The following is a 110290-nucleotide window of genomic DNA, read 5'->3' on the forward strand; positions in this document are numbered from 1 at the left end:
TCCGAACCCAGTCCTGATGAACTTTGACCAACACATCTGGCTGAATTTGACCACATGCATGAACAATGCGCTGCTTTAGATGATGCAAATCCCGTATTTTTACAGAATAAACCAGTGCTTTGACATGACCCCAAAGATAAAAATCCAAAGAAGTAAAATCTGGTGAACGTGGTGGCCACTCCACAGCACCCCTACGACCAATCCACTTTTGAGGGAACTGCACATCCAGGTAGGCTCGCACATTGTGCCCATAATGTGGCGGGGCTCCATCATGCTGGAAGAATTTCGGAAATGTCCCGTCCTCCGTTAACAACGAGGGACACACTTCTTCATCCAATAACCTCAGATAACCGTTGGCTGTTAACGTACCATCAATAAAAAAAGATCCAACGACTTTGGTACACCACACACCACACCAGACCAACACTTTCTGTGAGTCGACCGTTTTGGAATCATCAATCCAGTGCGGATTTGTGTCGGACCAGTGTCTGTGATTCTGCTTGTTCACTTCACCATTGATAAAGAAATTGGCTTCATCACTGAACAGCACCTGATAGGGGAAACATGGGTTTATCTGCAGCTACTGTGTCACCCATTCTGCGAACTGTACCTGACGGTCTGGGTCATCCTTGTTCAGGTGTTGGAGCAGCTGAATTTTGTATGGGTGTCATTTGTGCTGCGATAAAATTTGCATGTATGGAGGTACGGCTAACCCCACATTTCTTGTGACAGGCGACAAGTACTCCATTTGCGGACTCTTGCTAAATGAAGCCAACAAGCTCACTGTTGTTGCTTCATGGGTGGTTGGTCTTCCAGCCTTAGGTTTATCTGCGACAGAACCTGTTGCTCGGAATTTGGCCAAAAGCTTGGCAACTGCGCTGTGAGTGATGGGCTGTCTGGTTTGGTGACGACTGTTGAAATCCTCAGCAATGACCCGTGTGCTTCTTTCTGCTGATATCAAGGTGATTTCAATGCGTTCTTCATGAGTTGAGGACATTTTGTAACCTGTATATAAGGAAACAATGATTAAACCGTTAGCATGAGTAACTGATACCTAAAAGTTAAACACATTTAACAGATCAGGAATGGGATAGTCACTTTGCACCGTTTCAGACTCCATTTTATGACTTCTCAGTACGTAATACTCATGCTGCCGAGCGTCCCACCGCTGCCACAAGTAATTGGCTATAACCCGAGAATGAATAAAGCTATGTTTAAAATAACAACGCCATTGTTTTTCTGGTGAAATTCTCTATCTGTTTGATATGTCACATGCCCACGTTCCCATTTGAAATTTTGGAGTTGAATCCAAGATGGCGGCTTTCAAGATGGCCGCCATGTTGATGGCATAGCCAATAAAGTTTCCCCCTTCCCGTTCCTCGTGTGTAGGGACTCTGTTTCCTTGTTTGCTACTCCATTTGAATTTTATGAGGGTGTTTCCGGACTTTTGGACCACCCAGTATATATATACCGAGTTAGCATGATGCTAATGTTCTGTATAGACTCACTTGTAGATAATATTTAAGAGAAGCTTTACGAATTTCGATCAAACAAAATAAATCACTGTAAGCTATTCCATTTTAAAGATCACAGTCAGTGATGTCCTGTTCTGTAGGTATAGACCCAACTCAGTTCAATTCGGATTCGATCAGTGCGACGGCAGTAAATTCCGACCTCGCGCGAAAACATCATCAATAGCGCCTGGCACTGTGTGAACACAACTCGATTTAGTAACAGTCTAACTCGGGTCGACTTGAAATCCTCTCAACCTGAGTTAACCCAGTTTGCTTGCAGACTAATGTTGAGATGTTAGCTTGTATTCTCAGAAACCACTATTTTTCTTCGCCGTCTCTCCTGTGACCGCCGGCCCCTGTGACCGTGCGGTTCTAGGCGCTTCAGTCTGGAACCACGCGACCGCTACGGTCGCAGGTTCGAATCCAGCCTCGGGATGGATCTGTGTGATGTCTTTACGTTAGTTGGGTTTAAGTAATTCTAAGTTCTAGGGGACTGATGACCTCGATGTTAAGTCCCATTGTGCTCAGCGCCGTTTGAACTATTTCTCCTGTGACCGCATTCGATAAAGTTTGTCACTGGTTGCACGGGAGATTTTACCGTGTAGCCCAGTTTGCCGTAGTGACGTACATGCAGGATTAAATTGTCGAAGGACAATCTAACCGTCTTGTACCGAGATCTCCGTTTATCATTTTGTAAAATACGAATCCCATAGCATACATCTATAACAACCATTACAAATGACCTGCATGGAGCTCTTGTTGCCTCTATTATCTTCGTTTCCCTGCCGTCATCGTCCTTGGTTTATTAGTACAGTAAATAACTCATCAGTATTACGCAGTCTCATGTCATGAATAGCTTGACCATCAATATCATCGTATTTTGTATATTTAAATCTCATGTAAACCTCAATTAATATTGTAAATATTCGTAATAATCTTTTTTTTTTTTTTTAATTGTGTAGGCTGATGTGCGTTGATACGGTTGCTAAGTGTCCGTTGCTGTGTGGGAAGAATGAAATAACAAAAATTGGGTATTCCGATTTTAACTCTTGCCCTGAGAAGCATTGGGCTTACAAAACCAGGCATTGAGATCTATGAATCAATAATTCAAATCACATGAGGTTTGGAAATTGCTATAATTTCATCTCGGGACTGTCGACTTTGTTCTCATACGCAACATGTTATAATCTCTGCCACAGCATTATCTTTGCGTATTACCTTAATTGTAAACAATCATAGTTGTCTAATGATGCTTGTTTTTAGTTGTAATGTCATTCGGTGAAGTTTATTTTTATTTTGTGGATCATGTGGAAGTGCCATAAATGTGGAAAACCCGTGTACTTTGGTGAGTGGAGCTCTGCATCACACCAATTTTGCACGAAATTTTGTGTGTTTGACAAGTACATAAGCGTCTTCGCCGACCTGTCAGTTATCCTACCTGTCAGACTATGTAACACTCGTACAATTGTGCGTCAGTTGCACAGATTGCTTCTTTGACTCGAATTTATGACTTTTGAATGAAATCATATAAATTATATTTAAAATAGGTCTTTCTGCCATGGCTGCCGTAAATTCAATACGCCCACGTAATGTTTTCTGCCACTTGCCGTACCGATGCCTTGCCAAAGTAGGCCAGCTGACTGCAGAAAGGAATTTGAGTTATGGTGTAGCGGTTCTCCTAATCAATTTACTATGAATGTACGAATAAAGATGTAAGATAGGTGTTAAACACAGCTGATATTCCTTATCTCAGTTATGAGTTCTCGACATTTCGGCAGTCATAAGGTCGTTTTAATAACCTCAAAAGTCGTAAATATCTTTAATTAAAAGAAAAAGAACTTTTAATATAGTCCATTTACATTTATTATTATGTTAAAATTGTTCACTTCCTTATACTGATAGTTATAAGTAGCTTACAGAACGAAAAATGATCAGTAACTGCTCGGTATTACAAAGAATAATGGTTTCCTCTCATAGTATACAAGCAGTGTTGAGTTTCACGTTATTTGTACCAGTAATGTGAAATTATTTCATAGCTAATTACGTACGTGCACTCAGATGTTGATGGAATTTCGAGGCCTGTTGACCTTAAACAGTTTCAGTGTCATATGCGTGGTTCATGTATTTCATAGCTTTTGCAAAAGGAAATATATGATATCGCACTTTGGAACTTTATTTTCTAACAATTTCCTTTTCTGACGAGTATATGAATGATTACTAAGTTTGGCTAAAAATGTTGCCTCTTTAGAATACGAATGCTTTTATATTTATTTCATAATGATCTGTGTTACACAGCTACACTTTCTGGGCAGTTTTGAGAAATTGTATTGAGTACTGTCTTTTAATGCTTCCCTATAATAGTAGCAGTGAAACTCTTGTAGGGGATTCCTTCGTATGCTCTGCTTGCGTTGAAGACCAAAACCTACACTTTTGTTTAGTTTGTGATATGTGCATTAGATCTGGTGGCTTTTGTTTTGATTCCTTTTATTTCTTCCGTCATCAAATGGTAATTATTGGGTCAAAATGTCTAGATATCTGGTATTGCCAACACATAAGATTTTATGCTAGCAAGAGGAATTCATAGCCATCAGCACCCCTACCTGCTGCTCATTACCACTGATTTGTAGTTAACATGTTGTTATGTCATATTTATTATTATTATTATTGTTATTATTTGCAGAACATGATTTTGTATGCATTTTCAACTTCTCGAAGCGTAATGAATAGTCCATTAAATTTTAGGCATGAGTTTGTATATTACTGTGTGTAGAAGAAAAGACAGCAGACAAATAGGGGGACACTCATACTTTTGGAGTTTAGTCCAAAATTACAATTGGTGAGAAAAGGCTGTCTTCTTTGCCAGCTTTTTAGTGATTATATCTAGTCCTTTTATCTCCAGTGGGAGTAGTCATTAGCCAATTAGTATTCAGTTAATACATTGAAAGTTCTGTACAGACATGTTGTATGCAGTGTAAGAAATGTTGGATCATTTTAGTGCTTGAAAAAATGATCCCATTGTAGAGGAGAAGTAGGGATGACCAGTTTGAAACCACCTGGATTTTTGTAAGTGCTCTCTGAGAAGGCACAGGTAATCCAATATGTGAAAGAAGTGCCGTATTGGTTATTTGTTTGTGGTCCTTGTCATTTAGCAATCATTGAAGAGATTGAAGGTATTCATAAGAGAGCTACACAGCCTGTGATTCAATCCAGTTCAGTTTATCAGCATAATAATACAGGATTTGTTGTAGGTGATAGTACATTTATTTATCACACCCATTTATACATTCATTTATCCAGCGATGATATGGATGTGTCATTATAATAAAATAAAAATAAGTAGCTCCAAAATATGCATAGACATAGAATATAACATGTAAGTATGCTTTAAGAGTATAGGACAGGTGGTAGGCAATGACTTTGGTTAAAGAGCCATAGGAACATTTGCCTGAAGTGACTTAGGAAACCTTCAATCAGGATGGCCAGTCAGACCAAGCTCCATCCTCCCAAATATAAGGTCAGCATCTTAACATCAGTTGGTTCCTAATGTTGTACAGTGTTCTTTGATATACGAAACACTTTTGTGATAGGGACTGTATATTAGTAAATAAAATGTTCTTATGTGCTACATGAAGCCATACATTTAGCAACAATCAGAATATAAATTAGCATAATAAAAGAAGTTTTATTATATTTTTGCAAATACAGTAAATTTTCAAATAAGCACTTCAGTTCCCTATGATGAAGCAAATGAGCCACTCTGCTTTGAATGCTGAGGCTTCATGTATTCATTGATACCACAACACTATTGCTAATTAGCATTTTTTGAGTTTTTTTTAAATGTGGAATTCTGATAGTTTTGTATTTCCTCTTGTATAGAATATTTGCCTAATAAATAACACTTTTTTAGTAAATGGTTTTTGTGTTTATTTCTCTGTGAACATCAAGTCTTTTTCTTGTTTCATCATCATGCGCTTGACTGTTCACCAGAAAATTCCTAATGTTAGTTACATGATAGGGTCATAATTTTAAATTCAATAAAAAAAAGGGTCAGGCTCCAGTGCTGAGAGATGGTGGCCATGAGTGTACTGGTGTGAATATGTGTGTTTTCTATTTTGGGAGTAGTACTTTCTCTGAGAGCTAAATATTTTAGTAATCTTGACTTCGTAGTCTTGACTCGGTGCCTCCTCTGTGTTGAGAGTAGCAGTCGATCATTTCCTGTCATGTTGAAAGGGATACTTACATGATTCTCTATGTGTAAGAGCCTTGATTGTTCTTATTGCTCTCTATAGAAGTATAAATGAGTGTTTAGTCAGGCTCCTATTTCCCCTTCCCCCACAAAAAACCATTATACCATAACTTAATATTATATAGGTAAAAGTGGCAAGTGGGCCATAACACTGTTTTAGTATCTTGAATGTCATCCAGTCATACTCTTAAAAAATTAGTGGACCTGTTTTCACAGTCTTACACTGCCCAAGGACTGTTGGGTTGATTCCTCATTTGTTTCTTGTATGGATGAAGGGTTTTTTTTTTTTTTTCACAATTAACCTGTTATCGCTAAACCATGTAGTTGCTTCTTCTGTTACTACAGTGACTCTTTTCTGTAAGTCATTCATTCATTTAGCAAACAGATTGGTGTCACTGGCAAACAGTATTATATCTGATGCTGATAAATGGATTGATATGTCATTTATAAATATTAAGAACAGCATTGCTTCCGGAACAGAGTACTGTGGCTCCCAATATACGAGGCGTATTTTTTAAACTTCACTCTATTTTTCAAAATAGTTGCGAAGTTTGTTCGAACACGTACCATACCTCTCAACCAATTTTAATACCCTCTTCATAAAAACTTGCCGCCTGCTCCGATAACCAAGAGTTCACTGCCATTTTCACGCCGTCGTCATCATTGTAACGGTTGCCACTGAGGTGTTGTTTGAGGTGGGGGAAGAGATGGTAATCGTTTGGCACAAGACCAGGTGGGTAGTCTAAAACTTCCTAATGAAAACTGTCCAATAAATCACAGGTCTGACCTGCAGTGTGAGGTCTTGCATTGTCATTGTCAGCATGCCGCATCTTTTGTTTTGAATCGCTTTGCATGTCTTTCTCAGGGTTTGACAGTATGTTTCTGCGTTGGTAGTGGTTGCCTATCCCAAAACACCGACGGCATGATTTTGCGCTGGGACTGAGTCTGTTTGGCCTTCACCTTTACAGGCGAGTGTGTGTGTCTTCATTCCATGCTCTGTTGCTTCAATTCGGGCGTGATATGCGAAACCCATGTTTCGTCTCCAGTTGCGATCTGACTCAAGAAGCCTTCACCTTCTTCATGATAACAAGCCAAGAACTTCATTGCACACTCAAATCTTCGATTTTTGTGGTCCTCCGTTAGGAGTTTTGGTACCCAACAGGAGCACAGTTTCCCTAAACTTTAGGTGTTCAGAAACAATGTTGTAAAGCACTGATCTTAACATGTCAGGAAATTCGTTTGAGAGACCTGTTATTGTGAAGCACCTGTTCTCACGAATCCTCATTTCAGCTGAAGCCACCAAATCGTCTGTAATCAAAGAAGGGCAACCGGAGCGGTTCTCATTGTGGACATTGTCACGGCCTTCTTTGAATTCTCATACCCACTTATGTACTTTGCTTTCACTCATAACAGTATCACCGTACACTTAGCAAATAAATTTCTGCAGCAGACAGGTTCCTTGCTGACAAAAACCATATCATTGAGCGAACCTCACACGCGGTGGGCGAGTTGATAGTCTTAAACATTTTGAAAGCACAGAACCGTACAGGTTAGCTACAGAGCTGAAACTGAGCACAGTTGTTCCCGAGGCATGCCGGTACAAGATGCATGCACTCATTGCGGTATGCGCGCGAACTACTAGTGTCTACAACAAAATGGACCTTACTGAAAAAACACGCCTTGTATGACGTAATTTTATGTGATGAGTGAACTACATGCTCCAGTTACATTAGTATAACTACCACCTATGTACAGTGTCACCGTACAGTAACCACTTACAGTTGGCAGCACTAGCAGTGGTGTGTGTATAAAGCATGCCAGATGGACATGGAAAACAGTGCAGTAGTTGTTGTAAAATGGAAACAGAGTGCTTTATCTGATGTCTGAAAGGCATGATCATAGGCTTTTGGGCCAAGGGCGAAAGGATTTCCAAAACAACTAAGTTTGTAAACTGTTGGCATGTTGCCATGGTTAAATTATACCACACTTTGCAAAATTGCGCTAACCAAAACTGGAACTGAGGCAACTGTGGTGTGCCACGGGCAATAGATAACAGGAGTGAACAATAGCTGTGGAGGTATGTACAGGTGAGTAGATGTGCAACTGTTGAGCAACTGACTGCCCAGATGAACCAAGGGGCTACCAATAGTGTCTTCTCAGTGACTGTTTTGCGAACAACATTGCTTCTTATGGGCCTCCACAGCGAGCACCTGTTTGAAGTACCCATGCTGACTGCTGTTCATCGGCGATAAAGGCTGGAATTTACCCGGCAGTACCTCAACTGGATGTCCACTGAGTGGCAACAGGTGGCCTTTTCAGATGAATCATGTTTTCTGCTCCATTGGACAGATGGTCGTTGGTGTGTACAGCATGAAATGTCTGAAAGCAAATACCCTGTAAAAATTGTTGGGAAGGAGGAGATAGTATGATGCTCTGGGGAGTGTTTTCGTGGCATTCTCTGGGAGATCTCGTCATTTTGGAAGGTACAATGGATGAGCAGTATGCATCTATCAGTTGGGACTGTGTCCAACCCTACGTGCAATATGTTTTTCTTCAGCACCATAGCATGTACCAGCGGGACAGTGCAAAGTGTCACACAGCTGGCAGTGTAGGTGCATTGTTTGAAGAGCAGCAGGATGAGTTTACCATTCACTCCTGGCAACCAAACTCCTTGAATTTGAACTTGAGAATATGTGTGACCACCTTGATTGGGGTGTTCGTACCATGGTAACCCAGTCCAGAAACCTAGCACAGCTGGCCATGGCACTGGAGTTGGTGTGGCCCCATGTTTCTTTCGGTACCTCTTTTTCATACATGGTTCACACTGTAAAATGTGATTATTCAGGCTTTTGGAAGGTGGTCGCATTAATGTGACTGGACATTGTATATCTGTACATTCTATCTGTACCCCATGATATCAACCAAATGGATGGTATTTGAACCAGCTGCGTACCACTCCAAAAATCTGATAGCAATATAGTTTCCCTAGCCTCAGTTTATGGTCAGTGACATCAAATGTCTTACATAGATCTAAGCAGACCACAATTTAATTCATTGTTATCTATGAAATTTATGACCATTTGTAAAAAGTGATAGATGGCTATGTCATTTGACTTATTTTTCTCAAAATCTGTGTTCTTCATTAACCAGTAACTGGCTTTTATTCAGAAAATGAGTTTTTCTTTGCATAATCCTCTATTATTTTTGAAACACCAGATAACAGTAATATAGGTCTGTAATTACTTACGTAAGACTGATCATTTTTTATAAAGTGACTTGAAAACTGATTTTTTGTTTTGTTTTTCTGGTATGATTCCTATACTAAACGATACATAAATGGTAGTGGCAAGATGGAAATCTGTGTTTCTTACACTGTTGTTTTATGACTTTGCCTGGAATCTAACCACTGCCCCATGAAATTTTATTTTCAGTGTGATTATAGCATCTTGTACCTTCAATACAGTTGTAGGATAGAGAGAGTCATTCGTGTTGGAACTGCATTTATTTTGAACTTTGTTTATTGCTATATTCATGTAATAATTGTTGAATGTGTCGGCTATGTACAGTGGGTCCTTACCTTCAATTCTACTAATAACTTTTTTGTCTATATTCTTATCTACTATGATACTTCCCAGGTTGATTTTATTTTATTACTATCTTTCCTGATATATGAGTCATTATCAAGCTTTCCAGCTGCTGTTTTAACTTTCTTACACAGTTTTCTGTAAATTTCACATTTAACTTCAACAGATCAGTATTATTGGCACATTTGTTTATTTTTTGTTACAGTGTCACCTGATTTCCTTATTCCCTGGGGTACCCAAGTGTTTGCTTTAATTTTAGTTTAGACCAATGAATTGAATTGAAATTGGAGCATCATAACAGTCCTTGTAACATTTCAAGAAATGATCTTTTTTTTATCTACATCACAGCCTGATTCCTTGGTCTAATTTATATTTTTCAGCGTGTGATTAAAAATCCATATGCTGCCATTATTACTAAATTTCCTCTTTCTCTATTTTTCACTGCTCACTAGATTCTTATTGCATATAATATTTAAACTCAGTGTGACTGCCTTATAGCCAGAGAACTCAGTGTCTGTTATTACAGTGGTATACTATCATTTGTTCTCGTTGACATATAATTCGTCAATTGTTGTTTCAGACCCATTTATACATCAAGTGTCTTTATGTACAGTTCCTGCCCTAAGACAAGAACCAGTCGATTGTTGTTCAATACAGATAGTTTTATGATTAAAATGTCCAAGAACAGTTGTATCCTGTAGCTGATATTTAAGTTAATTTAGCAGCATTTCAAGATTTTGCTGGAAAACAGTAAAATTACTTGATAATGACACACACACACACACACACACACACACACACACACACACACATGATCATTTTAAGTAACTCAAAGATTCACTATCCAAAAATTTTTTCCTCACATTATTATATTTCATTTCTTTGGAATGAAGCCATGCTCTTATATATATGCATGTTCCACCTCTTTTATCATTAATTATGCAAAACTTACTTATCATTTCAAACTCTTGAATCATAGTAGTACATGATTGTATCTATTTTATACAGTGTTTGTTTATATATGTGACTTCAAAGAGTGCAGAAGAGGGGACAAAATTTCAGGGTACTCTCTTGCTCTTGGGATGGGAAACTGTCACTGAAGGTGGATGAATCAGCAATGGTTAGTGGCGTGAGGATGCAGAAGACAGTGGAAACCATTGCATTAAAGATGTATAAGGTGTATTCACAGGTCACGTTGCCTGTAATTGAAAAAGTGTGATGATGATCCCTCTATTGGCAGAAGGTTCTGGATTAGTCCCCCATTCTGATCTCCAGGAAGAGACTGCCAAGTGGGAGGTGACCATGAGAAAAAGATTGAATAATCAATGAAAGTGCAACATTTTATGGAGTGTGAGAAATTTGAATGTGGTAAAGAAGCTGGAAGACATGAAAAGGGAAATGCTAAGACTCAATCTTAATATAGTGGGGGATCAGGGAAGTGAAATGGAAAGATGACGAGCATTTCTGGTCTGATGAATATCAACAGCAGGAGAAACTGATATAACAAGAGCTGGATTCATTATGAGTAAGAAGGTATGGCAATCTGAGCGTTATTGTGAGCAGTTCAGTGGCAGGGTTGTTCTCAGCTGATTCAACAGCAAATCAATGCTGACAACAATAGTTCAGGTACATGCTGAAGTTGCAAGCAAAAGATGATGTGATAGAGAAAGTGTGTGAGGCTATTGAATGGATAATTCAGTATCTAAAGGGGGATAAAACTCCAATTATCTTGGGAGACTGGAATACTGTTCTAGAGGAAGGAATACAAGAGAATATGAGCTTCGTAGTAGGGATGAGAGAGGAGAAAAACTAACTGAGTTCTGCAGTAGATTTCAGTTAGTAATAGCAAGTTCACTGTTAAAAATCACAAAAGCCTGAAGTATATGTGAAAAAGCCCCAGAGACACAAGAAGATTCCAGCTGGATTAAATCATCATCAGGCAGAGGTTCTGAAATCAGATATTCATTTATAAGGCATACCCATGAGCAGAATTAGACTCAGATCACAATTTACTAATGATAAAGAGTAGGCTGCAGTTTAAGAGAATCGTATGGAAGAATCAGTGTACAAGGAAATGGCATACTGAAGTACTAAGAAAGGATGAGATGCATTTGAACTCTTGAGTTTGCCTATCTGTCTGCACTTGTGGCAAGCCCAGTTACTGTTCGCACTGAGGTTGAACACTCACCCAAGGTCGAGTGAGAGGCCGCCTCAGGGTGTGGCAGGCGGCAAAAGACCTCCCAGGGGCTGCACATAAAGCCTCTCCGGTTAGTCTGACAAACAGCTTCCAGGTGCTGTCTATGTCTGACACTGTTCCTCAGCCAGATGCAGTTGCTTGTCCTGTTTCAGAGGGAAACTCTCAGCCTGCAAGATCTGGGTTATCAGGAGGTTGGGATTATTGGTAGGTGGGAGCTCCAGCGTAGTACATTGTGAGGCCCCTTAGGAAGATTGCTGCCAAGGAGTGGAAGAAAGCTGATGTGAACTCTGGGTGCATGCTGGGTGGAGTCATTCCAGGTGTGGAAACGGTCCTTCCAGATCCCATGAAGAGCACAGGGTGCAGCCAGCTGCAGGTGGTGGCTCACGTCGGTACTAATGATGTGTGTTACTTTGGATCAGAAGCGATTCTCTCTGGTTTCGAGCAGCTAACAGAACTGTTAAAGGCTGGCTGCCAGTCTTGGTTGTGAGATGAAACCTGGGCTCACAATTTGCAGCATAGTAAACAGGAGCAATTGCGGAACTCTGCTACAGAGTTGAGTGGAGGGTCTGAATCAGAGGCTCAGATGGTTCTGTGACCGTGTAGGCTGCAAATTCCTTGACTTGCGCCATGGGGTGGTTGGTTTTCGCATTCCACTGAATTTATCAGGAGTCGACTACAAGTAGGAGACGGTTGCATGGGTAGCAAGGGCTGTGTGGTGTGGATTGGGTGGTTTTTTAGATTAGAGGGTCTCAGGGAAATACAAAAAGGGCTTCTGTCTCAAAGGGTGCCGGGTGAACATAGGAAGAACACAGATACAGAAACCATTGGTATAACAGTTGTAAATTGTCATAGTTGTGTTGGGAAAGTACCAGTGCTCCAAGCGCTAATAGAAAGCACTGATGCTCAAGTCTTTATAGGCACTGAAAGTTGGTGGCTAAAGCCCCAGGGATAAGTTCAGTTGAAAATTTTATGAAGAATTTAACAGTGTTCCGAAAGGATAGGGTAAACACAGTTGGTGGTGGCGTGTTCATTGATGTTAGAAGTAGTTAATGTTGTAGCGATATTGAAGCAGATAGTTCCCGTGAGTCAGTATAGGCAGAGGTCATTCTTTGCAACCGTAATAAAATAGTAATTCGACCTTTTTACCGACCTCCCGACCCAGATGATACAATTTCTGAAAGATTCAAAGAAAACTTGAGTTTAATTTCAAACATACACCCAACACATACAGTTACAGTTGGTGGTGACTTTAATTTAACTTGGTATGTTGGCGAAAATACATGTATAAATCTGGAGATACGCATAAAACATCATCCAAAATTGTGATAAATTCGTTCTATGAAAATTATTTTGAGCAATTAATTCATGAACCGAAGCGAATAGTAAACTGTTGTGAAAACACACTTGAGCTCTTAGCAACAAATAATCCTGAGCTAATAATGAGCATCAAACCAAATACAGGATTAGTGAACACAGGTCTGTTATAGTGAGACTGAATATTGTAATTACCAAAACAAAAATATACCTACAGTAGAACCCCTCTAATCCGTCACCTTTGGGACCGGGACCATGGTCGGATCGAAAAAAAGGTCGGATTATCCGAAAAATCTAGTATTTATTGCAAAAAATATAAAAAGACATTTAGTACAAACAATTAAACGATTTAAGAAGTAAAAGACGTCTACAGTAATATAAAAGATGTTTTTTACACAGTGTTAAACAATATATTAGCTAAAAAATGTCGACACACACTATAGTATGTATTGGTTTTAAAAGGAAAAACGACAAACAAATTACTGTACTGTACTGTATTTAATAACGTAGAAATGATACTGTAAACTAAAAAATGTTTATAGCACTATATACAAAAAAGAAACTTTTTACAAAGAAATAAACTACTGTACATATCAACTAAGAAATGATTATACTGTATGCATTGTCTTTACAGTAAAAACGAAAACAAACTACTTGGAAAAAATGCCAGTGATGCTTTTTTGTTTTGCAGATGTTATTCTAGATTTAGCTGCAGTGTCCCTCCATTTTTTTTTTATCCACAAAACGTCCATTGGAGTTGAAGTTGAATTCTGCTCGATGTATTGAAGGGCGATGTCAAAAGCGTTTTTTGAATCGTTGTGTGTAATCCAGGTGGGGGATTCGTCTTCGCCGTCCGAGTCCTCATTCACAGTTTCCTGGCTAACAGCGGCAACAATCTGGTCGTCATTGAGCTCTTCAAAACTGTCGCACTCTTTGTCACATTCGTCGATCCACTCTTCAACTTCATTGACAGGGACGTTCGGTTCCAGAGCTTGTAGATCTTTAACGATTTCCAGTGCGTCGTTGTTTTGCTCATCTTCGGTATGCTCATTTTCAGTCATAACTTGTGACCAAAGCTTACGCCACGATTTCTGCAGTGTGTCAGGTTTCATTTCATCCCATTCTGCAGCGATTGTGTAGATAGCATCTTTGATGTTCATTGATTTCATTGCCTCAAATAAATTATGACCTCCTTTAGATTTTTCCAAGATTGAGCTGATATACTTATGCGATATCGCTTTTTTAACAATTCGATAACACCCTGATCCATTGGTTGGATGAGTGAGGTCACATTAGGAGGCAGAAAGAGAGCTTTTATGTCCCCTTTCACCAAATCTTCCTCAGATGGATGTGATGGTGCATTATCCAACAGCAGTAGAGCACGAACAGGCAGATTTATTTTGCTTCAAGTCTTTTTCGACCGATGGCACAAACTTGTCGAAAAACCAGGATTTAAAAGGTTGCAGTCCACCCAAACATTTTTGATTGCGGTAATAAAACGGCAAGGAAGATAAGTTTATATTTTTGAATGCCCTTGGCTTCTTAGGTTTGCCAATGACGAAAAAGGGGAGCTTGTGGGCACCATCTGCGTTGCTACAAGGAATGACTGTTATTCTATCTTTTATAAGTTTCGTTCCTACCACCCATTCATTTGAAGCTGCGAGCGTTTTTGTTGGCAACATTTTAAAGTTCAGCTCTGTCTCGTCGATGTTATACACTTGGCAGGGTAATCATGAAATACATCAGAGAGAACGGGTCTGTTGACACACAGTCAGCTTGGATTTAGAAAACATCATTCTTGTGAAGCACAATTAGCTCTTTACACACATAAAGTGCTCAGCACTTTTGACAAGGCATTTCAAATTGATTCCATATTTCTAGATTTCCAAAAGGCTGTTGACACTGTACCACAAAGTGGCATGTAGTGAAATTGCGTGCTTTTGGAATATCGTCTCAGTTATGTGACTGGATTCGTGATTTCCTGTCAGAGAGGTCACAGTTTGTAGTAACTGAAAGAAAGTCCTCGAGTAAAACAGAAGTGATTTCTGGTATTACCCAAGGTAGTGTTACAGGCCATCTGCTGTTCCTAATCTATATAAATGATTTAGGAGACAATCTGAACAGCCGTCTTAGGTTGTTTGCAGATTATGCTGTTGATTATAGTCTAGTAAACTCATCTGAAAATCACAATGAATTGCAAAACGATTTAGAAAAGCTATCTGAATGGTGCGACAATGGGCAGTTGACACTAAATAATGAAAATCATGAGGTCATTCATGTGAGTACTAAAAGAAATCTGTTAAACTTATGAACAATTTAAATTGCAAATAACACATAGAAAATGTGGGGGAAGGCAAACCAAAGACTCCGTTTTATTGGCAGAACACTTAGAAAATGTAACAAATCTACTAAAGCGACTGCCTCCACTACACTTGTCCATCCTCTTTTGGAGTACTGCTGCACAGTTTGAGGGTTCTTACCAGATACGATTTACAGGATACATCGAGAAAGCATGTTTTCTATTATGCGAAATAGGGGAGAGAGTATCACTGACATGATACAGGATTTGGGGCGAACACCATTAAAGCAAAGGTGTTTTTTGTTGCAGCAGAATCTAAAATTTCAAACACCAATTTTCTCCTTGGAATGTGAAAATATTTTGTTTATGCCGGCTTACATAGGGAGAAATGATCATCATAATAAAATAAAGGAAATCAGAGCTGTCACAGAAAGATATGAGTGTTCGTTTTTCCCACATGCTGTTTGAGAATGGAATAAAAGAGAATTGTTGTGGAGATGGCTTGATGAACCCTTTGCCAGGCACTTAAGTGTGACAAAGTATGTTCGTGTAGATGTAGAAGTTTATCAAACGTGAGGCTATTATGATAAGGAGCAACGCAGTAAGCAGTTCAGTTGACAAGAAGTGAACATTTCTAAAAACAGCAATCACAGGTGTTGGAACGACAAATGTAGGCACAAGAAAAGTAACTACAAAGAAACCTTGGCTAACAGAAGTAGTACTTCAATTGATCTATGAAAGAATGATGTGCAAAAATGTTCAGGGAAAGACAGGGATGTAGCAGTATAAATCACTTAGGAATGAAATAAATAGGAAGTGCGGGGAAGCCAAGGCAAAATAACAGTAGGAAAAAGACAAGAAACAGAAAAAGAATGCAGGAAACAGAAAGAGAAATATTTATCAGAAGGACTATTCAGCATATAGAAAATTCAGAACAATCACTGTTGAAATACAAAGAAAGGGTGACTACTTTAAGAGTCCAATGGAGGATTCCACTGTTAAATGCAGAGGAAAGAGTGGATGGGTGGAAAGAGTACATTGAAGGCCCCTATGATAACAGGAATTGTCAGGGAAGAGAGAGGGTGTCCAGTATTAGAGTCAGAATTTGAAAGAACTTTGGAAGTCTTAAGATCAAATAGGGTGGAAAGGAAAGATACCATTCCACCAGAATTTCTAAAATCGTTGGGAGAAATGGCACCAAAACAATGTTGGTATTTAGAATCTATGAGACTGGTGGCATACCATCAGGGTTTCTGAAAAATATCATCCATACACTTCTGAAGATAGCAAGAGCTGATAAGTGCGAGAACTATTGCCCAATCAGCTTAACATCTCATGCATCCATGTTGCTGATGAGAATAATATACAGAAGAACAGAAAAGAAAATCAAGGCTCTCTTAGATGACAATCAGTTTGGCCTTAGGTAAGTTAAAGGCACCAGAGAAGCAGTCCTGATATTGTGCTTGATGGTGGAAGCAAGAGTGAACGAAAATCAAGACACTTTTGCAGCACTTGTTGACATGCAAGAAATTTATCATCAAAATTGGTGGTCAGTGAGCAGATGAAATTAAGGAAATCTGCTAACATCCCATGACAGATGAAGCAAGGCAAAAAGACCATACCAGTCCAAGAGAAGACCACTAATATTAAACATGGTCTTAATTTTAGGAAGAAATTTTTGACAGTATTCATTTGGACCTCAGCATTGTATGGTAGTGGATCATGGACAACAGGAAAACTGGAACACTAGGGAATCAAAGCATTTGAGATGTGGTGCTACAGAAAATATTAAAAATTAGGTGGACTGATAAGGTAAGGAATGAGGAGATTCTCAGCAGAATCAGCGAAGAATGGGACAAAGAAAAGGGGATTGGATTATAGCACACATGTTAAGGCTTCAGGGAATAACTTCCATGGTACTAGAGGGAGCTGTAGAGGGCAAAAACTGTAGAGAAAGAACAGAGATTGGAGTACATCTAACAAATAACTGATGACATAGGTTGCATTGCTATTCTGAGATAAGAAAGTTGACACAGGAGAGGAATTTGTGGCAGGCCACATCAAATTAGTTAGAAGACTGATGACAAAAAAAAAACCCACTTTAACTCCTGTTAAATTATCAGTTAGAGGCACCGAACTGGCTGCCTAAGCCTTGTACATTTTGTTAGGTAACTGTTAACAGATTTTTGTGTGCTGACTTTGGTGCATTATTTACCATTCTGTTTGCACGATGCTGCTTGGCAATAAAAACTTGCAGAGGTAGGTTTATGGAACTATTTTCCTTGTGGATTGAAGGCTAACACTTCCATCACGTATGATACATATTGTGCAAGGCTCAAGGGTTTCCAGAGCTGTGTAGGTAATAGCTTTCTCCACACTGCTTCTACGAATGGAACAGGGAAAGAAACACAGACATTAATAAGGAGAAAATAATGGAATGGAGGCTTTCATAGATAGTAGAATATTGGGCTGGCTCTAAGAACTAGATGAAGAAGTCCATTTTTTGTTCCTTTCAAAAGAACAGCTATGTTTTTCAATATATGAGGTGCGAATTTCATTTACGTCTGTTTCTCTGTCTTCAACAAGATTTTTATGCAATTGGGTAATTTTTCCATCCTTCCTGTGTTATTCAGTGAGAATGGTTTAAAATTAATTTGCATAGCCTCCAAACAAATCCAAGTTTTACTTTCATCTTCCCTACAACAGACTGCATCTGTGCATTGCATTGTACATAGTTTCATCACATTGCCCCCAATGATGTAAATGATATCACAAGGTCCAGAAGCTTACTGCCAATCAAGCAGTTGGATACAATAGGAGTTTTTCTATTCATAATTTCTATTACCTTGTATTTATTGGTATAAAGAGAGTTAGCAAGGGAAAACACTATCTTCTGACACTATCTGATATATTGGAAACTGAAAAACTGGTGGACAACTAATTTTACAGTTGGTTTTTGGGCATTTGCCATCCAGCTCAGTAAGGTGGGTCCTATCTGTCAAAGATTCTTTCAGCCAACTAAATGTTTTTGAAGAAACATCATATGATTGTTTCTTCATTGTCAGTCAACAGTGAAGTATTGTGTCAAAGACCATATTAAAAATTAGGTGGACTGATAAGGTAAGGAATGAGGAGATTCTCAGCAGAATCAGCGAAGAATGGGACAAAGAAAAGGGGATTGGATTATAGGACTGAATCTACCTGTTTACTGTAATACACTATCTAAAAAAAAATTGTGTGAAAAAATGAAATTAGTTTCATTCATGAATGCCAGAATGTTTGAGTTTACAGTGTGGTCTGGATGAAGTATATTGTGTCTTGTTGTTAAGTGGGTATACACTGGACTACAAATGCATTTGGCCACCAGTCAGTCCAACTTCTTTTTTTTCTATTGTTGCTTCTTTCAACTCTGACAATGATTTGTTAACATGAAGCTGCACCATCATTCAAATTTTACATTCAACTATACGTCAGTAGAAGGCAAAGGCGCACTAGAGTAGAGCCAGCAGAAGAAGATCCCTGACAACTGGCAGCACTGTAAGAGCTTTTCTATTGCAAAGTGCTTATGGTTGCAGATGAAAACAGTAGCCGCCTCTAGAGTTGCAACAACACTGAAGTGTTGCCATTGAGGTGTACAAAAAATCATGTGAAGTAATTGGTTAAGGTAGATGCCTGAAGCAGCTGCACCAAGCCCACTGCAACTGTCGGGGATCTTCTTTTGCTGACTTCACTATGCCTCCAGTAGGATTATGCATGATAAAACACTATGGTGGTCAGTCTGGCATTCAAATTCATGACAACTTTATCTTTTTATCTACGATCATACAATGAATGCACATTGGTGGTGATCCAGTTATAAATGGAGGTGGTCTGCACTTGTTTCCACTTCTGTGGGACTATTTACTGCCTGACGTGTTCTTGATAAATCTAAGAAACTAGTCTCAAAATGAAGTTAAATCTAATAGAAGTTCTCTCCGGACCTAGTCCCTCATTCAGTTTGGGTAGTCTAAGTTACTTTTCATCATTTGGAATGTTTATTTCAGAATCTCTCATTTGTGGATGTGTGTGTGGTGGTTAAACATACATGTGGTGATGGGATCATTGTGTACCCTATTTGGTATGTATTTTTCCAAAGGAAAATTTGTGTAGTGTTTTAGCTGTGACCACAATCTTCTACATTTATTGGATTTGATGTGAATATTAATTCATCCTTTTAGAAAAAATGTTAGTGACTGGTTAGCAGCTGTACCAAAGAGATATACTTTCCTACTTTTTCTTTTTGGTGACATTCATTGCTATAACAGCATCATGTGAGTCTTCATGTGTAGGCAGCACTGATGATACAAACCACTTCCCAGGTATGTTGCTGGGATTTTGGGTCTTCTTGGCGCAATATTTCAGTATTATCAGGTACTTACTGACATACTGAGTTACACAGGGAAAATGCTTCTCCTTGTATATGCTGAACATATGGATGATCAGTGTAGTTCTATACCTTTGAATTTGGGCTGTCGTTGAAGATTCTACAATCTTTGTGTCTTAATGAGCCAGATGGTAGAAACATCCAGCAAGTAATTGAAGTTCACAATATGCAACAAGCAGAGTTAATTCTTTTTGCAGATGACGCTAGTATTTAATCGGTCCAAGTATACATACAGCAACAGAAGACATGATAAACATTATTGTTAAACATACCATTTAGTGGTTTTCTGCGAATGTTCTTACCCTCAATTTTAAAGTTTAAATATTCAGTTTTAGACACCTAGAGGTACTACAACAGTGATAAGTGTAAGGAAATAGTAAATGGGGTGGAAACTTCGAAATTCTTAAGTGTATATGTTGATGAGAATTCAAACTGGAAAAAGCACATTTTGGAACTCCTAAAACAACATAGTCAGTCACATTTGCTCTTAAAGTAATTGCAAATCTTGGGAAGAGACAAATCGGTAAGGTCAAGTATTTTGCATATTTTTATTCAGTAAAGTCATACAGTATAATGTTCTGGGGTAACTCATCTTTAAGAAAAGAGGTCTTCATTGCTCAAAAACATGCGTAAGTGTAATATGTGGTGCTCATCCACAATCGTCTTACAGATACCTGTTTAAGGAATTAGGCTGTTGACTACTGCTTCACAGTATATTTACTTGCTCATGAAGTTTGTTGTAAATAATCCACTACTCATTCCACATAATTACAATTTATCGTGCAAATGATCCATGGAACATGAAATCAACCAAACAAAAAAACTACTGTTAGTTGCTGTTGTCAGTATCAAGTTCCAGTTGAATTTATTTTGGTCTTTGTTAAACCTAATATCTTGTGCTTGTTGATACAAACATTCAATTTCCAGAGAAGTCTAATCAATTTGATGTATGTTCTACATGCTGAAAATTTTCCCTACTTTGTACTTTGTGGTTCAGTGCTTACACTGCTTTCTCGGAGGGAGGTGAGCTGAGAGAATTTGTTATGAATGCTCCAGTAATGAATAGCTAGTATTGTACTATACTCAGTCTTCATATTTGACAGATTTTAATAACCATTTTCTGAGCTCTTGATCTTTTGTCTGGTATCCCATGCCTAGAACAAAATAAAAAAAAATATATCTACGTATATTATGACATCCAAGCAGTCATCTCCTAAAGTCCACACTAGACATTTCTAGGGTTATGTGATACATTTCCGCTCTATAACACAGGTTAAGAAATCTACAGCCTAGCTTGCTGAAAAATTGATGAAGCCTTGGGTTTACTCTCTGTGCTGATCTCCAGGCATAAGAAATCTTTTTTATTCTTTGGAACAGTGCGGCAAGTTGATTGCTTTGCTGAGACACCATAAATGAGATTAGTTTTTTTTCTTCAAATAATTTTCGGGTGTATAGCCAATTCCTGTCGACATTGTGCCATGATATTTCAGCCCGCAGATGTGCAGCCTCCTTCAGATGAGTAGACAACTACTGAAGACTGTAAGTGTATTCACAGTATTTATGCTGAATCTCGCATGTGCGAAATGCGCTGGCGTCTTTTGGCAAATGTGTCAGGTGATGACATGTATGGGACAGTACATTTGTGTGTACTGCCCTCGGTGGTGGAAGTGAAAGATGAATCTAACCATTGAGTATCGAATGACCCTGTCATTTTAGCTCTAAAAACAAATGAGACTTTGGTAACAAGTGCATGTAGTGTTGCACTAGTGTTGTACTTCATTTCTGTTACTGACAGCTTGGGGTTATCAGGTTCGGTGAATAGTGGAATGGAGTATCTCGGACCAGTCTTAAAAAAAAAAACTTCCATAAAATGGAAATGACACTCATGTCTCCCAAAGAAGTAGCATCCATCATAAAATTCTTAAAATCTAAGTATCCTAATAGGTGTGATAACATTTCAATGAAGTTAGTTGAGTTCTATCTTAAGTTATTTGTGTAATCAGTCTCTTACCAGCGGAACACTTCCAGACTGGATAAAATATGTTGAAGTTAAACCTCTTGACAAGAAGGGGGTAAAGAGATGCCATCAGACTTTTGACCAATTTCACTTTTGCCAGCTTTCTCAAAAATATTTGAAAAGGTTGTGTTCAAGCATCTGCTTAAGCATCTGACTGCAAGTAATATATCGCCCAAGTTACAGTTTGGATTTCTTAAGAGTTCTGATATAGAGAAAGCTATTTACACTTACAGTGAGAATGTACTTAATTCATTAGATAATAGTAAGTAAATTAGAATATTATGGTGTCACCAGCAGTGCTGTGAAATGGTTTGAGTCTTCTCTAACTAACTGGAAAAAAAGGGTGTCGCTGCGAAATACCTGTGCAGAAAGCAGTCAGTCTTCATCTGATTGGGAGTTTAATTACATGTGGTGTTCCTCAAGGTTCTGTCTTGAGTCCATTGCTTTTTCTTGTGTACGTTAATGACCTCTCATCTGTTACATTGCCAGATGCTAGGTTTGTTTTCTTTACAGATGATACATACATTGCAATAAGTAGCAAATCAAAGTACAGATTTAGAAGTAGCTGCTAATCAAATTTTCACTGACATTAGTAAATGGTTTAAAGCTAATTCAGTGTCATTAAACTTTGAAAAGGTGCACCCTATGCAGTTCAGAACCTGCATGAGATTTCCTTCCAGCATGTGTATAACGTATAAAGACATGCAGGCTGAAGAGATTGACAGTGTTAAATTTCTGGGATTACAACTTGATAACAAATTCAGTTGGCAAGGGCATACCACATAATTGATTAAGCACCTAAACAAGTCTGTATTTGCAGTGAGAATGTCAGATGTAGGACGAAAGAGTTGGTATTTGGATAGACACACAAACAAACACAAACACACACACAAAATTTGAGCTTTCGCAACCTAATTTTGCTTCATCAGGAAAGAGGGAAGGAGAGGGAAAGACGAAAGGATGTGGGTTTTAAGGGAGAGGGTAAAGAGTCATTCCAATCCCGAGAGCGGAAAGACTTACCTTAGGGGGAGAAAAGGACAGGTATACACTCGCGCGCGCGCGCACACACACACACACACACACACACACACACACACACACACACACACACACACACACATACAGACACAAGCAGATATACAGACACAAGCATGCATATATATCTAAAAACAAAGATGATGTGACTTACCAAATGAAAGTGCTGGCAGGTCGACAGACACACAAACGAACACAAACATACACACAAAATTCAGCTTTCGCAACAAACTGTTGCCTCATCAGGAAAGAGGGGAATGTTTCAACAAAGATGATGTGACTTACCAAATGAAAGTGCTGGCAGGTCGACAGACACACAAACAAACACAAACATACACACAAAATTCAAGCTTTCGCAACAAACTGTTGCCTCATCAGGAAAGAGGGAAGGAGAGGGAAAGACGAAAGGATGTGGGTTTTAAGGGAGAGGGTAAGGAGTCATTCCAATCCCAGGAGCGGAAAGACTTACCTTAGGGGGAAAAAAGGACGGGTATACACTCGCACACACACACATATCCATCCACACATATACAGACACAAGCAGACATATTTAAAGACAAAGAGTTGGGGCAGAGATGTCTGTCGAGGCAGAAGTGCAGAGGCAAAGATGTTGTTGAATGACAGTTGCCGCCACTCATACCTCACCTGTCATTCAACAACATCTTTGCCTCTGCACTTCTGCCTCGACAGACATCTCTGCCCAAACTCTTTGTCTTTAAATATGTCTGCTTGTGTCTGTATATGTGTGGATGGATATGTGTGTGTGTGCGAGTGTATACCCGTCCTTTTTTCCCCCTAAGGTAAGTCTTTCCACTCCCGGGATTGGAATGACTCCTTACCCTCTCCCTTAAAACCCACATCCTTTCGTCTTTCCCTCTCCTTCCCTCTTTCCTGATGAGGCAACAGTTTGTTGCGAAAGCTTGAATTTTGTGTGTATGTTTGTGTTTGTTTGTGTGTCTGTCGACCTGCCAGCACTTTCATTTGGTAAGTCACATCATCTTTGTTTTTAGATATATTTTTCCTACGTGGAATGTTTCCCTCTATTAAATATATATATATATATATATATATATATATATATATATATATATATATACTTTCGTTCTATTATGTCATACGGGATTATATTCTGGGGTAACTCATCAAACCGTGCAGAAGTTTTTAGCATGCAAAAGCGTGTAATCAGAACCATTTGTGGTGTAAATTCAAGAACATCATGTAGAGACCTGTTCAAGGAACTTTGTATTCTAACCACTGCTTCTCAATATATTTATTCCTTAATGGAATTTGTTGCAAGTAATTATGTATTTATTTCCAGCCAATAGCTCAATACATAGTATCAATACTAGGAATAAGAACGATCTACATGAAGACCTAAAATCACTTACCTTGGTCCAAAAAGGGGTCCAATATTCAGGAACACACATTTTCAATAAATTGACAACAACCATTAAAAACTTGGTTTCAGATAAAGCACTGTTCAAACAGAGTTTGAAAGACTTTTTCATAGGCAACTCCTTCTACTCTATAGATGAATATCTCAACAGAGATGGTTAGGCCAGCATAAGTAAAAATGTCTGTTAGATTTCAGTTTTGACAGTGATTGGTAACAACACACAAGATTAGGTATTTTGTGTATGATGAACGTTGTGCTTAAAAATTTTTCACTCTGACAGCGTATTAATTCTGTAAATATTATCTGTTTCAGTTTATTGTATTGTATTCACCTAATTTGACAATCTCCTGACAAATGATCAGAGTAGTAAGTATTATATTCAAATGTTTATGGTTTTTTATGTTATACTGTCCGCCCCTGGTAGCTGGGTGGTCAGCTTGATGGAATGTCTTACCTAACGGTCCAGGTTCGATTCCCGGCTGGGTCGGAGATTTTCTCCACTCAGGGAGTGGGTGTTGTGTTGTCCTTATCATTGTCATGACCCGCAAGTCGCTGAAGTGGAGTCAGCTTGAAAGACTGTGAACGGTCTACTCAATGGGAGGCCCTAGCAACACAGCATTTCTATTTTTTATGTTATACTTTCTGACATGTTCCACATTCACGAGAATCATCTCATTTTTTGGATCTATGGAATGAAAACTGAATCTAATCTAACCTAAAGCTAATCTAATCTGTGACTGGATAGTTTTAATTATAAGATTCCAATTTTATGCAGTTGAAAGCTATTGTCGCAGTTTCTAAGATTATTGGCAAGATGTATTTCCACCTATTCTTTGATTACTGAATCCCAAAAACTGGAAACTGGATCTAAAATTTTTGTTCTATTATATTCTATTGATTGTCCCAATGTTCAGCCACTGCAGATTTTGACAATTGCCGGAGACAGATGTATCTTTTGTGTCCTGTATAATGCTCCAGGACAGATCGCGTTGTCTGGCTTATATATGTAGCACCACACTCACAGGGTATTTTGTAAACGTCTGCTTTTTTCAGTTGTAAGTCATCTTTAATGGATCGAACCAGGGCAAAGCTCTTTGTTGTTGGATAGAAGATAACCTTCGTTTTATTTTTCCTAAGCAGTCTGCCTATTTTGAAAGACACATTCCCGGCATATGGAAGGAACACATTTGATTTATAGTCATCATCAGTATCTTCAGTTCATTGTTTCTTGTTGTTATAGTTGTGCATGACCTCCCTTATTTAGCATGAAGTGTAGCCATTCTCTTTAAAAATCTTCGCCAAGTGTTCTAATTCTGCATGGAGGTTTTCATTGTGTGATATTACATGCACCCGTATCTTAAGGTATTAAGAACACTGGTGGTTTGTGCAGTGTGATTACAGATCTGTGTGTGTGGGTTTTCTGTACACAGAATGTCCCAATGACCCATCATTCTTATGGCATACTAGCATGTCTAGAAAGGGTAAAGTCCCATCTTTCTCAATCTCCGTCATAAACATAATGGTCTCATGTAACGAGTTTAAGTGACAAAGGAATTTCTCTAGTTCTTGTATGCTATGAGGCCATACAACAAAAGTATCAGCTACATAATGCCAGATAACTGTGGGCTTTGAAACAGCAGACTCAAGTGCTTTCTCCTCAAACTCCTTCATAAAAAGTCCTAAAGGTCCTAATCTTTTTATGGAGGGCATTGAGGAGAAAACACTTGAGTCTGCTGTTTTAAAGTCATGGTTATCTGGCGCTATGTAGATGATACTTTGGCTGTATGACCTAATAGCAGACAAGAACTGGAGAAATTCAATGTCACTTAAATTCATTACATGAGAAAATTAAGATTATGATGGAGACTCAGAAAGATGAGGCTGTACCCTTTCTAGACGTGCTGGTACATTGCAAGAATGATGGGTCATTGGGACATTCTGCGTACAGAAAACCCACACAGACAGATCTTTATCTCCAGGCATCTAGCTGCCATCACCCTGCACGAACCGCCAGTGTTCTCAGTACCTTAATACATCAGGTGCATGTAATATTGGGTAATGAAAACCTCCACACAGAATTAGAACAGTTGGAGAAGGTTTGTAAAGAGAATGGCTACACTTAACACCAAATAAGGATGGCCATGCCAAGCTATAACAGCAAGAAGCAATGAACTGAGGACACTGATGTCAACTATAAATCAACTGCGTTCCTTCCATATGCTGGGAATGTGTTTTCTAAAATAGGCAGATTGCTTTGGAAAAATAAAATCAGTTTTACCTTTCATCTACTAGTGAAGAGCATAGCCATGGTTGGAACCAGAAGACGACTTACATCTGAAAAAGACGAGCATTTACGCAATTCCCTGTGAGTGTGGTGCTGCATATATAGGCCAGACGACACGAACTATCCAGGAGTGTTGTACAGAACATGAAAGATACACCCGTCTTCAGCAACTGTCAAAACCAGCAGTAGCAGAACACTGTATTTCCATGTGACACTCAGTGGAATACAATAGAACAAAAATTTTAGCTCCAGTTTTCAGTTTTTGGGATTTAGTAATCAAACAGTTGGTGGAAATGCGTCTAGCCGATAACCTTATAAATTGCGACATCAGCTTTCAACTGGTTAAAAATTGGATTTCTATAATTAAATTTATCCAGGGTCATTCGATACTCAATAGTTAGATCGTCTTTCGCTTCCACCACCGACGGCAGCACACACAACTCTACTGTCCCACGCGTGCCATCATCTGACGCATGTGCCGAAAGATACCAGCATGTTTTGCGTGCGTGAGATCTTACATAAATACTGTGAATGCACCTGGACTCTTCAGTAGTTGTCTACTTACCTGAAGGTGGCCAGACGTCTCTGAGCCGAAATATCATGGCAGAATGTTGATGTGTTCCAGCTGCAAACCCGAAAATTATTAGTAGAAGTTAAAGTACTCTGAGAAAATTTCAGAAGTTACGGGATTAGTTTTCTTCAGTACTTTCACCAGTCTCTGAAAAGAAATGAGTCTTCCCAGTCAAGAGACATTCTTGGTGCATATATGGGTGAAAATTTCCAGCTGTCTGTAATTGTGCTTTTGATTGCTACTGGTATGTGAAATTGTGAAATTTGTATTGAGTGCCCATTGGATTAATTTCCCCCTTGTTACACTATTTCTCTTTTATTTGTATGTTAGTTGCGATACACATAAGGTTTAGCAGAAGCTGTTTCTTGCATGATGCTATAAACAGTACTGTGTCTTATCCATAAAAACTATTTCCAATTTTAACAGCTGAACGGAAGCAGTCATTGGGATATGACTGGCATCCAGAGTGCCTGAGATGTGAAGAATGTGGCAAGCGTTTAAATCCAGGTCAGCATGCTGAGGTAAGTTTCTTAAAAGAAATTGGGATGTTTTGCACAGTGTGATTTCATTTGATTAGTTACGCTTCAGACCTTTTAGAACTGTATGGCATATGAAACTGATTCATGGAGATAAATAACTTACAATCATTTCCATGTTTTATACAGTTAGTCTCTCAGTGCTTCTCATGTTTATCTTTATAGAGGAACTTCAAAAATAACAACTTGTAAGTTAATACTTAAGTGTAAGATGTAATTTTTTAAGATTTTCTGTATGTCTAATTCTTGCTGAACATGCTAAATTAAATATCGTACTTTGCAGTTTGGAATGGTATAAATAATTTCTCAACTGATTTTTCCTAGTATTTAAGCTGTAAATGTTTCACAAATGAGGCACAGATACTTCAGAACAAGTTCACACTCATGGCTCATTTAACAACAAAGTTACAGCACAGTTGGAATAATAGAAGACATCCGAAAGACTATTCCATTGCTGAAGAGAACAGAATTCTGACAGTGGTTGGAAGGCACTTGCAGTGAACTCTCTGACCATGTACGTAACAGAGAGGAAGTGGGCAGAAAAAGAAAGTGAAGTGGAATGTCAGGGAGTACCAAGGATTAATTTGGCCACTGTCAGAGATTTAAAAGCATTCAAATTAAAATTCTATGGATAAGCAGAGAATATGTGGGAAATGCATCAAGAAATAAGTTATTGGAACACTATGCGAGAATCAGAGTATGAAGAAACTACTGTAGGAAAAAGTAGGACTTACAGATTTGATTTCAACAAAATCCTTCTGAGAAATGAGTTTAAGAAATTATAAAGGTAAAGGGAAAGTACTGTTGGGAATTCTCTCTGAGAAAAGTAGAATGACGAAAAGCAGTACATGCAGTTAATTAAAAGAAATGATGGTTTGTATGCAGATTACGAAGTTTTGAGTCGTGATGTGAATGCTATGTAACATAAACAGATGGGGAAGTGATGAGAGATAGACATACTGTAATGAGCAGTGATATAGAAGCAGAAAGGGAATGGGGGAACTGTAAAATACAAACATAGTGTGGCAAAAGAGGGGAGAGAGAAAAGTATGAGTCACAAATGAGAGGTTTATTGTTGTAGTGGGAAAGTGTTGGCTGTTCTGGGTGTTGAAACTATCAAAAAATTAAAGGAATAAATATTTAGAGCGATAAAGGTAATAGCTTTTATGAGTAAAAAATTACAAGAAAGCTAAAAATTTCATTTAGAAAAATATTCTCTTAGTGACAGTGAGAACACTCAAACACTGTGAAATTAACGTGTGGAAACATTTTCAATTAGGAACTAAAATACAATGTGTAACTTGAATATTCATGCCAAATAATCAAGACAGTGATAGATAAATGCTGGTGAGTGTAAATAAGTGAGTTCATCACTGTGGTCTGCCCTTTTTGTGTAAACTTAATTTTTTTTACTATTATGACGAAGTTGATTGCCTAATCATTCAGAACCATCTTGACTGTTTTTCACATTTTCGTGAGATTCCTTGTTTTGGCAGGAGGAAAAATGTTACTGATAAGTGGAAATACATCAATTTCAGCCTTTTTTGATTAATTATTGGTAGTAATAATTTATGACTGTCTTCACATAATTTTGTTTTTGACATTCCTAATGGTGAGCATCTTCTGTTCAGCATAAAGGAGTACCATACTGCCATGTGCCCTGTTATGGAGCTTTATTTGGACCACAACTGTTTGGGCACGGAACTCGTGTGGAATCTCATACAAGTTTTGGAAAGGTAGAGAATCGATCTGGTGGACCAAATCTACCCAGGTAATTTACTACTTATACAGAAAGTTGCAGGGATGCTTCCATTACGGTATTTCCAAGAATGTTTTGTAATATTTTTATGTTACAGGTCTCACATAGAATCCAAATTGAAAATATTTAATCAATTTTATGATGGAAAAAGTGGTGAAATAAGAAGTAGAGAGGTATGTAGAATAGATATATATAAGCATTTTAACTGTGTGTCTAAATATTGTTACACAAGCTTTATTTTCTTTGCTGATATTAGCAGTCACAGTGTGTGGTTCCCTTATAGCTTCAGCTGTAGTAGACATGCATCCTTGGTGTAGTAGATGTCAACAGCTTGTAGAAACTAGGAAAGAAAAAAGTAAAAATATATGTTGAGTTACATGTTAGGCTTATTCCTTATATCAATAACTGAATGTGAAAATGAAGGGAATTTGTTTTCACGTGCTGTATTTATACAATCTTCCGATGAACACCTTTTGTCATGATAAATGTTGTGAATTTTATAGGCAGCTTGTGAGCTTCTCCTTGTGCGCCTCTTCACGAGCTTGAGTTTTTTTAATTTTATCTGTCTCATTGTGATTTTATTATTACGTTCTTTGACTTGTTTGATGGTGTATCCTTAGAATTTGAACAGAAGTGCTTTTCACGTTAGACATCAGGCAGTGTTCTCATTTTCAGTTTGGATAAATGATTCTGTGTCAAATAACATAACCCTTGAACTTTCTGCCTTCCATTAATGCTGTTTATTAACAGAGGAAAAGTACTTGGATGGCCTGTTTGCAGGTGAGCTACTCTTTATAAGATTTCTCCCAGTTAGCTTTTTTGATATTCAAATTTTTGCTGTCATTTCAAGTTAAGTTACTCCAAAACATTTGTATATTTTGACAGATTGGAATGTCTGTGAAAAAGAGAGATAGACCCCCCTGCGGGTTCGGGGGTTAGAATAGGCCCGCGGTATTCCTGCCTGTCGTAAGAGGCGACTAAAAGGAGTCTCAAATGTTTCGGCCTTATGTGATGGTCCCCTCTCGGGTTTGACCTCCATCTTTCTAAATTCTTCCGAAGAGCGAGCCAATTGGGGAAGGGCGCCTTACATGGTGCACTGCATCCGTCGTGCATTGAGACCTTTAGCCGGCTTTTTCGTTGTTGCAATGGTGTCCCGCTCGTTTTCCATCTCTTGGGCGATTACCACCCTGCACTCTGTGGTGTTGTTTTTAACTGCGACAACGACCTTGGACAGTTTTGCACCTAAGATCCAGCACGGTAGCCAGCCCGTTGTGGTGGGGCCGCCATGTACCCTCTTGGTTGTAGCCCCCTGACAACACAGGGATCGCTCTACTGATGCCTGCGCCGTTAACTCCCCACGTATGCCAAGGAGTAGATGCCCATCTCCTTGGGGCATCAGGACTCCCGGCAATGGCCGTCCTGCCAGGTGGCTATTGCTGCGGCTGGGTGGCGCCCGTGGGGAGGGCCCTTGGTCGGAGTAGGTGGCATCAGGGCGGATGACCCGCAATGAAGCGTGGTACATCATCTCTCGCTGGCGGCCAGCCGTCAGCAGTCTCTAAGCGTTCCAAAGCTCACTTTAAGGCTAATGTGTATGACCCCAAATCGTTCCCCTCCCTGGCCACACCATGGGAGGAACGAAAGGCTATGAATGAGAGCGACAGGTATTCGCCCCGGTATCTCGTCTGTACCAGAGCTGACGGGGAATCGTTTGTGTCTGTGAAGCCTCAGTTTTTTGTGGAACATTTAGAGGACAAGTTCGGGGAGGTGGAGGGCTTGTCCAAGATGCGGTCAGGGTCAGTCTTAATAAAAACGGCATCCTCTGCCCAGTCACGAGCCTTGCTCGCTTGTACGAAGTTGGGGGATGTTTCTGTCACTATCACCCCCCATAAAAGCTTAAATATGGTTCAGGGAATTATTTTTCACCGCGATCTCCTTTTACAGTCCGATGACGAGCTGCGCGCCAACTTAGAGCGACGAGGTGTACATTTCGTCCGGCGCGTTCATCGGGGTCCGAGGGACAATCAGGTTGCTACCGGTGCCTTCATCTTGGCCTTCGAGGGTGATACGTTACCGGAAAAGGTCAAGGTGATGGTCTACCGATGTGACGTCAAGCCCTATATCCCTCCCCCGATGCGGTGCTTTAAGTGCTGGAAGTTCGGTCACATGTCCTCTCGCTGTACTTCTAGCCTCACATGTCGAGATTGTGGACGCCCATCTCATCCCGATACTCCATGTGCTCCGCCTCCCGTCTGTGTCAACTGTGGAGAGCCTCATTCCCCTTGCTCGCCGGACTGTAGTGTCTTACAGAAAGAACGCAAAATCATGGAATATAAGACCCTGGACCGACTGACTTACACTGAGGCCAAGCGGAAATTTGAACGGCTACATCCCGTGCGCATGATGTCATCTTATGCCTCCACTGTCACTCCTGCTCCAGCTCCTTCAGCTGCAAGATATACAGTCAGCTCTCGGAACCAGAGGACCTCACCTGCCCCCTTGACAATGGGGGCCCCTTCTCTTGCTGTTGCTCCCACACCATCTACCTCGGGAGCAGCACCCACTAAACCATCGGGGACGCCAGTCCCCCCTTCTCAGCCGGGGAAGCGTAAGTCTTCTTCGGCTTCTCTCGCTCGGAAGGGATCCCTTGGGTCACTCCCTTCCCAGGTTCCTACCAGCGGCACAGCAGACACCAGCCAGTGGCTGAAGCAGCCACAGGTCGCTGGTCGACGGGCTTCGCATTCCACTTCGGTCCCAGAGACTGACTCCAATAAGCCCTCTCATCAACGGCAACCAAAGGAACAGCGAGAGAAAACGACTCTGAAGACCCGTAAGTCCAAGACACCTGCGGTGGCACCTACTCCACCGCTACATAAAAGCTCTGCATCTGAGGATGAGGTGGAGATCCTTGCGTCCGCTGAGGACCTCGATCTCGCCGATCCCACTGACGCAATGGGTAGCACTTGCACGGGTGCTCCATCGGATGTGGCAGGTGACCCAGCGGCGTAATCTGCCTTCCCAGTCCCGTCACGCCTTTCTCCGCAATGGCTACTACCATCCTCCAGTGGAACTGCAGCAGTTTCTTCCACCATCTCGCTGAGCTCCGCCAACTTATCAGCCTTCACCCTTTCTTCTGCATTGCTCTCCAGGAAACTTGGTTTCCTGCAATGCGAACCCCCGCCCTCCGTGGCTATCGGGGTTATTATAAGAACCGAGCAGCTTATGAAAGGGTGTCTGGTGGCGTCTGCATATATGTCCTTCACACTCTGCACAGCGAGTCTGTCCCTCTCCAGACGCCCTTAGAGGCTGTCGCTGTACGCGTGTGGACGCCACAGGCTGTTACCGTCTGCAGTGTTTACATTCCACCGGATGGTGATGTCTCGCAGCATGTCCTGGCTGCACTGGTCGCCCAATTGCCGCCACCTTTCTTGCTCTTGGGCGACTTCAACGCCCATAACCCTCTGTGGGGTGGGTCAGTGGCAACAGATCGAGGCGCCATCGTTGAGGGTTTCTTGTCGCAGCTCGATCTCTCGCTGTTAAATGATGGTGCCTTCACACACTTCAGTGTGGCGCATGGCACCTACTCCGCCATTAACCTTTCAATCTGTAGCCATAGCCTCTTACCGTCTGTCCAATGGAGTGTGCATGACGACCTGTGTGGTAGTGACCACTTTCCGATCTTTTTGTCACTACCACAGCGCCACTCTTCTGGGCGCCCTAGCAGATGGGCTATGAATAAGGCTGACTGGGACTTGTTCTCCTCCACTGCCGCTTTTGAGCCTCTCTCTACTGATGACATTGATGCGGTGGTTCAATCGGTCACCACCGGCATCGTTACTGCCGCCGAATCAGCCATTCCCCGTTCCTGTGGGTCCCCTCGGCGGCGGACTGTGCCTTGGTGGTCGCCTGAGATCGCTGAAGCGATTAAAGATCGCCGGCGGGCGCTCCAGCGTCACAAGTGACATCCCTCCATCGACCACCTTATCGCCTTCAAACGGCTGCGTGCGCGGGCCCGCCTCCTTATCCGCCAAGGCAAGAAGGAGTGCTGGGAGCGGTATGTATCCACCATTGGCCTCCATGTCACTCCATCGCAGGTCTGGGCCAAGATTCGACGCATCTACGGCCATCGGACCCCTGCCAGCGTCCCTGCGCTCTCACTGAATGGAGCAGTTTGTACTGACTCCGACTTCATTGCAAATCGCTTAGCAGAGCATTTTGCTATGAGTTCCGCCTCTGCGAATTACCCCCAGGCCTTCCGCTCCATTAAAGAGCGGATGGACCGTCGGAGCCTTTCGTTTCGCACCAACCACCTAGAATCTTACAATGCTCCATTTAGTGAGTGGGAATTTCGCAGTGCCCTAGCTGCTTGCCCTGATACCGCTCCTGGGCCAGATGGCATCCACTGTCAGATGCTGAAACACCTTTCAGTGGACTGCCAGCGGCGCCTTCTCGATCTTTACAACCGTCTTTGGGTCGAGGGGGAGTTTCCGTCGCAATGGCGGGAAGGCGTTGTCATCCCCGTTTTGAAACCTGGAAAGAACCCTCTGGAGGTGGACAGCTACCGTCCCATTAGCCTCACCAACGTTCTTTGCAAGTTGCTTGAACGGATGGTGAGCCGGCGCTTGAATAGGGTACTGGAGTCTCGGGGCCTTCTTGCTCCGTCTCAGGGTGGGTTCCGTAAAGGCCGCTCCGCCACCGACAATCTGGTGAGCCTGGAGTCGGCCATCCGTACTGCCTTTGCCCGCCGTCAGCACCTGGTCGCTGTCTTTTTCGACATGCGGAAGGCGTACGATACGACATGGCGTCATCACATCCTTTCTACGCTTCATGGATGGGGTCTTCGGGGTCCTCTGCCGATTTTTATCCGCAATTTTCTGTCGTGTCGTACCTTCCGCGTGCAAGTCGCGGCCTCGTATAGTTCCTCCCACGTCCAGGAGAACGGTGTGCCACAGGGTTCTGTTTTAAGTGTCTGTCTGTTTTTAATAGCCATTAACGGGCTTGCTGCGGCCGTGGGAAATTCTGTCTCCGCTTCCCTGTATGCTGACGACTTCTGCCTTTATTACAGCTCTACTGGCATTGCAGCGGTTGAACGTCAGCTACAGGGCGCTATCCGCAAGGCGCAGTCTTGGGCTGTAGCGCATGGGTTTCAGTTTTCGGCAGCCAAGACCCGCGTTATGCATTTCTGCCGGCGCCGAACAGTCCATCCTGAGCCGCAGCTTTATCTTGCCGACGAACTGCTTGCTGTGGTGGAGACCCACGGGTTTTTGGGGGTGGTTTTCGATGCCCGGTTGACTTGGCTGCCTCATATCCGGCAGCTCAAACAGGCATGTTGGCGGCATCTCAATGCTCTGCGATGTTTGAGCCACACCCGCTGGGGCGCCGACCGCTCTACCCTGTTACGGCTCTACCAGGCGCTCATCCAGTCCCGCCTGGATTATGGGAGCCTGGCTTATGGCTCAGCATCCCCATCTGCGTTACGGGTGCTGGACCCAATTCTCCACAGCGGGATACGCCTTGCCACTGGTGCTTTCCACACCAGCCCTGTGGACAGCGTACTAGTGGAGGCAGGTGTACCTCCACTGCGGTTCCGACGCCAACGTTTGCTGGCCGCTTATACTGCCCATGTTCTAAGCTCGCCCGGGCATCCTAACTATCGTCTCCTGTTCCCGCGATCGGTCGTCCGTCTGCCAGAACGTCGGCCCCGGTCTGGTTGTACAATAGCGGTCCGCGTCAAAGAGCTTCTCTCTGGGCTTCGGGTTTTCACTGTTCCACCTCCTTTCCGGGCTACTTTGCATCCACCCCCATGGTGTGTTCGTCGCCCTTGCCTTCGGCTTGACTTGGCACAGTGCCCGAAGGACTCAGTCCCTCCAGAGGCCTTCCGCCGCCGCTTTCATTCCATCCTGGCCACGTATCAGGGCTCTGGCATTGTTTACACCGACGGCTCGATGGTTGCTGGTCGAGTCGGTTATGCGCTAACTCTAGGGGACCATTCCGAACAACGTTCCTTGCCGGATGGCTGCAGCGTTTACACTGCTGAGCTGGTCGCCATCTTTCGTGCCCTAGAGCATATCCGCTCCTGCTCAGGTGAGTCCTCCGTTATCTGTAGCGATTCCCTGAGCGGTTTACGAGCTCTCGACCAGTGTTTTCCTCGTTCTCGTCTGGTGCTGGCTATCCATGAGTCTCTGCATACTCTTGCCCGTAGCGGCCGCTCTGTGGTCTTTGTGTGGACCCCCGGTCATGTCGGTATCCCGGGTAACGAACATGTTGACCGCCTGGCGAAAGAGGCCACCAGTAAGCCATCTCTGGACGTTGGCCTCCCAGAGACTGATTTGCGGGCAGTCTTCCGCCGCAAAATCTTGGCGCTATGGGACGATGAATGGCGCGAACTGACAACGCGCAATAAACTCCGTGATGTCAAGGAGACGACGGCTGTGTGGCGGTCATCCCTGCGAGCCACTCGCAGGGACTCAGTCGTTCTTTGCCGGCTCCGCATTGGCCACTCCCGGCTGACACACAGTTATTTACTGCGCCGGGAGGACCCTCCTCTATGTCGATGTGGGGCTGCTTTGACAGTGGCCCACATTTTGATGGCCTGCCCCCTTTTAGCTGTGGTCAGGCAGACATTTGCGCTGCCTGATACGCTCCCTGCCCTTTTAACAGACGACTCCACTATGGCTGACTTAGTTTTACGTTTTATTCGGGCAGGGGGATTTTATCATTTAATCTGAGTGTTTCTGTTTTATTTTATTGTTTTGTGTTGATTCTGGCCTTTGGCCTATGATTTTAAACTGATTTTTTTTAAATGTGTTTCTCAGTGGTTGACTTTTCCTTTTTTATTTCTATGGTCGGCCAACCACCGTCACACTCTGTGTGGTTTTAGTTCGTTTTGTCTTGTCTTTGTCTGAGTTTCTCTTGTTCTGTTTCGTCTGTGTTCTATTCTGTTCCTCGTTTTTATTCTCTGTGGGTGTTCTTTGTCTTTGGAAAAAGGGACCGATGACCGTAGCAGTCTGGTCCCTTTGATCCCCCAAACCAACCAACCAACCAAAGAAAGATAGAGGGAGAGGGGTAGAGAGAGAGAGAGAGAGAGAGAGAGAGAGAGAGAGAGAGAGAGAGAGAGAGAAACAGGTGTTGCCTCAGTATCTGTCAGTTTGAAGTTCGTGTTGATGATTTAAAGGAGGGACCATACTATGATATTCTGCAGTGAAATAATTACGTAAGACCAAATTCAGCATGTTGAGATTTTCTCTGTTATCTTCCATATCAGTACCAGTATGGTCACTGAGTAACTGAATAGATGATTTTGAACCACTTACCGATTTTACACAAGACCAAAACCTCTTACAGTTTTTAGTCAGATTGCTTAACAAAATTTTACTTTCAAAGCCATTGGTCACTTCTCTCATTGCTCTCCTTACTCTCATTTTTGCTTCGTTCAACTTTTGTTTGTCAGCTAGGTTTTGACTTCTCTATCATGTGCGATGAAGCTCTATTTGTTTACATAACAGTTTTATAACACAGCTAATGAACCATGATGGGCCTTTTCCGTCCCATAACCTTGCCCGGAACAAATTTATCGAAGGCGAACAATGCTTTTGAATTTTTTTTCCATTTGTGCTTCACATCTTTGTCTTCATACTCTGCAATTTGTATCCTGTCACTCCTGCTAAGCAAAAAAAATTTTTTTTATCTTTCTTAACATTCCTTGTAATACCCATGGTCATAGATGCTATCATAACCCTATGGTCACTGATATCCTCCTCTGCATTAATTAATTCATAAGTTGTGATCTGTTTATTGATAATAGATCTAAGATGTTACATTCTTGAGTTGGCTCTGTGACTATCTGTTCAAAGTAATTTTCGTACAAGACATTCAGAATAATGTCACACGAATCTCGTCTCTGACACCAGTTCAAAGCATGACTCGTACATTCTGTACCTGGCGAGTTGGTCTCTCCCTATTACAACATCATGAGCAGGAAACTTGTTCACAAACTAATACAAGTTCTCTCTGAAGTGCTCTGCTGCTACAGGTCCTAAACCAGGTGGTTTATAAAAGTATTTTGACCCATTTTTTATGTTTACCTTCACTCAGATTAATTCACCTTTGGAATCCTCGATAACCTCTCCGATTCTATTGAGTTCTTTATTGGAATAAATTGCCGCTGCGGTTGGCGACTAACCTATCCATACAATAAATATTCCATTCTGAATTTAGAATTTCATTCCCATTGACTTCTGGTTTCAACTAATTGTCTGTTACTAATATTATCTGGGCAGTATAACTTTCAATAAGGAATACTAATACTGGGACTTTACCATAGATTCTCCTGAATTTTATAAATATTGTGTCAACCTTTTCTATTTTGATCTGTAGGGCGAGGGTATTCTGAGAAGAATGTGGCCGATGTATCTTCACCATGCATTTCATCTCTGATCCCAAGAGACAATTCCTCTAACCTAAAAAAAACTCCCATGCTCATGCCACATATGCCACTAGCCTAGTAGCCGCTTCCTGGTGTGGTGCATGAGAGACCTCTTAAGGGGAACCCACAGCTCTCCACCCGATAGTGGAAGTTAAGAAATTTGCAGCCAGTGGTGTCACAGAATCATCTGAGCCTCTGGTTTAAACCTTCCACCTTGCTCCAAACCAGAGGACCATGATTGACCCTGAATACAATGCAACAAATAGCAAGCTTAGCCTGCACTGTGCATGTGATGTTAACTGTGTTCACCAAATCAGCTATCCACCTGCAGGAACTGAGGATGACCCCAGACCCCAAGCGACAGGCATCATTCATGCTCACATGAGCCATGATTTGCAACCGTTGCAATCATTGCACTCAATAACTGCAAACAGAGACTCCTCCATGTCTCGTAGGAGACCTCTCAACAAACACACCAAGTGCACACTGGCATTCATTCCCGACCTGCGTATATTTCCGTGGGGGGCTCCATTATCCACCTAATGTTGCAGCTCCCAGTGAATAGCATACCTGCCCTCTGCACTTGTCCGGAATGAGTAGGAAAATCACCCACTGGCCCAGCAGGACAGGTGTCCTGTGCTGGCTCGGAACAGTGGGTACTGCCTTATAACTTCTGGTAAAGGCTGGTTCACGGTAAGCCAGTAACTTAGTCAAGTAGCAAGTGATTTATTAACTCCACTTGATGGCTAAATGTCAAGTAAACAAGTGCGCGTTCACATGTGATTTACTGCAGACAACCATGTAGGTGGGGCAACCTCATCTGTGAGTATTCATCTTGGGTATTAATAACCACTTCAGCTGTATTTAGTCCTTTATTACTGGATCATGCCAGTTTCATGGCACTAGAAGCCACATCTTCAGGTGAACGTATGATTAAAACATTGGAGCAGAAAAACTCGGAACCTTTTTACCCAACATTCATTGTCCATCAAAACAAAACACCGCCAAAAGATGGTATGTCATAGATTAAAAACTGCCTGATTCCAATGTAGTGGATGGGTCCAAAATGAATCGTACCATAGTGATCACTTCTCCGATCGATACGGAACCGCATACAACAGATGCGGACGTGTGCTCTGTCATACTACTGTGCTATAGATCAGAGGCCACAGATGCAGGCCAGTGACAGCAGAATCATCCTATTTGGTGCATTGAGTTAGGTTTCCATGGGATCTGAGATAGTAATTGAAGCACCATGACAGCAGTGAACTACATGTACATTATTGCAGACCACCTACATCCCTTCAAGCTTGAAATCTTCTCCAATGGCAGTGATAGCTTCCAGCTGGATAATTGTCCATTTACAATGCCAGAATCATGCTACTGTGGTTTTGAGAAGCATGATAGTGAACTCACATTGATGTCTTGGCCAGCCAATGCCCCCGATCTGTACCCATTGTAAAACATTCCAGGCGCCAACTGCATACCCACAAACCGCCATCGTATAACTTTCAGTAAACGTGTGACCTGTGTGTAGATATCTTGTGCCACATACCTCTGGTCTAGTAGAATCCATGTCAAGCAGAATTGCTGCTGTATTATGTTTGAAAAGTGGACCAGAACACTATTTAACAAATGCTCATAATGTTTTGGCTCAACAGTGTATGCTGTCATCAAATCCTTTTTAGATACAATGGAAAATTCAGGACAGAATATAATAATTATGAGAAGGAAAGTTCATATAGCAGAGATGCTGAGTCGCAGATAGGCACAGCAAAAAGACTCTCACAATTAAAGCTTTCAGCCATTAAGGCCTTCGTCAACAATAGACACGCGGACGTGTGCGCGCGCCCACACACACACACACACACACACACACACACACACACACACACACACACACACACACAGAAACGTAACCCACACACACGATTGCAGTCTCAGGCAGCTGAAACAGCACTGCAAGCAGCAGCACGAGTGGAGTGGCGACTGGGTGGGGTGGGGGTAAGGTGGGGGCAGGGGTAGGGGAGGGGGGGGAGAGGGATAGTATGGTGGAGGTGGCAGACAGTGAAGTGCTGCAGGTCAGATAGAGGGCAGGAAAGAGGTGGAGTTGGGTGGGGTGGAAAGTAGCGGAAAAGTGTAGAAGTAAAAAGACAGGGTGTGGTGGTGGAATGACGGCTGTGTAGTGCTGGAATGGGAACAGGGAAGGGGCTGGATGGGTGAGGACAGTGACTAATGAAGGTTGAGGCCAGGAGGGTTACGGAAACGTAGGATGTATTGCAGGGAAAGTTCCCACCTGCACAATTCAGAAAAGCTGGTGTTGAGGAGGGTCCATACAGCACAGGCTTTGAAGCAGTCATTGAAATGAAGGATGTTGTGTTTGGCAGTGTATACAACTAGAGGGTGCTCCACTTCTTGGCCACGGTTTGTTGGTGCCATTTATGAGGACAGACAACTTGTTGGTTGTCATGCCTACATACAATACAGCACAGTGGTTCCAGCTGAACTTGTAGACCACATGACTGATTTCACAGGTAGCCCTGCCTGGGGTGGGGTAGGTGAGGTTAGTGACTGGACTGGAGTAGGTGGTGGTTGAAGGATGTGTGGGACAGGTCTTGCATCTAGGTGTATTACAGACATATAAGGCATGGGTGATTTGTTTTTGTACAAGGTTGGGAGGATAATTATGGTCTCACTGAAGCCATCACTGACCGTAAAACAAATCTCTCGTGCCTTATCTTTCCAGTCTCCCACCACCTCCCAAAGTCCCACTATTTGGCCACAGAGGAGCATTGCCTTCATAACTCAGTACCACCCAGGACTGGAGAAATTGAATTACTTTATCCGGCAGGGTTTCGACTACCTTTCATCGTCCGTGAAATGAGAAATGTCCTGCCCATTAACCTTCCCGCCTCTCCCACAGTGATATTCTGCCGTCCAATGAACCTACACAATATACTAGTCCATCCTTACACAACTCCTGCTCCCAATTCCTTACCTCATGGCTCATACCCCTGTAATAGAGTTAGATGCAGGACTTGTCCCATAAATCCTCAAACCACCACCTACTCCAGTCCGGTCACTGGCATCACTTATTCAATCAAATGCAGGGCTACCTGTGAAACCAGTCATGTAGTCTACAAGCTAAGCTGCAACCACTGTGCTGCATTCTATGGAGGCATCATAACCAACAAGTTGTCTGCCCTCATGAATGGCCACCAACAAACTGTGGCCAAGAAACAAGTGGACCACCCTCTTGCTGAACATGCTGCCAAACATGACATCCTTCATTTCAGTGACTGCTTCGCAGCCTGTGTCATATGGATCCTCCCAACCAACACCAGCTTTTCTGAATTGCACTGGCGGGAAATTTCCCTGTAATACATCCTACGTTCCTGTAACCCTCCTGGCCTCAACCTCCATTAGTGACTGTCCTCACCCATCCAGCCCCTACCCTGTTCCCATTCCAGCACTACACAGCCGTCATTCCACCACCTCACCTGGTCTTTTAATTCTCCCCTTTTCCGTTACCCCCCCCCCCCCCCCCACCTCCATCCACCTGTCCCCTGCCCTCTGCCAGATCTGCAGCACTTCACTGTCTGCCACCCCTTCCCCCTCAGCCTCCTCCTTACCCCCACCCAGTTGCCACTCCCATCGTGCACTGGTGCTGCTGCTCGCAGTGTGGTTTCAGTTGCCTGAGACTGCAGTCATGTGTGAGTTATGTTTGCATGAGTGTGTGTGTGTGTGTGTGTGTGTGTGTGTGTGTGTGTGTGTGTGTGTGTGCATGCGCGCGTGCACGCATACATGCGTGCGTGCGTGAGTGTGTGTGTGTGTGTGTTCGAACTTATGTGTGCCTAGTATTGATGAAGGCCTTAATGGCCGAAAGCTTTAATTGTGAGAGTCTTTTTATTGTGCCTATCTGCGGCTCAGCATCTCCACTATATAGTGAGTAGCAATTTTCCTTCTCGTACTTGTTACATTCCACCCTGTTTAGATACAGTTGCGTGTGCTCTTGTGCCTCCAGAGCTAGTAGCAGTGGCAATGATTGTAGCTGGAGCATATGTTGCTCAACCACAGGAAACAGATGACTGAAAACTGAGAGTGAAAAGAAGAAAGGCAATAATGCGTATTACTAAGTAGACAGTATTCTCATGTGTCTAGTATTGCACCAGTTGTAAGTGAGCTGGTGTGGGGTGTAGCTGCTTGCCCAGCTACTATTCAGTTTACTGGATTGGACCGACTAAATTATTTTACTTACTAACTTTACTGAATGATGTCTTTCAGACACTTTTAGTTACTAAATCACTCTTCACTTGACTAAATTACTGACCTAGTGTGAACCAGCCTTAAGACATAATGAGCCAGCATTGGTGCAAGTTCCCACTTTCGCCTTTTGCCCAGACACATGCAAACCTACTATCATATACCATTCACTATTGAGTGAAGATGGTTTGGTTGGATGTTGTTTATTCAAAGTTACAACAACAACAACAACAACAACAACAACTAGGTCACCAGAGGATTTGAACAGCACCAAAAAATTGAAGGTCTTGTGTCTAGTGCCCTGATGTCACCACAGGTGTCAGCAGCAGACAGAAGCCTGTTGACCACGTGCAACACAGCTTCTAGCTGTTTGTGGTCAGCGGCCAATTCCCCTTTGTTCCACACACAGCTTCAAACAGGGTCCCATCTATATCACACTGTGTAACTCACTGTAGCCTAAGAACAAAATCCACAAGGTCTTAAAACAGATTTAAATTTCTCTGCTGACAACAGATGTATCAACAGTTACTTATCACTAGAGACTCGGCTTTCACAAAAGCTATTGTAGGAATAAATACACAAGCTCTAAATAGAAATAAACACTAGTAAATCAGAAAAAAACACACATTATGTTCACTTCCCATCAGAAGCTCATTTAAGAAAAAAAGATACTAAACTGACTCTGCCGCAGTCCCTTCTGCCTGGATGGCTGACCTCAGACTGCACCATGTCATGAACTCTTGTTTCCAATTACTCACAAGTACTATTATGATTGCCTGTTTTAGCCCCACTAGATGAATTAGATACCTCGACAACAATAGTGGTTTTGTAGCCATTGTTACCAGTAAGGCAACAAGAATCAAAAACTTTATCTTAATATCTCTCTCTCTCTCTCTCTCTCTCTCTCTCTCTCCCTCCCTCCCTCCCTCCCTCCCTCCCTCCCTCCCTCCCCCCCCTCCTCTATCTCAGTATCACACATCACACCATAGCATTGTCTATCTTTCACCTGGCAGTGTGACACTCGTACTAACAACAGAATAGTATATGTAGCAGTTAAGCAACTCCATTACTCCAGAGACCCACTGAGTTGTTGTTCGAAGAGGGACTAGTTCCGTCGCATTATTGCTATAGAATGTAACAGATGTTCCTTTAAGATATTTTCAAATTAAATTTTAAATAAAACCATATATGCCTATTTCAGTTAAAATGGGAAGTATTCTGGAAAAAAGTGAATTGCAAATAAGCTATGAGAAAACTCTTTAGATGCAAAGATTGATAAATTACAGAAAATATATTAAGTGCATTAATACGGAAATGCTGGTTCAGCTGATTTTTCAAATATAATAGATGATGAATGGTTATACTTCCTTTGCCATAGCCCACGGAACTAAATTCACTTTCATTATTCATTGCTAAATTCCAGGTGTGTTCATTCACTGCTGGCACTTAAAATATAAAATAACTGTTCAAGTTAAGTACAAACAAAAGTCTTTACTTAAAGACATGAATTATATTTCCAGATCTTTTTTTCCAATCTGTCTGTTGTTTTCTCACATCTTTTGTTTAAGACATTGAACCATTGTAGTGTAGATCCTGCATATCCTGCAGCTAACCAAGCAACTTCTTCTTGCCATTGTAGAGTACAGCTGTTTACAAGTCCTTTTGTTTAGGCTTCCTGTGAGCCCAAATTTGGGCTACTTGAGTAATTCTGAATGTACACTGAATGTCTGTATAGTATTATTTTCATGGGCAATATTTATCTATTGCATTCATTTGACAATTGTTTTGATAAAAAGCAGATAAGAGTACTTCTAACTGTGAAATGTTTACTTTTCCCACAGGTAAATGGTCGCCTTGTTTTAGAAGGTGCCCTGCGAATACATTGGGGAGTGTTAGGAATGATTCATCTAAAGGAAGATGACGATCAGCGCACTGTTGTAACTATAAGGAAACGTAATTCTTGCCGAAGTGATGGTTTTAATGGAGTTGATTTTGAGGTAATAACATATTTGTGTTTACATTTGTGTGATGACCTGTTTGTTAATGGGGCAGTAACTGATTTTAAGAATCTATCAGAGTGAAGATACAGAATGCTTTGTTCCTACAGTAAACCTGCCAAAAGTCTTTCATTCACAAATTTGAAACCAAGCATTTATTAGTACCAGTAAATAGTAAAGTTAATGGGACGTGAAAGGCAATAAGGAAGAAGGAGATCTGATACTTTGCAACAGAGCCAATAGATGTGATGTAACAACTCTTTTTTACTGAAACACAGATTTTTGCATATAGAAGTATTGAAAGTATTGACTCCCTTATTACTTACGAATATTCTATAGTTCACTTGAAATGGTCATTCTTGCTAGTAGTATGGTATTCTGCCTTACGGCAGGTCTTTCATGGGTTAAGCCTCTTCCACTTTTGTCTGTTCATAGCCAGTCTTTTCATTCTGAATATTTGTCTCCTTTGATATTGTCCAGTATTTTATTGCGTCTTTTTCCTCTTCCCCTTGTTCCCTCCACCATTCCTTCTATTCCTTCCTTCAATAAACAGTCCCTCCTCAAACAAAGTCCAATCCAGTTCCGTTTTCTCTTTCTGATGACTTTCATCACGTTTCTTTCTTCTCCAACTCTTCGTAATACTCCTTCATTGAAACTTCCTGGCAGATTAAAACTGTATGCCGGACCGAGACTCAAACTCGGGACCTTTGCCTTTCCCGGGCAAGTGCTCTACCAACTGAGCTACCCAAGCACGACTTGCGTCCCGTCCTCACAGGTTTACTTCTGCCAGTATCTCATCTCCTACCTTCCAAACTTTACAGAAGCTCTCCTGCGAACCTTGCAGAACTAACACTCCTGAAAGAAAGGATATTGCGGAGATGTGGCTTAGCCACAGCCTGGGGAATGTTTCCAGAATGAGATTTTCACTCTGCAGCAGAGTGTGCACTGATATGAAACTTCCTGGCAGATTAAAACTGTGTGCTGGACTGAGACTCGAATGCGGGACCTTTGCCTTTCGCAGGCAAGTGCTCTACCAACTGAGCTACCCAAGCACGACTCACGCACCGTCCTCACAGCTTTACTTCTGCCAGTTCGAGTCTCGGTCCGGCACACAGTCTTAATCTGCCAGGAAGTTTCATATCAGTGCACACTCCGCTGCAGAGTGAAAATCTCATTCTGGAAACATCCCCCAGGCTGTGGCTAAGCCATGTCTCCGCAATATCCTTTCTTTCAGGAATGCTAGTTCTGCAAGGTTCACAGGAGAGGTTCTGTAAAGTTTGGAAGGTAGGAGACGAAATACTGGCAGAAGTAAAGCTGTGAGGACGGGGCGCAAGTTGTGCTTGGGTAGCTCAGTTGGTAGAGCACTTGCCCAGGAAAGGCAAAGGTTCCGAGTTCGAGTCTCGGTCCGGCACACAGTTTTAATCTGCCAGGAAGTTTCATATCAGCGCACACTCCGCTGCAGAGTCAAAATCTCATTCTACTTCTTCATTCCTTACTCGGTCTTCCCATTTCACATTTTCCATATACACATCTCTAGTGCCTCCAATCTTCTTTCATCTTCCTTTCTCAATGTCCAGGTCTCTACACCATATAGTGCAATGCTCCAGATGTAACATTTGGCAAGTCTTTTCCTCAGATCTTTGGTTAGTGGTCCACAAAGTAATTTCTGTTTCCTCTTGAATCCTCCTTTTGCCATTGCAATTCATTTCATAATTTCTGTTGAACAATACATATCATCCATCATTACACTTCCCAAGTAATTGAAGTTATTCATGTGCTCTATTTCCTCTCCCCCTATTTTCATACGGCATTTTCTCCTCTTTCCTCCAATTACCATGCTTTTTGTTTTCTTCTTGTTAATCTCCATTCCATATTCTTCTGATTTTGTGTTTAGATCATCTAACATTTGTTCCCGCTCTCTTGTACTCTCTGCCAGCACAACCATGTTGTCTGCAAATCTTATACACTCCACTCTCCGACCCCCTATACAGACTCCTCTCCTTCCATCAAAACTTTCACTAATAATTTCCTCTAGATATGTATTGAACAGTGTTGGTGATAAACAACAACCTCGTCTAACACCTCTTCCCACTTCAATTTCCTCACTCATTAAATCTCCTATTTGTACTCTTGCTCTCTTGTTCCAATATAAATTTCTAATTAGCCGTCTATCTCTCCAGTCAACCCCATGTTTCCTTAGGGTTTCCATCAGTTTGTCCCATCTGACACAGTCAGAAGCCTTCTCAAGATCAGTGAACACAACATACACCTTCCTTTTCTTCTCCGTGTACCTTTCCCCTATCACTCTCAGTAGCCCAATGGCATCTCTAGTTCCCACTCCTCACATGAAACCAAATTGTTCATATCCTATTACGCAATTCAGTTTTCCATATAGTCTTCTGTTGAGCGTCCTCAGCAAGACTTTGACTACATATGATATCAGGCTCACTGTTCTATGTTCCTCACACTTTTTGCTGTTATTTTTCTTTACTATAGGCATTAAGATACTTGGCCTTTTTCCTGTCATGTATATTTCATTATACGATTCAATCAGCTCCCTTTTCCCTCCTTTCTCCAATGACTTTAACAGTTCCACAGGAATCTCACCAATTCCCATTGCCATTCCATTTTGAATCTCCTTCATAGATTCTTCAATCTCACTAGTTAGTATTGCATTTCTTTTGTCATCATCTGCAACTTTATCTTCTTCTTCCATCCCAAGGTCTTCTTCACTTTGTCAACTGTCTGCAGCGTATAGCCATTCTATATGTTCTTTCATCTTCTCATTGCTTATTCTTGCTAATTAGGATATTTCTTACATGTTATTATAGGCATTGTGGTTCCTCATTTTAGCATTATGATTGTTTTTTGCCGTGAATTAATGGTATTTTGATTCAAGATGTTTGATTCATATGTTGTTCAAACAAGAATTACCATCAAAACAAATATTATACCTGTTTACACCATTTGAACAGATAGATATTAATTTTCATTGGGATTTAAGTTTCTTCATCCATAGAAAAGAATGTAGGTGTAAACTTTTGATATCACATAACGAAATGGAAAATCTAGGATGGAATGTAACAATGTAACAATATTATGAAAAGGATAGTTGCTCTTCACCATATAATGGAGATGCTGAGTCACAGATAGGTGCAAGAAAAAGACTGTCAGAAAGTGAGCTTTCAGCCAACTAGACCTTCGCCAAAAATAGACACCCCCCCCCCCCCCCCCCCACACACACACACACACACAACGTGAGTAGCTACTATCGATTTCATAATATTATAACAGAAATAATGAAATCCAAGTTTCAGTGAGTTGAATTGTTATTAAATGTAATTTTATTGATATTGTTATCGATAGGATAATTTTCAAATTTTTGGTTTGGTGTGTGCACTTTTTGCTGTCTGATATCCTCCTATTGTCTGCAGCCTGCATTGTCCAGCACTAATGAATGACCATAGCAGTTAGTTTTTGTGAACAGATTGCTTGTTTTGCAACAGGTGGAGATTGTATTAATGGGTTGATTTGTTATTAATCCTTTCTGCATTTGAATTTGGTTTGTGTAGCTGCACACAAGTTTGAGATAGAGGTTCACCTTCATATAATTTACTTTTAGATTTTTTTCCTGATCATTAAAGTTTTGACAAGTTTATGGCTTTAATTAAAGATAAAGGCTGCTGGCTGTGAGCTTCATTGATAAATCAATGAAGTGTGGCTGGATTTCACAATGTGTCATGTAAATCTCCAGTAAGAACAAAGTATAAACTTGGACTACCAGTAAAAGCAGTGTTTCTGCTGATGTATGTTGCTGTCTGCAATTTATTGGACACTGTGCCCTGAATTTCTTGTGGAGGTGTGAACTCAGTAGTGTACTTTTTGATCTATCCACTTGTTGTTGTCATTTTCTTTCTTTTATTAAAAAAATAATTACAGTAAAACCCCCTTTTTACACTTTTCAGCAGACTGACCCAAAAATTGTAAAATGCAGGAAAGTGTAAAATACAGGAAAGCATAGGAAACACAAAAATTGAAAATGAAGAAACTACTGTTACTGTCATTCTCTTTATATTGTTCAAAATATGAAATTAAAACAATTTAAATTATGCCTGTTTAGAAAAATCTGAAGTAATTAATTGTTTTTGTTCTTTCTAACAGCAGTTAACTCTACTCTTTCATGAAACCACATTAAAATGGTGTTTTTGTTCTAATGTGAGACTTGATATTGATAATCATTATAAATTTATGTCAAATAAAACTTGTAACACAGCATTGGTAAGCCGGCCGAAGTGGCCGTGCGGTTCTAGGCGCTGCAGTCTGGAACCGCGAGGCCGCGACAGTCGCAGGTTCGAATCCTGCCTCGGGCATGGATGTGTGTGATGTCCTTAGGTTAGTTAGGTTTAACTAGTTCTAAGTTCTAGGGGACTAATGACCTCAGCAATTGAGTCCCATAGTGCTCAGAGCCATTTGAACCAGCATTGGTAAAACACTAAAATTGGCAGTCTTCATAAACAGAGAACAATAGATAAGAAAAATGCAGCTTGTTGTCAACATCACTTGGTCCTATGTGAGAAGGAGGGTCGAAATTGTCATCATGTTACGGAGCATCTTGAGGAGGAATGTTTGTGTGTGACTTAAGGTTGTACCAACCGAAGACAGCATGCCTAGTACAGATTAGCGCATTTCATGTGGAAGTAATGACAATTCGTGAAAGCCCATTATAGACACCACTTCAAAAGCAGTGTTCATTTGTATAAATGACTGTGAAATTAATGTGAAGCTGTTGTAATACAATTCAATGAGTAGAAGAAAGGTTTCTACTAGAGTCACTACCATCGAATCGTGAATATCATTAAGGCAGTGACTCAGCATACTTTCCAAACCTTCCAAACACTGCGGACCTATAATACAGGTGGCTGTGACCTAACACGCCAACAGTGAAAATGCTGCATTACATGATCAGTAACTCTGTCTACAGCCTGCATTTTCTGCTTCATTCCAAGGCTGACTTTGAGCAGGAATGTTGTTGTTGTTGTGGTCTTCAGTCCAGAGACTGGTTTGATGCAGCTCTCCATGCTACTCTATCCTGTGCAAGCCTCTTCATCTCTGAGTAAATACTGCAGCCTACATCCTTCTGAATCTGCGTGGTGTATTCATGTTTAGGTCTCTTTCTATGATTTTTACCCTCTACGCTTCCCTCCAATATTAAATTGGTAATCCCTTGATGCCTCACAACGTGTCGTACCAACTGATCCCATGTTGTAGTCTAGTTGTGCCACAAATTCTTCTCCCCAATTCTATTCAGTACCTCCTCATTAGTTATGTGATCTACCCACCTAATCTTCAGCATTCTTCTGTCGCACCACATTTTGAAAGCTTCTATACTCTTCTTGTCTAAACTATCTATTGTTCATGTTTCACTTCCATACATGGCTACACTCCATAGAAATACTTGCAGAAAAGACTATCTGACACTTAACCCTATATTTGATGTTATCATATTTCCCTTCTTCAGAAATGCTTTCCTTCCCATAGCTAGTCTACATTTTATATCCTCTCTTTTCGACCATCATCAGTTATTTTGCTTCCGAAATAGCAAAATTATCTACTACTTTAATTGTCTCATTTCCTAATCTAATTCCCTCAGCATCACCTGATTTAATTCGGCTACGTTCCATTATCCTTGTTTTGCTTTTGTTGATGTTCATCTTATATCCTCCTTTCAAGACATTGTCCAATCTGTTCAACTGCTCTTCCAGGTTCTTTGCTGTCTGTGATAGAATTACATTTCTTCTCCATGGATTTTAATACCTACTCCACATTTTTTTTTTCCTTTACTGTTTGCTCAATATACAGATTGAATAATCATGGACAGGCTACAACACTGCTTCACTCCCTTCTCAACCACTACTTCCCTTTCATGCCTCTCGACTCTTATAACTGCCATCTGCTGTCTGTACAAATTGTACGAGTAAATAGCCTTTCATGCCTTGTATTTTCCCCTGCCACCTACAGAATTTGAAAGACAATGTTCCATTCAACATTGTCAAAAGCTTTGTCTAAGTCTACAAATGCTAGAAACGTAGGTTTGCCTTTCCTTAATCTATCTTCTAAGACAAGTCATAGGGTGAGTATTGCCTTGTGTGTTCCAACATTTCTACGGAGTCCAAACTGATCTTACTTTAGGTCGGCTTGTAACGCAGGAAATGCATATCCTCCTATTTCCATCTACATTGTCTGAGGATGTTCGTGTAACCTAAACAGACTCAGAGGCTTGTACCAGTTTTTCCATTTGTCTGTAAAGAATTTGTGTTAGTATTTTGCAGCCTTGATTTATTAAACTGGTAGTTCAGTAATTTTCACACCTGTGAACACCTGCTTTCTTTGGGGTTAGAATTATTATATTCTTCTTGAAGTCTACTACTCTCTTCTTGCTCACAAGATGGTAGAGTTTTGTCAGGACTGGCTCTCCCAAGGCTATCAGTAATTCCAGTGGAATGTTGTCTACTCCCAGGGCCTTACTTCGACTTAGGTCTTTCAGTCCTCTGTCAAATTCTTCACATAGTATCATATCTCCCATTTCATTTTCGTCTATGTTCTCTTCCATTTCTATAATATTGTCCTCAAGAACATCGCCCTTGTATAGACCCTCTATATACTCCTTCCATCTTTCTGCTTTCCCTTCTTTGCTTAGAATTGGGTTTCCATCCGAGCTCTTGATATTCATGCAAGTCATTCTCTTTTCTCCAAAGGTCTCTTTAATTTTCCTGTAGGCGGTATCTATCTTATGCCTAGTGTTATATGCGTCTACATCCTTACATTTGTCATCTAGCCATCCCTGCTTAGTCATTTTGCACTTCCTGTCGATCTCATTTTTCAGAAGTTTGTATTCCTTTTCACCTGCTTCATTTACTGCATGTTTGTATTTTCTCCTGTCATCAGTTAAATTCAATTTCTCTTCTGTTACCCAAGGATTTCTACTAGCCCTCCCCTTTTTACCTACTTGATCCTCTGCTGCCTTCACTTTTTCATCTTCAAAGCTACCCATCTTCGTCTACTGTGTTTCTTTCCGCTGTTCTTGTCAACCGTTCCTTAATGCCCTCTCTGAAACTCTCTACAACCTCTGGTTCTTTCAGTTTATCCATGTCCCTTCTCCTTAAAACCCTACCTTTTTGCAGTTTCTTCAGTTTTAATCTACAGTTCATAACCAGTAAATTGTACTCAAGAGTCCACATCTGCACCTGGAAATGTCTTACAGTTTAAAACCTGGTTCCTAAATCTCTATCTTACCATTATACAATCTATCTGAAAGTTTCTAGTGTCTCCAGGCCTCTTCCACGTATACAAGCTTCTTTCATGATTCTTAAACCAAGTGTTAGCTATGATTAAGTTGTGCTCTGTGCAAAATTCTACCAGGCGGCTTCCTCTTTCATTCCTTACCCCCAGTACATATTCACCTACTACTCTCTTTCTTTTCGTTCTATCGAATTCCAATCCCCCATGGCTATTAAATTTTCATCTTGCTTAACTATCTGAATATAAAGCACTTTTTGCATAAATCTGTATAAAAATCAATGGTAAAGGTCATGAAAGCATCAAAGAAAACTTAAAATGCGAGAAATGTTGTCACACAGAATCATTAATGATGGGAAAGCATTGTATTGAGAGAACTGGACTTCTATTGGGACCAACAAAAATAAACATTAAAACGGGAAAACATAAAATGTGGGAATGTAAAAGTGGGGTTTACAAACTAATCAAACAATGGAAAATCTTGCCTGAGACTGCAGTTGTGTGTGTGAGTTGTGTATGTGCACGTGCATGCGCACACGCGCGCGTGTGTGTGTGTGTGTGTGTGTGTGTGTGTGTGTGTGTGTGTGTGTGTGTGTGTGCACGTGTTCGTGTGCACGCGTATGTGTGTGTATTGTTAACGGAGGCCAATGGCCGAAAGTTTTGATTGTCAGAGTGTTTTTGTTGTGCTTATCTGCAACTCAGCATTTCCGCTAAGTTTCTAGCATTTGTAGACTTAGAGAAAGCTTTTGACAATGTTGACTGGAATACTCTCTTTCAAATTCTAAAGATGGCAGGGGTAAAATACAGGGAGAGAGAGGCTATTTACAATTTGTACAGAAACCAGATGGCAGTTATAAGAGTCGAGGGGCATGAAAGGGAAGCAGCGGTTGGGAAGGGAGTGAGACAGGGTTGTAGCCTGTCCCCGATGTTAATCAATCTGTATATTGAGCAAGCAGTAAAGGAAACAAAAGAAAAATTCGGAGTAGGTATTAAAATCCATGGAGAGGAAATAAAAAAGTTGAGGTTTGCCGATGACATTGTAGTTCTGTCAGAGACAGGAAAGGACTTGGAAGAGCAATTGAACGGAATTGATGTAGGTTGCAGTAAGTACTGGGAGATGAAGAAGCTTGCACAGGATAGAGTAGCATGGAGAGCTGCATCAAACCAGTCTCGGAACTGAAGACATCAACAACAATAACAACAACAATGTTGTTTACAAACTAATGTCAGCCAATGAACCCAAGGCAGAAGCCGACAGACAGTTTTTCAACAAGTGCCAATGGATGCCTTAACAATTTTTTATTGTAAGTCTTACATTGTGAAGAAGTGGCATTCTTGTGTATGGATATGAGTTAGTGTTAACAATCTGTTTCATCACAACATATCATTTATCTTTTCACACATTCGAGCTGAATAGGTTTGTGATCAGCTGCGAGCATACACTTGGACTGAAGACACTATATTGAAGTAACTTGTTCAAGTAATTTAGTAGATTTCTAAAATAGTTACACACACTTTTCTGATGCAGATCTTTCCCATACCATGAATCACGAGGGTTGTGAATCCACTGTAAGCCTGTCATTATGTTTTTCCTACTGTTCCAAATCTGAAAAAGGCTCTTGCATGATGTTGCAAGACAGGAAATTCCACAAGAATGGATCATGTAAACTGTATTGAAATCTCTAACCCGTAATGGTGTATTTTCTGAAAAAAGAAATAATTTAAATAAGATGCTGAATCAGGACTTGCTTTATAGATCTCTTATCCGATATTGATGATACTCCACTAAATTATCTGATTTATCAAGCCTTCAAAGAGATAGAGGGGCTGGCCAGTACTTACCTCAGCTTAGTACAGCCGATAGATAACACAAAACAGAACAGAAAATTTACATCCTAGCTTTCAGAACTTTGTTCAATTTTCTGTTCTGTTTTGTGTTATCTATCGGCTGTACTGAGCTGAGGTAAGTACTGGCCAGCCCCTCTATCTCTTTGTTAGTATTTGTTTCACATCTTTATATGAGATTTTCCATTAATCATTTATCAAGCCTTCACAGTGATCAAAAATATTTATCTTTTGTGGTAACTGAGTTCTATGTAATCATTTACAAAAAAGTTTCATACAGAATGTGAAATAACCAATAGCAACCTGTACAAAAACAACCTTATTGTATGGTACTTTGTGTGGCTATTGAGAGATAATACTGTGCCATTGGGTTAACTTTGCTTTTCATCAGTTGGCCGAATGAGAAATGCTTTATGAGTGAAATAAGTGAAGACACTTTATCAATGTATGAGGTAATATTATGCAAGTATTACATATAATTGCATGAGATAATTCACCTGGTATCAGATATTTTGATTCAATGAGTTATCTTGGTTTCAATATATAATAAACTATCAGCCTCGATTGCGGTAATGAAACCAACCTTTACCTAGGTTTCAGCCCAAATAATTGAGCCTTCTTCAGAAGATATACCTGAATCTACAATTTGTCTAAGAGGGCATGGTCTAGAAATAAATCTAAAACAGCCTAGACCATGCCCTTTTAGACAAATTATACACTCCTGGAAATTGAAATAAGAACACCGTGAATTCATTGTCCCAGGAAGGGGAAACTTTATTGACACATTCCTGGGGTCAGATACATCACATGATCACACTGACAGAACCACAGGCACATAGACACAGGCAACAGAGCATGCACAATGTCGGCACTAGTACAGTGTATATCCACCTTTCGCAGCAATGTAGGCTGCTATTCTCCCATGGAGACGATCGTAGAGATGCTGGATGTAGTCCTGTGGAACGGCTTGCCATGCCATTTCCACCTGGCGCCTCAGTTGGACCAGCGTTCGTGCTGGACGTGCAGACCGCGTGAGACGACGCTTCATCCAGTCCCAAACATGCTCAATGGGGGACAGATCCGGAGATCTTGCTGGCCAGGGTAGTTGACTTACACCTTCTAGAGCACGTTGGGTGGTACGGGATACATGCGGACGTGCATTGTCCTGTTGGAACAGCAAGTTCCCTTGCCGGTCTAGGAATGGTAGAACGATGGGTTCGATGACGGTTTGGATGTACCGTGCACTATTCAGTGTCCCCTCGACGATCACCAGTGGTGTACGGCCAGTGTAGGAGATCGCTCCCCACACCATGATGCCGGGTGTTGGCCCTGTGTGCCTCGGTCGTATGCAGTCCTGATTGTGGCGCTCACCTGCACGGCGCCAAACACGCATACGACCATCATTGGCACCAAGGCAGAAGCGACTCTCATCGCTGAAGACGACACGTCTCCATTCGTCCCTCCATTCACGCCTATAGCGACACCACTGGAGGCGGGCTGCACGATGTTGGGGCGTGAGCAGAAGACGGCCTAACGGTGTGCGGGACCGTAGCCCAGCTTCATGGAGACGGTTGCGAATGGTCCTCGCCGATACCCCAGGAGCAACAGTGTCCCTAATTTGCTGGGAAGTGGCGGTGCGGTCCCCTACGGCACTGCGTAGGGTCCTACGGTCTTGGCGTGCATCCGTGCGTCGCTGCGGTCCGGTCCCAGGTCGACGGGCACGTGCACCTTCTGCCGACCACTGGCGACAACATCGATGTACTGTGGAGACCTCACGCCCCACGTGTTGAGCAATTCGGCGGTACGTCCACCCGGCCTCCCGCATGCCCACTATACGCCCTCGCTCAAAGTCCGTCAACTGCACATACGGTTCACGTCCACGCTGTCGCGGCATGCTACCAGTGTTAAAGACTGCGATGGAGCTCCGTATGCCACGGCAAACTGGCTGACACTGACGGCGGCGGTGCACAAATGCTGCGCAGCTAGCGCCATTCGACGGCCAACACCGCGGTTCCTGGTGTGTCCGCTGTGCCGTGTGTGTGATCATTGCTTGTACAGCCCTCTCGCAGTGTCCGGAGCAAGTATGGTGGGTCTGACACACCGGTGTCAATGTGTTCTTTTTTCCATTTCCAGGAGTGTAGATTCAGGTATATCTTCTGAAAAAGGCTCAATTATTTGGGATGAAAGCGAGGTAAAGTTTGGTTTCATTACCACAATCAAGGCTGATAGTTTCTTATATATCAGATTATCACAATTGCTGACTGTGCTGCAATGTTGAAAGTACAAAAATATCTTGGTTTCATTGCAATGCCTATTAAATATGATACTAGCTGACACTAACCTATTACCAAGTTTTATGACCATGGTTTGTCTGGGGAAACTGAGTATCCTTTGATAGGGCTCCTGAAAACATGCTATGTCCCTTCCCACTGTGTCAAGGATCTTACGGATTTTGTTCATTACTAATGAGCTCCTCCTACTGTTTAACTGTAGTAGACTTAACATACTAGGTATATGTAGTGTGTTCGAAGCACTTTGGTGCAGAGGAAGAGATCAGTGTAGACTCTTCCAGTCCATGTGTTTTCTCACTACACCCTAAACTTGCCTTCTCCTGGTAAAAATGTGTAGAAGTAGGTCACACAGCTCTCTTGCATCAGTCCGTAGTTTACGCAGACGGAGTGTCTGTGGCGCCTGGTGTGGGCTGTGTGACCAGCTGACCAAATAAAAAATCACATTACTGCCTGCAACATTGTTCCATCTTCTATACTAGTATTTTTCTATATGTGGCTGGTGATCACCAGGACAGTCACGTCTTGCTTGGAGATGAAGAGGGGGTTCCAGATTGCAAGAGGAAGTAGTTGCAATATGGCTGATAACATATGTTTCATGATAATCATTTGCCATGGTTTAAATGTCACATGGAAGTGACAAAGCCTTGGAAAGCACGTTGTAAAGTTACGATATTTATTTGTAGTAATGAATATGAATTTAATTTAAACCTATGAACACTTCAAGTACGCAAAGACTTGCGGCAGTGAGAAGTTACACAGTGTCTACCGAACTCATCCTACATCTGTGGAACAGATCTGGGGGAGCGAGAGACATTAAACCCGTGTACAGATTGTATTCATGAGTTCACCTCTGAAAGATTTGTGGGGAGAGGGGAAGGACCACATTAACTTCCAGGTGGGAATGGCAGTGTGGGGGCAGCATCTTGTGCCATTCTTACAACTTAGTTTTCATGTTGATCATTCGCTGTGATAAAATCACACGGAACTAGAACAGATCATGAAAGTGCATTTAAAAGTTTCTCAGGTTTGCTAGGATTGGCAGCAGTGAGAGGAGGCGCAAAGTACTGCAATTCCTGCCAAGCGAATGTAGGATGCTTGAGCTCACCTCAGATTGTAATTGATACATTGTGTGTTGACATTCTTTCTATTTTCATAGCTCAGTGATTTCATTGGGATTCCCACAAAATAGCCATTACTTGTCGCCTGATTTGTTTCTCATTCCTTTTGTGTTGTTAATTGTGATTATGTGAAGTCATAATTTTGATAGTGCTTTATAAAAAGAGTTGAAAAATGTACCAAATACTCTCACAATTAATTAAAAAGAAATGTTGTTTTCTTTCGAAACTGGATGAAAGTAAATAAAACAACCAGACCAGTGCATGTCCGAACAGTAGAGGTCCCATAATACAGAAACATAGGCCTAAGAAAAGTCAAATTTATTTTATATAAAAATTACGTAATTCTGAATTGAATAGCACACAGAATTTTTAATAATAAATACCCTGTGTTAACGATGAATAAATGCAAAACCTGAAAACTGTTTTCAGGAACCAATTGGTAACTAAATGAACAAGATCCAGCAAAGTAATTTTCAGAAATTGTGCGTAAGGAGGAATGTCATAGAACAGCATGTGACTTATTGCTCAACTGTAGCAGCTGAAGAGTCCTATCTAAGTCAGAAGGTAGTCTTTGGAATGGTTACCAAAGGCTAAAAGCAAAGGCACTGAACAGACTCGTTATACGAAACATTGCTCATTGAGTGATTCAACCTTGCACAAAATTACATTGTGTGTTCCTCATTAAGTGATGTTTGACTTTACTTTGTTCATTGTAATAATAATGCTGATGTAAACGTTACAATACTTATTCTTCCGCATTTCCTGTTGTCTCACTGTTCTTTCTCTGTTGATTTCTCTGTGCGACACCTCGTATTACGACCTCAGAGCAGGCGAGACTACCCGCTGAATTTAAGCATATTACTAAGCGGAGGAAAAGAAACTAACAAGGATTCCCCCAGTAGCGGCGAGCGAACAGGGAAGAGTCCAGCACCGAACCCCGCAGGCTGCCGCCTGTTGAGGCATGTGGTGATACATAAGTAGTAATGTACTCAAGAGTGGTTAACCATCTCAGCAGTAATAGTATACTTCGTAAAACACAGTTCGGATTTCAAAAATGCTGTTCCACTGAGACAACAACATACAATTTCACTGTCCACATAATAGAGTCATTAAATAGTAAAATGTCACCAATAGGAATTTTCTGTGATTTGTCCAAAGCATTTGATTGTGTGAACCATGACATGTTACAGAAATTACAATTCTATGATATAAATGGAATAGCATATGAGTGGTTTGAGTCATACCTACAGAACAGGAAGCAAAAAGTTTTTCAATCCCGGGAGCGGAAAGACTTACCTATCCTTTCGTCTTTCCCTCTCCTTCCCTCTTTCCTGATGAAGCAACCGTTGGTTGCAAAAGCTAGAATTTTGTGTGTATGATTGTGTTTGTTTGTGTGTCTATCGACCTGCCAGCGCTTTCGTATGGTAAGTCACATCATCTTTGTTTTTAGATATATTTTTCCTGCGTGGAATGTTTCCCTATATATATATATATATATATATATATATATGCTTTCGCAACAAACTGTTGCCTCATCAGGAAAGAGGGAAGGAGAGGGAAAGACGAAAGGATGTGGGTTTTGGGAGAGGGTAAGGAGTCATTCCAATCCCAGGAGCGGAAAGACTTACCTTAGGGTGAAAAAAGGAAAAAAGGACAGGTATACACTCGCGCACACACACACATATCCATCCGAACCCACATCCTTTCGTCTTTCCCTCTCCTTCCCTCTTTCCTGATGAGGCAACAGTTTGTTGCGAAAGCTTGAATTTTGTGTGTGTGTTTGTGTTTGTTTGTGTGTCTATCGACCTGCCAGTGCTTTCGTTCGGTAAGTCACATCATCATAATTAATAGAGGGAAACATTCCACGTGGGAAAAATATATCTAAAAACAAAGATGATGTGACTTACCAAACGAAAGCGCTGGCACGTCGATAGACACACAAACAGACACAAACATACACACAAGCTGCTTGTGTCTGTATATGTGTGGATGGATATATGTGTGTGTGTGTGTGCGAGTGTATACCCGTCCTTTTTTCCCCCTAAGGTAAGTCTTTCCGCTCCCAGGATTGGAATGACTCCTTACCTTCTCCCTTAAAACCCACATCCTTTCGTCTTTCCCTCTCCTTCCCTCTTTCCTGATGAGGCAACAGTTTGTTGTGAAAGCTTGAATTTTGTGTGTATGTTTGTGTTTGTTTGTGTGTCTATCGACGTGCCAGCGCTTTCGTTTAGTAAGTCACATCATCTTTGTTTTTAGATATAAAAACAAAGAATATGTGAATTACCAAACGAAAGTGCTGGCAGGTCGATAGACACACAAACACAAACATACACACAAAATTCAAGCTTTCGCAACAAACGGTTGCTTCATCAGGAAAGAGGGAAGGAGAGGGAAAGACGAAAGGATGTGGGTTTTAAGGGAGAGGGTAAGGAGTCATTGCAATCCCGGGAGTGGAAAGACTTACCTTAGGGGGAAAAAAGGACGGGTATACACTCGCGCGCGCGCACACACACACACACACACACACACACACACACACACACACACACTTACGCACACACACACATATCCATCCACACATATACAGACACAAGCAGACATCTCTGCTTGTGTCTGTATATGTGTGGATGGATATGTGTGTGTGTGTGTGTGTGTGTGTGTGTGTGTGTGTGTGTGTGTGTGTGTGTGCGCGCGAGTGTATACCCGTCCTTTTTTCCCCCTAAGGTAAGTCTTTCTGCTCCCGGGATTGGAATGACTCCTTTCTCTCTCCCTTAAAACCCACATCCTTTCGTCTTTCCCTCTCCTTCCCTCTTTCCTGATGAGGCAACAGTTTGTTGCGAAAGCTTGAATTTTGTGTGTGTGTTTGTGTTTGTTTGTGTGTCTATCGACCTGCCAGCGCTTTCGTTCGATAAGTCACATCATCTTTGTTTTTAGATATATTTTTCCCACATGGAATGTTTCCCTCTATTATATTAAAAAATCTTGTTTCATATGTGCATTTCTTGTGCACTTGACACGTTCCACATCATAACGGCTACCGTACCGTGCGATTGATCAATGGAACACGCCACCAACTAACTTACTAACTAACTAACATCATCAAGTGTAAAGTCAATAACAATAATTCAGCATTTATGCACAGAGCTTTATTGGCACAACTGCACTTTGATGATTAATTACTTATGTCTCTCATTTGTATTATTTAAAAACATACTTGACACTACCAGGATTTTATTGTTTTTAATGGTTTTCATTCAAAGGGTGACACCAGCCATTTCTGTCGTGGGTGCCACTTAGCCAGGTAAAAGTAAGGAAGGATTGTAGGTCCTACTCTACAGTAAAAATAGAAGAATTTCATTGAGAAGGGTGGTCCTGTTTATTAATAATAATTTGTCAAATACTGGTTCTATTTTTGAGATACAGCTGACCAATTATTTTCTAATTGAAGCCTATTTCTCTTTTTCGTTTTCATGTTCACCATTGATAAAAACACTAATTCATGTTGGTACCAAAATGGCAAATGGCACTAATAATTTCAAAGCTTCCCTTGCCAGCCATGGATATTCATCTTTTCTCTTCATCCATAACACGTCAGTCTTTTGCGAATTTAATTCCATTTTAAGCTTGCCGTCAGCAGCAAATCTTTGTGTTTCCTTCATCCTCATGATCTGTTCAGCTATTGTAGTGGCATACCCAAACATGGTTTAGTAACCATTTGTGCCCATTGTAAGCTTCAGAGTTCAGTTCTGTAAAGTAACTTAGTAGTTTATCTTCAAAATTATGCAAGTTCTGTATCATGTAAGGAATGTGAGAAGTTACTACGACCAACTGCTCCATTGCAATTTCTTCCACAGTTTTCTGAACAGTGTGGAAATGTTCAGACATCTCCTCTATTACAGATGTAGAGCACAAACGAAGTTTTGCAAGAAATCCTTTGATTTTTATCCTTAGCCATTATAATGCAGTTATAATGCCTCCCTTGGAGGCTCTTGTTTAAAATATTTAATTGATTAAAAATATCAATAAGAAATGCTAATTTTAATAGCCAAACAGGATCACAAAAATGACTTGCATAGCCAGATTTAGAATCTTGTAAGAACATTAACAATTCAGCATTTAGTTCCAGGACTCGTGTCTATATCTTTCCTTTGGAAACCATCCTACACATGCGTGATCAAGAAGATATTGATGGAGCGAATCCATGTCTTCACAAATGATTCTAAACAGTCAAGTTTGCAATATTTTACCTTTAATAGAGTTCATAACTTTGATTCCCTCTTTACGCACACAATTATAAATCAAAAGATAAAACCATGGCTACCAGAACTTGTTGATGAAGAATGCAGTGTATCCATGAAACATTTGGGATTATTTATTTTAATTTTGTTACGAGATCACTGTTGTTGCCAGTCATAGCTTTAGCATCATCACTAAAAATGGTTATATGTTGTGTCCAATCAGTCTCCTAGCTGTGAGTGCTTTCTAAAAACATATCATACAAACAGTAGCCAGTAGTGTTTGTAGGAAGTACTTTGCAAAATAAAATGTCTCCCTTGTGCACGTCTTCAAAGTGTACATATACCATAAACTGCACACAGTCTCAAATATCAATAAATTCATCAAACTGAGAAGCAAAGTGTGGGCTACTCTTTAATTTTTTGACTAATTGTTCCCGAATGTCACCTTCCATATCATTTATATTGTTTACATTGGTATTATCAGGAAGTGCTATGTTTTCTAGTGTGTTTACCTGCTGCTTACCTAACATAATTTCAACCATATCCAAGACTGCTTACAAAATAAAATTCTTGGCATCTGTGTGTGTCTTCCCTGCTTTAGTGAGTCAGTGTGCGATGCAGTAACTAGCTAATGACGTTTTCTCTTTGATACTGGATACCTAAAATCAGTTGAAATATTATTAAAGCAGAAAAACAAATAAATGTTCAGTAACTTAATATTTTTATTAACAAATAACAATACTATTTTATTACCTAAATAATATTAGTTTGCTGCTGGTGAAGGGTTTTCAGTTTCCTTTCGAAGAAATTCAGCAGCTTATCAGCTTCCTTGGATTGTTTAGTTGAGAGAATACACGCAAACTATGACAGTGTCATACTCTTAAGTGAATTTACTTCGCTGTAAATTATACACTTGGGTTTATAATGTAAATGGATATATAAAAAATCTACTCACCAAGCAGCTGGAGGAGAACACACAAACACAAAAAGTTTAAATTTTACAAGCTTTTGAAGCTTCTTCTGGCAGGAGAGTTGAAGGGGAAGGAAGAGGGGTGAAGGAAAAGGGCTGGAGAGGGGAGACTTACTGGATGGGATGACAAGGAAAGAGTCTTTCCTTGTCATTCCATCCAGTAAGTCTCCCCTGACTCACGGTTCTGGGTGATTTTTCTGAAGGGGTTTTAGTGTAGTGAAGGTTCCTTGTGAGCTGTAAAATATTACAAACCATAATACTAAGCAAGGACACAGGCAACGGATGCGAGGGGTGCCAAGTGGTGCAGGCAATTATACCTGTTGACCGCTCTGTCTAGGGTGCCGGAGCGCCTATTGTGCGATCGTTTGCAGGCACACAGGAAGATCTTGGGAAGCTAATATGGCTTCTGAAAAGGCAGATCTATTGATGGCACAATCAATAGACCACTTGGAATTTTTTATGGCTCCAGAAGTAAATACATAACAGCAATCATGAGCGACATCACAGGTGCATTCGACTGTGTATGGTGGCTCGAGATGTTTAAGCATCTCCGGGATATTCAGTTCCCAAAGCATGTACAATAGCTTCATAGATTATTGTTGTGGACGTACTGTTGAATGGTACACAGGGAAACAAGTAGTTAAAAAGATAACAAAAGGCTGCTTGCAAGACACTGCAATGGTCCTGTCTTATCATGCATAACTGTTGAACCCCTCACATATCTCCTCAGTGGGGAGAATACTGTTAATAGCATAGTGCCATATGCAGGTGACATCTTGGTGGTGGTATTCATGACTTCTCAGGCAAAGCTGAATGGAAGGGTTGTTGGTGTGCCCAGGCAGATGCAGCGATGACGTGTCGCTGATCTCATTTGTACTGAGATTTGCAGTACGTGTGAGGTGCTTATTTGCTTCCACCGCCCTGAGTGGAATGCATAAGTTCTAACAAATGTTCGCCAACCTGCAGTCTTCTATAGTTGTTATTCCCTGTGCAGAAAACAGCACTTAGATTGTGAATCTGTATTCTTGAGGCTGTAAGAAACTCAGTGAGGAACTGTTATTTCAGCAGTAATTAAATTTCCAATCAGTTTGTTTACATGGGATGCCACCCACTTTTTATTAGCAGAACATGAGAAACTGCACAATTGCATTCCACTTTAGAGTCACAAATGATTTCTATATTTCAACAAATTAATGAACTGTATATTTCCATAATTAGTATCACACTGTTTTCAACTGTATGTCCAAATAACCACACATTGCTAATAAAGTCTTAACTAACGCCGACTGCAGCAGACAACGTGCTGTCCTCCGAGGCTTCCCAACCAGCTCTATTGACAAACCATAGATTACTAACAAAGATTTAACTGACACTGACCACAACAGACAACATGGCTGTCCTCTGACACTGCCAAACCAGCTCTGATTTACACACTATACATTGCTAACTAAGCCTTAACTGATATGGTAGCAGACAGGTCTGTCCTCTGACACTGCCAAACTAGCTGTGATCTTACAGCCATAAGTACATCAACCGCCAACCAATTTAGGCACTATCTGAAGCTTACTGAAGTGCTTCGTTTGCCTTTTCATTTAGCAGCTGTTTCTTATTCTGCTTGTTACTAATATTTGTGAAGTAATGGAATGATGGCACATATGGAGAGATGCTTTAATTTGAAATTCAAGTAAATATAATGTTTAGTTTGTTTAGTATTAATAATAGAAGATTGTCATTTTGGTGCGCAACTTCCGAAAGCAGCAGCCAATCATGGGGAAGGTCCAAAATTTAGGTGGTCTTTCTCATGATATCCTTACCTAACAAACCATTGGTACCTCACACCACATAACATTGTCTTGAAACTGCTGCCTTCTCAACTTCTCTAAGAAAAGCTTCATGTTCCTGAATATGATGGCTGTAAAGCCAGAAATATTACACCCAACTACAGACTGTTAATGAAGGTGCGAGTTGATGGAATAGGTTCCCAAGTATGTCAGTGGCTCGAAGACTCCTTAAGTAACAGAACACAGTGTGTTGTTCTTGCAGCGATTGTTCTACAGAGACCAGGGTATCATCAGTTGTGCCCCAGAGCAGTGTGAATTAATGTGGTGAATGGTAGCTGGCTCTAAATGTAGAAAAATGTAAGTCAATGTGGGTGAGTAGGAAAAACAAACCCATAATGTTCAGATACAGCATTAGTGGTGTCCTGCTTGACACAGTTGTGTCATTTAAATATCTGGGTGTAACGTTGTGATATGAGATGGAATGAAGATTGTGGTAGGGAAGGCGAATGGTTGACTTTGGTTTATTGAGAGAATTTAAGGAAAGTGTGGTTCACCTGTAAAGCAGCCACATATATTATGCTAGTGCAACCTACTCTTGAGTACTGTTCTAGTATTTAGGATCTGCATCAGGTCAGATTAAAGGAAGACATCGAAGCAATTCAGAGGCAGGCTGCTAGATTTGTTAGTGGCAGATTCAAACAACACACAAATGCTACATAGGTATTTTGGGAACTCAAATGCGAATCACTGGAGGGAAAGCGACATTCATTTTGCAAAATGCTCGTGAGGAAATTTAGAGAACTGGTATTTGAAGCTGACTGCTGCCAACATACATTTCACAAAAGGACTGTGAAGATAACATAAAAGAAATTAGGGCTCATATGGAGGCATATAGACAGTTGTTTTCCCCCTTGCTCTATATATGAGTGGAACAGGAAAGGAAACAACTAATAGTGGTACAGAGTATCACTACTAGCATGCTTCATACTGAGGCTGACAGGGTATTTACATAGATGTGGATGTAGATGTAGAAATAGACCAAACACAGTAGAAAAAGATATGAGTATCCTAAAAATCAATAAAAACAGACACCACCTCACTTTTCAGGAAAACTACCACACGCACAAAGCACAACCACACGTGAAACAGCTACTTAATGACCAGATAAATGTCGGAACCAGATGCAATCATTGAACAAATCACGTGAAAAATGAAAAAAATTATAAAATGAGAAGCTTTGTCTTTTCTCATCTACCCACCCGGAAAACTGTGCGTGTTAAACTGCCACTTCTGGGATGGGGAGGTGCACCATTCACGGATCATATCTGCCTGGCGGATTAATGACAGGGGTTAATATGCTGACCAGGCAGGATATGGTTTTTAGGCAGTTTCCCACGTCCCAAACATACAATAGTGGTGCTATATAGTGTTATGTTTCTCAGCAAGAAGTATGTAGTGCTGCAATGCAGTGTGGAATTATGCAAAAAAAAAACAATAATGCAAAATGAGGGAACACCTCAAATATGGGCAAGCATATATGTCCTGATGTGATCATAAATGAGACATATTTGTAATGAGCTGTTTTTAGAAAATTGGAAGTATCATTTATTATAAGCCAGGCTGATGATGTTTTATATCAATAAAATGAAACGTGTTTAGTGACAAAAATATGCGTTTCCTAGTAGTTACAGAGGCGAATTTAAAATAACTTAAACAAATACCACAGAATGGAATATTACATGAAGTTAATTTAGGATCAGATTGCATTATGACTGTTGCAAACAAGTTAAGAAAACATTGTTTACAGATGCTGAAATCTTAATAAAGATTATGTTCTTGTTTAATTCCACATGTTGTTTTTACCCCCACAATTCCTCTTTTTTATGAGAAATGAATTTTCTAATACTTTTTGCTGTCTCACTTATATTGATTTTGCTGATCATTTTTTGTTATTTTTTTATTTCCTTTTGTCTTAGGTGGACTTTGAAAGTTTTGATGATGATATTTACAATCATTTGGCTGATGTGACAGATGAGAACAAAGAACAAGAAACATCCTGTGATGAACTGTCATCCCCTGATAGTAGTAATGCAAATCATGAATTAAAGCACGGTGCTCAAACTTTACCACCAAAACTTGATGTTAAACAAATTGATTGGGATGAGCTTGATGACCTCCTGCAGGTATGCACTTCAGATAAGTTAAGAAATTTTGGGTCTTGTTTGATTTTTAGTGATAAATTTTTGTTTGTTGCAGGTGGAGAGGAAAAGAGATGAGTCTGAGAAGATATATCAAACAATGCCAGTCAGTCTCCCAAGTGTTTCTACACAGTCAAGTGTAGATTTCTCAGATGAAACAACACATGGGAACACATTCTCTACACAGTCCAGTGTTGACACAGTTGACAGCTTCACTAGTGAAGGAACTGGATCCGCAACAGATTCCGCAGGTGTAGACAGCACTGCTGCTACTCGTGGCAGCAACAGCAGCCATACCAACAGTGGTGATGGAGATGCAAATGGAGATCGATCCAGTTTAGATAAGATACCAGCAGACCTCGCAAGTCTGGATAAGTTTCCTAGTCTTGAAAAAAATCTGAACAGGTCTATGAGTGGTCCGGACTGTCTGGAAAGACATTGGGATCAGGGATGTAAAATGGATGCAACCACACCAGTAATTCCTGAAGCAAATAATGATGATGTTTTTAGCAGTACAGGTGGAGACACAAAAAATCAGAGTGAAAGTACCCCTGATGTTGTCTTAAGAAGAGCAGCTAAAACAGGATCAACAGCAATCCGGCGCCGTCCGGGAATGCGGTCCCGCACTAAATTGAAGAGAAGGTGCTCAATTAATGGCCACTTCTACAACCGAGAAACAAGCTTTTTCACTCCACCTCATGGCAGCCAAATGAGTGTCTGGGTCACATCTCTTGTTAATACACAGGAAGTTATTAATTTGTTACTCGAGAAATACAAAGTGGACAGCAAGCCAAGTAATTTTGCACTCTTTGTGGTCAGGGATAATGGTGGTAAGTGACATAATTTCTGCATTATTTCTGTTTGTACCACATTACATTAAGAATTACATTTACTTGCATTTAGTGCATTTTCCCACCCAAAACCTGTTGCCATTAGTATTCTAAGAGAGAAAGAATATTGCTTTAAATCTGTATCTTAAGGCTGTGCTGAATCAGTTATGTAGTTTTCTGCAGGATAATTATTTCTTATTACTATACATCTGTTGTTGAGGTGAGGCTATAGGGACTATTAATGCCACATGGTAGTTTTCTAAAATCCTAAAATCAACAGGACTTGATGTTTTGGCAATCCATCTGTCTGCCATCTTTAAGAGAGATGCTGCTGCTGATGAATCCTGTTGAAAACTGATGCCGAGGGTGGAAACCATTATCCTGTATGGGATCCTGTACTCAGGGTGTATATGACCTGGGACAACTGGGAGATCCGGGAAAAACCCGGGAATTTTTTCATCCGTGAGAAAACTGGGAAAAATGCGGGAAATTTTTAGAATTCCGGAAATTTTTCATTGTTTTAGTTTTCAGTTAAATTTTTGTAACTTTGACTGGTAAGAACCAACACTCTAACAAAGGATATTACTGTATCTTGCTACTGCAGCAATGAAACATGAACAAGAGGAAGAAAAAAAAAAATAAAACTTAAGTTGTATGCGCCATATACAACAACAAAACACAGTGCTCATACAAGTGTCTGCCAACAGCAAAATGTGTCAAAGGTCTTAGGAAGACTATGCAATGCTTAATAATAACAAATTGCCTCCAATGAGCGTGACGTCACAACTGTTTACACTAGATCGGCAATTTCATGGGGGGGGGGGGGGGGGGGCACCAAATTCATATTCTTGAGGGGGAAAAACCTTATTTCACAAAGCACCAAGCATCCAGTGCACGTTGGTTTATTGATTATTCATATGATTTTGAAATGCATCCCTGTTGGTTTTTTAGTATTTTTGAACACATTCTAAGCTGATTTCTGAATGAATCATAAGTTGATTTTTGAATGTGTCCGTGATTCCGGGGGGAACCCTGTTGCATCTAGACGTAAACTTTCCTGCAGACAAAAGTGGACAGGGCTATACAAGCTGAGTGGAATAAAGCAGAGTGGGTGAACCACAATCACCGTTTATGTGGTTGACTGGGTTTGCGAATGATCAGTGTTGTTATAATTACTAGCAAAATCCATAGATTCAGACTACCAGAGTGGAAATAAATGACTAACAATATTGTCTTCTCGGTGTACCCAAGAAAATGAAATTTTGACAGAAAATTTTTGGCCAGACTGCTACACTAGTAAGGGCCATTCGTACAGTCCCCAGCTAGCAGCCACTTAAGCTCTATTCAGTGAGTAGTGCGGAAAATGTGTTGTACGACCACATAATAATGCCTAACGAGAGAATGAATGCGGCATAACTAAACAGGTGATTGTGGCAGGGTTAGTGAAGTTAACCCAATTATAAGTTTTGACACTGGCTGGAATAGTTACAGAATTAGTGATGACAAGATTGTTTGTTAGAACGCGAAAGGAGAAGAAACGGGGACATCACACATAATATGGAAGAATATGATGATTCCACATGTATATAAAAATTTCGTACTGCTTTTCGATCTCATGCTTTAGAAGCTGGAGCTTATGAATGAAATGTGAAACAATTCCCTAACATAAAACATTTTGCTTGTGGGAGGTGTAATAGGCATTTTATATTGGTATTTCGTGAATTATATTCTCTCATATTATAAAAATGACCATTTGTGTCAAAACAGTCTTGTTTATTTGGTGTGTGTGTTACAATTACTGCTACATTAGGCAGGCCTATTTCGTTTTATGTAGCCGACAGTGACAAAAGACACATAAGCAGATCGAGAAACCACACCAGTCGTGGATGCTATTTGTATTAACAGCTTTTTCAGTTTTAGACAATGACATTTCGTTTTTTCATGTAGCAAAATGTTTGATGAGTTTTGATGAGGTAATAGATTCTTTCCTAGAAAGGAAAGCACGCCACATAAAGCTGTAGCAAGAGTAGAGAGGAAAAAATGCTAGGACTTAAGGATTGAAGAAATGTGTACTGTCTTGCTTGTATCTTGTCTTTACTGATGTTATTTATCCTACATTCAATTTTATGTCACACAAAACAGCAAGTTATTAGCTAGTAGGCAATAAAGAGTGCAATTAAAAGAAAAAGAGGGCTAGGATGTCAAACCAGCTGACTTGCAGCAGGAGATGCACCACAGGACATTTTAATTTCCACTGTCCTGAATATAGTTTGATGGCATCCATTACAAAATATTACACGTTTCAATTCCACAGAGCGAAATACAGTGATGTGTGATGGAAGAATGCTGTATGAAGAGACACGCACTGCACTGCACTTTGGCACACTTAAGACCAAATAACGTGTCATACATTTCCTCAACACATATCATTTATGTATCAAACTCTTCAGAAAGATGTATGCTACAAAATGAACAACTTTTTGAAAGGTCGATTTTTTTAAATTTCTGGCTTCCTACCTTAAACTCTCAAGGGAGGGAGGCGGGGAGAGAGAGGGGGGGGGGGGGGGCGGGCGTGCCACTATCTATATCGTACTTGACAGTACTCAACACAGCTTGGCTGCAGTCCCATGTGAAACGGAAATCCAATGAGGTTCCAGCAAATGCAAAAGAATATATAGTGCAATGTTTACATCAGGTTTATTCTTATGATGAACAGATTATAGTATTGCCCCGGTTCGGAAATATTGTAGATATCGGGCTGATGCACAGAGCAGTCTGAGTTGTAGTGAGGAGGTATGTAGTCTCCACATGACCCATGCTTACGTTTAGTGATTTTTCTGTTTCCTCTTCTTTTATTGCTCTCATATCAAATGAAAACAAAATGGATTTCTGTGGCCGGGAGCTATCAAGTGAATGAAAATACATTCACATAATTACGGAAGGCTAAAGTACAATATTAGTTTCAGATTTTATTTTGTTTGCAGCTTTCTGACAGTCAAGTATTAATTGCCTTGCAGAACAATGAAGTTATTTTTGTTAGTTTGCTGAAGAAATGTGGTTTTTAATTATTTTTTCCGCTGAGGCAGTCAATTTATTTGAAACGAAGTGTTTAATTCCACACTATTGGCTAGTTTCATCTGTTCACTGCATTTCAAGTGCACGATTTCATTTTCTAGCACATACAGCATTATGCCATAATAAAGAACCAAACATGACATAATACAGCACTGGTACTCCAAGAAAATTTACATCCAAATCTGGACGTAAGAATGAGCAGTTTATGCCATATTATGCATTTTAGTATGGTTCACGAAATTCTGATGCTCTTGAAATATCATCTAATGTCTTGTTTCTTTTATGACATAATGTGAGATCTCTTAATGTTTTACATGTTTCAACATACAGGCTTCCTACGTCGTCATGGCTGCGCAAGCGCAGTGATGCCAGTTATCTGGCGCTCTCTGGCAACTGCTGACGGGTTGTGGTAAAATATTGCAAATTGATTTTTGAAAAGCGTTACTTTCAAAGTAAATTTCATTTTACACAAGATGAACTATGTGCAAGAATGTACGATTAATTTCTTCAATCACAGAGCATTTGACTCTCATTTAAAAATCAACTCTTTGAGGACAACCATTTAGAAGAATTTTGAGCCCAGAAGATCAGACATTTGTGTCATTGTTAAAAAATTTATTGGCACATTGGTGTGATGTATCTTGAAGCGTAACGTGCACAAAAAAGATCAACATTGTATGTGAAAGCTTGTCTTCTCTTGCAGCTTATTAATCTTTGAAACCAATATTATATGTGAAAGGTTTTCTTTTCTTGTAGCAAAACTACGTAGATTAATTTAAACCATTACATTTTCCTGTTTGTGTGTCCGTGCTACTTAACAGTGATGTTGCAGTTGGCTGACTACATCACATGTCCTATGCTCTGTCACTTAACACGGAGAAAGTAAATTTTCACCTGAGAGAAAGTGTATTTTTAACCAGGAAATCCAGGAAAAAGTCCGGGAATTTTTTTTCCTTGTCTGCATATACACCCTGTGTACTGTACAGGGTGCATGCACCACCCATCACTGGTATTGCTCCTAAGGGTGGACTTCTGGCGCTGTCTGCACTAGACACCAGCAGCAAAAAATATAATGCAGTCAAAGGCTATTCTCAAACATTCAAGGTGGTCTCACCAAGGAACTTTGTGCGTTAATGCAGGATAATACAGGGTTCCTCATTCTGTTAATAGGAAAACCTTTGTCTTTTAGTGATCCATGCCATTCATGGAAGGGCATGTATCACGTACTTGAAATACAGAGCTCAGAGTAGAGATGTGCGTGATCACAATTAGTTTGTAAACACATGCTGTGAGAAAGTATTACTCAGCAAGTGTGGGTCTTATCTGCTGGAGAGCATTTATAATGTCCGTGGATCAAGGAGGAATGAAGGAGCTCTGGTACTGTGGAAGATTTCCAGCACAAAGGAAGACAGATACGATGTATATAAGTGATTGTTGTTATATACTATTCACAGAATGTTAATGAGAGGTCTTTGAGACAGTAATATTAGTTGGTTTCCATGTAACAAGTAACCTTTTTGTGAAAATTTGTGACAATATACGGAGTTAATTGAAAACAATCTACACTTTATTTAAGTAGAGAAGCAGTGTTGTGTTTTATAGCCACTTCACTTATAGAAATCTGCACAAAGAAAGTAGTTTGATGCCGAGGAAGAACAGGGTACAGCATAGCTGGACCCTGAGGTAAATCACAAGAGTTGCAAGGCCAAATGTCTACACCAATCTAATAAGGGAGTGTTAAGGTGGCAGTGTAAGGTGTAGCTGCATGGAGTAATAGGTTGGGAACAAACATTGCTCAAGCAGTTAAAACATCACCACATCAAAACATCACCACACTAGCTAAATACAGCTGTCATCAGCCAATAATAAACACACCAGTCTCTGTTAATCAGCTGTTGCCAGCCTAATTAAGTTGACTCAAAATTAACACTGCCCCAAAAACTGGATGTACCAGCAACTGTCAGAATCTCATCAGATTTCATCCTGTGTCCCTTGTTTAAAGAATACTCTGTTGCCGCCAATTTTCAGGCTCTCTTAACCTCTTGTGACGATGATGTGTCTGTTCTAAACTGTGTAATTCATACAACAATCTTTAGTGCCACCATCCCAAGTGTGTGAGGACAGTCTTTAATTGTGATACATCTTTTGTACTGGTGTCTTCTATGTGTGGTACAACGAGCCAGTCTTGGAGCGGCACTGGTGGTGAGTAGCCCACGTGCTGTCCATGGTAAAAGGGCCCATGTAGGACTATGGTTTCTAGTCTCGCATCAGTTTTCAGTGAGACTCAGCAGTAACAGTAGCGTCTCTCCTCAATATGGGGTGCAGATGGACCCCTCAAATATCAAGTCATAATTTAGGATCCAGCAGCAAATCTGGAGGAGACTACCAAGAATTATTAATTCAGGAAAGCCTATGCAAGCTTTTTAATGATACGGTTACAATTTGGTAATAATATGGGAAATTTCCTTTTTATGATAGATGTTGCTAGCTTTTGAAAGAAGTTATATTTATTTGCAGGAACAAACTACTCGCAAAACAGTACAAACATACAGCTGGACTGTTGTAGCAAAAATGAGAGTTCTGGATATTGAGACAGCCAAGTCTGTAGAGATGGCAGGATGGGCTACCTGCTGGAAGTTATATCATCTCTGGATTTGGAGGCTACTACAGTCTTCCATACAAAATTTGGTGCATAGGGATTGCTTTTTTGTGTGTGTGTGTGTGTGTGGGGGGGGGGGTTTAGGGAAGAATCTAACTCAGTGCATGCAGTGTAATCATGTCAGCAGTGGTGGTGTAGGCTTGGTAGCAGTGTAATATCATTCCCATTGGCTGCTAGAAAGAGCATTGTTTGAGCCCTGCTAAATACAGAGACCTGAGGCCAGTAGTAGTAAGTAGCCTTTAGATGAGGTTGGAAATCGTAGGGCAGTAGTGATGGCAGTGGAAGCATCAGTAACTGATTTCTGTGTATGTGAAGTTGGGTCTGGTGGTGACTAGGCTTGCCTCTGTAAGGCTAAATGTGAGTACCCGAATTTTATATAAAAATGGATTGTGGTCATAATATGGAAAAGGCCCTGCTCTGTAAATATTGTGCCATCAATTTTAGTAGTTGGGGTTTGATTCCAAACAAGGCTATTAATGGGGTAGGATATGTCTCCAAGAAAAGCTTCGTCCCATAAATGTGTTCTTGAGTGTAAGTTCCTACAATAATTATTGCTAGTGCTTCTTTTTCATTTGTGAATAATTTTGTTATGTTGCCATAAACATCTTTGATGTTGTATAAGTTAATGAATGGACTGGACTGTCTTTGTTCTTGTGTGAGAATGGCTCCCATGGTGCAGAGTATTTCTGTTTTACATGGAAGTATGTGGCAAGACATGATGGTAATTGTAGTGCCACCTTGAGCTGCTGTTTGGTGTGGTCACTTGGAGCAAAAAATAAATTTGCCTCTTTTTTTTCTCCAGCCGATTCAGTGATTAAGCAACATCTGAGACACTAGGAATGAAGTGTGCCAAGTAGATAGATGACTTCACTTAATAATGACTGTAACTCTCTCGAGACTGAAAGCCGTAACAAAATATCTATTTTCTCTATATGCTGGTGGGTGTTGTACCAATTTTGTTGAGTTAAACCCTAAATACGTGCTGAGCTGAAATTTTTTTATTTTTAATTTTTTCTTTTAAGATTACATTTTATTACAGTTGCTTGCTCTATGCTACATTAAACATGCAAGTTTTACAAATACCCTTTCTGTATAGTTCCTGTAATAATGATTTAATTCAAATAATTTGCACAAAATGGTATAGGCTACATTAGTTGTTTCTAAAATCTTTGGAAAACCACTCAAGTTCTTGCTACAGTAAAAGGTAAACACTTACAGCTGTATAATTGAAAAGACATGTTGATTACCATCTCTTTATGTAATTCATCATCAAGTGGCAATTGTAAATATGGATCAATAAGTCTGTCTGTGAAAAGTAGTAGGCACATTTGAGACTGCTAAAAAGAACTTTTCAGTTGAGGAAGGAGATATGAATTGATCACATACTCCGATTTATTATAGTTTTGGAACCACCATAGAGACATATTCTATCATCACTACTACAAGTGACTGCTAAAAGTGTGGCTTTGGTACTGGCAATAATCAGTTATATGACACAAGGTCCACTAATAAGTCCAATCAGTTGTGATAATTTCCCTGGTAGTGTGAGGGACTGTCTCGTTTTTTTTGGAGGGGAGGGGGGACACATGCAGGGTTGTTGAGGGAAACAAGGATGTGTGTCCGAAATGAGGATGTCCAACACACTCCATGAGCAAATAAACTTTTTTGGAAGAGATCTTCCAGAGCTTACAAAGGTATGGTATCTGATACTGAATTCACATTTTACTGAACTGAGAAATATTATTAACAGTATGAATGAACCATTAAAGGTTCTTTCCTATGTGAAATCAGTATTGTAAATTTCCCTTTAATAAAAGCTTGCTGGTGACTATAGTTTAATAATCTGAGGTGCCAAGCTTCAAATTTTGGCACTCCTTGGTATACAAATGTTTTTAAATTTACTGAATATACAGATGGAGCTGAATCCACTTGAAATGTTATTGGCAGTGACTTAATTTGTAAAGCAATGAACAGATAATGTGGAACCCCAGATGCTGTTGTAAATAATTAAAACCACATATTAGTTTGTCCTTTGGTACACTGTGGCCAACTCTGTGACAAGCAAACATTCCTTCACACTGCCTACGAGGTGCTCGACTTGAAACAACCTGGGCATGACGAGCACCTTTGGCGAACAGGTGAAGCTGAATTAGTATCAGTTGTTTCCCTCTGTGCCTAGCCATGACACGGAAGGCAAAATCTGCCTTTTGTCAACTCTGAGTGTAGTGGTGGGGGATGTGTAGAACATTGGAACATATTCAACACAGCAATCTGCAGTTTTGGTTTGGCAGCGTCTGTTGCTGTAGGAATTCTAACCTAGCAATAATGACATGTTTCTGTGTGAAGTGTGCTGTCAAGAAGCCACAACTATCTGTGAATGGTAAGGAACTGAGTCAGCTATTGGCTTCAATTTCCATAACAAGTGTAACATACCAGAAGACCATGGGAGAAAAGAAGCACATTGTTAATCTGAAGTTGTTAATTGGAAGAAGGCAGACCTACCACTCCTCTGTCGCTATAGTAAAGGGAACATGTGCCAACAAAGCATGATGTGATGACCGTGTTTTCAGTGATAATAAGAACTCCTGATATTGCTTGTTCTTGTAATTGTCACTGCTTCATTTATATAGGGTTTTTAACTAATATGTGGGAAACCTCTAGGAAGCGAATAGAGGACTTGAAAAGAAGCAAAAACAATTTCACATGCACATATGGTCATTTTTTTTTTTTTTTTTTAATTTTCTGTTACAGACGCTTTCGTACTGTTACACGTTTGCTTCATTTCAGTCTTTTAGTTTTCAAGTTTCCAGCTTGGTCCTATTGGTATTTTTTCTTTTCATACGTTGTCTTCTGATGGCTAAATGAAATGCGCAAAATGTCTACCATTCGTGTTGTCAGTAGCTTCTAAATGCCATATCATGGATCATCATACTTGTTCCTGTATTCCAGATGTCTCCTGTAACTACTGAAATTCTTCTTGAACACAGTGGACACAGATTGCCAATATTTGCAGTAGGTCTTGAATACAATATGTTCTTGAAATGCTGGAAATTTGAAAACAAAACGACAAACAAAGCAAACATGTTACAACAAAAAAGTATCTGTAATGAAGAAAATTAAAATAATTGACCATATGTATATATGAACTTTTTTGGTTCTTTTCCCCCAGAGGTTTCCCACATATTAGTTAACACTCTGTCTTTGCAGCTGAAGACTGGGCCAAGGATGCATTGAGTCAATTTGGAAGTCTCATCACAACTGTTGCTGGTCTGCAATACGCAATTGTTAGCACAATTGGCTCGCATTTGGGAGGACAGTGGTTGAAACTCGCTTCCGTTGATCCTGATTTATGTTTTTCGTTGAGTTCCCTAACTCACTTAAGGCAAATGCTGGCATGGTTTCTTCAAAAGTGCACGGCCACTGTCCTCCTCTATCCTTCCCTAATCTGAGCTTGTGCTCAATCTCTAATGACCTCATTGTCGATGGGACATTAAACACTAATCTCCTCCCCCTCCTCCTCCTCCTCCTCCTCCAATGTGCAATTGATGTATGGAACACAATTGTTCACAAATCATTACAAAAATATGACAAGACCATCGTAGCACAAGTCACTGTTCTGGATATGAAGAGAGCTAAGTTGGTAGCTGTGAATGGTATGCCATAATGTATCCAGGCAGTCATAGCACTGCACTGCCCACAATTTCTAAGGAGGAACCATTTGTTTACAGTTGGTTCCTCATTGTAGAACTGGGCTGCCATAGCTGTGGCTACAGTTTCATAATGGAAGTGAACGAAACTTGTATTTTTAGGCAAATTGGCAAATATGAGCAGAGTCCAAAGTAACATGTAACAGTGGCAGTAATAACTGAATTAAGCAGACATGTGACTAAGTACAGTGGCATACAGAAATGGCATACAGTGATGGGACAGTGTTCAAGTGATCTCCTGGAGTGAGCAGGATAGTAATGTGACTTCATTTGGTTGGCTGCTTCTGGGTTCTTGCTGTCAAAAAGAGAGAATCTCTCTGCCAGGTAGATGATTGTGTTGTCGGGCACGTCATTGCTGAATTCAGATGTACTAGTCTAGGTATTTTAAGTTTAATTGATTTTTATTTAGTATTTGGTCATGACTATTGTTCTTTATTTCAATTCACCAGGTCTTCCATTGTGCATGGCTGCATTGTGGGTGATATATAGCTGCCAGACTGTTACTATAACCATGCAATGTAAATTCTTTAAGTGACCCTGTCTTTTACTTTATATTTTGTTTTTGATTTAACAATAAATAAATAAGAAAAACTAAAGGTACCCTACATACTGAAGGATTCAATATACAGTATATGTCATTGTATCACATATTATATATTGCATCTCTCAGTATGTAAGGTACCTCTAGTTATTTCTAGTTATTGCTATAATAATGCATTGTAAATTCTTTAAGTGTTCGTGTCTTTTACTCTATAAGGTATTTCCACATCACAAGAAATAATAAGAAAAACTTAATGTAACATACATACTGAGAGATGCAATAGACATGTCATTGTGTCACATACTGTATATTGCATATCTCAATATGTGGGTACCTCTAGTTAGTTCTTATTTATTTCTTGTGAACTGGGGAATAATGGGACTAGGAAATTAAAAGATACAAACAGGTGCATTGTCATGCATTATTGTTGTTTATTATATCATTATTCTGGGTAGCAGTCACTGATTTTATCCAGAAATTGAATTTTTGTAATAATGAAAGAATAATGCTTTAGTTAGTATTTATCAACTACATTTTGATAAATGTCTTGTATTTGTTTTGCTGTTTTTTATGTGTTTGTAAGTTGCTCTGCCAGACTGCAGATATGTACTTTTCATATTAAGTGTGTGTAAGGCAAGCAGACCAATAATATCTGCTACAGACAGATCAATTCAGGACTTTGAGAGAACTTGTTAGTGAATAACTTGAACATATTTGCATCACTTTTTTTATGACTCGATAGTATCACACAATCTTCATGATGTTACACAGATTTAGATATTCCTAGATAAAGAGCAAAGAAAGGAGGTTGAAAGAGATAATTAGTGATGAAAAATAGTGGAAGAAATTTCTTTTCTTGTCTGTTTAAGAAAGGCGACGTTTACGTGAAGATGAATACCCTTTGTTGGTACGAGTTATGTTGGGTCCCCATGAAGATGTTGCAAAGCTATTTTTAATGGATAAACAGAATACAGAAGAAATCAGCAATGAAGTGGCTCAGTTTCTAAATCTCAGCATTACAGAATGCCGTGCTATTCTTATGCGTTATCAGGAAGAGGAAGAACGAGAAACAAAACGCATCAAAGCCAAGTAAGAGACACAAATTCACCCTACTTTTAAAATTCTTTGTGTTATTAGTGTGCTATTTGACAGCTATCAGTCATGTTGATCTATTTATAACTTTTTGAGTACAATTTAAACTTTTCCAGATATCGGGAGATGCGTAGACGAATAAGGCAAAGAATGGATGATCTTAAGGTAAGGTTATGATATTTTGATTTTTCTTTCTTGGTTTGGACTGGGTGGATAGCAGCTGTGAGGAAGATCTGCACATATACTCTACTTCGCTGCAGGTTTATTTTTTCCGTGTAAATTGTTGTTAAAAAGTCAGCAATGTAGTAGAAAGAAAAGAAGAAATGTACTGTTAGGTGTGCTTGGTTTGAAATAAGTGCTATCTGCAAGCTGAACACTGTGGTAGTTTTGAGTGGCTTGTAACTTCAGTAGAAAATTTGTGAAACCTCTCTGCAACAGAAAGCGATTTCAGCATATAGTGTCATGTTTCCACAGTGCAGTAGTTTTCGCTCTGGAAGCTGTTCTGTATGGTGTATTACTGATTACAATAAGTTTGTATTAGTGTCTGAAGTAACTTGATGGGGTCTGATTATGATATTTTCGGATAGATCTGCATGTCTTGAAGTGTTATGTAAGTATTGTTATGAGATATTGATTAATTACTTGTAATGCTTTATGTAACTTGCATTTGAAGCTGGATTTATATGTAAGGCAGCATTCTACTCAGTTCTGCATATAAGGAGCAAATGTTTATGAATTAAGTAATGTAACATAATGGCAGCATTCTACTCAGTTCTGCATATAAGGAGCAAATGATTATGAATTAAGTAATGTAACATAACTAATACCATCTGAGAAGAAAAAAAGTAACATTGCTCTGACAGTTTATTTTTATGGGCACATGAGTAGTGCTGTAACTGTTTTCTTTGGTTGGTGTCATCTGTGAAGAACTGGGTAAAAGGCACCATTTTCATGTACAGAAACATTATTTCACTCCCAGATCTATGATGTAAGTGAATTACCTTACATCCTTCATTTACTTACATTTACTTGTATGTTACTACCAAAAATGTTTGGATGCAAAGCAATCAGGAGATTATTTGCCCTTTGCATGAAGTTAAATTTCTCATGATATGAGGGAAGGAGGTGAGAGTTGTTGGACTCATAAATTATTAGATACACACACTCCTCAGGAAGTCCTCAGCTCATGGTCTAGTCTAGTGGCGAGTGTTGCTGCCTCTGGATCAGGGTCCCGGGTTCGATTCCCGGCCGGGTTGGGGATTTTCTCTGCCCGGGGACTGGGTGTTTGTTTGTCCTCATCATTTCAATTGGGACTTTGTATGGGCATTGATGACTGCATAGTTGAGTGCCCCACAAACCAAACAACATCATCATCATCAACTCCTCAGAAAATATATATCACTGCACAGTATACAATGTTTTTCAATTCATTCCCCCCCCCCCCTCCCCCCTTTTCCTCTCTTCCCAGAAGTCACATATATCCCTTGTCTTTTCATCAAGTACGTCTTGGCATTAGGATGATCCTGGTAACACAGAACATTTGAAAATATTTTCAGCAGTATGAGTCTTACATTTTTCAAATACTTTTTGTGAAACACTACCGCATAATTAAATGCAGATGATTTCATTTATAAACGAGATTTTGCTTTTAGCATGAACACTTGCAGCACAACATGCATTGCACTGACATTGGAATATGTTTTCCTACTTCAGAGCCAACTGAAATTATGTAGCTAGTTAACCTATGATTGTGTCAATGGTGTTTTATGAGACATAAGGTGGAGAACATTTGGAGGCACTGCAGTTTCTTATTTCTGAAGCGTCTCCTTTACAAACAAGAAATAAAGACCTGCAAGATTTAATGATTAATAGTGGAAATCTTACATACTCTGCATGTTAGTACTAAAATCACTTTGTTTATGTGTCAGTTACTACCTTTGTATTTTGCTTGTGTCTGGTCATGATGCCATATTCTGTTTTTTATTGCTTATTTATTTACTTATAATGACATTTACATTTCTTATTTTCTTACACTATTGAAACTAACATGAAGCTCTTAACACAGTTTGTTATGGATGAAAGTACGGGATACAAACACTCATAAAATGGCTGTTTTTCACTGTTTCTATCCAGAGTTAATCATGGAATTTGTGCTGTATTTGTATAAGTGATACTTGGTAATTTTGGCACATGTCTTATTTTTATGTCACAAATCTATTTATTTGTAGTGTAAGATGAATAAAAACATGAAGTGTTTAAGTAATGGTTTCAGGTAAAGACTGTTCCGAGCATTCTGCTGACAGTTTTTGGTCTAAAGTAATATGGAGGGAAATGTGTTACACTATTCAAAAAAGTTGCCCAAATAGTTATCTTTGCTTTCATATACATTTGTACCCATACCAGAAAAACATGTATTTGCCAACAGAGATGATGCAGTCATTTCTGTATTTGAAAAAGACATTTTTGTATTTTATTTTTTACATTTATTCAATATAATGATTGGGTGAAAGGACTATCAGACCTAGAGCATTACTTTGATAAATTTACATGATTAAACCTTTTTAGTTTTTTTAGTACTGTACCATATTGTGTGCAGATAACACCACGTGTTTCATCTAACTGTTGTGATGGTGATTGTTCACTTTGCCGGGGGTTGTATGTTTTTGCTACCCTGTGAGATGTTCGTGTGCAGCAATCAGATCAGACCACATTTCCAACAAGCTTTTCACCATATTAACAAGAAATATGTTATCAGGGCTCCAAAAGGATTTTCATGGTTTAATCTACCATGGATAACTACTGGAAATAAGTTTGGCAATAATACTCTTTTTGTGATGAATCATTAACTGAAATTTTACGTCATAGAATATGAGAGAATCACACTTTATATTTCAATATAAACTGCATGTTCATCTTTGCCCAAGACTTCTATAGAAGGTGTGTTTCTTGGTACATTAATATTTCACATGCAAATAAATTTATTACATGACTGGAAACCGACTAGAATGCTGCTGAATAGTTTTTAACTTTATGGATTTATAATTGCACACTATTTTGAATCTTTTTCAGTACTAGTTGAAATATACTCAAATTTGTCTTGGAGGCTATGTGAAAGAGAAAGAAATATTATTTGAGACAATATTACATTTTCTTATGAAGAAATATTACTTGAAAACTGGTTAATAACATCATTAATATTGTCATTAATTTCATTGAAAAGCCTCTTTTTATTGGAAGTTAGTCTTTTTTATGTGTAGTACAATGTTTTATATTGTGTGGTCAAAGATGAAACTGCAGATCTCACTGTCATGGGAACTGTCAATTCAGCTTTTTTGTATTTTGGGACAGTAATTCCAGTCATCTAGTAGTGTATAGTTACAAGTCTTTAAGGCTTAGCTGAAATACTTAGTTCCTTTCATATAATCTTAAGTAATAATTATTTGCATACATTTTTGAGCTGTTGTGCATTATCTGTTTTTGAGATATATACGGTATTCATATGTTATTGTTATGTAAGGGGCATGTTTTAGACAGGCCATTTGTTAATACTCTAGGCTGTTTGTTAAAAACTCCTTCAGCCATTAGAAGAAATAAACATTTTTGTGTATCTTTTTCTGTTTCAAATGGTGCTGTGTGTGTATATGTTGAGAGTAAACTCTCCTTTTCTTTTTTCAAAGTATAACTTTTCGATGTCTAATAAGATACCAGAAAGTCCTGAGTGTAATGCAAAGAATGGAAGGGGTAAATGTAACCACTCACTATATATTGGAGACTGTGAGCAGTTGATTTGCAAGGCACACTTGCAGAGAGAGTTGCCTGAGCACTAGATTTTTACATCTGTGTGTGTGTGTGTGTGTGTGTGTGTGTGTGTGTGTGTGTGTGTGTCAGAGAAAGAGCATTGTCTGGAAGCTTTCAATTTTATTTATGTCTGCTGCTCAACACTTCAGTGACACAGTGAGTGGTTACCTTTATTTTTAGATGTATCATTCATTTAGTTTCTCCCCAGAGAGAGAGAGAGAGAGAGAGAGAGAGAGAGAGAGAGAGAGAGAGAGAGAGAGAGCACATGTTGTAATAACAATAAGATAATAGATAAAATTTGTAAAAGGACCATTGTGTGTTACAAATTAGATGCTCGCAGAGGATAATATAGAGTGTAATGTGCATATATGAAAGCATCATTTTACAGAAATATTTTATTTCACTTAATTTTTGATACTGAAGCATACATGCTGTTGTTGTTTGAAGCATTAAATCATTAATGACAAAAAATTTGAAAATAACTGAAAAGTCTAAGATCTTGTTGAAACTTCAAATTTTTGATTGACCTGTTATGGATACTAACATACATCACATATATTTTAGAGACTTGTAATTTCACTTACAGTGAAAATTTAAATTTTTATGTAAAACAGGGATATTTTGCATTTACCTTGTCTTACAGCATTTCATGGACAGTGAAAGATTTGGGTGTAGAAACAGTGATTCTGTTTTGTGTGTCACCATACACTCACCATTACAGTTAAGTCATTATGTATATGGTTGAGAAGTACACACATTGGAGTATCACTTGTTAGGGAACTGTAATACTGCTGTTGAGATATATGGGTGAAGAACTGTTAATTCAAAAGAATGAAAAAGAGTAAACTTGTTGAAATTCATGAAACAGTTTTTATGATTGACAAATTAAAAGAAAATATGGATGTTAATTAAGCTTTAATATACATTTAAAACAGATTGCCGTGAGAACTAAATATTGCATTTCATTTACAGAGCTAGAAGCTACGTAATAATATTGTCATACTTTTAAATTTTCAGTGTAAGTGAAAACAGTTATTTGTAAATATATCTCAGACAGAAGAAGAAATGTCTGGTGCAAAGCAACATAATACTAAAGTAATTGCATTCTGTACCTTGCAGTTATGTTAACATTTGTAAAAGTATGTTATCTGTTGAGTAACTGACTGATGTAATGACTTAAGTGTGAATGAGATGACTATTTCTCATCTGTTGTGTTGTGTGCTGGATTGTACAGCAGCAGGATCTGTTTGAATTATGATTGTGCTGCTTCACTTGTTTCTGAAATCACACGATTACATTTAGCATAAAGGAACTGGATAGTGCGTGCTGGAATCATGGACTGAAGTTGTTAATTATATTAAAGTAGGAATGAAGGAGAATAAGAGTGTATGCGTGATTTGTCACATTTTACTGTTTTTGTTTTTGTATGAGGTACAGTACTGATTACTAACAAATATGCAGTACAACAAATTCAGTACATGGAATTGAATCTCTGTTTAATCATGCAAGTATAATACCTTGCAGATGAAGTTTACAGTAACAGCTGTCATTTGTTTTGAAATACATGTGCTATTGGAGGAATAATGTGGACTGTTATAGTGAGTAATCAATTTACAGCCTATTGTGTTCCGTAGCATATGGAATGTGCTTTTGTCTGTAGTATTAGAAAACTGAGTGGTTGCATATAGAATTCTTTGTGCTGTTACTTCAGTAAATGTGTGTCATATTTTGAATGAAAATATGTAATCCGTTTAATTTGTTCCCTTGGTTAGATATCTTACAACATAGCCTGATAAAAATAAGAGAGAAGAGTTTTTTCCCCAGGGTCTTATTTACAGAGGATAAATAACTTGCTTTTTTCCCTTTATAAATTGTTTCAGTGGTATTTACATTTATGTAAAATGAAGCAAAGGCACCCACTTACCTGCCGGGATGGTTCCTTTGAAAGGGCACGGCCGATTTCCTTCCCCATCCTTCCCTCACCCGAGCTTGCGCTCCGTCTCTAATGACCTCGTTGTCGACAGGACGTTAAACACTAATTTCCTCCTCCTCCTCTCCCACTTACCTATAGCTCTGAGTGATGTTTTGCACATAGGAACATACAACAGAAAACAGTATTTTCACTAACTTTGGAGCTTTTGCTCTTTCTCTAATAGAAGTACACTCATTCACACACACAGCCATGCAGACATCCAGACATACACACCCACACCCACCGCCACTGCGTGTTTCTATGTACCACACATCAAATCAGGTGAATGGTTGTTTTTCCTTTATTTTAAGTCTTATTCCATTCAGGAATTTCCATTGAATTTTTGTTTTTGATGTACATAATTGTAAACAACTTCGTCTTTGTGAATTATGAAAGTAATGTGCATTAATTATTTTTGTGTGGTATTTACTAAGATATAGATTTATGTATGTTGTAACTAAATATATCTTGCAATTATCTGTTTTTCTTATAAATCATCTGTCTCCATTCCATTTCTATTGTAGACTTTTCTGTATGAAAGCAAAGCAAGAATTGCACTGCCAGCCAAACTGCAGTTTTCTAAGAAAAATGTAATCATTGTACAAATCTGTTGAGTTACGTATTAAAGAAGCAATGTGCCCATGACTGCATAAAAACTTTACCTGCATTTAATTTATCAGTGTACATTTTATACTGCATTGTATAAATATCTTTTCTTGTAGTATTGATTTTGATTTTGCAGTAAAGGTAACAGAAAATAATGTATATTTTTTATTAATCTTCCTTGTGTGTGTGACAGTTGCTGACTGTAACTCAGCATCTTCACTATTTGATGAGTAGGAATTACCCTTTTCATAATATAATTAGACAGACAGAAACATGAATATATGGAGCAGCTTTCATCACCCTGTTTGTCAGTATTAGGTAGCCTACACACCACTGGTGCACACGCGATAGCCCTTTCATTGATGCGAAAGGTATCTGGCACACTAAGAATCAGTTCATCACAAGTTCTTTGATACCACTGTTACAAGATATCTAATTCAGGTAAACGTACAAATACATTGGGGGCTCTGTTCGCGTTACAAAACTAGTATACATTGTCACCCTGATGAAGACCACTTCCAGTATCACCATACACCTAGTGTTATTTTACTGGATGATGCATTCATACACATAGAAGAATTTTACTAAACTGATTGAAGCTACAGAAGCCTACGAATATTTTGTGTATAGTTACCAGAGAAATTTTGTTTCATTTGTCATGAATAGCAGTAGGTAGTTTCATCAGCAATGATAGAGAAAATCATTACCATAAAGAAAATCATTACCATATTGCCTTTCCTAAAACCAAACACAGGGTGTCTGAAGTGATAGAAATCAGAAAACTCAACATAAAGAAAATATTGAGGTATTTCTACAGGTTTATCACAGCTGAACTAATCCAGTAGAGTAGGGCTTCCCAACCTTTTAAGCTGGCGGACCCCTTCTCCAGTCGAAAATCCATGGCAGCTCCCTAGTCAGTCAAGAGCTCAGTAACTTTAAATTTCAGAGTGAAACCCATGGGAACTGAAAGCTTCTTAATGCAAGTGCCATGTTCCCAATGACCCCCCCTCCCCCCCCCCCCCCCACCACGAAGTATCAATAGTCTTTGGTTTAGAGATGAATGGAAACAACTTCAAATTAACAATCCAGTTTGAATTTCCACTGTACCCAGACACTTACTAGTGGATTTACTCCCTTTGTTCAACATACTATAGCCTGATTAAAATTACTTGGTAATTGACATTTCACACGTTGGAGCTGCCTTCCTCCAGGTCATCAGTCCCTAGTCTTACACACTATTAACAGTTTAACTTCTGCTAAGGACAACACGCACACACACACACACACACACACACGGAGGAGGACTCAAACCTCCGGCGGGAGCGTCCGCGCAATCCGCGTGGCTGTGAAGAAAAGAGGCAGACCCATGACTCGGGATACAAACACATCACGAAAGAAGAGTGGCCAAGGAATTGCCTTTAAAGGACTATTGTGACATCTGTTGTGCAATGTGTGGGAATACATTCACCCAGTTTACATGAGTTTCCAAAACCGGATTTCATAAGCCAATGTCCCAATTCCGCCTTTGGTTGGTCAGGTAAACACTTCAAAATCGGTTTTAGAAATGTGCTTTTAAAAAAGCCGTTTTCCAGTTCCACAATCGATTTTTGTGCCCATGTAAACAGCTCGGAAAATCTATTTTTATGTCTTTGCGTATCTACTGAACAGCAGCTGTCAGTCCATAGCCAGCAGCTAGCAGGCGGCGTTGTAACAGTGTACTGTCAGTTGGTAGCTGGCAACTGGCAGGCGGCTTGTCAACAGTTTAGCCACAGCTGACAACTTCAACTACTACTTGGACATTATATCGTGGCAGTCAGCCTTGACTGTAAACAAACAAGGAAAACAATTAAACAGACTTCCTTATTTTTATATAAGAAGACAAAGCATTTCACAGAACGTAAGACTTTTTTCTCAAAGGAAACAATTCTGGCAGAGGAGGTTTACCTTTCACAAGGTGGCATGTGACAAGTCCTCATTTGTTTACACTCGCATCCAGTTACCACAATATAGTGTCAGACTAACAGCAAGTAACTGTAATTGAAGTATAGGCAGGCCATATTTTTAACTGAGAGGACGGAATATATTATAAAGAAAAGAAATTAGCTTTAGAGATCATTTTAATTTTCATAACAAAAATACCAATGCCAACAAAATTCAATTAATAATTATTTTGTAAATGATAGAAGACAGAAACAAAATTCCTACAGAGTTATAGTTCAGGTACGTTCACTGAGCATCTACAAAGAAAAATGCTTTCTTCTTTACTATAGATGAGTCTGTAGGAATAATAATGGAATGATGTGATGGTTGAGGGTGCTTCTGCTGACACAATTTTGAAAAGTTGGGTTCAGTTCTTGACAACTGGAGATGGATGTCTGGTTCCGCATCTAGACAGCTTCGGTATTTGGTTTTGTGGGCAGCATAGATCAAGAATCCAGATTCACACATGTATATTGTGGCAAACGGAAGAAGTACACGTTTTGCCTTTTCAACAAGGGGGTAGTATTTCTTGTTATCCGAACGGATCCAAAAGTATGAGTAACCGTCAATGTCAAAACTTGATTTCAAGGTAGGATACAGTGAATGGGTTGACCTCCCATTCGTATTTCTGCAGCTTATCATCTTTAGATGTTGGGAAATAATGCTCCAACAATGACATCAAGCTTCGGAGATGTTCCAGGATTTGATGAAACAAATTGTTCCCAAGCGCCAATGTTTTGTTTTTCAAAAACACCTTGAGAAGAGGAAAACACTCGACCTCCCCCTCCTCGACACTCTGCCCAAAAATTGATTTTCCTCTTGAATGCTCGAACTTTGTCGATAGCAGTGACCTTTGTTTCACTTTGCCCTTGGAGTGAAATATTCATTTCGTTCATTTTGGAGAAAATATCTGACAAATAGGCAAGTATACACTGCCAATTTTTGTCATTAATAAGGTCTGCTAATTTGGTGTCATGCTCCAAAAGGAAAGCTAAGACTTCCAATCTTAATTCATACAACCGAGAGAGTGCATTCCATGTGAGAGCCACCTCACTTCTGTATGGAGAAGCAGGGAACATGGAAGGCTTCCCATATCTTCCACAGTTTTGTGAAAAGTCTTGACTTCAATGGCCTTGATTTTATGTAGTTAATGATTTGAATGGATTTGTCTAAAACTTTCTTGAACGAAACAGAATTTGTTTTGTAACTAAAGCGTATCTGTGAAGAGCACAATGACTTCTGCTGCAATTCTTGGCGTTTTCTTTTATTTTCGTTATTGCCCTGACTGTAGGACCCTTCATAGCTTTTGCACCATCTGTGCACACATCTATGCAATTAGACCATGAAACTTCATTAGTCCTTATAAAATCATCCAATAGACGGAATATTTCAGCACCTGTTGAGTTGGCAGGTAGTGGTCTGCAAAATAAGAGGTCCTCCTCAAAACATCCAGAATATTCATAATGGACAAAAGCCAATAAAATCGCTAATCCTGCAACATTGTTGGATTAATCTATCTTCAGAGAAAATGAATTGTGTTGGATGCAAGAAACAAGAGTGTCTTTCACATCATTTGACATGTCAACAATGCATCTCGTGGCAGTATTGTTTGATAATGGCACCGAAGATACAAGCTTTACTGCCTTTTCGTCTAGCATGCAAGAAATAATATCAATAACACATGGCTTTATGAGATTTTCCGCAATGGTATGAGCTTTGCCTGTTTTTGCCACTCGATAACTAACCAAGAAAGAAGCTTTTAATGAATTTTCATTAACTGTTTTTGCATGAGTTTTCATGCAATGCTGAGAAGCAGCTAGTTCAGCATTCTTCCTTTTGAAAAAATCGATGTCTTTAGCCTGGAAATCTGGGCGAGTACCTTCAAAACGATGGCGCAATTTAATTGGAACCATTGAACTGTTCGGTAGGACTTGTGCACAAATTACACACTGAGCTTTACCCTCCTTTGTCTCCATAAAGCCCATTTCTAAATAGCTTTAGCTGTACTTACGCTTCTTGGTTATTTCACTTCCACAGGGTATTGCAACCAATGGAGTACTTGCAGCATTTTCACATAATAAATCCGGCTGTGGAGCTTCTTGTGATTGTTCTTCCTTTGGTCGTCCTCCCTCCTCATTCATTTCAACTGGAAACTTCCCTTGTTGTAAAGGTGATGGAGAATCTGCATCCTTCTTCAATGATCCTGACTCCAGCCACCGATCCATGTTAGAAGTAATAGACTGGTCATAAATCGATTATGAAATAGGTAGTGCACTGACAAAGCAAGTTTAACATTTAATGATGCCTGGGGCCACATACGTGCCAGCGAGTGCTGTGATTGGTCAACAAAGCTCGTTCCACACGGGCATAAAAGGTTTCACGCATCTAGCGCCATGAGCCGGTGCGCAAACGACCCCCGTATTGTTGCAAAACAGTCGATCAGAGAAGCCACATTCTCCGTCACTAAACTATGTATGCGTTCTCACTTAGGAACTGCAAGGGCTGCTTGGGAATACGACCTGAAGTAAAACTACACACGTTTTTCACACACACACACAAAAGGTGATGAATTTGATTTTCACACTTTTATTCAATAATTTTACTCATTATTTTACACAATTTGGTGAAAGGTGGCCACGGACCCCTAGAAAGAGCCAGCGGACCCCTAAGGGGTCTGCGGACCACACGTTGGGAAGCCCTGCAGTAGAGTAAATGAAGCATTATTTCAAGTAAAAGGTTGTTCTTTTCGAGCAACAGATTTTGTGTCGTAGGGAACTGTTGATCATTTAGCTTCCCATGTAGCCATTGGCCGTGTGATTGTAGAAGCTTATGGCAATTTTTTGTGGTATCCTACTCGTGGTAATGAACAGAGGATTCCAAATTGTCACTTGATGTAGGATTCTTCAAGGTTATATGGCTGGATACCTACAATATCATGGTTACTTACTTCTCCCCATTCCCCGTCGAAGAAATAACCAGTGGTTCCAAAAGTTAGAAGAGCTGTTATGTGCTTTTATGTTTCTGTTGGTTGCACTGGGGGTTTAACCTCCTCAAGGTACGCATTGGTCAAGATAATTTACGTACTTTAGCCTACAAAAATTTGGAAATAGACCAGCAAAGTGACAGATTCCCAAAGTCAGAAAATTTATGACCCTAATTAATGCAAAGTAAATGTGCAGATGATTTTGTTTGTTTGAGGAAGATGTAGTTATGGCCCATGGAATGCGATCAAATATTGTAACATTGACAATAAGAGAGGTCAACGAGGCTACTAGCTCCACTCTTATCACCATTAGTGACTATGTTTTTTTTTTTTTTTTTTTTTTTTTTTTTTTTTTTTTTACCAGTATGTTCTTACCATGTATGTCAAGAATAGTTAGATTGTAAACTGTGTAGTCTCTCCCACTATATGTTTCAATTTCCACACTTAAACTTTGACGAGATACAATATGACTTTCAAAACCAGGATCAGTAAACTTTGGGCGGGGCTCTTCCTACTTATTATCAGTTTGCATGGCTAATGTGCAAACACTGTATTTATGTGTAGAGGAATGGCTAAATATGTTTCTGCATTATCTCTGTAAGTCATCAGATTTTCTCCGCTTAGGGACTGGGTGTTGTGTTGTCCTAATCATCTTCATTTCATCCCCATCAACGCGCAACTTGCTGAAGTGGCGTCAAAATCGAAAGACTTGCACCAGGCGAATGGTCTACCTGACGGGAGGCCCTCATTACACAACATTATTATTATTATTATTATCATTATTACGAACCATTTAGCACCCATTCTTGGGCATGAGTTTCTTCCAAACTTCACTACACAGTACATACTTCAACTTTTCGCCTCCAAGTTTGTGCTGTTTCTATCTTTATGTTGGCAATCCATCTTCCACTAGGTCATCCTCTAGATCTTTCATATCATGAGGACTTTTACAGAAAATCACCTTCATTCATCCTCCATGATTTCGCCTCACTATGTGCCCAGCTTTATTCAATTCAGTTTTGTAGCAGTCACTGTCATGTCCTTAACTCCTGTCTTTCCTATTATCCATTTGTTTTTCCATCCCATATCTTATTCCCAACATGCATCTTTCGATTGTTTATTGGACAAACCTCAGTTTTTGAATTGTTTGCATGTATGACATCTGGATTTCACTGTTTTAAGTCAGTGCTAGCTGTATGCTTTGGTTATAAACTTTCAATTTTAAGGTACATTGAGAATTTGTCTCTGAATGCTGCATTCAGTTTCCTACATGAACTCCAAGCCATTTTCTTCTTATTCTTTTTCTTCCTGAAATGCTGCTGTGTATTAAGGTTGTTCATAGAGGCTTTCCAAGCTTCTCTTTTCTTCCACAATCTGTCATTCGGTATTTCCTTCCATTACAGGCCTCTTCGATTCACATCATCCTAGATATGCTCTCTCCATCTTGTTCGTGGTCTTCCAATTGGTCTTTGTCCAGATTCTGCCCATTCTAGAGGTCGTATTGGAAGTCTTTTTCATCCCATGGCCGGACCATTTAAGCATATTTCTCTCCATTGTTTCTTTTAAGGGCTTGATCTGTAGGGTGTTTCATATTGTTTTATTCCTTATCCTGCCCCTTCTTGTCTTACACAGGATACCTCATAGAAAGTGCAGCTTTGTCCTCAGATCTTTCTTTGTCTATGTCCAAAATTCTGATTCGTATGTCAAAATTGCCAGATAATTTGACTTGTATATCATGATAATTGCTTTGGCAAATATTTTGTAATTTCTAATTATGTATGAAATACAATAACAAAATTTTGAACAATTTTCTTTCCTCTCTGATTTCATCCTTGATATTCCCTTCTTTGGTTAATTCACTTCCAAATACTTGAAAGCATGTACTTAATTAAAAAGTTTTCCATTACAACTTAAATCCTTTATTTTTTTCATTTTTCCTGGTGATTTTTATTACCTCACTTTTTCTTAAGCTTATTTCCATCCCTACGTCTTCTACTACTCTCTGCCAGGTATTTAGTTGTTCTTCCAATTTCTGCTCAATTTCTTCCCAAATCATCACACCAACTGCATTTGCTATGATATTTTATATCTTCTGCTGTTGTGTCTTAGTGAACTTTCCATAGGATGTTGCCCATGACTACATAGGGTATTCATAAGTTAGTCATACAAAAGTAACCTTTAACAATACCAGAGAAGGAAAGTTGCTACCATATACTGGAGATGCTGACTCGTGATAGGTACAACAAAAAGATTCACACAATTAAAGCTTTTGGCCATTAAGGGGAGTTGGAATGCCCTATCTCGCCAATGTTAAATTTGCTAACTTTGTGTACCTTTTTCTTTGGAACTATTATCTTCAGAACTTTGAAATTCTGGCAGAGGTTTTCAGCATATATTGTGAGCCCACTGAACTAGAACCAATGTTTTCTTTTTGTTGGTATAGTATTTATGAATTTTTTACCATTAAGCCATTTTTTATTGGAAAAAGTATAACATAAACTTCCCTAGTTCAGAGAATAAGCCAGTTCTTGTCATGATTCTAGTTCAGTGGCCTCTTTGAACTGTTTTGCAGCATTTCTGAAAATTTGAATGTTGTTGGTTGAGTGGTTTATGAGATAAAGGTACATGTAACACTAAAAATGTCAAATGCCAGAAAATGCGATTAAAGTAATTTATTATGAAAATTCACAAATACCTTTTATTCTATTATCAAAAGTGTCCAGCAGAGTAATCAGGGTCATCTTCTAGTTCTTCTTCTTCACCTAGAAGCTTTCTTCTCCTTGCTGCCCTTGCTTTTTTTGTATTAAATTCAGCTGCATACTGAGCCTTCCTTACTCGCACGCTGTCCAGAAGCTGAAGACCTCTGATGGTGTTGATACCAGGAGCAATGCCGAGCCTTGCCATGACCTTTAGCCTACCCATATGACCATCATTGAATGAAATAACAGCATCACTGACTCCCCATTTCAATGTTTTTATCCCAACAAATACATTCTTAGGTACACGAGTCCAAATGAGGTTGTTGAACGACTCGTTTTGATTCTGGGTACAACCATGAAGACATTTTCGCAGAAGATCAGGATGCCCCAAGTCTCTATATATTGGTTTAATTACTTCCATAACAGCCAATGGAATATAATTTTTATGGTGATAAGGATCCCCAGTAGCTTGAGATTTTCTATAATTGCACCATGACTGAGGACCATCTGGACAAGCAAAATGTTGAGGATTATCATCAGTTGATGATCGATGTAAATATGTGGCCCATACAGCTTGTCTCATTTCCTGCAAATTATTTGCATTATTTCTTATTGCCATACCATAGTATTGTTGTAATTCATTTATAATTTTATCTGACAGGCGACCTCTAATGGTTTTACCATCTGACAAAATTTTGTCCTTCAGATTCTGTTTCAGTTTCCTTAGACGAGTGCCCATTCGTTTCTGAACATGACCGACACATTCTAGTTTAGTTATTGTCTTATTGACATATGGCATGGATTCTGTAACACTTTTGTATGCCTTGGAGTCCCCATCTCCAAGGAATTTTGTGTAAAATACTCCCCGTTCTTTTTCTGATCTGCTAAACATTTTCACAGCAGCGGCAGCCTCCATGCCTCCACTCGTACCTTCATAATTCTTGCTACATATGTGAGCTGCTTCTTTCTTACCAGATGCACAATGGTAACAATGTTTAGTGAGCACTTCATAGTCCAAAACTTTACCGCTGTCCACACTAGTAACAGTAGCAACAGCATTTTTGGATGTGTGACCCCTTTTCTGCCAGGTTCCATCAAAAGCAACAGGGATATCTGGGTTTCCTTCATTTATATATTTTGCTTCACTGGCAGCAGCTTTCATTGATAAATCTGCTACAGACTGAACAGTATCTCCTATCACTTCAGTGTAATTGTCAATTTTAGCAGGTGGAGGTGGAAGATTCATTATGGCACAAAATGTTTGAGCAGCAGTATGTCCTTTACCAATTGCTCTCATTGCATACATTAGCCTGATATTACTCTCAAACAAATTGCTACTGCATGTTTTAGAGCTCCAAAAACAGGTCTCATTTTCACAACTGGCACAAACTATAGCAATTTTGCAGGAAAGTCCTATAGAGTTTGTTATGTTCATATCAAAAGAACCTCCACAAAGATTACAACACAAACATTTCTTCATAAACTCAGTAAAAACAGGAAAGTCGACTAAAACATATTGTTCATTAGAAGCTTCATCTGTAATTTCACTTGCACAGTTTGATAACTTCTTTTTTGATGCACTGGTGGGCGTGTCTCCTTCACACATCTCAGCTGTACAAACGTCAGAACTTTCACCAGCATCAACAGGTGCTGAAGCAGAATCACTTGAACAAACGTTATTTGTAAATCTATTACCGCGAAACTTTCGCTTTTTAAATAATGATGCACTCCTAGGCATCGTAGAAACTACGCACTCACCACTGAAAGTCAAAACAAGACAGATAACAAACTCCAAATGAGCGACAAACTAAACTCGAGGCTCAAAACAAACACTCACAGATCAAAAACTGAACAATAAACACAGCTAGTCGTAAAAACAATGGTACCTATGGAAGGATCAAAGATTCTACAACTGAAGAGTGAAATCCACAGCCTTCTATATGTAATGTTTTCGGAAATGCGAAGATTTAAATGTGTACAAATCACAAGATGGGTAACTTTGCTGGGCGCACATGTAATTTTGAAAAATTAAATAAAAATACTTCCAATTGGAATTTCTTAACAAATTTTGCACCATTTTAAGCAGAAAATTTCAAATTAAGTTATAAGGTTAAAAACTGAAAATGTGAATTTTTTCCATTTTCCGGCATTCCAACTCCCCTTAAGGCCTTTGTCAGCAGTACACACACACACACACACACACACACACACACACACACACACACACACACACACACACACGCGCGCGCGCGCGCGCGCAAACGCAACTTGCACACACGTCTGCAGTCTCAGACGACTGAAACCACACTGCGAGCAGCAGCACCAGTGCATGATGGGAGTGGTGACTGGGTGGGGTAAGGAAGAGGATGGGTGGGGAGGGGGAGGGATAGTATGGTGGGAGTGGCAGACAGTGAAGTGTTGCAGTTTAGACAGAGGGCAGGAGATAAGGTGCGGAGGGGGGAGGGGTTAAGTAGCAGAAAGGAGAGAAATAAAAAGAAATTAAAAAGACTGGATGTGGCGGTGGAATGATGGCTGTGTAGTGCTGGAATGGAACAGGGAGGGGGCTCGATGGGTGACGACAGTGACTAATGAAGGTTGAAGCCAGGAGGGTTAGGGCAACATAGGATGTATTGCAGTGAAAGTTCCCACCTGCGCAATTCAGAAAAGCTGGTGTTGGTGGGAAGGATCCACCTTAGGTGTAGGTCTGAAAGGTTACAGGGGTGAAAGATATGCTGTAAGGATAAATCACCTCTGTGCAGCTCAGAAAAGCTGGTGGTGGAGGGGAGGATCCAGTTGGCAGAGGTTGTGAAGCAGCCATTGAAATCTTGCGTGATATTCTCTGCAGCCTGTTGTGGCACTGGGTGGTCCACCTTGTTTTTGGCAACAGTTTGGCAGTGGCCATTAATTCTAGGTGAAAGCTGCTTGGTTGTCATAACAATGTAAAACACTGTGCAGTGGTTGCAGCAGAACTGGAATATAACATTGCTGCTTTCACAGGTGTCCCAGCCTCTGATGGTGTAGGATAACCCTGGGCTGGAGTAGGTGGTGCTGGGTGGGTGGATTGGGCAGGTGTTGTATCTGGGTCTCCTACAGGAGTATGACCCCTGTGGCAGGGGATTGGGGGTATTTGGGATGGGAGTGGCATATTTATAAACACCCTGCTTTAATAAAGCACACACTTCCCATTTGAACCCATCTGTCCATTTTAAACCATTCTGATTTTTTGTCAACAATTATAACACAATTTATTGCTTCTCACCGTATAGAGTAGATTTTGAGTCTTAGGCAGGCTAGACAGGCACAACATAAGGATTGCTTTACATTTGAGCTTTTGGCCAAAAAGCCTTCTTCTAAAGTAGAAAACACACATTTTCACACAAGCACAACTCACACATATGGTCAAGCCATAGGTCTCTGAGGCCTGAGACAGTGGTTGTGTGTGTGTGTGTGTGTGTGTGTGTGTGTGTGTGTGTGTGCGTGCGCGCGCACATGCTGCTTTCGGAGGAGGTCTTTTAGCCAAAAGCTCAATTATATAGCAGTCTTTTTATCATGCCTGTCTGCAACTCAATGGCTCCTCTACATTGGGAGTAGCAATCTATTCTTTTCATAATATTTTCGTTATTTCAGCCTGGATTTTCCATTATTTGATAACACAATTCAGGCATTTGTTGTTTATGTTTCTGTTTCTGAGTTGGATTTCTTTAGACAATTGAAGTCTATTCAGAACCTGCCATCTCTCTTCACTTGTATCCCTGTCATAAGCCTTTCTTATACCAATGAATGCAATTATGATGTCTTTCTCAAATTCCCATTTCCTTTTTTACAATGTGTCTGACTGTAAATATGATATCTATAGTTGATCTTCCAGGTCACAGCCTTATTATTATTATTCTTCAATTAATTTTGCCAGCTTATTCCTTGAAGTGCTTGTCCACTTGTTATTTTTAGTGGCTGTAAGAATACAAATTTTATAATTTTATAATGTTATTTGAATACATAATCATCAGGCACTCACAACGATAAAATATTGAGGGGTATACACCCAAAGTCATTTGAAGTGGAACTGTTATATAAATCTAATTCTGGGGAATACAGCTGCTGGGTCAAGGTTTGAATGTCAGTTTTCTAAAGTTTCTCAATGTTTTCCTCGAACAGAACATCGCCTACCCTCCAGGGATTCCCTTTCGAGTTCCCAAAGCACCTCTGTAACACTTCCATGTTGTTTGTACATACCAGTAACAAATCTAGCAGACCACTTCTGAATCACTTTGATGTCTTCCTTTAATCTGATCTGGTCCAGATCCCAAACACCAGAGCTGTACTCAAGAATAGGCTATACTTGTGATCTACATAACATTATGACCACTGATCGGTCGAGGTTGTAGTCTGCTGGGTGGCACTGATGGTACGTGACATGGTAAGAGAAGTATATGGGTGGAGAAGAGATGAATGGGGAATCATTGTAGCAACAATAGTAATGCAAATGCAGAAACTCACTGACTTAAGCAACTTTGACAAAACCCAGATTGTTGTGCTCCATCACGTGGGGGCAGCATCTCTGGAATGGCGAAGCTCGTTGACCATTCATGTGCCACTGTCATGAGCATCTATGGAAAATAGTTGATGAATGCTGAAACCACGAGTAGGTGACAAGAAGTTGGACATCCATACCTCATTACAGAACACAGGGATCGGATGCTTGCCCACTCTCTAAAGCAGGATAAGTGGCGATCTGTGGCAGGTCTGATGACAGAATACGGTGCTGGTGCAGGCACAAGTAATTTGCAGCACACCATTCAGTGCACAGTATTGAACACGGTGTTCCGCAGCAGAGGAGCTGTACGTGTTCCCATGTTGATCCAACAACATCACCAGTTATGATTACAGTGGGCATGGGATAGCCGAGATTGGACCACATATCAGTGGAATCATGGATTAATAGAATCATGTCACCTGGTCAGAAGAATCTCATGTATTGTTAAACCAGATTGATGGTCATGTTCAGATGTGCCATAATCCAGGTGTATGACTGCTCGTAACATGCAGCATGCATGGATGCAGGCCGGTGGGAGCAGTATTATGTTACGGAGGACATTCACCTGGGCTTCTGTGGGACCTGCAGTGGTATTTGGTGACACCGAGACACTTGTGAACTTCGTGAACATTAGCCCCATATGCCTGTTGTCTTCCCCAAATGCGATGGCATCATGCAGCAGGATAACTGTCCATGTCACAAGGCCAGAATAATGCTGCAGTGGTTTGAGGAGCAGGATAGTAAAATCATGGTGATGTCTTAGCCATCAAGTTTGGCTTATCTGAATCGAATGAAACCCATCTGGGATGATATCAGGCACCTGCTCTGTGCCCACAAACCAGTAAATTATGGGAAGTGTGTGATCTGTGTGTAGTCATGTGGTGCCACAAACATATCAGGTACTTGACGAATCCATGACATGCAGAATCACTGCTGAATTGTGCTCCAGAAGTGGACCAGGACACTTTTAAGTCGGTGTCATAATGTTTTGGCTCATCAGTGTATATGCTGTCTCCTGTACAGATGAACCACGCTGTCCTAAAATCCTCCCAATAAACTGGAGTCAACTACTTGTCTTCCCTGCTACAATCCTTACATGTTTGTTTCATTTCAGATCGTTTCGCTGTGTTATGCCTAGATATTCAGTCAATGTGGCTGTATCAAGTGACACACTACCAATGCTATATTTGAACATTATGGAATTGTTTTTCTGATTCATCTGCATTAACTTACATTTAGAGCAAGCTGCCATTCATCACACCAACTAGAAATTTTGTGTAGTCAGCTTGTATTCTCTTACTGTCACTCAATGATGACATTTTCTGTACACCACTGCATCATGAGCAAATAGCCATAGATTGCTGCTCACCCTGTCCATTAAATCGTTTATGTATATAGACAATTACTGTGGTCTTATCACACTTCCCTGTGCAGCACTGAAAATACCCTCATCTCTGATGAACACCCACCATCAAGGACAATATACTGGGTTCTGTTTGAGAAATCTTCCAGCCATCCACATATCTGGGAACCTGTTCCATATGCTCATACCTTCCTTAACTGTCTGCGGTAGGGCATGGTGTCAAATGCTTTTTGGAAATCCAGGAATATGAACTGTGCCTACTTAACAGTCATATATAATCACTCACTCAATGGAAGATAGACCGGGAAGTTGCACAGGTCACACCAATACTTAAGAAAGGAAATGAAAGTAATTCAATGAATTGCATACTCATATCACTGACATTGATTTACAGTAGGATTTTGGAACAAATACTATATTTGATCATTATAAATTACCTTGAAGAAAATGTTTTATTGTTCTTGTGAACACAACTAACTCTTTATTCATTCAAAGTATGAATGCTGTTCACAAGGGCTCTCAAATTGATTCCATATTTTGACATTCCCAGAAGGTTTTTGACAATGTTCCTCACGAGCAGAACAGTATCATCTCAGTCATGCAACTAGATTCATGATTTCCTTGATTACCTGTTAGAAAGACCACAGTGTGCAGTAACTGACAGAAACTCATTGAATAAAACAGAAGTGATGCCTGGCATTCTCCAAGGCAGTCTTAAAGGTTCTCTGCTGTTCCTAATCTATATAAAAGATTTAGGAGACAATCTGAGCAGTTCTGTTAGCCTCTTCGATTCTTTGCAGGTGATGCTCTCATTTACCATCTAGTAAAGCCATCAGAAGATTAAAACTAATTGCAAAATGATTTACACAAGATACATATATGGTACGAGAAATTGTAATAAATAATGAAAAATGTGAGGTTGCCCACACAAGCACTGAAAGGACTCCATTAAATTTCAGTTACACGACAAATCACACAGATCTAAATGCTGACAGGTAAGTTAAATTCCTAGAGGTTAACAATCATGAACAACTTAAATTGACACCATCATGTAGAGTATGTTGTGGGGAAGGAGAACCAAAGACTGTGTTTTATTCACAGAACACTTGAAAGATGCAGCAGGTGTTCTGAAGAGACTGCTTATACTATGTTTGTCCATCCACTTCTGCAGTATTGCTGCATGGTATGGGATATTTACCAGATAGGATTGATGGAGGACTTCTTCATTGTGCTGAGATATTTTTATGAAATGTAAATCTTCAACTTTCTCTTCTGAATGTGAAAATATTTTCTTGATACTCACCTACATAGAGAGAAATGAACATTATAATAAAGAGAAATCAGAGCTTACATGGAAAGATTGAAGTGTTTGTTTTTGCTGTGCTCTGTTTGAGAGTGGAACCGTAGAGAAAAGTCTTATGGTGATACAGTGAATCCCTAAGAATACATTGTAAAGTAGTCATGTAGCTGTGTGTGTTGTGGAGTTTGGAGTGTATCAATAGAAGCTCCTCAGTCAGTTTGTGCACTTTGCATGTATGGCTGTCTGAAAGAGGACTGTGTCAAAGGGTTCAAGTGCCAGTCTGATACACGATTTTAATATACCACAGATATTCAGCAGTGAGTGGACTCTGCTAAAGGTGAGAAACATTGTCCACACTAGCATGTTTCTGTATGCTATAATTTTCTGAAAATGATTTCATCAATGTACAGATAGGCAGATGGAGCATCTGAGAATGTTGTATGAGGAGTAAGGTAAGAATATGAAAATGTAAGATCACCATTGATACTTAAAAATAAATTCTCACTGGATCCACTGAATGCAAACTGAAACTACAAATTATTGTTGAAGTATCATTGAACCTCAATAATACGTTAAAATGAACTCCAGCTGTAAATGACGGTATATTAAACCCTAACCTTCCTTCCTTCTTTCCTGACCTTCTCAAGTGAATAAAGCAGGTAAACCACAGCTATCTTCTGTGATTGAAAGTCAAAGTGGGCAACAGAATACAGGAAATTTCTAATGGCCATGTCGAAGACACAAGCAGCTATGTCTCGAATGTCTGAAAATGTTCATAGGAACAGAACCTTTACTACTAAGAACGAAGATCTTAAACTTGTGTATGTGTTATTTAGAGCCAGATAATGGATATCGGATAATTAATGATTGTGTAGTTGATTGTGTGTTCTAGGTCATCAGTGAACAGCCAATCAGTACTTTCACAGCATTAAAAAAATAGATTGGCACAAAAATATGATTTGGAAGCATAAAATTAATCTCACATATGAATAATATTAAGTTAAGTTGGCACGTAAATTTATTGCTGTTTTGTTCAGTGGCACAACAATGTTGCAATTAAGTTTTCCATTTGTTACTTGGAGTTTTGTCCTTGGGAATATGTCTTGAATTTGAGAACTGAATAAGATAGTGTGTCATGGGGAAATAAGTGAAGAAAAAAAGGTAGTGAGAAAACCTAAAACCTATAACTGTTTATGGGAAGAATGTTGCAAGAGAATGTGTCAGTCATTAAGCAGCTTGCACAGGATAGAGTAACTTGGAGAGCCACATCAAATCAGTCTTCGTACTGAAGACCACAACAATGAGAAGTCATTTCAAACAAGATCAGTTGATATGAGCTAATTCACATGCTCAGGAAGGTCATCATACTTTAAATGGAGACCATCTATATTCTTTAATGTAGCAAGATCCATGACACTTAAGTCAGGAACTAGCAAAAGTGATGCATTATAGTGAGTCAACCATGATGTCGAAGGAAAGGTTAAAAAATGTGCTGAGCAGGTAGGCTGCATTTCAAGTGAAAATCACATAAATCATGAGGTGATCATTAGTACAACACTGACTGATCATTATCAGTTGGGTTGAACAAAATTAATGATTCTTTTGCCATATATGAAAAACTGTGTCCTCAGAACAGCACTGGTTGTTTTTCAAACTAAATTAAAAAACTTTAGCTCAAAAATGAAAAAAAAAAAGATAATGTATGGTATGGAGATAAGAAGTCGTGGAAGTAAGTACTTCAGCACTGAGGGAGAGTCACAGGTAGTGAAGCAGAATGTATTACTGATAAATATTTGTGTTATTCATGTAAAAAAAAAAAAAAAACTTTCTTTGCAGCCTGATAAAGCTATAAACTTCGTCAATTTAGGAGTACAAGTATAAGATTAAAATTTTATGTGGATTAATAGAATCAAACCAGTGCAAATAAACAAAATTTATGAAGTTGCTATGAGTGGAAGGAGAACTGGCATATATTTAACAATGAGTTGGGAGTTGCTGCCTGTTGGAACATAAAATTCATTTCCAGATTTTGTTGATCTTGATTACTAGATAATACTGAGGGTCTAATTACCAAATGACCATAATCCGTCCACATGTAGTGAGTGAATGTTCAGAAAATAGAAGTGTTTGGCGTTTCATATCCTATACTGCTGCAGCGGGGGAAGCTTTTGAGGTTGCCACCTACAGCATATATGACGATGAAGTGGGTGCCATTTTTGATTCTTGTGGTTTGTAGCAGTTGTGACCTTTTATGATAATCCCCAGTACCAAATGGTATGTCACCTATGTTTCTCCAAACAATTTTTAGAAATGATTGCTTGTGTATGACTTTGAAATTTACGTGCCCGATTACAAAGGATGAGTGGTTTAAACTCACTGGCTTTACAGTTTATGGGAAGCCTTAGTTTTTCTAAAAAAAGTATGCTGTTTTAGACTGAAAGAGCACATAAGTTGACACTGTTTAAAGAGAATTTTGATAATGGTAGTAGTTAAGTCTGTGAAGTACTAGAGAAGAGACAAGTACACTTGCCCGCATGGGCTTGGTTCCACATTCCAGAAAGACAAAACCCCATCACAGGTTGCCTAAAGAATCTCATATTTACCAAGATAAGATGTTGTTTGAAGGATAGGGGAAAGAACTTCCAGTGTCAATCACACAGAGGTCATCATCCAGTATCAAAATGTCAGTCCAACAGGTAATACTATGTCATCAGCCATAAACTTTCACATATCCCATAAAAAGCAACAGAATCAGCTCCACTTGAAAATAAAAAAGCTTAAAACTGACTGATGATATGAAATTTTTTGGAATACATCTTCAGGATGATCTCAAATGTAACACACACATTCAGTTTGTAACAGGTAAACTCATCTATTTGCTACATGCTGCAGATATTGAGCTGAAGCTGTAATAGAGAAACAGTACTGCAGGCATATTGTGCACATTTACAATCTGTAATCAGATACAGAATCATATTCTGGGGAAATTCACCATTTAGCCAAACTATATTCAAAACACAAAAATGAGGTTAGAATCATCTGCAACAAAAAGAGAGAAGATTCATGTTGTTCGCTTTTCCAAACACAAAAGACCCTCAACCTTCTGTGCCTGTATTACATGAATGTTTAACAACTACCAATGCTTATAAACAAAACAGCTCTGTACATAATCATGAAACAAGAAATTGCAATATTCGTATCTCTCATGTCAGAATATCTGCCTACCACTAAGAAACATAAATAATGTAGAAGAGACCCCCAGCTGAGAATGGGCAGAAACTGTAACTTTTTAAAAATTATTATTGAGAACAGTTTATTTCTTTGAATGGATTGTATTTGTCGAGAGCTAAGAAGCTACAGAGACCAGTTACAGCTGGCCCACAATTTGAGCATGTGTTGCTGAGCTAGCATTGCTCTTACGGTAGGATTGCTGAAGAAGGGGTGTCTTAAGGTGGACCATGTTCATGACTCTCAGCCAATAGGGATATGTAGAAGGGTTACATGGTGCCTGAAATGCAGCCGGCCAGGGAGCAGAGCGTTGGCTTCCTTCTGTTTCTTCGTGGCCCTTGACTAGCTAATATGTATCTTTTCTGCCCTGCTAAGCCTGTTCTGGATTCTAAGTCGGAATGACTACCCTTTTGAGGATGGAGTCGAGCTCTCAGTGCCACATGTCATTGCCTTGGTTGAATAAACCTTAATGGGTGGGTCTGAACTAAAATACCTGTACTTATTTTGACTACCCAGAAGCCCACAACAGCCTCCATTCCTGCTTTCCTGACAAACACCCCCATGCACAATCTGGTATCAGAATAGTGATCTGAACTCACCTCTGATCCATAAAACTGGTCACTTTTTGTGGTTAGATGCCACAGTTAACTCATACTAGTTTGGTCAGGTAGGCCTGTAGTTTCTTCTGGCTGATGTTAGCCAGCGTGGTGTGTGTCCTTTCTGCACTGCAGATTACACATTGTAGCATGCATAGTGTGAATACATATGTGGTGCGCATCTTTGCTGAGCTGTGCTGCGTCCAGCCGAGCTGTCTCATCACTAGCTGCAGCTGCCGCCTATCACCGGCTGGCTCCTGCCCGATACATCAACATTGCCATCATGTTGCCTCATGCCGGGCTGCATTTGCTGTTCCTGCTGGCCATTCCTGTCATCACTGTGAGGGCCCAAGTCGTTGACACGAGGCTCATCACCACCTTACTGCTGCTCTTGCTGATACATTACTTAGCCTTTGACACTTCCCCCACCTCATCACAGCCTTCGCCACTGCTTCCATCAATGTGAGGTGTTAATGTAAATGTCAATGCAATGTGTCCCTAATTTTCTTCACTGCCTGCATTGTGGGCTTCTGCTGTGGGAATTTGTCACTGGTTAATCTAGTATAGGTTACTGTTGAGATGCCTCTTTTGTAACATTGTTGGCCTACAGAAATCTTGGCTGTAATATCGTAAACCATGCCTCCCAAAATGAAAACAAAAAGTGGGTTGCAAAGCTCATCCAAGAGCCTGCAGTTAAGCCCAGCTAAAACTTTTCAAAGGCAAGTAGAGAGAGTGTTAGCAAGAAATCAAAGATTAGAAGAGAGAATAACTAAATTGTGAGAAGAAAACAAGGAACTGCCCAATTAAAATGACCAGCTATGCAGTCAGGCCACTATATTAAAACCATATTTCAGTGAAAAATTGGGGTTAGGGATACAGGCCAATTTAGAAAGAGAGAACAAGTTTGTAACAAAGAGTGAAGACAAAATTGTTAAGGCTTTCGTGGCAGAATATCTGCAACTTGGGTTGTTTCTGTGATTGGAAAGATGACTTTTTATTGTTTGTAACAATGTCAGTAAAATCAATAGATGAACATTGGCTGAATAACCCGAGACAGAAGTCAATAGGCACTTTGTCAAAGAGTAAAGAACTGAAGAAACAACTGGAGTGACTGTAGCAGCAAATCTCTTGCCCCTCCAAGAGTAGACAAAGAAAGATGAGGGAACAACTCCGAAAAAAGTAGATTTCAATGTTCAAGTGTCCGTTGGGGAGGACGTGGCGGACAGGTCTGTCCATACCTTGGCATTTACACCTCCAAACAAGGTCAGTGAGGCAGATAGAGAAACAAGCAGTTTAGATGCATTATTAGAAAGTTACGGACCTTGCAATGGAGCAGAGAGAACTAAAACAGGAATCAACACTTCTTGCCCCATATGTAACCAATACTTTTCCGGCAGCTGCTTTTGTCCCCTCATATGGGTAAACCTAATGAAAACATCCATTTATTTTTGCAGAATATCCGCAACTTGGATTGTTTCTGTGATTGGAAAGATGATTTTTTATTGTTTGTAACAAAATTTAAATTAGCAGTAGATGCTCGCATATATATGGAGTCCATTGATACGCTCCAAAATGCGAGGAGATTTGAAGTATTAGCAAAGGGATTGACAGAGAGATTCTGAGATAAACGTGGAAACAGTTCCTACCATGATAAGTTGTTGAATTTGAGGCAAAAGCTGGGTGAATAACTGGAAGTGTTTGCAGACTGCATTCACGTAGTATGCTGCAAAACCTACATCCTTGGGACTGATGCAATCTGAGATGAGGTGTTACAAGAGGAATCTGAGACAAGGGCTACAGGTGTGTTTATACGTGGAATTGATCTAACGTGGGTATTCAAGTTAAGGTGGTCTCCCCCACTTCTCTGCATGAAGCAGTGCTGTTAGCCTTTCTGTGGGAAGAGACGTACCAGTTTGTTTCATCTGCTAGTGTTATGGGATGCAAACGTTTCTTAAAACACAAGAGAAGGGACAGAAATACAAGCAACTGTGGCCCTGTTATTGATTGTTACTGTGTGCACAACTTTGTATGTAACTAATATTTTCCTGTAAGAGCACTTCCACTGAACACTCCTCTAAGATATACTGGACAGAGTACTACAGCATTGGGGACCTTGCATGGGGTAACATTTCTGCACCCTGTGGCTATGCGCAGAGGCCTAATTCTTCCTGCAGGCCACCACAGCTCACCCGTACCATTCTGCTGCCACCATTGCACACCCTGTCTCTTCACACTGACCAGATCATTCCTTTCTGCGCAAGGCAAGACATGGCAACTCCATGATATTGTGATTAATATATTCTGTGCCATGACATGGGGGACTCAAACTGAGGTTAGAAACAAGAACATTTTAACTCAATGTAAAACTTTTGTTAACCTACACATTATAAAGCTTTAGCAATTCTCCACTTATTTTTTTTATAATAATACCTGTTATCAAATTTAACTGATTGTAAATTGCCCCAGTTACTGAAAAATTTATAAAACAAGTTATCTCCCCCTCCCCCCAGTTCATGATGCTTCTCAGCTTGCCTGTCCAAAGGAGCCCTTAATGTTCCATTGTTCGCAGTACACAGTTCTGTTGTCATAAAGTAACTCCTTCAAAAGGAGGAGGAGCATAGAATGGATTACCTGCTCAGAAGTGGTAGAAAGCATAAATATTTTAAATTTTTTTTATTGAGAACTGTTTATTTCTTTTAAAGGTTTTCAATACTTGCCGAGAACAAAGAAGCTGTAGCAACCTGTTCCAGCTGGCCCACAATTTGAGCATGCATTGCTGAGATATCATTGCTCTGACAGTAGGATTGCTGAAGAAGGGATGCCTTAAGGTGGACCTTGTTCATGATTCTCAGCCAGTAGGGGTGCATAGAAGGGTCATGTGGTGCCTGAAATGCAGTCGTGCCAGGGAGTGGAGCATTGACTTCTCTCTGTTTCTTGGTGGCCCTTGACTAGCTAGCACATATCCTTCTTGCTCTCCTAAGCCTATTTTGGATTCTCAGTCAAAATGACTGAGCAGGGGATTAACCCCCAATGCCACATGTCCCCCAGCCATTGTCTTGGTTGAATAAACCCTAATGGGTAGATCTGAGATAAAATACCTGTACTTATTTCGACCACCCAGAAGCCCACAACAGCCATAATTCCTGCCTTCCTGACAAACACCCCCATGCACAATAGCAAATGTGTAGTAAAGTGTATAAATGTGAATAAATGTGATCATATGCATGAATTTTCTAGCTGTATTGTCTATCGGAATCATTTGGGGATATCAACTATATTTTTTGTAAATGTTACTAAGATTGAAGGTGTAATCATGATTAATTTCTATATTGTCTTTGTGTATAAACATATGTTTTAATCGTCTGTATGAATCATTTGTGGAATATCAATTACTAGAGGCACCTGTTTTTCGCAAAGTGCGAAATTTTCACGAAATTTTACACATTTTGCTGAAAACACGAAACTATTTACTTTTAAGCCAAATCGCGAATTAATTGACGATGCTTTGCAAAATCTCGTCGTTTGAACTTAACTGCGGAAATTCGATTGGAGACAACCTCAGAAAAACTTCTTAAACTGCCAGTGCATATGCAAGTACAGTTAACATCACTCTTCCAGTCTGTAGGTAGAGCAAGTCTTACAAAACTGAACCACTTGATGGAGTGTGATACAGGAAAAATTGTCATTTCTTCTATAAGTAAATTGTTTGATCCGAGAAACATAATAAAAGGCAATTTCGACAGTGCTGAAATCTCTCAGCTGATAAAGAAAATTCCCATTCTACAAGAACTTCCAATGTCAGAATTTCTTGTACCATACACATTGTTTAGGGATTTAGTAGCTAGTTCTTGTAGAGAAGGTAAAGATGTTGATGTGATTGGTATTCTTCTTTCCCTGAAAGCAGAGTATGGACTTTTTGTGGAAGCTGCAGTGAAGGCTTTGTGGATCCCAGTCAGTAATGTTGATAGTGAGAGATCACTTTCTAGATATTGCAATATAATGTCTGACAGGAGAACAGCTCTAACTCCCAATGATATGGAAGTCATGGTATCCTTGTCTTTCTCAGACTGACTTGTGTGTTGTGTACATAGACTAGGACAGGATAAATGTTTTCCGAACTTTCATGATTTGGTATTTGTGTGTTAGTAAGATTTATAATTGTTATGCTTTTTCAATTTATGTAAAATAAAAGATTTTTCACTGCAAATGTGCCATAAATGTATTTCCTTTACCTTTTACTGCAGAAAAGTGGAAATAAAATTTAGCAAAATTATTGACGAAATGAAAAAAAAAACCTAGCAAAAAATATTCCAAAATAACTTTTTAAAAATGACGAAACTGGGCAAAAATTTTCACCACAAACAGGTGCCTCTATCAATTACTCATGTAGTAAATGTTCCTTAGAGTGAATGAAATCATGGTCAATATCTGTATTGTCCTTGGGTGAAAAATTTGTAATTTTTATCTCTGCATTATATTTTGACTTGTTCTGTATCCACGCAAGCTGTCACAGGAGGGAAAAAAAATCAATCAATCAATAATGAAATATAACCCCTGGGGTTCTGTTATATTTATAATCACTGAAAAAGTGCTTGTGTAACATTGACAATGATGGTAGTGGAATTACTGTACGTATTTTGTGTATGTAATTTCAGACTTGATGACAGTAATGGACATGGATTACACTCATAACGATTTGTGAGGAATGCTATATGACGTTTTATCTGTTGTTGCAACTCCTGAGGCTTTATTTTATTTTTGATAACATCATAAGGTCTGTGATATGTATATTCGATTGACATTTCGTTACATTTGACGTTGATCCATATGTTTGAAACCAATATAAAAAATCTTTTCTGTCCACTCAGCTGCTAATCTTGCTGACTATTACCCTCTTTCAGCTATGATTCATGAGCATTAAGATGTTGATTGCCATGTGATTGCTGACTGACACAGATGATGCTCATGCCTGCTGGCGGCCACTCACTCAGTTCTGGCTAACGTAGTATATAGTGTAGTATTCTGCATTAATTTTATTTTTTGATTGAGTTCACACGTGTGTGGAGGAAACTGGGTAGAATATTTTGCTCAACACATTGAAATTTTGTTGATATAAATGGTTGGAATTCTGTCAAAAAGTTGCATTAATAAGTGTCCTTCGGACGTTATGTCCATTTTCAAACCACCCTATAAAAACCAATTTATAGTAGATGTTATGATTATGGGCAATATTTATTCTTATATGGAAGGTTACATGAAAGGTAAGTAATTAAAATACAGTTAAATATGCGTTATTGGAAGTAGCTGCCGCAGACAATCAAGAACAGCAGTAGTTCGACACACAATACACAAATTATGTTGAACAGTATAGAGAAAATTAATATTTGAAGACACCAACAGTTACCAGGTAAAAGTGCCAGAGGCTGCTAGTAGCAGTGTGTGCAATGAACCAAAATGTTTATGTAAACAAATGTTCTACTGTAACGATAACATTGCAAATTACTCAATGACAAATAAAATAACTTAAAACCACGTTTTGGTCTTAATCAGCTCAAAATCTATTCAAATAAAACTGAACCATGTAAAAATATGGTGCTACATACAGCATAATTTGCAAGTTATGTAACAGTGAAAATTGTCAATGGGCAAAACAGATTTAAAAATTACAATATAGAATAAAATGAAATACAGATATCTCCATAGTATTCATAAAAGATCCTAGAGTGTCCTAGATGATGTAACATGTTGTCATAGTAAAATATTGTACAATATCATGTTCATAGTTATGGATAGTATATTTCTTGTCATCTAATGAAAGAATTAATATGAAATTAAATATAGTTATTAAAATGATGAAGTACCTACAGAGTATCGAAAAGGGACCTTATAACATACCCTGAGGCAGAACATATAACTAAATTTAATGTACAAAAATGTCTTTAATTACAAACAATAAAACTTCTTTTAGGGGGGGTAAGCAATCCATAGCACAATCAACCCTCACACATCAGTGAAGAAAGCAATAAAGATCTCACAGCACGGCATACGGAAACAACAGGCTACAAAATCTGCTCATGCTAAAGTTGTTCAGTATTCTACCGTGAAAAATATGTAAGTTTATCATATACAGTGTTGGATAAACAAAAGCAGTGAATGACAGGCGTGCTATATATGCTACCTCCATCAGTCCCAAGATACACAAACATGGGACGCTTTTCATAGCAGTACATGCAAATATACAAGAACTAGATATCAGCCCAAGCTCAAAAACATACATATATAGTGAATATGAACATAATTATAGACTTGCTGTGCAGCACCATATTTGCTTAATATCATAGTAGTCCCATGTGTTTGGACTAATATAAGCTTTTTGCATGTTTGTGGTTGTTATTGTTGCAAGTAATCCACCATATTTTTATACCTTGGGACAGATGCACATAACATGTTAAGCACACCTGCTGCACACTGCTTTAGTGTATCAGATAATGTGTAGGACATACTTGTATTGGGGTGCACATAATGTCCGGAAACACTTTCAATTATTTATCGCACAAGAACCAAACGTTGTACAGATATCATACGTATGTCATTTTGAAGAGAAACACTGAAAGTGTTTTTTCATGTACACCGCCACAGCATAGTCTCGTAATGTGCCGGTAGTCAGCGCTAGTCACAAACATGGCGAGTTCAAGTGCGGAGTGAGCATTCTGTATGTTGGAGTTCAACAAAAACAAGTGTGCTGCACCTGTTTAACGGATGTTTAGAACCAAGTACAGTACAAGGATGGCCATTTACCAGTGGCACAACAAATTCGTTACGGAGGGTTGCTTGTGCCCTGCAAAGAGAAGCAGACGTCCCAGTGAGTGAAGTGAATGTGGAGTGTGTACGGGAGACATTCGTAAGGAGTCCAAAGAAATCGGTGCGTCATGCATCCTGTGAAATTGAAATGGCTCCAATGAGAGTGTGGAAAGTCCTGCAACAGAAGCTGTCTATGAAACCATTCAAATTGGAGCTAGCGCAGAAACTCAATGACGACAACAAAGACAAGCGTTTTGGGTTTTGTTCGTAGTTACAACAATTGAATGAGGAGGGGGATGGCATTGTTGATCGCTTAATTTTTAGCAACGAAGCCACTTTTTCACTAAAGGGAAAGATAACAGGCATAATTGTCAAATCTGGGGTACAAAGCATCCACACAAATGCATTGAAGTTGAGCATGATTCTCCAAAGGTAAATGTTTTTTGTGCCTTGTCACATCGAAAACTGTACAGGCCATGCTTCTTCGCTGAGAGCGCTGTCACTGGATATTCCTACTTGGACATGTTGCAGCAATGGCTGATGCCTCAAATGCAATCAGACTCTCCATTCATCTTTCAGCAGGATGGGGGCTCCACCCCATTTTCATCATGAATTTTGTGGGTACTTGAACACGGAGCTGCTGCATTAATGAATTGGTCGTGCTACAGAAGGGGACAGCTGTTTCATGAAATGGCCTCCCCGATCACCAGATCTCACTCTGTGTGACTTTAGTCTATGGTGCCACATTAAAGATCTTGTGTATGTACTGTCTCCAGCACATGATGTAGCAGAGATCTGGGAGAGAATATTGGTAGTGACTGCCATGCTGGGATGGATATGGCAAGAATTCAATTACCATATTGATGTCTGCCAGGTCACTCATGGTTCGCATATCAAATGTTTCTAAAAAAACTTTCAGAGTTTCTCTTCAA

General features: G+C 39.8%; 1 protein-coding gene across 1 annotated transcript; it reads left to right on the forward strand.

The window, feature by feature from the left end:
- Positions 1-2731: 2731 nt before the first annotated feature.
- Positions 2732-81551, forward strand: LOC126246154 (uncharacterized). The gene is made up of 9 exons (XM_049948373.1): positions 2732-2859; positions 27307-27401; positions 29048-29187; positions 29273-29348; positions 43702-43857; positions 65373-65579; positions 65653-66424; positions 77276-77495; positions 77615-81551. The coding sequence occupies exons 1-9, from the start codon at positions 2820-2822 to the stop codon at positions 77673-77675; spliced, it is 1767 nt and encodes a 588-aa protein (XP_049804330.1). The 5' UTR covers positions 2732-2819; the 3' UTR covers positions 77676-81551.
- Positions 81552-110290: the final 28739 nt, after the last annotated feature.

Source organism: Schistocerca nitens, chromosome 1 (assembly GCF_023898315.1).
Source record: "Schistocerca nitens isolate TAMUIC-IGC-003100 chromosome 1, iqSchNite1.1, whole genome shotgun sequence".
Lineage (NCBI taxonomy): Eukaryota > Metazoa > Arthropoda > Insecta > Orthoptera > Acrididae > Schistocerca > Schistocerca nitens.

Excerpts from the sequence above, each read along its gene's own strand:
- LOC126246154 (XM_049948373.1), top strand. The coding sequence starts at position 2,820 with ATGTGGAAGTGCCATAAATGTGGAAAACCCGTGTACTTTG. Across the intron at positions 43,858-65,372 it reads TTAATGGAGTTGATTTTGAG|GTGGACTTTGAAAGTTTTGA; the intron begins GTAATAACATAT and ends CTTTTGTCTTAG. Across the intron at positions 65,580-65,652 it reads AGCTTGATGACCTCCTGCAG|GTGGAGAGGAAAAGAGATGA; the intron begins GTATGCACTTCA and ends TGTTTGTTGCAG.